Source organism: Netta rufina (assembly GCF_964035555.1).
Source record: "Netta rufina genome assembly, chromosome: 7".
Taxonomy (NCBI): Eukaryota; Metazoa; Chordata; class Aves; order Anseriformes; family Anatidae; genus Netta; species Netta rufina.
Window position 1 is genome coordinate 15,462,244 of NC_140130.1, and position 144,179 is coordinate 15,606,422.

The 144,179-nt window shown below is 40.2% G+C and overlaps 1 protein-coding gene across 4 annotated transcripts; it reads right to left on the reverse strand.

Annotated features, from left to right (window-relative positions):
• Nucleotides 1-5,848: 5,848 nt before the first annotated feature.
• On the reverse strand, nt 5,849-112,089 carry KAT6B (lysine acetyltransferase 6B). 4 transcript variants are annotated; one of them, XM_084290548.1, is made up of 16 exons: nt 111,214-112,089; nt 66,215-66,323; nt 55,695-55,810; nt 55,461-55,542; nt 54,361-54,493; nt 50,771-50,826; nt 48,845-48,966; nt 46,759-46,874; nt 44,664-44,805; nt 41,432-41,593; nt 38,897-38,990; nt 16,015-16,246; nt 13,767-13,926; nt 12,870-13,136; nt 11,283-11,586; nt 5,849-9,313 (listed from the first exon to the last, which is right to left on the reverse strand). In XM_084290548.1, the coding sequence occupies exons 1-16, from the start codon at nt 111,832-111,834 to the stop codon at nt 6,828-6,830; spliced, it is 5,202 nt and encodes a 1,733-aa protein (XP_084146674.1). In that variant the 5' UTR covers nt 111,835-112,089; the 3' UTR covers nt 5,849-6,827. The 4 variants fall into 4 exon arrangements, with proteins under 4 accessions (XP_084146674.1, XP_084146673.1, XP_084146672.1 ...); XM_084290547.1 differs by having other exon boundaries at nt 50,444-50,826; XM_084290546.1 differs by having other exon boundaries at nt 49,895-50,826.
• Between the last annotated feature and the right edge of the window lie 32,090 nt (nt 112,090-144,179).

Consider the following 144,179-nt stretch of genomic DNA (forward strand, 5'->3'; position numbering starts at 1 on the left):
ACACATACATTATCCAAGTCGATTTACTAGGCCACAAAACAAAACAAAACAAAAACAACAACAACAACAACAACAAAAAACTATCTCGGTGACCTAACAAGGAGAAAGCTGCTGCTGTGCTTCCAGACACTGTTACCAAATGTTTCCTCCTATGTCAGCTTTAGTCACCCCAATACCCTATTGTGCTCAAATACAGTTGCTAAGGCTATTTATTGACATTAGTCCAAATATGCAAATGGAGATACCAGATTTACTTTTCCACCTACATTTTTTCAATTTATTTGATACAAGTAACAGCAACCGTGTTTAGATAACATATGAGCTTTGTCACCTCAACGATATTTGATCTTCTTGAAACATACTGTAGAGAAGGATCAAAATTGAACCATGTTTACCTTTCTTCCATCAGTGAAAAGGTCAAGTCATCACTCTCTCCAGCGGAATTTTGCTTAATTCAATGTATCAGGCAAAAGCTATTTACTACCCCATTGCGTGAGAGGAATGACCCAGCCAGCAAGTACAGGAGAGCTCTTGCCTTTACCAGCTGGAAAAATCTCTGTAATTTTGGTGCAGCATGGACTGTAGGAGTCTTGGATTCTTTTTAAAAAAAGAAAACTAAACACACAGGTGGGGCAGAATTGTGCCGCTGAGTTCAGTGAGTATTAATCAACAAATCAAACAGAACAAAACAGAACTTGAAATCCTTCTTTGCAGATGTTAATAGTTCTTTACCAGCTTAGCAAACTCCAGCATGAAGGCCTTTATTCATTATGTCCAGCAGTGACACAGCAGCCAAGGCTGTAGACATGCATAATGCAACGCTTTTAATTTCTCACTTGTATTTGTGTGTAATAAATACCTTACCCACAAATTCTCAGACACAGCAGAAGACAATAAATACAACTAGACTACTGTTAAAAAATATTAAAGTGATGATATGAAAAACATTCATGACTGGAATACACAGACTCAGGGCCTTCCAACAAAGTCAGTGTCTTTTCACATGAATTATTAAACCAGAAATCTAAGGCAACTCAGTAGAAGCCACTTCTCAGTACAAAAATAACCAAGCAGTCAACATGCAGGTTTTAGTCCAGAAATCCTTGGAAGGGTTCCCTCAACTTTTTCCATCTACCTGAAAAGACCTTCAAATGCACCTTTTCAGAGCACCTCACTGTCTACTGCAACTAAATTCACAACGCAGACATCCAACAACTCTCCCAGCCTTATGTCTGACACGTGCACTTCAGACATGGCCCTGGTCTTTCATTTACCCTGATGGAGAAAGCTGAACGCTTTCACATCTAAGGAAGCAGTCTATTTCTTAGCATTAGCTTTACAGACAGGAATTCTCTCACATGACCTACTAAAATACAAAAAATATCTGCTTTAATTTCCCTCAGTCAAGTTGTAAGTTATTCATTCTTCTACACTGCAAGACAGCTTGATGACTGCTGTAACTGGATCTGTAGCTGATCTACATTCATAATTGTATGTGAACGAGGTTTTATGGGGCCTGGAGATGGGTGTTTCTTTTACAGACTTCTCAAAATACATGAGAAAAATACGTATTTCCTGGGGCTCTGCTGCTTTAGGTGGACACTGACAGATCCTTCAAACAGCAGCCTCCCAGCTACTGATACGAAGTAAAATACTACAAACTCTTAAGTAGCTCCCACTCGTTTTGTCCTGCACAGCAGATTAGGCAACTGGCAAAAGGCAACACTGACATAGCAACCAAAAAAACTTACCTACAATTTCCAAAGTACAGGATTCCAAGCTACTCAGAAATTAGGAGCTGTCATTCCAGCATGGACATGAAAAATAGGACTAAACAAAAATAAGTATATCTGTAACACACTGCATTTCATTGCTTCTGCACATACTACTTGAAGTCCTTAAGCAGGATCTCACTGAACCAAAATAGGTCAAGGTTGCAAGGGACTTCTGGAGGTCGTCTGGTCCAACCCCATGCTCAAGCAGGTAGATACCTAGACATGGGTAACCAGGACCACATCCAGGCAGTTTCTGAAAACCTCCAAGAAGGAAACTTCACAACCTCTCTGCACAACCTGTACCAGCGCTCAGTCACACCCAAACAGCACAGAATTGCTTCCTGACGTTCACAGGGAACCTCCTGTGCTCCAGTTTGTACACACTGCCTCTTGTCCCAGCACTGGGCAACACTGAAAAGAGCCTGGCCCAGTCCTGGCCGCATCCTCCCTTCAGGTATTTACAGACAGAGAAGATCCCCTGGAACCTTCTCTTCTGCTGGCTGAAGAGCCCCAGCTCTCTCAGTCTTTCCTCATAGAAGTGCTGCAGTCCCTCTATCATCTTGATGGCCCTCCATGGGACTCTTTCCGGTATGTCCAAGTCCCTCTTGTACTGGGGATCCTAGAACTAAACACAATACTCCAGGTCTGGCCTCACCAGTGCTGAGCAGAGGGAAAGGATCACCTGCCATGACCCACTGGCAATACTTTGCCTAATGAAGACCAGGGTAGCATTAGCTTTCTTCAATGCAAGGGCACACCACTGTTTTGTGTTCAAATTGCATTTCATTAAGCTCATTTCATCACATAAAGTAGATTGAGGAAAAAATACCCTGAGTTTAAGTGACTCAACTGAAGTCATGATGAAGCCAAAATTGTCACCCACCTTACATATTCTCACGAATTCCCTCCCCACACCACAAAGCAACAGCTTTTGATTGATACATGCCCCAGGGCTTCATTACAAAAGATTTGACCTATATCTCCACGTAGGCCATAAACAACCCTGGAAACACATAGTTTTAATACAGAGAACTATGCTCAGTAATGGGAAAAGAAAGAAAAGCCATAGGTCTTTACTATCTTGGTTCGTTTACTTGCTCCTAGATGTCTCAGCCTCTACAGAACAGACTGTAATAGGACAATCCTAAGCACTACAGATACCTCTACCAGGTCCATACTTTTTACCACACTGTATATTAGTGTTTGTTTCCATCTACTATGGACATACTAAGCATCCCCCAAAAAACAAACAACTGAAACACAGTAGACTAACGTTAAAGTTTCATACCTTTAGAAGTCCTCTGTTTCTGCTTTCACTGTCCATCTTCTAACACAATTAGTGAAAAATTGGTCATATTTTGGACACTGCTGAGAACTGATAGCCAGAACACCACAACACTTACCATCCTGTCTTTGCAAGAGGGCTAGAGTGCAGCTTTCAGGAATACTGTGATCATCGGCTTCCAGATGAAGAAGGTTCTGCTCCAAAGACAGTTCTTAGAACCAGGTCGTGCCTGAAGCATTCTGCTGGTACACCTATGCCAATTAGGCAATTCTGAAGCAAACATACTTTGTATTTATTTCCCAGCTTCTTTTCCTTATCTTTTGAGTGTCCCAGAATCAATTAGGCTAAATTAGAAAAAGCAGAGTTCTGGAACACGTGGATTCCACAAAGTAGGCAACTTTTGCAGTACAGCTACAGCAAATCACTGGTCAACCTCACCCAACATGATCTAGAATAACAAGCATTAGCAGCACAAACATAAAAGCCAGGTCTGCAAGCAATGTACGTGCAGAATGAGGCAAGTTGGTTTCCTTCTTACAAGTCATCAGCGGTGTTAAGCATTCTACTTGTCAAACTGTCTTGTCTTTATGTAAGGACTATGAGTGCATGGGCAAGGAAACATCCTGCATTTCATAAGAATCATTTTTTACAACTTGGTGAAGAATCCTTTTGAGACACGAAAAGAGTGAGCTAATTCTCAGCTGGGATGGTGCTAGAGCACACAATTGAGACTGACACTGCAATGGGCAGACAATACAAGACCAAGATCTGTCAAGGGTGAGAAAACCTTCTTATAAAGCAGAAATTGCAGTGCAGTAATGCAATTCACAGCTTGAACAGTCACTATGGGGAAAGATTTAGAAGAGCCATTTGTCCTGCTGAAAGGAATTCCATTCTCAAATAAAAAGTCATGTTGGAAACTTGCCTGTTGTGCAACACACAGTACATCATTCTCCACCCAAGTTTTAATCCATGTATTGCAATACAGAATATTAGCAATATGCCAGAGTCAGGATGCTCCGTTTCAGGTTGCTACATACTGAAATGGCAAAATCTGATTTGACTGTTTATTACAGACTTGGGAACCTGAAACTGAACAGCATTAGATAAAAACCCAGGTGTCTTCTATATTCACTCTAAAAACATGAAAATAAAAAAACATAAGACATGTTGCTATTTTGATTTGAAGTTATTCAACCAAGATGCAAGGTCCTAGTTATACACACTCAAAGGCTACACATTAACTGTTGGGTTCATCTTTCCTTTCACTAAGCATAATAAAATGTGACAGTGAATTTCTGAAGGCACACAGATCATCTAAGTACCATGAATACTCTCTGGCTTCATAAAGCAAATGTGACAGTGTAAGTACATGAACAAAAATATTCATTATATTGTGCTTTCTAAAATCCTTTTAAAGAAAGTTATTCTGAATTACTGTTTGAGTGGAAACTTCACCTCCCATTCAGATCCACTGCTAGATTAGACTGCTGCCCCATCACATTTAAATTGAACAGGTAATGAGTCTGGATCTGTAGCATCAATATATTGGTTTGGCAACAGCACGCAATTCAAAGGTTTAAAAAAATACACATTTTCTTTGACTTTTCAACATGTAGAATCACATACATAAAGCTGCTTTACATTCTACAGTGGGAGATGGGATATTTTCAACTACACTGACCTATTCTTTCACCTTAGTTAGCAACCTTCCTGCAATGTCAGTGGGGTAGAGGAGAATTCAGTGGCAACATTCACTTTGGGTGCATTTTGAAAAATTCTTACAAGATTTTTTTCTGATGCAGATTCACGAACACTGATTTAAACTTGGTGCACTCAAAAAGACCATGTACAGATAGCTTTCTTCTTCTTTTTACAGACCTATTGCCATATTAAGTGTTCACACGTGTGTGTGTATGTATAGGTATACATGCAGAACGCAAAGGTTCTATGGAAGATTTGTATCACCTTGTAACACAGCAATGGTGAAAGGAAGAGATCAGGTCTATCATTAACATACAGTCCAAGCATCATGTTCATTGTCATATACCCTTTTACATACATATTAACACTTTCTATAGGAAAAAAAGTTTCATACATTAAATATTGACAACCTTGTAATGTATTAAATACATATTTATTCAATATTTTATTAAGATTATTAAAAAAAATAATCTTAGATACTCTTTATTTTCACAAGGTGTATGCAATTATGATGAGTAACCTACACTTCGGCTCTAACAGCCTAATCCAAACCCCATCAACTTTAATGGGCTTTAGATCAAGCATGTGAAAGCACTGTAACAAACACTGTTTCAGGAGGTAATTCCCATGCAACATCAAACTATGACAAGACACAAGAGGCTAAAAATGGCTCATCATAATTTATTTTATGTTAAAATGTACAGCTGGGGGGGATGTTTTTTGCAGTTTTTATTTTTGTTTCTCGGGTGTTTCATTGTGGGCTTTTTGTTTTGTTTTGTTTTAAGTGACTGACTAAAAAGATAACAGATAAATACAAGAGTGTCACTGGGTCCTATTTTTACATGTATCAAGCCTCTTCTGTTCGGCCCTTACAGTCACTCTGTACAGGTACAAAGGCTACAAAAAAGGAAGCAATATAAACAGACACAAATAACTTTTGCCTTTTTACATGCGATCTGTAAGCTTAGTTTGAGCTATTCACACGCTACTGCTCTATTTTTTCCCTTAAAAAATAACTCCAATATTTTATAAAGATAGAAAAATCTACAGATGGAATGAAAATGTAAAGTTAGAGGCATTTCCATAAAATAGCAACTTTACACCAAATTCACTACTTTTTTTTTTTTTTTAAATCCTGCCAAGTATTTGGACATATATGAAAGTGTTTCAAAACTTGACAAATAAACACTGAGATGTCTCAATCAACAAAAACCCAAAACAGTATATATAAAACAGAAAGCTGCCTTTTTCCCTATCCCAGCCCCAAAGAAACTGGTCACCAAAATGGAAGAGAGTCTCAACTTTACACTAAACATACAGCAATAAAACCCTTTGAACTAACCAAAATGTGAATAGCTTTTGCAGCTTTTTTTTTTTTATTATTTTTTACAAGTTTTATAATTAACAAAAATATAGTTCTGTTTTTTTACCCTCAAACTAGGGTAACCTAATCAAGGCAAAAAAATTAAGAAATGGCTTACTGTTAAGCACAACACTTGTACAGTACTACAAAATGCACTGTCACTAACAAAGACATTAGCGGCATGCGGAAGTGTCACCTTCAGAAACAAAATAATACAATAAAAGAACTGCTAAAAGGCATTTACATGTGGGGAAAGGAGAGAGAAAAGCTCAAGATTCAGTACTGTCTGATAGTTTTGGAGTCTATTTATCCACATTTTTAATGGGAGCAGGCACATAAAATGGCTCTGAACCATCAGCTGCTGTGTAATTGCAGTTCATAGAAAGAGTTCTTCCTTTCCAGAAAACTTCAAGCTCAGTGAAATAAACAAAAAAATGGAAAACCACCTAGTTCCCCCCAAAGAAAATAAAAGAAAAGGAAAATCCCACAAATTTAAAGCAAAAAAAGAAAAAAAAAAAAAAAAGAAAAAAGAAAAAAAGAAAAACTTGTATAAGGCTTTCTGCTGCATACAGCTTTTAAATGGTGCCAACAAATGTTTTTGCATTCACACCAATTGCTGGTTTTGAAATCGTACTCTCCAAAAGATATTTGTGCAGATCAATCCAATACGCCAGTTTGGTAGTTTGTCTCTCCAAAGGGCCTACCTTCTCATGTAGGAGCCATTAAGAGACTGTTTAGACATGCCTGTATTCATGTAGCCATGATGCCCTGGAGGGGTGTACATCATGTTACTGTGGGGTGCTGTCTGCATTGGCTGCTGTGCATATGGCTGAGTTCCCATCATCCCCATCTGCATCTGCATAGGGTACTGGGGTGTTTGATTCATATACCCATGATTACTGTGATATCCGCTATTCATCATCGGCTGGGACATACTATAACCATTCATAGCATTAAGGGTATTCATATTCATGTTCACTGAATTGACATTATAAGCTGGGGCTGGCATCAAGTTTACGCTCATGTTCATACCACGCTGCATTGTTAAGGTCCGCGCGGGCCCTTGCATGGCCACAGTCTGTGAAGCACGCCCGTAAATTTGGGGCTGATGAGCTGCTGCAGCAGGTGGTAGAGGTGTGGATTTGGTTCTTACAGAAACATGACCTTTGCTGGCCATTTGAGTCTGCAGTCTTTGGGTGTGGGATATTCCTATATTCGATGAAGTCATATTACGCTGCAAAAGGGGAGGTGGCAAATTCATGGGAGGAGGAGTAAGGTTAGGGGGAGGGGTCATGGTAGCCTGTGCTTGGGGTCCTCCAGGAACAGCATGTGGAGACTGAGAAAGCTGAACAAGCCCTGTATTACTTAAGGGGGTGGACAAAGAGGCACTGTTTGCATAGGAAGTTACAGCAGCTGAATGGCTGTAAGGCAAAGAATGATCCATAAGCGTGTTAGTTAACTGTTGCAGTTTGGCAAGGCTGAAGGTGGCCGATGGCTGAGAGTAATGCCCCGGTCCGAATTCGCTCTGACCCATTCTTTCGTATAAGCCAATGTTGGTATTGCCAGTCTCGGGGATTTCAGTTAACTGCATAGGTGGTGTAAAGTTAGCGGCCATGCTGCACTGAGATAACTGTTGGTTGCTGCTTGGAGGCCTTTCAACAACACAACCTTGGGGAGATTTTACATTACAAGTGGGAGGGGAGCTGATATTTGTTTGTTGCATCATACTGCAGCTTCCATTGATGTTGGACATCTGCTGTGTCACTGCACAACTGCTCTGTGTTAGGTTACTAGATGTAAGGCTACTGTATGAGCAACTGTTTTGTGAAGAGTTGTTTCCGCAGATACTACTACCCATTGTAGAATCATAACTGCTTGGGTTTTCATAATTTTCTGTTGTACTCTCAATGCTTCCTAAATCACTAAACCCACTATCCACAACTTGTTGCGAATGATCAGAAACTGAGGGAACATCCATCATTGGACTGGTCTCCATGTTCTGTAGAGACGGCACAGAAATGGCACTTTGATCTGGGCTGATCTGAGCGTAGTTGTTCTCTAATGGAGCAACATTTGGACTATTAACAGAACGAACTGACTGGCTGGGATGAGAGTGCACAGAGGAAACAGGGCTACTGTGGTCAGACTGCTGACAATCATCCAGCGCGGTCATCTGGGGGCTTTGGTCGGTATGGGCATAGTTTTGCAAACTTCTACAGGCCTCTTGAGTCTCTGCACAATCCTGAAATGTATCTTCATGTTCACTTGCTTCTTGGGTTAGAGACTGTACTGCTTGAACAGTCTCAGAATCTATCTCCATGGTCTCAGTACTCTCTCCCTTGAAATCGGAATGTAATTCTTCATCAGCTTTTTGGTCCTGGTTGTTATCTGCATGATCATCATCAGATTCCGGCACTGGATCTGAATCTGTAGTTACTTCTTTCTGGTCACTTTCACACTCATCAGCTGCAAGGTCAACACTACAGTTCATTAAGTCCTCCTGATTTGAATTACCAGTTTGAACATTTACGTCTAAAAAAGACTGTTGTGTTTCCAGCATTTCTTTGAAAGCTTCGCCAGGCAAATCCTCCTTCTCCACTTCTGCTGAACCCATGTGGCTATCGTCCTCATCATCTGCATCATGATCCTCATTGTGAGAAGGTTCTTCATCATCCTCTTCTTCTTCCTCATGATCATCCAAGTGCACGGACTCTTCTTTTTGCAGAAAAGCCTCATCTGGCTTGTCTTTTTCTTCATCTTTTGAATCGATTCCATTTTCTTCTATATTCCTTTCTTCTTCCCCAGCTTTCACCGTATCATTTTCTTGTTTTTCAAAAGGTTCACTGGATGGATGCAGAGATTCAGGCTCTACCTCTTTTACCTTATCATCTGTTGGTGGTAATCCTTCAGCAGGCTCTTTAATCTCTTCCTCCGTAACAGCAGGAACTGGGCAGGGCTTATCTTCAGCTACTTCCTTCTGCTCCTCTACCAGCACCTGATAGTCAGGCTCCATAGGAGTCTCAGGTGGAGTGTATAAATTAAGCTTAAAGCCAGGTTTTCTTTCTTTGTTTTGCCTCCATTTAGATGGACCACGCTTAACTCCTTTAGGCCAACCCTGCTTACTCTTTAAAGGTTCAAGATTGTCTTTAGTGCTTTCTTCCAACACAGCTACATCGTCTGTATTATCTTTGGGAGGCAACAGAGACAAAAGAAACATCTTAGCTTGCACAGACTAATGAATCAATACTTTCAAACATAAACCCAAAGTAATTTATGAACTCAAAATGCATTAAGAAACTCTGGAATGAGAGTTATAAACAGATTTTATACCACAAAAGAAATACATAATAAGCACAGCTCAAACACACTTACACAGATATGTAAAGTGCCTCTTGATTGGTGGCCTTTTAACAGTGACCATTGGAACCACCATTTATACACTAAAAGAACCCTAGAGATTTAAATCACACCACATGTAAACTAAACTAAACATATCATCCAAGGATGTGATTATTAGCCTTTATTTTTAGAATAAGAACTCTGTGGTCACTTTATATAGACATGAAGCTAATGTGTTTTGGGTTTTTGTTTTTTGTTTTGTTTTGACAGCAGGAATGTGAGAGTCTGGAGTCACCTTTTTGACCATACTGGAGGACAGGGGAGGACAGGCTAGAGTAAGCATCTAATCATGCCTTAGTGCCAACACTGCAAAGAGGTGGTTCATTCAAAAGTATCTTCTCAGGGGCAGCATATCATGGCACAACTCATAACACATGACAAAAGCTAAAAGATAATTGAAATTAAACATATAGCACATCAGAACACTAAATTAATCCACTGTCTATTAAAAAAACCTCTCCAAACAATCACTCTTCTATTCTTTCTCCCTATGTACCACTTACATATATACCAGAAAAAGGTGTGAATTCTCAAGATACAACATGCTGCACTTGGGAGTGTGAAGGCTTCAGTGATACTCTTTGGCTGATTTCTGCCTCTCACTGTAGTGCTAGAACACTACTACAGTCAATTAATGCGATGACATGGTCCATGGACAAATACACAATATCAGTTTCATTAGCAAAGTACAAATCTGGTCACTGGGACATAGCTAGAACACTGAATTTGCTACTACTAGTTTAATCAAGTCCTGCTAAGAAGCATGAAAAAGCAGTAATATTCTAATGTATCTGCGGACTGGTTTGTAACAGCATCAACACTCATAAGCATGGCTGTTCTAGTTGCACAAAAGCTGTTTTAAAATAGAAATTAGTGGATGACCCCTCAAACTGAGGATCACAAAGATTAAACCTTCCATGTAATTACAAAAACATGGAAGTAGTACCCATTGGCTTCTTAAAGAAAATATGTAGCACTAAGAATCCAGTCATTCATTCTGGAATTAAAACTTACAAATGTAATTTGACAGCCAGGAGGTCAAGGTATGAGCATACATTTAGAATAGCTCATTAGTAGTTTCACTAGCCATCCATTAGCTTTTCTGCCAGGAAATATATTTGAAATCAAACTAAATAAGCAGTTAAAACCATCTCTTTTGAGGGGATAAAAACAGGTACCACAGTGCTGAATGCAGATGAGGACATACTGTTCCCCAGAAACTACAGACATTTCATTGAATTACCAGCAATGTTGAACAGAAAGATATTTCTGTAATCTAGATCTTCCTTTTTGCTTGTATCTTTTACCAAGATACAAAAACAAGATTAGATAACATTCCAAAGATACTCTTGCTCTGTGGAGTATGAAGTGCCCTGTTGCAGGGACAGCAAAGTTATTTTTGGCAACATGGCATGGACTCCAGTGTTTCAGACTGGAAAACTTTTTTTCTGAACAAAAAATATTATAGCATTAATACTTCTGGGATAGAGGAAAAAAAAAAAGCAAACAACAGAAACAAAACAAAACAAATAAACAAAAAAATGAAGTCACCACCAAATTCTAATAAAGGCTCCAGTAGCACCTCTAAGCAAAAATCAAAAATCATTTCAATAAGATTTTAAAGAGATCAAAAATAAGATCAAAATAGCCAAACAGAACTTTTTTTATAACTTTCCTATTTATGACAAGAATAACATTTCCTTTGAAACCCATATGACAAATTAATTTTGTTAAGATAAGAACATTTTCAGCTTACTTGTACAGTTGTCATCACTCCTGTAACAACGAATGTCTTTCTCCTCCTTGTTCTGCTCTTCCTCCTCCTCCTGTTTCTGCTGCCCAGGCTGATATTCAAAAGTTTTTCTAATTACAGGCTTCAAGTCATCATCTTCCCCATCCATCTCACAGGTAGGTTCTAGCTGTGGCATGGGACGTTCCTCATCTGAGTTATCAAATGGCTCATTCAACACCTCTGTTGTTTCAGAAATTGTCTCTGTTGTAACACTGCTATTAATCCTTCTGCGTTTACGGCCTCTTTTCTTTTTCAGTAGGAAAGGTCTCTGAAAAATAATTCCACAAATATAACTCTTCCTACAGTCCTGTTTTGTCAGTTGACTCGGTGCAGTAGTAAATACATTTATGTTAAGTGAGTTCACATTAATCATTTTACTCATGCCAAAATACCTTACATGGTATCAAATGCACACGTAGATCAACTCCATGGGTAAAATGTCTAAAGTATACACAGTTAAAACAGATATGCATTTATCCATACACACAAACCCTTCTGTAGGTGAAAAATGAGGACTGTAAGTTTCTTCATACAACAGTGATTTCTACATTCTACTTCTGTTAAATGACATTCATAGCAGTACTAAGTAAATTGTATTTACCAGATTTTCCATTGTAGATTTAGAATCCAAGAACATTCACAAGTATCAGATTTTTTTCCTATACTTGTTTTCTATTTTACAGTAAATAAATAAATAAAAAACATATATTAAAAAAAGTAAAAGCAAAGGAAATGCACCTCAAGCTTTACATTGGTCTTACCAGTACATTAAAGAATCCCACAGTTAACTGCTATAAAAAAAAACAGTTACTTACATTTTTTATTTCTATTGCTATGCATTTATATTTCTCAGAGATTCATAGTTTCTTTGAAGTCTGTTAATTTAAAATAAAAACAAAGAGACACTCCTGTTCCCTAATTCTCACCAAAGACACCTAAACACGTGCTAAATCATGTGTTTTAAAATTTTTGGGTGCTTATTTCAGTAATTTAAGCCATTCAAACAGTTAACATCTCAACAAAATTCAGGACTATGTAAACACTTCAGCAAGCAGAAAATAACATTTAAATTTCTTTGAGATTAGAAGAATATGGGTTAAAACATAACTGCCTTTTTGTTTGGAAAAAAAGTACTCCCCTTACAGATTTCCTGTATTAATGAACTACAAGAATACAAGCCCCTCAAGTTGGAGTCCATCTTAAAATGAAAAAGGGAAAAAGGAAAAACCATTGAAATAGTGAATCAATACCAATGCCCAACAGCAGATGGCAGTCACTAGTTTAAAAATAAACACGAAATTCTGATTTCTTTGGTGGCACCCATGTTTTTACATGTGACAGATTTATAAGATAAAGAAAAAAATCAAAAAGATAAGAAGTTGAATGGAAGGGAAGAAAACAAATACAGGAAGCATTCAGTGCTCTAACGATAGAGAAAAGAACTAAAACAGTCTAATAAATACTTCTAAACAAACTAGACTGTTATTGTGATGATAATGCTTTGATTGAAATCAGAGTTAAATGACAAAACCAAATCACTGAATAACACACCTTTCTTTTTATGGCCAGAGACTGTGGCTTTGTCAGCCGGGGAGGCGAACTCTGCTGATTCTCATCCCCGCCATCCTCCTCGCTGCTCTCCTTAGATTGCTCTGTGGATTGCCCTCGTTCCCCCACCACTGCCACACTTTCTGGAGATCGCAAATATTTATTTTTAGATTGTACTTTTGCAGGTGATTGCCTACTATTAGTTCTTGTGGAGAATATTTCTTGCTCTTCCTTTTCCCAGCAGCTAGCTTGCTCCATCAGACGCTCAGCCTGAAGGGTTGAGGTTAAAATAACGGGTCACTGAAACAGCATTTACTTAGCCATATCCTTTACGTTCTGCTAAAGAGTTACAATAAGTCAACCCTGATTAGCACTGCTGGCTAACCTAGCAACACCATTTCAGCTGAATCATCTAGTAGGCTCCTTTACAACAGTTAGGATAACAAACCAAAGAAGATTGCATTTCATGGGATATTTAGCACTATTAATGATGCAGCGAATTGATTTAAGTCCTTTAGCACTACATTACATGCCCACTGACATGGATCACTTTGAGCAAGTTCATAACACAAAGAATCGATTGACATTGCAGCCCCTGAGCTCTGCACCAAATTTGATCTGATTACATGCTCCTCGACTACCTCAGGAGTGATAAATACGTCTCCACAACAAGAGATTCACATTTTTAAGTTTTAATATTCATCCCCCCCCCAAAAAAAAAAGTTACCATGTCTGGCTGAGCAGTTTCCAAAACTGTGCATTACAACATAATCAGTATCCTCCATAATTAGGCAGAGGTCAAAATTACAACTGCTCTATTTAAGGTAGCCTACTGTTGAATATTAGGGAATGATGAAATTTAAAAGAAAGGAAATTCAGAAAAGAAGTTGCTGCTATTACCTCCTTTTCTGCTTCTCTCTCTTCTTCAGAAACTGCAGCATTAGAAACTAACAGAGGAGTCCATCTCAAGCTTTCAGGATCTACTTCATTAATACGTGGATTTGCTTTCAGTTTCTCCATATGACTTGAAATCAGCTTTTCCCTTCTAATAATTACAAATCTACAATCCAATAAACAGTATTTTATTTTAGAAAGTGATCATGTAAAACAGTTTTCCTACAGATTAAATCCTTTTGCACAATAACCTGTGAAAATAAACTGGTAAAGCAACAGATGAATCAAACTAAAAATAGCAGCTAATGTACACAGATAACACACACTGCTGACTGTTTTCTAAGAAAAGTAAGGAAACAACAGCTGATGAAAGAAAAACTCAACACTAAACATCACTAGGGAAGAAAGTTAAGCTATTACAGTAAACCAGTCTAAATACATGCAGTAGGTTTAGTGTAGGCTCTAACACTCTGCCAGAGCAGTTTCCAATTTTAATATGACATACAAATAAAAACAGAAAACACTGTGAATCATGAAGCAAAGAATAAGAAACTTGTTAATACTGTAACTGAAGATGGCAGCTAACTGGACAAGAAAACAAGTTATAAACACAGGTCTTCTAACAAAACATAAAAATGTACCTCAGTCTTATGCTGATGCAGTAGAAAACAGCTTCCTAATTATTATGAAGTAGCATATCAAATGTAGACAAAGACTAACATAATAGCAGTATGCTAGCACATACCCCGCTGAAGTATCCTGTTATAAAGTAAATAACTATAAAAGTTTAAACTTCTTTTAAGCAAGGATTTTGAAGGCATCAAGTGACTACATTACTTTCCACCAAGAGAACACTGAAAAAAAATCAAATCCAGATGAACATTTTTTTGCAGAACTGTGACAAACCTCTATCTCACTAATGTAAGAACAATTAATTAAATGTAGGAAATAATAAGGAGCCATACCTGACTCCCAAGGTAAATGTCTGGACAGGCATTTCCAAGATGTGATTTATTTTCCTGGCTCAGCCACTGACCTGGATACCTTTAGCCAGGTCAGTTCATGTCCCTGTCTAAGCTTTACTACATGTGGAAAAAAAAAATTAACTGACTGTGTTTATAAAGTAATTTGAATTCTGTAGATGAAAAAGCATGATTTCTAACTGGATGTCAGTATTCAAAGCCTATAGTAATTTGTGAAAGGGCACAAGTTTCACAATAGTAATTAATACACATTTATTTATCTCGTAAAATAAATCCCATCAGATTGCCTACAAATAAGCACCCCAGAAAATTAAGGTTTTAATCTAATGACAGACTTCTAAATCACTCTCATAACATCATCCTGTAGGCCAATCTCCTTTTTGAATACTTGCATTCTTACCAGTTCAAAACTTACTAGTTTTGAATACTAGTACTGGTGCACATAAAAGTTACTGAAGCTGAGCTAATCTGTGATCTTCATTTTATTTCTTGGCACCTCATTGTTTGCAAGGCAATTTCACTTAATTATGTTTCCATGATTGGACTATCTAGAAAGAATTAAGGTCTTGAGAAACAGAAATACCATTGAAAATCATTTAAGGCATTTTATACAAAAAAATAAAAATTAAAATTAAAAAATGCAATACATAAAATCATGCAGCATTTAAAACAGCAATCAAGATCATTCAGAAAGATGACATTTACAAAATAGGAACTCACCTTCTTAGTGCATTAACTTTCAATATTGATCATAGCATTAAATATAAACTCTTTAAAAAAAAAGTTTGTATTTCCAGTACCTTGGGCAGGACTTCATGAAGAGCTGACCCAATGCTATGACTTTTGTGAAATTCAATAATGACTGAAAAACGGGTTTTGTAGAGAGAGGCTACCAACCTACAAAACCAAATCTTTTCCTCATTGGTATTTAAAGCAAGATATTTGCAAAACAACAGTCGGGAACTGTACTTACAGATTATGATACTGAATGAAACTAAATTCTTCACTGAAAACGTTTCAAGCTCACAACACCCTTCTAACAACCATTAACATGAAAGAGGATCCAAAAAACACCATTTGGTTACGGAACAGAAAGTCTTTATGCAGGACCCCATTAAAATGATCCAACCTTACTGACTTCTTCAGTAAGATTGTTACTCATTTTTAAGTCAGAATTTCACATGGGCATTTTTTATATCACATGTTTTGTACACAGACAAAGTAAGTATTTTGTCTCATCATTTTTTACAATTTGTGTTAGATTCACTGACCTATCTTCTCTTTTATCTATCATGCTATGCTGCTGCAGGGTTGTGGCAATATCATGTGGACACATTCCCGTAGCTCGACTCATTCCTTTGATGCTGATTTGTTTTTCATGGTGGCAGTTAAGGTATTCTAAAATTACACTTTTCCAGTAAGCCAAGTATGAGAGACGACCCAGATCAGACAACGGCTTTTCAGGGGATCCTGCTTGACCCTCTCTTCTAGAAAGTAAATAGCCTAGAATGAAAAGAAACAAAATATCTTACTAAGAGAACATAACTAAAGAATTTAAACTACCCTTTAAGAAAGCTGAAATTAATAGAGAGCTCAGTATAACTGATTACGTTATTGGCAACACGTGCAATTAAATAAATCCTATCCACAAAAGAGATTGTTTTTCATAATTATAATGACATTTAAAAAGATTAAGTTCTTTTAAGAGATTCACACATTACATTATGAGAATCAAACAAAAGCCCCTTTTTAATCATAAGGCAAGGAGGAAAGAAAGCCAACACATTTCAGCAGGTCTCATCATACATGTTTTCATTTAGAACTACAGGTGTCTGGCCTTTTGAGAAACTTTTATATCACTGAAGCCAAAAAATTTCAGAAGAATCTCAGCAGAAACTGACATGGGTAGCACCAGCTAGGTCAGTTTCCTTCATGAAGCCTCAAGTGACATAAGTTTTTGATTAAACAGTTATTGCATTTAAGCGACATATAATACACAAGTTGAATTACTAGAATTACTTAGAAGTAATAAAAAAAAAACCTCCCTTAATTCATGTTCAAGAGCATTCACATAATTCCAGTTTTCAGTCTTCACAACTACCTTGTCAGCTATTACATAATATTCATTTTCCTATATATAGTATACATCCTCATTTTAGATTCTATACACATAATATGTCATTTTCAACTGTCTTCAGCTTCAAGAAGCTTTTACAATTCAAAGTAGAATACACCTGCTTGGAGATAACAGAAGAACTCTGGTATTTGCCACCATTAAAATTAATTCAGGACAAAGAAGAAAATAACACAATTAATAAAAGGTATCCTTCTAGAGTACTTTATCTCTCCATGGTAATATTCTGCACTGTGCCATTACAAACGCTACCTAAATATGGGTCTTAAGAAAACCAGGCTTAGAAACTGCTTTTTCCACCATAAGCTAGGACATGACACTTTCGGAATTACATTACTACAAGTCACCTGGAGTCCACTAACATACATGGTTTTCATTTACCAATATTCTTCTGAAATAATTTACTTAAAAAAGTTGGAATCCTTCCTTTAATTGTTAAAAGATTGCTTTAAACATACCCAACACACCCATGTCATATTTGTTACGCAAATCCTCGTGACTGTTTCCCCACAAAGTTTCTCATAACCAACTTCACTACAAATTTAAAACATACGATTAACACCCAGCTGGGTGAAGCAGTGTCTGTTTCCATGTTTTGCTGCATGTTCTAATATATACACATTGTACACATATGCACACACATTTATATATGCATGTATACACATACATTTATTTATAGCTAAAAATAAAACACACACATCTATTTTCACTCAGCCTGAAACAAGTGTCTTCACTTTTGGGGGAACAACACAAAAGGTCCGCTACAGAATTTGGAATACACATGTTGAGTGGCCATCGTAGTCTAACCTCCAGTTTGCATAAAGATGTTTAAACAGAGAAGCAATTATAGCACTACTTTCCAAGTGATCACTGGCAACATGCAAACTGAAATACATAGCATCACGTTCATATCCATTAGCGTGACTTACAATAAGATGCTAGCACTTCAAGAGGAATGCCATCCCACACCTGCCTACTTCTACATAGGCACATAGAAGCCTGCATAAAGCCTGCCAATATCTGCAAGGTACTACTGGAAATTCAGCAAGTTAATTTATTCTGTCTTACAGAAGAAACACTACCTTGGACCTCAAAAAATGGAAGGTACTTCAACATTTCAAGTGGCAGCATATGAAAACTTTGCAGTTGGATGATGCATCTTAGTACTGTCACTGTTGTTGACAAGAGCTTTCACGTTCAAAAACAGATTGCATCTTGACTAGTCTGAAGAATTGTTGTTTTACTTCCAAATGCACAAAAGGAGACCTAGACTTTATGTATATCCCACTCTGTATAATTGTGTAAAGAGTTTTACTTGTACCAATTTTGGATCATCTTGTTTACAACTTAGAAACACAAGTTCTATACCAAGACGTTGTTGCCTACAGAAAAAGATGCAGCAGTACAAGTCGTGACAGGAGTCTCAATAAAGAAAAAGACAGGGAAAAGTACCTAGATTTTAAAAGAATTCCATGAATAGAACTTAAAGTTGACTTCAAGTAACTATACAGTTTAAACTACCAACTTGACATTCAAGACAATTTCGGCACTAATAGCAAGTATCTGTAAGCTTCCCCTGTTTCCATTTTTCTCATAAATAAAATGGCTGTAACTACACTTCCTTGATAAACACCTAAGACTGAAGAAACCACTACCAAGAGTTTAGCTTTATTAATTAGGCGACTGCAAATAGCTTTAGAGCTTTACTAATATACCCTTGCACATCTGATCCTTCCAGTGGTTAGGGACTTGGAGATTAGCTCTCAATGGTCATTTTGACATATTCTGCATCAAAGTATTAAAACTTATCCTACATGGCAATAACATGCATTGGTACTTTTCCTTCTACCTTCCTAACAATACAACATACACTTAACCAAGATACAGATATTCTGTAGAATCAGAAATATAGACCTGAGCTAACAGTCTTAGCTATGTGTAACAGGCACTGAAGGAAAGTTTCTCTTTTAAGATTCTGTGAATTGAATGACATCTATTAAATTAAACTTACCAAAGAGACGCCAAATAATTGATCTAAGTTGCAGGTAAATAAAAAACAATGATCTTGATAGCTCGTGTATCTATCCTGAAGCATCTGAAATGAGTACAATACGTCCCTGTTAAACACATACCCCCAGCGTCATTGTGTCTACCTAATCTTAATAATGGATAGCCTCAAAGTGAAAACCTGAAAAAACTCTCAAACCGTAACACCTGACTTGCAACTACGAACAATGGCAACATTCAGAGGACAAAATATGGCTCCTCCCCATCACCCACTGGTAAAGAAGTCAGACTGTACGCTAAAAAAAATAAAAATAATAATTTTAAGACTTAACCTAGTAAAACAGAATTGTCTGTCTCATCATCTGGGCATGTAAATGATGGTATAAAAAAACTTAAAAGACAAAAAAATATCAATGATTTTTATTTCTTGTACTATCTCAACCTTCAGAGTGAAGCAACATGCCACATGCCATTAAAGACTTTGATTTTTGTCACACAACCTCCCCAGAGCCACTAAGGTTTCATCTTATTCAGTATTTAAAACAATTAGAAGAAATTATGTCTGAGAAAGGAAAAAATAGTGTAAGATACATATATTTTATGCCTTCACCACAAATTTAGGAGGCAGTTCGACATTAAAAAGTATACAGTTGAAGAAATTAACGTGAGCAGTTATCTTGTACTTTGAATCTGCAGCATTCCTAATATGCAGCTCCTCTAAGTAATTAGCTACCACAGTTTACAACACAGTTACATAAAAAAGTAACATTAATACATCTGTGCAAGCCTCCAAAAACCTGTAGCCAGTTACTACTTCTGTTACAATCACTACTGTCTCTGTAACAGATAAAACAGTGTGGGATTAGAGGCCCAACTTGATAGTACCTTGTTCCAACAGTGGCCAACAGGAAAAAAACAAACAACAAAAACACATGGGACAGACTAAAATAGGCAACCATCTTGTGAAATCCACAGAGAAAGTTTTTATCTGTCCCAACAAATCAAACTCACCAGATCTACATGTATATCATCACCCTCATGCTTCTCGATACCTTTTAAGATCTTGGTAAGATCTGTTAAGTACCACTGTCTTTTGCAAACAGCGGAGTCCAGCTTCCTCTTCCATCCCCTGCATTTGCCTGTGTGCTCACTAGTACTGTTCTTTAGTGTAGTTTCGACTTATCTGCTTGATACAGACATAATGCGAACTGACTTGTTTCTCTCTAACTGAGAAACTGGGGTCACATTAGCCCCTTTCAGTCCTGCAGCACTGAGGTAAGCAGTTTTAGGTGCACCTTGGGTTACAAACTGCCATGAGCTGCTATTTCATTATGAAGTCCCTTTTAGTTCCACATCCTTCTTACCCTGCCAAACACACTTCTAATATTCACCCCCTTAGCTTTCTGATAAAAAGTCTAACTTAATCCTTAAGCAGTAGCCACTCCATGCTTTTAAATCAGGAGGACACCATTTCACTTAAGACAGTTGAATTAAACTTTATTATCTATTGAAGAACTATAGACCTGTCCTTTTGCTTTTGACGTGGCAGCCAATGCAGGCATGCTCTCAAAGGTGAAAGGACACAGAGATGCACATTACATAGAAGCCAGAAGCACAGGAAGAAGCTGCAAATAAAGACACTAAATGAGTGAATTGGTATACTGAGGGAGACCAAGTGACAGAAGGATGTCAAATGAGGTTTGAAGATGTTTTAAGGACCATCAGCAATTTCTGTGTTCTCTACACATGCCTTATATTCTACAGCAATGAAAAAAAATCAATTTATTTAATTTCTGAGGGCTGCATTTCATTTCTGAGGGCTGCATTTCATTTCAGAAATGAAAAGTTTTGCAAAAAAGAGATCTAGCTATAAAGACATTCAGTTTCTTTGAGTGTGTTTGAGACTCACCACAATCATTATAAAGTCATTAGGTTTTCAAATAAGTTAAGTAATGTAACTTGAATCAAGTAAACCACAGAACAGAAATTCCAGTCTTGTCCTCCCTTCCCTTCATCCCACCATTTGCCACCTGGATGTATGAGACTGAATTACGCATTTGTGCATGCAGGAGAAGAGCAAGGCCATACAGTGGCTCAGTTATGCACAGAAGTAGCTAAAATGTGGTACATGTAATACACAGGATTGAATGAACACTTCATTAGTGGTTTCCTATTCACCTGAGAATTAAGTGAGCTTAGCTAACATTAAGGTTTTGAACATGTATTTTTGATGTAATTGTATTTAATATTTCCGTTTTTAGAAAACTTTATATACTGGAAAGATTCTACAAAGGCTGCATTTTACAGTAAATACAGAGATGACTTTGTTTGGCTTAAGAGTAAGCAGTAGTCTATTGGTTAGCATCTACACTTCAGAGAATTAAGAATTGCAGCAGAGTATTTATTAAGGAGGTGAAACGGAGGGCTACATTTGGCTTATAAAGAACATGTTATTAATCCTCTTTTTACGAAGGTATCACAACATCTTTCACAATCTCCAGCAGGCAATATAATTGTGCATTTTGTTGAAAATTCACCATACAACCAGAACACAATCCACCCAGAGCATCCTGCGGATGGTTTTTCAATGCAAAGTACTCAGGAAGATGCCACCAGCTGAACCTCTATTATCACTCCTTGTGTTCTACTACCCATGCGTTTTTGACAGATCAACCTCCCCATGCATGCCACACACAATGGACTGTGGGCTTTGTGCCAAATTAACACAACACTTCCTCCACTCATGTAATTTCACAGCTTACAGGTAGGCTGGTTCTTTCAGGCCAGTGCCACAGGGGTACTTAACTTCTGTGAGAACATCACACGTGATATTTAACTACTGTTCTGAAAATACCTTCTTTGCGTATGGTGATCCAAAAGTCATCACTACATTACAATGCGGATTTCTTTTTAATGCCTCTATGAAGTTGGATTGTCATCAAATTTCCTTCCACGTTACAGACTTACACAAATAGCCCCCAATCCCCCACCCCTAAGTTAAAAGCAGCTCTGCATTTTTCCAAGACATTACCTACACTAATACTATATTGTGGATTATACACTTAAGGTATATTCAGATAATTTTAAATATGTCATATTCCATGAAGTGACACTTGGGAAAATACATAAAATTTCTTATGAATATAAGCACAATAAGCACTTATGAGATGACAAATTTAAGTATTTAGATTCCATTTGGTTTTATAGTGAGTTTCTAAAAGAATAGAAGATACCAACCAAAAACCTTTGGGCCAGGGTTTTCTCTCAATATACAGCTGACAAAGAGAACTGGGTCACATGGCAGGGACAGACACACACACAACACAAGGAGTGTTTTAAGTAATTTTGTTTTTCCCTCGTATTTTCCCCACCACAAAACCTTCCATCCTTAATAGCAAAGCCAGCATATAAACCATCATAAAAAACACAATAGTAAAAGAGCCTACTTTGCTTGACTAGTTTTTAGCTAGCTCTCCAGTGTCGTTTTTTCCAGCTCACACTGGAAGACTTCTCATATGCATGAGTGACAAGTAATAAAACTACTGAAAATATTGCCTTTTTTGTTTGTTTGTTTTGCTTGTTTGCTTGTTTTAAGGAAGTCTTCAGCAGACATAGACAGAATGAGCAAAAATGAGTCTGAATGGGAAATAGAGTATTGAATCTCCTTCTGTACCTGGACGAGGACCTACAAACTGAGGTTCCTATCCCCCATGCTACTAGCAACAAACTCATGTATTTGTTTTTCACTTATGCAGGTTAAAAATTAAATGATCTTCAGAACAGACCATAAGGGTAGGGATTCATGTGTTCTGCATTTTAGCTAAGATGGACTTTTTGTTTGGTTAAAAAAAAAAAAAAAAAAAGCTGGAAATAATAGTTTACATTGAAAAACTAAACAATTTTTTTTGAGTCTTCTCCCTTATCTACCAAGTTCTAGGAAATCTATGCTATTAATCTCTGAATTAAAAAATAATTTAAAAAAAAAACACTAGTGAAGAACGTCTTATGTTCTTATAACTGGGCCAGAATATAGCTTACAAAAGATCCTTGATTGAACATTGATTACTAATTAACATCAGCCTGACTGAAAAATCACGTTGACTTTAATATTAGTATTACATGCCCTTATACATCCTTTGTTAAAGGGGAGAAATACCGTTCTCTCAATCTTCCATACAGACTGAGTGTCTTAATTACTTGGAAACAAAAGGACAAACATCTTAAAATCAGGATGTGTTACCGGAGTATTCCAGAGTCCTCCTCTTGAATCATCCTATCTGTTCCAAAAAAAAACCCACTTCATTCAGTTTGTAATTGCAACTTAAATTAAACTTAAAAAAAAAAAAAAAAAAGTCATCTACAGATTAGATTAGTTTGTAGTTTTACAGAAAAGCTGCAATGACATACAGCAAGCATTTCTTTCAAAAACAGAGAAACACTGGTGGTAGTTCAATGAAAGAAAAGCAGAGCTTTGCTGCACTGCAAACACTACAGAGAACTGTTTACATCCTATTTCCTCCCCACACATTCGTAGATTTATTAATAAATAAAACACACAGCCCTCTACTAGGAATAACTCTTGCAGAGCACAAGAACAATACAGAAAATGCAATGTAGCAGAGGAAGGACTCCTAAGAGTCTTTCAGCAGGTAAATTAACCCTAACAGTTCAACCTATTGGACTCCACTAGAAAGGGCAGAGGGCTTAGCAGCTATGAAATACTTGTTCTATTCAGCAGGGTTTCATCAAGACATCTTCCTTTCATACTTTTTAGGCTACCATCTTTCATGTTTCTTCATGAAATACTTGATTGTCATCATGTTGCTTTGCTTCAGAGAGAAAATTTTTTATTGTGATTTTTTACTTCGTTTACATGGAAGAAAAAGACTCTCCACCTTCTGCCGTGCAAAGGATCACAATTTCATGGAAGTAACATTCCATATAATTGCAAATGCATTAATTTATTGGTTCTGTATTAAAATACCCAAACAATACACAACACATCACATCTGAATAATCTTCCAATCAGCTTTAATTCCACAAGTCAGATGGTATTCTTGTAATGTGCGGTAACTGAGCATCAGTGTGGGGAATAAACCAAATGAAGCAAGACCCAAATTCAGTTCTGTTAAGCATGACTTCCAAAATTGTCTTTCACCACTCAAATTTGTCTTACAGCAAAACATGTAAGTCAACTGAAATGGTTGCAAACTTACTCAAGACTTGCCTGCGTAGAGCACCATAAAAACAGGTTACAGCCCACAAAGAGGAATGACATAGCTGAAGAACAACTGCCAGGTTGCCAGTTCTCACAGTCGTAAAACTGCTACTGAGCTGCTACAACATACAGCATGTCATAATAAGGTAAAGTGTCACCAGCCTCAATTTGCTTGAGAGATGTGTCATCTGTATGCACTACTACTCAGCAGTTGAGATGTATATGGCTTAACAGCCTGTGAATCAAGGACAAGACAGACAACAAAGACAGAAACACCACTGCCATCCCAGGGGACGTGCTCGCTCTCTAGCCATGCACTAACGCCACTTCAATCACGTTTGAACAGCTGTTCCCAACTACTGTCAAGGCACGACTAAACCCTGTACTATCCTTCTGAAACTGTTCAGCTGTACTAACAATAGCAACACGCCACTGATCCTATCAATAGGTTTGAATCTTTTGAGAACTAGAAGCACCTTAGCACTTGTTCCATTATTTACACCAAGTAATATAATGATGATATAAATTAATTTATTTCATTCACTGTTGCAGTCGTCCAGACTTGGTCTTTTTTGAAGACACACATAACATTTGGCACATTTCAGTCACTAAGGATGATCTCCCATTTGCCATGATTTCTCAGAGAAGAAAGGGAAAGGTCTGACAATCCTGTCAGCCATACCTCTTGGGTACATCACAGCTGGCCCCATGAATCTGGATTTGTTTTACTTATGCACTCTTTAACTTGACCTTCCTTTACCATGGATGCCACCTCTCTCCACTCCTTAAATTCTGCCACACCTGAGAGCACCACACAGTGCCTACTTGATTCAGCAGCAGGGCCATACTCTCCCTTTACCCTTACTTTGGCTGTCGATATGCTTTTAAGAGCTCTCTTGTTGCTTTCCACATACCTCAGGTGCAATTCCAGCCAAGCTCTGCCTTAATCCCACTCCTGCATATGTAAACAATGGCAATCCCACTTCCAGTTTCCACAGACTTCATTTTAGCTCAGTCAGGATCTCTCCCTGAAGCCTAGCAGGCTTTGTCACACCTGTTATTTTCATGAACATTAGGAGGAGTTATCTACAGTTTGAGGAAACTGACCTTGAAGATCAATGATAGTCAGGTTCTCCTTTGACCTTCACAGCAGCTTCTCACAGGATACCACTTATTAATTCTCTAAACAAGGCAAAATAATGGGCTTTAGCCTATTACTTGCCATCCTCTCTTCCCTCAGGATCTAAAACCCTACTATTTCATGGCCACTATAGCTTAGGCTGTCATGGCAGTTACTTATCTAATCAACTCCTCTTTATTTGTGAGTAGCAGATCCAGCAAAGCATTTACCCTTGCTGGTCCTTCCAACATTTATGACAAAATACTAACTCAAACACACTGCAGAAATCTGGTGGATTGCTTGTATCCTGTTGTGGAGATTGTTTCAACAAGTCCCTTAGAGCCTTCCCCTGACAGATGTCAACCAGTTGCTCAGAAGGTTCATCATCTTCCCTATGTGATTAGGCTTGCAAACACCCACCACAATGTTCTTGCTTGCTGCCCTCTTGAGTGACTTTGAGGTATAAGGCCTCCCTCAACAGGCCTATCACCCAGGCTGTAACAGAGGTCCAAGATCAAGATTTCAGGTCATTCCTTTGTGTAGAGCACAACCTCCCATCAGTGGCTTCCCTGCCTGTGCTTCCCGAAGAGACTGTATCCATTTATTGCACCAGTCCAGTCTTCTCAGATGTTCCAGCTCTGTAAACCCTCTAACCTATATATATAGATATATATGTATGTATATATATCTGAACAACTATGTAAATAACAGATGACAAACAGGTATTTTAACTGATCAGTTGGTCCAGAGTGATTACCTTATCAACAGGAACATCTGGAGCTCAAATACACGTTGCAACTCTATACCAACTGTACAGATTGACTGTATCACAAATTAGAACAATGATACATGCAACTAAATGTTTGGATCAAACCCCTATTATTCACCTCTTTATGTTCTGTACTTAAGCAATCACCAATGAAGTCTAGATGCAAGTCTACCTGCCAGGGAAGGCAGATCAAAAATGTCACCACTGCCAGGAACTGCTGGACAGTAGTAAAGGGACAGGAACAGCATACTGATGTCATGAAAATGACGGTCAAAAAGGAGCAGGCCGCTTTGAAGTTAAGAACAGATCTTAATCTACTGATGTTTCCCTCATTTTAAACTGTTTTTAAATGGACTTCTGCTGTGAGGGCTACACTTCACTGAGTTTTTTAATGCACTAATAACCAAAGCATTCAGGCACATAGACACTACGTGAGTAAAATGAGAAGTTAATGCAATATTACCGTTCTGGACTTGAATCTGATTTATAAGGATAATAGTTCTTCTCACATATCACACAACTTCACAGAATCACAGAATCACAGAATTTCTAGGTTGGAAGAGACCTCAAGATCATCGAGTCCAACCTCTGACCTAACGCTAGCAGTCCCCACTAAACCATATCCCTAAGCTCTACATCTAAACGTCTTTTGAAGACCTCCAGGGATGGTGACTCCACCACTTCCCTGGGCAGCCTGTTCCAATGCCTCACAACCCTTTCGGTAAAGAAGTTCTTCTGAACATCTAACCTAAAACTCCCCTGGCTCAACTTAAGCCCATTCCCCCTCGTCCTGTCACCAGGCACGTGGGAGAACAGACCAACCCCCACCTCGCTACAGCCTCCTTTAAGGTATCTGTAAAGAGCGATAAGGTCGCCCCTGAGCCTCCTCTTCTCCAGGCTGAACAAGCCCAGCTCCCTCAGCCGCTCCTCGTAGGACTTGTTCTCCAGGCCCCTCACCAGCTTCATCGCCCTTCTCGGGACCTGCTCAAGCACCTCGATGTCCTTCTTGTAGCGAGGGGCCCAAAACTGAACACAGTACTCAAGAGCTGAGTACAGGGGGACGATCACCTCCCTAGCCCTGCTGGTCACACTGTTCCTGATACAAGCCAGGATGCTGTTGGCCTTCTTGGCCACCTGAGCACACTGCTGGCTCATATTCAGCCAACTATCCACCATCACTCCCAGGTCCTTCTCTGCCTGGCAGCTCTCCAACCATTCCTCTCCCAGCCTGTAGCTCTGCTTGGGGTTATTGCATCCCAGGCGCAGGACCCGGCACTTGGCCTTGTTGAACTTCATGCAGTTGACCTCAGCCCATCGGTGCAGCCTATCCAGATCCTCCTGCAGAGCTTTCCTACCCTCAAGCAGATCGACACACGCACCTAACTTGGTGTCATCTGCAAACTTACTGAGGGTGCACTCAATGCCCTCGTCCAGATCATCGATGAAGATATTACAGAGAACTGGCCCCAGCACCGAGCCCTGGGGGACACCACTAGTGACTGGCCTCCAACTGGACTTGACTCCATTCACCACGACTCTTTGGGCCCGGCTATCCAGCCAGTTTCTAACCCAACGAAGCGTGCGCCAGTCCAAGCCAAGAGCAGCCAGTTTCTTGAGGAGAATGCTGTGGGAGACAGTGTCAAAAGCCTTGCTGAAGTCAAGGTAGACCACAACTTAAAACCGTCAATTGCAGGTCCATAGTTATGAATGCACATCACAATATAGAAGTTTACATATACTTCCACCAGCAGCATAGAAAGTATTCCAACACCACAGAAGAAACAATCAAGTTACTTATGAAAGCTTTCCAGATACAGACATTAAAGATGCCAATGCAGGGCTGAAAACCTTGAGCAGAAAAAATATCTGCAATAAAAAAAAAAGTCCAACTGCTGCCAAAAGTTGCAAACAGTTTAAGATTTACTTCTCAGATGGAGGGCCTTAGTCATAAAATGAAGTCTTTCTGAAAGAGTCTTAAAAGCAATAGCATTTGCTTAAAAGATTGCCCTTATGTAATCAGCATCGCTCAACCCCTATTTATGTATATGTTGTTAATATTTTTGTCAGAAAAATATGTATTTGTGAAAAATCCATCCAGGACAAAAGAAGCAGCCAGTGAACTGTTTGCCTTTGCATGTTCTGAGTTCTTCTCAGTCTCTTTGAAGGCCAACCCCCACAAATGAATTACCAGACTCAGATGGAATCAACCACTTTTCCATTTAACTTTGTTTTCTTTGAAACATAACCAAGTAAACTAAGTCCCTTAATATGGAAAGGAAGAACATATAATTTTTCATGCAATGTTCAGTATCAAACCAGAGATCTGAAGGAACAGTGTAACTGCATTTATAATATACCAGTGTCTAAAATAAAGATCTCCCTCAAACCAGCATTTCAAGTTATCATTAGAGACCTCCTCTTGTCTCATAAAATAACAAATATTTCGTTTTGAAATTATATTAAGCTGAAGACAGGTTCAGAAAGGTGGTCAGAAAAATCACAACAGCTGAGTATTCAGAAAAGACAGCTCAATGCAATTAGGTCAGCTCAGCATTCCTAGTTCAGAGGTGTGACCATGAGTAAAAGGCAGAAATAGGTAAGGTGAAAGTGTGAGCTTATTAAGACCTAAGATCCCTAAAACTGTAATTCATGTTATATTTTTTCCATAACTATTCTGTGTGCCTCTGGTCTGTTCTTATCTATGTAAACGGGAGGAAGGTCAAGGACAGAGGATCTTAAATAGGTGTTAGTACCCTCTTTGAAATCACTTTTGAGGCAGCTTCAAAAGACCCCAAGACCAAGATCCACACAAACACTTAAAAAAAAAAAAAAAAAAAAAAAGACTAGCTGTAACTTGAGATGCTCAGATCCGTGAAACAACCTGCTACATTCTCTTTTCTTCTTTGTCTGGTTGAAGAAAAGCTTTCTTCGTGATGAACAGAGGAAGCCAAAAGATTCTCTCATTATTGTTGTAAGAAATAATGCCAGCTCTCATTCCTTTCCACATCCTCGAGTAAACTCAACACAGGGGGCCGAAAACCTTTAGTTCCTTTACAGAAAGCTTCACAGAAGAGGTTAGGGCTAAACAAATTCCCTTCATGAAGTGAAGGAAAGGTAAAGATGACTGCATTACAGTCAGACCAACAAAAGGCACCCTTTGAGCAAACTAATTGGCTAACACTTATTTTATCTGTGCCAGTTGCCAGTAAATCCATTGAATGAACATTCTGTGTACAAAGTGGACTACTTAAAAGTGGAGTGAAAGCATGAGCAAAAGAGAAAAGAAACTGAAGTACCCTTAAAAAGGAAGACTTGCATGCACAGAGGGCATCAGTCCTGACCACCAATCTGATGAAGAAATTTGTCACTAGGTTAAGTAGTTTAGAAGGTAACTAATAAGGTAGGACTGATCTCAATTTTATATGCAACGTTTTATTAAATCACCAATTTATTAAATAATTTTAAGATGTAAATTTAAATAAGTGAGACTGAATGGAAAGTGGTTTATACAACTAACTAACTGTTGAACAAATTTCTTTTAACAACTGCCATTATCTTCTGGTGTTAACAGGAAGAGCCTATGAAAAGTATTTTAAAAAATTAAATTTGCCCATTAGATAATTCTACATTTGCCTTCTCTACATACTAACAGAACAAGATTTCAATTGACAAGATAGGCAGATGAACCCTAGCAAGCTATGCCCAACGTAACAAGAACCTTTTCATGGCAACGAGGCCAGCCAAATGTATGGCAACCATACCATTAATCTTTAACTCTCTAAAAGAGAACAAATGTCTGCACCTAACCTGGTAGTTAACATAACTCTCAGACTTACAGCTCATGAAAATTGCTGTCAGCTTGGAAAGTGACAGATGTCCTGGACCAGAACTGTATCAGGGATGGTTTTTAAACAGTTTTTAGAGTAGATGACCAAGTGCCACAGCCCGAAATCTTTTTCTATCATTCTTTTATTCTTAACTACAAAAAATTGACTCATAATACTAGAGCAATGGGAAAAGTGAAATGGAGAGTCACTACTGAAAAGACACACCTGGACAAAGAGAAAAGAACAAATCACTACAAATACTATATTTGTTCAGCTAAGTGTTCGTAACACAGGCATTTTGTAAAACAAAAACATGAAAAGTGCATTTTTGTCTTACATGGGCTGCAAAACTTCGTTGTTTGTTTGCTATACTGGCGCATTCTGTCGAGCAAGACATTAACCAATTAAGATTTAGAACAACAAACCAACAGATTATGAAGGCTGTTAAGGAATCTCATGGTCATACCTAGTTAGCCAGAAGATGCAGAAATCACATGATAAAAAAAACACACATTGTCTACAAAGTACAAAAATCTATTACAGTACACTTCAAAAAGCTAAGTCCAAGACGTGGCAATCTGCTAAATATCTACTGTTACTCAAAACAGCGGTAAGCAAGCAAAAAAGTCATTTCTTTACAAGAAGGCAGAACTGTCTGATAAAAGCGATGGCACTAGCAAAGAAAGACATCTGTTAAGAAAGCCACAAGGTTATTTCATTGAGGCAAGATGTCTTGCTGTGATGCTAGAAGTGCCTCAACAACAGAGCGACAGGCAACACATCATGAACAAATACCTGCTTTGTCCACTGACCTGCTGTAATAGAACTACACTGTGTAGTCAAAAGCAGAAATTCTTGATCATTAAGGATGCACTATTTAATTAAATCTGTTTTCAGCCAACAGTCTCAGGCAGATGGCTTCTCCTGTTTACTCATCCCCTAAAAGGACAGCTTTGTCCAACAAACATTTGTTTTCATTGCTACTATGTTTGGCCTTGCCTTTTAGCTGTTTTCAATGCTATCTGAAATAAAGATGCTCTTCAGTAAGAATAGTTTTAGCTTTTATATGTGAAGTGACATGCCTGATTTCTTTTGCAGTTCTGATAAATGCAGTGTCTTGAAGCTATATAAAAGTGATGCCAAGAAATCCCAAGAATAAGTCAACAAAGCTTGATTCAAAATCCATCTTTATTCCCCCCTCATCTAAATCTCAGCTCGACAGAATGTTCCTTATTAGTTATTTAGGAGGCCAAACTCATGCCTTCAGGTCAGCAACATAATCAATTGTCAAGAAAAGAACATAAAATGAGCAGCAGAATTCAGGCTCCCTCACAAATTCACAGCTCCCAGAGACTTTCAGCTCCCTCTTGAAGAAAACAGGCAGATAATTCAACCTTTCATTTGGACACAACACATCTGTAAACAAACCAACAAGAATGACCAAGAGATTGACACAGTGCTCTGTACTGGGGTACACAAGCAAATCAGTCAGTAGTTTAAAAAGAAAAGAAGAAAAAGGAAAAAAAAAAAAAAAAAAAGAATGGCCACCACAGGCACCACAGGTAATAATAGACACAGGTCTGTAATATACAGTTCCTTAAATTAGTGGTGTTGACTTTTTAAGAGTACCTTAAGTATACATTTTTGCAGTGAAGTTCATTAAAAAAAAAATCATATCCTGTTCCTCTCCACCTTCAGCCTCTCATTCTTACCCTGTGTTGTTGGCCACACCCTCAATAGCACCAAAACTTTTCTTTCCGGGTTGTGATGTGATAAAGGGAACATGAAGATGCTCCTGATTAAGATATATGGTCCCACTACATCCCCTCTATATTCTGTTCACAGAGCATAGCAAAGTAGAACCGTGCACTTTTTTTTTTAAAGGTGTATTTATTCATAGATTGTATTCCTGCTACATTTTGGTATTTGTTATGGCAAACCACAAAACATCTTAATGTCAGACTCTGGAAAAGAATACTGAGGGGTGTCTATGGAAGGAGTTCATTGTTCCCTACCCATCCTCAAAAAATCCTGATTTTCTTGAAATATTTTTTACAAACACTACTTTCTGGCCAGTGCGCTATTTCCCATAAAAAGGTCAAGAGATTTAGACCATCAACTCTATATAAACCATACCAAAAAAGTATATCCAACCACTTACAACCCACAGCAGCTTTGACTGAGCTCTAAGCAGCACAGGTATTAGAAGTGGTTCTCAGCAGGTACCAGCACTCAGATGTCACACACACAAACATACCACGTCTCACCTCTGGTAATAGATACGCTTCATTACAGAAGCCGTCTTTACTATTCCACCACCACCCACCACCCCCTGCTTTGTTTCCAGAAGTTAATTTATGAATAATTATAGACAACATAAGGTTAGTCACTTCAGGTCCTGTGCCTCACTTCCAATTGAACACTGAGTTTTAAATCCGATACCCCCTCAAACTGCTCCTATAAGCTAAGTCTACACAGCTAATTAAAACAAACACCACAGGCTAGGGCTATATACATACAGCAAAGATACGTGAATTCATAACTCAGAATAAAACTCTGTCTTTTTATTACTTGTGCTTTCCTTTGCCCTTTTAGTGTTCCTTTTAATAGTCTGGCATTGCTTACTGTGTTCAAGTATTCTTAGAAACAACATTTCCATATTGTGTTAACTGTGCTCATTTGCCTCATTCTATCTTCCTACTGAAAAATGAAAGCCCTTCAGGAAACAAAGTGTCGCCCTTCCAAAGGCTCCCCCTCTACTGATGCTAACACATACGGAAAACCTCACTTTTTATAGGCTAGACCAGCTCTTTACCAACCTTGCTAGGAGAAGAAAATTGCACTGAAGACCAGAAGAACAGAGCATACTTCTCCCAATCTCCTTAAACTCACATGCTTGAAAACTATCCTAGGTTTCATGCAATGCAGTTTTTAGATAATTTCAAAATTGTCTCAAAACTGCCGGCAATAAGCACCTCAAAGAAGTAAACCCACTGTCTCCTTCATCATCAAGACAGGTTTGCATTAAGTGTCCATTTTTCTGGGATACCTTTTGTGCTTAAAGTAATTTTCTGGACTGGTTCCACAATGCTCACCACTTCTACATGACTAAGCCCTAAGCAATGAAGGCCTTTCACGCTTCCAGAGATGCAAATCTTCTGAAACAAGTGCATAAACTGAAAAGAATTTAAGAGTACACTTTAGGAAAGGATCTATATTCCCTGGGGTCTATCCACTAGCTCATCATCATCACTTACTTCTCAGTGAACGTATATACAGGCTCAGTAAGCGATGTGGGTTTAAACAAACATCTTCAGGGACATCAGTCCTTGCTCCCTTTTAGCCCAGAATATTTCACTGATTCAGCATTTACACATGGAAGCCCCCAAACTGCTGCAGGAATTCGCAGTAGAGAAGACAGAAGAACTGAGATCAAAAAAACAGGCTGTAATTCCAGATCTGCACTCAAGTTCTTCAAAGCTGTAAATGACAAACGGATACACCACTCTAACAAGTCTCATACGCAGGCCTCTGCTTAGCTACCTCCTACTGAGAAGTACAAAAACCTAATGAACGTTGACACAAACCTAAATGCTTTGAGCAAAAAAGTGGACATCTCTCTCAGTTTATAAACAAGAGCAGTGGTACTGACCTCCTTCATCAATTGCTCTGGTGTTCACTCATGAAAAGCATTTAAGAGTAAAGACGTGATTAGTTTCTTTTCATTAACAGACTATTTTCTCTTGTAGAGCCAAATTTTTCTTCCTCACCTCCTTTGGAAATGTGCCTTCCCTAGCAATACACATTACTGTTCCACAAGTGCTGCTACTGCTGGTACTTTGCTGCTTCTGCAAGTGAGGACTTGAGATTTACTCAGCTATTTGTATGTAACAAAACCAAAAATACTAGATCAAGAAACAGATACCAGATTGAGGGAAACAAGCAAACAAGGACATTAATGGAGCCTTTTTTCTTGTACCAGAACAGAACACCAAGTAATATAAGTTCTGCAGGGTTTTTCTGTTTTTCTTCTCTTCCATTGCAAGGCTTGAATTGGTCTTTCCCTGTCATGGACTCCTAACCTCCCAGAAGGGAACCAGGCGTTAGCTCAAGCTAATGAAAAAATAACTTTATTTAGAAGCATTAAAGCTGCATGCAATAAATGGTACAAAAGGTCAAAGAGTCAGCACTGACCTTCACAAATATACATAAAAAAATGAAACAACACACACAAAACAAAGAACATGCATGTAACCCAAGCAGAATCACTACAATATTAAAGCAAGTTTATTCTCTCAGACAAGAATAATCATTTCACGAGGATAAACCGAATGAAAAGAAGGAATTCTGATAGGGAGGAAGAAACTGCTACAAATCAACTGGACCAGAAACACCCTCAAGATAAATAACAAAAGGCTATCAAGGACTTTGCTCCTGGGCATTGAATCCAACTGTTCCTGTGATGCAAATGAACTGTCAACATGCAAGCCTGCACATTTAGACAAGTTTATCCTAATATTGTTAGGTGCGTTTTTTTCTTCCAACTGCTGTTGTATTAAGTGCACTGGGTCCTCCAGCATGAAAACTGCAATCCAGTAAGCAAAAACATGGGACCAACAAGAGCTGAGTTTAATGAGGAAGCGTGCATCCAAAGATTACTTTAAACTTAGGTAAAACATTCATTAAACAAATATGAAATACCACAGTATTCTACTCCAGCAATATTGAATTTTATCTATTAGATACAAAAAATAAAGAAATACTACGTTTTTTTGGCACTGCAACTTAACATATAGAAACAAAAAGTATACAAAGGATTTTAGACTCTTGAGATCTCAAGTCAATTAAGAAAAACTTCTGGCATAGAGAAGTATTAAAAAAAAAGTATATGCTCAAGTATTAAAAAAAAATAAATTAATAAGGGACCGCTTGGAAAGGGACAGCAACTAGACAGCAGTATCAGTACTTGCACTGCCAAAACCACAACGGTAACGTAGGCTGAACTCATGTAAGACACACAAAGACTTGCCCAAATACAAGTATACATAATTCTCATGATAGGAGCAATAGCTGTGTTATTGCTTCATGTGGACTCATACACGGATATAAAGTGAAACAAATCCAGATTGGGATCTTATGCATTAAAAGCCTGCTCTTTTATTTTACTGCTCGCAGTTTATTTCTGGATCAAGTTAAACTACAAGCTACCTGCCTGAAACTTAATTTACAGCAACTACAGAAGATTCATCCATTAATTATTCTCCCTCAGGTACAGTGCAGCAATCATAATTCAGTCAGCCCCACAGAATACAAAAAATAACAAAACTAAAAAAAAAATAAAAATGTTTGGCAACAAATATCCATCCTGTAAAAAAAAAAAAAAAAAAAAAAAAAAAAAGACAGGAAGGTATTAAATAAAACAAGCAAATTAAGACCCCCTCCCTTTCCAGGAAATACTTTCACATATGTAGATACGCTTCCAATAAAAATTACTTTCTTATTTGAAGTAATCAGAGTGTTATAAAAGAATATTTAATATAGTATACTCAGTGTAGACAAAATATAGACTTCATGCAGACTATTGTCTTCAAATTAGACATGATTCTAGAGAAAAGAAGTAGGTCAAACTAATTTTATCTTACAGTAAAGGGAATTAAACAAGATCACATAATATCAAGCATGCAATGTTATATCAACAGTTTAAAGTATTAAGTATTTAGAATTAAGCTTGTGGGTTTTTTGTTTGTTTGTTTGTTTTAAATCCATTTCTAACAACCCAACAAATTTCTATCACAGTCAAAACAAGTAACTTCCATACAAATTAAAAAATCTTGCCAGGCTTTAAAAAACATAGCAGATACAAATGCATATATTGTATTTTTAAAAACAAAATTTCTATTTAAACAACCAATTTAGATACAGAAAACACTACATATTAAATGTTTGCTGAAAACAATGAGGCTAGACAACTCAGACATTTCACAGTATACTCTCATCTCACAATAGTTCAAGTACTCTTCCTAGAAATTTTTTTTTCCCCATGAAATTATAGATTCATGAAGCGATAGACAGAGCTTACAAAAATCTTTATGTTTGTGTCTATGGAGTAAGAAATAGCATTATCAGTTTCTATTTGAATACAAGTAAGTTTAAAAACAATTACCAAAAAAAAAATAAAAGTTGAAAATTCAAGGGACAGACAAATACCTATTTTCTTTTTGCAAAATAATTGATGTTTCCCTTGCAAGTTAGAGGAAGACCATACTGACTCATCTGCAAAGATGAAATTAGTTCAAGAAAAAAGAATGCATCACAATCAGAACAAATACATTTCACTTACCAAAAAAAAAGATAGCTTTGTACCACAAACTACATTTTCACCATACTGCTGACAAAGCAGGAGTTGCATAGTGGCTTAAGGCAGTGTTCTTTACAGCCTTTCCAACTGTCAAATGTCTACATCTATATACAAAGTAATATGAGCAGTCGACTGCTTGCACAAAGTTCTTGAGAGCTTTGCGGTTTGTAGCTATCGCTTTCTGAAAAATTACTTGCTCAACAGTAACATTTTTATTATGTTAGACTAAAATTTGTTTTAGGTACTGTTATTAAAACAAGTCAACAAGCTTCAGTGACTGCCTCACAAAATTCAAAACGCAGAAGTTAGATGTGTTACTTGCACGATAAATGAAGACTTAACATTTCGAGCATAAAATTTATCTTCTGATAAATTTATGAAAATATGATAATCTAAAGTTAAAGATAAAGTTACCAGCAATTTTTTATTTAAGTATTTGAAACTCGATCTGTGTAAGTTTCAAATAATAACTGGGTTTGGCTATATCCCATATTCTCAGGCACGTTAGAACAGTTTTCTCAGAAGACCAGAACTGAGCAGGAAGGGTGAAGCACAAAAAAAAAGACAACAGTTAGACATCAGCTACAATAGAAGAGGTGAAAGTAAAATTATAAAAAAAAAAAACTGATTTTGGGTGTTTTTTTGTTGTTGTTTTTGTTTTTGTTTTTGTTTTTGGTGGAGATACATTTTGGGTTTATTCATCTGGATGAGGCTATGGCTGCTCTGTTCAATGACATTCAGCCTCAATCCTGCAAAAGGATATAAATGCAACTGAAGAAAACAAGACTTGCTTCCTCTCTACACTTACGAAAAGACAGCCACTAGCAGCTCTATGACTCAGTTAAGTCAGTTAAGGGAACCTCTTGTCCAGAAAAAAAGAGGGAAGGCACTGTGGAAAAGCACTGAAGGACTGGACTGCATTTTTGCTCAGCCACAGGAGAAGCTAAAACTAGTCTCTGGACTACGTCCAACATGTATTCAGCTGTAGCCTGCAGCTGTGATCTGATCACATTTGCTAAGACGAAAGGCATAAAGACAACACCAGACAAGGTTCAACCTAATTATACCACTACATAACATTGCAAGACATCACAGAAATCGTAACAGCTCAAGCAGCCTGATGTGCTTCCAGATTTTTACAGGCAGGTAAGGGTAACAGAACACACTACCTATTTCTCCAGATTAAGTAGCACATGGCATAATAACAGAGCATGGAGATCCATGGTGACGCAGTACGTATGAATCCAAACTTTCTGTGGAATCCACAGGTTTCAGAGCTGTGCCACCAGTTTTGTAGGCACAACTCCAGTGCTATGACAATACTCAACCAGAAAGATGTTTGTTAAGAGTGATTTGGACTTTTTTTTTCTTTTTGTACCGGAGCACAAAAAGAAAAGACCTAGAAGTACTTACCACTTGTGCTCAGTAAGAGTTCCCTATCTCTTTTTGCATGAGGAGATGCTAATCCTCAGGTAAGGACCAATTTCTGCCTCAGTAACAAGCTTAAATTCACTCTGCAGTTCTAGCATGTGGTATTTCTCACTGCCTTTCCTAAAATGCTGCAGAATGCACACAATGGAACAGCTGTTGTGTTCCACTCCAGTGATGGCTGCATTTCAATGGTAGATTAAGTGGTCCAAGACCAACCTTACCTAACTCACAGGGGTATAGTGAAAACTGTTAAAAAGCCACAGAACGAAGAGAAATACTAAGTATGTTTATTAACCCTAACATAGTCATGCTGGGGAGCACACTTGAAGACTCAGAATGGATGAGGCTATGGCTGCTCTGAAAATTCTACAGTTACAAATTATTGTCTTTGTCCTGCTGTTATACTGCAATGTATTTTTATTTGCATTTTATTTTCTTGCACACACCTTCTGGGCAGGAATCCTATTATCTTAACTATCTCTACTGTCATGTAATTCTAAAGTACTTTAAAAATCACAAGTATTAGTGAAAACTACATTTACCATTTCTCTAATCGCAGACAATGCACACAAATTCCTTAACATCCTCCCTTTAAATTATAGTAGAAAGTTGGATTCAGTAATACTGGGGCCATTAAGCCGAGATATTTCCTTGGATAATTTTGTTTGAAGTTTCACTACAGCTTTAAGGTTTGGGGGCTAACAAATCTATATTTAAACAATTGTTCCTAAAGCTTTCAAACAAGTCAAATCAACAGCTCAGCAAAATAAATCAGCAAGAACAACCATGAACATCTACACTTTTCCGTAACAATTTCCACTAAGTTAAAGTCATGCATTTTAAGACAAAAAACAAAATACATTCTATGTGGCAATTCTTCAGCAAAAACAGTTCTTTAGCTAAAAGAAGATGTAAGTTAGAAATATTAGAATGTAGAGAAAGCCTTGGACTAGTATCTTCTTAAGCTTTAATCACAAATAATTGCCTCTTTTTATACTAATGAGCAAGGCAAAATGGAAAGAAATTTAGACAATTCATTCGGGGTAATAGCTTTGTGAGCTAATATTACACTGCTGAGAGATCCATTCTCAATTTCCTGGAGTACAATAACAGAGCAGCAGTAAGTTATTCACTTCAGGGAGCTTTTCTATCCTATGTAAATATAAACAGAAATCCCATCATCTATTGACAAAAAACAAAGCAAGTTAAATAAAGTTTTACATGTTACCATTTTTTACAATAACCATCAGCTCCTTGGATCACAAATGTAAACAAAACACTTCACTTACTGAAATCAATAAGAAACCTTCCAAATCCTTGCCTTTGGTATTGGGGCATGATCATTATGCAGGAGACATTGTACTTCTGCTGGCAAAGCTTTTCCTGAGGGAAGGAGAAACAGATCAAGTATGTCAAAGCAGTGCTGAAGTGGGCAATTGCCTGCACCTGCCACTACTATCCTTTTAAAATATCCCAATAAGGTGAACAGATGCCTGGGGTCAGTACCAAAGTCAAATAATTCAATGTTAATATTTAATTATAAGAAGGAAATATCAATCAAACATACCCTTCAAAATATTTATTTTTACTAGTTAACTACTCAGCACCTTTAAAATTAAATACATTGTCTAAACAGCATAATGAAGGTTAAGTGCAATAAAGGAGGAGAACAGGGAAAAGGGAGATATTTTCATGCTTCACTGACCTTTCTCTCAAGGATATAAAAGAGGAAAATAACATCCATACACATGGTGAAGTTGCTTTTTCTGCAATTGCTACACTGACTGCTTGCTGGTTTCCACCTTTGTCTTCTTTGAATGAATATTGGGGGAAACAACCTATATCCACAAAACTAAGTCATGCTAACTCTTTCAAAGCTTCTCACCTGAATCCAAATGAAGGCAGAACGCTCCAAATTCAGAGCTCTTTCAGACAAAGTGAATTCATATGACATAGGCAGTGGATGCAAATATTATACTGACTGTTTAAAACAACAGAAGGAAGAACCTTAACTAGGAAGCTGCTCTAACAGTACAGCTTTTAGGCTTTAGTTCCTTTAGAGTTTACTGATAAAAAGGAAGATCCTTAGAGTGTTGTTATCTTTAAAAGATTACAGAGAAAACAAAAAATCAGCACTAGGTAGTTTTGAGGAAGACCAAATAAATCAACTAAAGATATCCAGGTCAGCATAACCAACAAGAAGTCGGGGCCAGCACACTGGTAGTTTAAAATACCACCTATTATTTCAGCTTCCACACATAAGATGACACCAGATCAGTGATGACACCGACAGGACCACAAACCTGGTTTCCAAATATTTCTTCAGACATGAGAATAGAGAACCATGTCGTACTTCTGTAGGTTTCTTACTTTCTATGGTATAATGAATCCTGAAGTATTATTTTTTTCTGCATGGGTTTCCAAACTCTGTTCAGGATCCCAAACTCTCAAGACCACAGCTAGTATGAAGTACACATCCTGCCAACATATTTGTACTCAGGCAAGCAAAGCCAGAGCACATCTGCCAGCAAGAACACACATACAAACACACGCTTGGAAAAAAAAGGGTGGGGGGACAGGATGACACAACACAAATTGAGTGCTTAAGTGAAATTTGGATATGACTTGAACATTTTTTCTTATATTATGGTAGTGAAAGCATTTGTGATCATCAAAATGGACAAACAGACTGTCCGAAGCAATAGGGGTAGAGTGAGGAAACAAAATGCATCCTTGCTGAATAGTCATTCAGAAGAAATATCAGGAGAGATTAATCTGGACACCTGCGGTATCTAAACCTATTAGATAAATACTTGCCAATAATGAGTTGACATGTTTGGATTCCACAAGAACTTCTAGCTAACATAAGATGGAGTAAATTGTGCCTATCAGTCTGTTTTTCAAATCTCAACAAGACCCACATCTCAGAAGACAGAAACCCCAAGAGAACGTTGCGCAGCATGCAGGTACTCTTAATTTTTAGTAATTTTTAGACTTCTTAAAGTTAGCATTTTCATATAAATGATTTTTTAAATAAAGGAAATTACATACTGAGGGAGGAGGTGATGCTAGAGACCACCAAGTATTGCATTTCTAAGTAACTATATACCGATTGATCAAAATTCTTACAGACAAGTAGACAATTGAATGTTTTTCTAGTTGCAGGCATATCTGATTATCTTTCACCATTATTTTTGTTAGCATTTGTCATGACAGTCCACAGAAATATTTTTGGTCTACAGCAACAACTACTGTTTTAAAATTCCAAGCAAAGCCACAAGCAACAGACATCTACTCTAAAAGAGACATCCATCATAAAAGTTAGGCTTGTGTTCTTATGCTCTGTGCACTAAGTAGCTTCATTAGATTAGACTCTATGCAAGAGAGAAACAAAGATGAAAACAGCCAACTGTTTATATCTAAATAGACAGCTTGAACTGCTTACCAGTGCAGCCATGAAAACACATGGAAATGAACATAATTTCAAATACTTAGCACTTTCAGAAGTTAGACTTAGTATATTATTGCAAAACTGATGGGGAGGAAAAAAATTGAATTTTTCAACTATACAATATAAACCACAACACATTCAACAACAAAAAAAAATAACAATGCATATGGCTGATTGCACATACAATTTCTCAACTTGCATCTTTTTTTTTTTTTCTCAAAGATAGTAGTAGTAGATTTGGGACAAATATGTACATTCCATTTGAGATCCATAAAGAGAATTATAAGTTTCTGAACCAAAATCATCTTTGCTGTTGACACAAAAGATAGTGGGAAAGTACAAATGTTTAAAATATATACATATTTTCCTTTACCTTTGAGAAATATCCAACTAAATGGCATCCTTTCTCATCATTTTTTGTAAGGACATAGAAGAGGAATGGTTCAACATCATAATACAAGGTTTTGTGGTCCAGAAAGAGCTTAGCTAACAAACAAAGGTTCTGACAATAAATTTTGCTCACGTTTCCATCAACCTAGAAAGCAAGACAGATGCAGTTACTTCCAAAGACACCAGTATGTTAGAACAAAACAGCTTCTTGTATCAACCATATCCTAGAAGGAAACATGAATAAGGTAGCATTACAAAAAAAAAAAAAAAAAAAAAAAAAGTCAAGAGAAGACGCCCCTGCTTCTTGTTAGATAAGAATTATTGAACTAGTACTAATTACTTTGCATTTGTAAGTATCCTCTGAGGATCTGGTTTTATTAAACAAAGTTACTTTTTAATTGTTCAAGTAAGACTTACCTCTTTCACTTACTTCTTGAGACAAAATGAACATGACTGGCAGACAACAAAAATGCGCTATTGAAAGTTACATTAAACTGATTTGCAAGAAGGCTGCGTTGTCCAGCACACACACCAAAAATAAATAAATAAAGAAAATCAAAGACAACGAAGCTCATTACATTGAATCTATAAGGTGTAAGTCCAATGAACAGGCTGCTGATTTTGTATCAAACATAGCTACGTTTTGAATAAATTAGACAAGACAAAAATTCTATGCTAGACTAAAACACTACTGAGCAAGAGAAGTAAATTTTCAGGCTAAGTGCTACAATTAGTCTAGGTATGTTATGAGTGTAAAGAGTCAAGCTGTTATGCAGACAGCTACAGAAAAGCCAGACATACATGCAGAATTCCTCGATCAATTAGTCACTCCCTGAAAGGGAGGGTTCAAAGGCAACAGTCTTTTTGAAATAATCTTAATGGAAAGGTTTGCTTGTACTGATGTTCTTTGATAAAGTCATTGTTTATACTTCATTCACAGAGACAGCCAAACGGTATGCACACAGTGCTGAAAAAGAAATCATGTTCTACTTCGTTTCTAGTTAGAATCCTAGTTATAAAACTGAGTAAACTCCCAACCTTTTGGATCTATTTAGGGACTTCAAGGTTACTGCTGTATAATACTTGTGTTATCTGGATTAAAGAAAGAACAATTAATGGACAGCTACGGCTAATAAAGGCATTAGAATAAACTTCATATAGCACTTGAGAACGTATCAAGTACACTAAGCTCTCATGCAACTCACTCCATTGTCCATTTTTTTCCTTCTTTTCATGTTTAGTAGCGAGCATGCAAATTAAGGAGAACATCAACCAAGTAAAAATCATCACTGAATAAGCCACAAGTCTGAAAACCCAAATTATGTAAGATATCGTTTTCAGCAAGAACGTCTGTAGAGAAATGCAAAAAGACTCCTTAAATGGCAGGCAAACACAGCTTGTTCATCAGCTTCAAATAGAAGTAGAAAGAAAAAGAAGAAAAAAAAAAAAGACTAAAACTCCAAAAGGAAGCATCTGTCAAACTTCCTTGGCTACAATGTAGTAGTAAACTGTGTCAAAGCCTTCTCTCAAATCTGTCAAAGTCATGCTCTGAGCAGGGGTACATAAATCTTAAATGCCAAAGTCATTTATATTTCTCTAGAAAACAGAGAACACAAAGGAAACCACAAACCCTTTATCCTGCCAAACAGAAAATGGATGCACAAAGTTCATTAAAGTACCTATGAGGAAAGACATGATTCGATGAGTAAGTTTCTACAGTTATCAGAATAATAATAGAAGCTAACCTTTGAAATAAGAACAGCTATTTCAGAAGTCTTAATGTAGGTGCTTATTGAAGTACCTCAGAGAAAGGGGTAAGAGCAGTGGAGAAAGAGTCCGGACATTCCTTTCACATGCATCTTGTTTTCCATGTGTTTTGTGTGTGTGTGTGGTTTCCTCCCCACCCAGAGCTGTATTTTACTTTATTTTTTTAAGAACTTTTTATTCATGTGTTGGCAGTAGCTAACAAAAATAAAACAAACTGGAAAGCAGAATTTGCCTATTGCTGTATGCTGCACAAGTCTTAACACCTGCTAAACAGAGAAAAGGTTAATTATTCTAGACTGACAGGACAATTTCTGTTTTTAATAGAAAAAGAATTAAGCCTGTTTACAACTTAAGTCTTTTGCCAGCAAATCTACACTCTTTAGAAAAATTGCTCAAGACAGGAAGGAAACAATCTTGATGCAGATAGCTAATTTTCTTTAATAGCATAAAAACAAATAGGTTAATGAACCAAACTTCAAGATTTTCATTTAAGGACTCCAAAACTGCATCTACGATTGTTTGATCAGACAATGGCAATTATCAGGCACAATAGACATTTATACAATATGTAAACACAAGTTTCAAGTAGAACCTGTAATACCTACAATTAAAAAGAAGTTGGCAACATACCCATCTAAATATTGAAGCTGTTTTGCTGTTGAAAAACAAGTCCTACTAACCCTGACAGTCTGTTCTCTTAATGTGACTGGTAACAACTCTTGAGAAACAGCCACATGCAGGTTAATGTGTAGCATGCCTGCAGTTATTAAACGTATGTGACATACAAGATTTCTGCTGTTCAAGATATCCTTAAACTTTCCAATACTTTTAAGGAAGTAGTCCCCCATGAAAATAGGTTAGTTTATAAAGGGCTGTGTGCCCACAAGCCCAACTCTGGACTTTCAAAACTGAAGGCAACTTGTTGTGGCCAAAGTTGGACTGAACCTCCATCATCCAACCAGGACATTTCATGTTCAAACATCCAGAAGGAGGCAAAAGCACTTAATTATCATTTGTATTTCTAGAACAGTGGGTAATAAGCTGCATTGCTTGTTTTTATACCTTGGAAGAACCTACTTGATGCTTCACAGTGTCTCTACACCTAAAATGTATAAATTGCTAGAAATGAAAGGATGGAAGGCACTTCTGCTGACAAGGAAAAGACAATCCAGTCAAAGAGCATCCATTGCAGTCCATTCTAAGATGTATGCTATAAAAGCATTTCAAAGGGCTGAGTAATTCATGAATTACAGATAAAGAAAGTAAGAGTCATGACAGAATTTGACACGGTGGAACGGGACGGGGAAGATGGGCTTGTTTTTGCAATGCAATAAGAATCTCTGAGGAAGTGCTTAAGTATGTTAAAGTCTCCATGCTATTGTTCTACAACTGGTCTGTAATGTCTACCAAACAATTACTTTCAGAAATCTAAACTTGGATACACCTACCTCAAATACTGACAGGTCATTTCTTCTGTAGATTTCATTGGCTGGAGGATGAAACCAGCCACACTTCTTTGAGTGCCTTAACAAAATGTTTTTACTTTTCATGTATTTAAGACAGAATTCACACAGGTAAAGCTTTGGTAGTCTGCAGAAAAATTAGAAAAATATTTCATTTTTTAAAAATATTAAGTTCTGTAAAAAGAAAAGTTATCACAAAGTGACATGCTCCTCTTTGCCCAGTTTATTATAAGGTACCCTGAGTAAATGCTGCTTAAGTTTAAAAAATAGATTTAATAATATTAATTAAAAGTATCACTACATTACAGGGAATTATTAAGCATATACATTAGCTATTAGAAAAAAAGATAGGAGCTCAATCACAGTGAATCTGATTCAACAGAGTGTGACTGTGGTCAGCTATTTTGTGGTACAACTTTAGGTAAATCCCTGTGATTTGCCCCTTCCCACATTCCAAAGTTTTCGCTGTGGTCTCCATCAAAGCAAGCACACTGGAGTCATACCTCAAATTTCATCTTTTTTCTTCCAATAAAGACAAAGAGGACACACAGCAGAATACAAAGAATTTCCTTCCTTTTAATTTTCTTTACTTTGGATATGGGGAAGATATATAGGAAACAATTATCTTCCTAATACTTCAATGGGAAAGCAATTGTGGTAGGATTATAATCCCCCACCCTTGCCTACGTTATTTCTTAACCAGAGAAGCCTGTCTAAACAGACCATATGTGTGAAAAGTCTCCCTTCCACCTATGTCCATGAAACAACGCATCCTAGATGATGACTATTCTTCCAAGGAGGATTCAGTTCAGACAAGATACAAGTAACACATATGCCTCACATCAGACAATGCTGACAAGCGTTCTACATACCACAAACTGCTCCTTTCCAATGAGTTTTGTGGCTATTAACCTCAATTTTAAAATTATTGGAGCAGTGGATTATATCACAATGTTTTAGAGCAGAGGAAAAACAATCTGCTGTGAAGATACTGGCATATCCTGGGATCATAACCATGGTTTGCATGATTACAGGATTCTAAAAAAGTTTATCAACAACATAAAAATAGTTTGAAGTGTTCATTCCATGATGTAATCCCACTGCAGTTAGGGCCAAGAACTGCCTCCTACAAATGATATCTCATTGTTGTCTTGTACTAACAATTATTCATTATCATGCCTGTATGTGGAATTAATTTGCTTGATGTAACACATCTCTCTCTCATAATATGATATAAATTGAGGGATTAAAAGAGTAACTGATAAAGATTAACACTATAAAGGCATTGGTAATAACAGGAAACATGCTGTTTACACTTTTTTTTTAGCCCTTGTTTTTTGTATTATCAACTGATAACACGTCCCTCATTCCCACTATGCCACAATGCTAACACCTAGGAACGAGAGGGAAGGAGAGAAAAGGAAGCTTACATTAATGCCATGCAAAGGCTTTTTGAAACAGACCATGTAACTTGGTTGCCTGCTGGAGTAGATGTCTTGAAGAAAATATAGTTCTGCAAATTTCCATGTGTACCACATATCCAACAGATTCATGAAATATGCTTTTTCAGTACATGACAAAATCAGCAGGAATCTACTGAGCACACATACTAGTTCATGCTCTCTGCCTGACTGAGGTGTCCTAGCACAGGCAGCCAGAAATGGGACACTGTTGCCACACTTGCCTCACTTTGACTTTATTTATCTAATATATGCAGATTTCTTGGTCCTTAAAAAAGAAGAAAGTTAACTTCTGGATGACAAACAAGATTAACTGCTCTAAATGGCCACAAGTTAGGCATTCCTGGTTTGAAGTTGTTAAAAAGAAAATACTAATACATGCTACAAAGTTAATGTTTCCAGCAGAACTGGAAAAAATGGCATTTTTAATGCATCTTTGATTAGAACTAGTAGAAAAAGAAAGACAACTCCTTGATCTCCCTTATAATTACAAAAGCATATCTGCTCTTCAAGTTACATGAGTAAGTTACAAACAATTCAGAAAAGTAAGAAAGTAAATCACAATTATCACATTAGAAAAAAAATCAAAACAATATATGTTGATTTTGATGACTTGTTACCTTGCATATTCCTGTGGGTAAGGTGAAGAGTACCAGGTCTGTATCTCATATTTTCCAAACTCAATCACTGAGGGGTATCGCCCACTTGTTTCACCAGTGTTTTTACACCCAATTTTCTGTCAGGTACAATAAATGCAAAATACTAGTTATAAAAAAAGTTAAAAACAAACAAACAACAACAACAACAAAAACTTATATTTGTATCAATTTCACCCAGTGTGACAAACCTAAAGTATTCAAATGTCGCTTAAATTCTTCCAGCCCAGGCAGAGAACAGAGTTTGCAAAAAGCTAGATATAAAAAGGGAACATTCCTTTCAAGGTGCCAAACAAACCCACAATCATGAAGTGAGGTCAGTAGTGCTTACAAATAAGCACACAGAAATAGATGATGAATGGCCCAGCCAAAGAAGAGGCACAACTGCCTGAATCCTTTTCTGCAGGATCTAGTGGAAGGACTTTTCTGCAGTCCTGGTTCAACCCCTAAGCCATTATCTTGTCAAAACAAGGAAAGAGGAGGGATCAGCAGAACCTTTCTGGAGGTCCATAGGATTTGACCTCATAACTGTCCCCAGTATACTAACATATGCTGTTCTCAGCTAACATACTGAGATTGAACTGATCAGAAAATGACTGCTAGACTAAATACAAAAACAAAATAAAAATGGAAAAATAAGTAATTTAATTGCCCCCAATTTCAGCAATCTTGTCTCATAACATTTTTGGACTGCATGTGAAAGAAATAAATGAGGAGGAGATGGAAACCGTTTCCATGAGCAAATGGAAACACAAACTAATCATGAAGTTGATTCTTTAAACTTCATTTGAATTTGTTGGTTAACACACTCTGAATTCAGACTGTGATAAGGATGTCACATTGACCTATGGCAAGTAACATCGGTTCTCTTACTTTTAACATGAAAAACAAATTAAGTGACTTGCATTGCTAGAAAAAGCACTAGACATAATGGTTTACTATGCAATTTTATAAAAAGCAGCAGTTGAAGCATTACACGCACCTCCCTTCTGACCCAGGTTCTCAAAGACACTGGTTGCTTGAAGGGCAAAATCTCCTCATGATTGACTTGTGAAGAGCTTCTTGCAACTTAGAAGCCTACTAGGCTTGCTCATTTCATTGACAAAGAAATTTAAAAGCCTCTTTTGCAAAAGGAAGATTCAGCTGCCATATCCAACTTCCTTGGTAAAGAAAACCAGCTCAGTCTCAGCAAGCTTTAGATTACCAGTACGTACCTTAAAGAAGAGCATTAACACTAGCTGGTATAAACAGTTTTAGTCAGATTTAACTCAAGCATTTTTACTACTAGAAGTCATCTATATTCAAACTCAAAGTGTGTTAAATAGTGGGGCAAAATAAAGTCATGAGCTCACTAAATCGCCTTGCCTTCTACCAAGCAGTATTTGTTGGGAGGGGCTTAAGTTTTCATAGTGGCTGCTTTCTCTGCACTGGACATCAAAGCACATTCTCACAGACCATCATCCCCTCAGTCACGACCATTATTTCAGCTGTGCTTAATCTCTATGTTTAATCAATGGTAGTCTTGTGTCCAAAATGCTCAAGGATGTCTTTCAAAATCTATCTGAAGTCTCACTTACCTGACCCATTCCATGCCCTTGTCTCTAATCTAGGAGACTTAAGCTGCATATACACTACCTCCCAAATTATATTTACAATAAGCATGACGCAGTAGGTCAAAAGGATTTTATTAAAAATGAGAGAATATGAGAATGAAAGTAGTTTTAATTTACGTATGTAACTGCATTTTATGAGGGAGTACAGTGATATGACAAGGGGTAATGACTTTAAGCTAAAAAATTGTAGGTTTAGGCTAGATATAAGGAACAAATTCTTTACTATGAGGGTGGTGAGGTACTGGAACATGTTGCCTAGAGCAGCTGAGGATGTCCCATCCCTGGAAGTGTTCAACACCAGGCTGGATGGGGCTTTGAGCAACCTGGTCTGCTGGAAGGTATCCTTGCCCTTGGCAGGGGGTTGAAACTAGATATCTTTAGGGTCCCTTCCAACCCAAACCATTCTGATTCTGTAATTTCATTCAACATAGTCTTACCTCCAGGGAAAGCTCCCGAGCCTGTTTAAATACTTCCAAATCCTCCTGCGTAACTGTGTCCTTGCTTCCCACCAGAAATACATCTGTATTTTCTTGTTTGATGCTTAGTTTGATTTCAGTATCTGTTATTTAAAACCAGCAAAAAGTTTATTCACAGACATGAAGATTACACATGCCTTACCAAAGTGTTGCTCCTAAATAGGATTGTAGCAGTTATAGCTGTTATGATTTCCCATTTTGACTAAATTTGGGATTATAAATAACAGAAATCAATCTTTCCTCTCTTCTGGTTCTGTAGTATGCAGTTGCGTAAGCAATTTTTGCTATTTGCTTGTCTTTCTGTCTAAGGCTTTACAGTCCAGTTCTACTAAATTAGTTTTGAACCTCATAAAAGGGAATATATTCTCTCATTAAAACTATGCCACTTGATAAATTTCGGGATATTCTACAAGGATATTCTATTCGAATAATAAAAATTAGAGAAAAACTTTCCCTTAAAAGTTGGAGACCAATGCTAAGCTAAGTGTACATTCAAACGTCACCAGTATATTTTTTTCTTAAATAAAAGTAATTATTAAAAAGGTGGTTTACAGCAGTACAGATCAAGTGTTGTGGAGACTGTAGCAGGATGGAATTGTTCATGAAAAAGCAATGGAGCAGAGGGAAATGAATTGAAATGCCCACCATTATAAGCACTGACAGCACACAATCATAATGACAGCACTACTGCCAGAGAAAGGGCAGGGGAAGAACAAGGAAGTAGCATGAAGTGGCTATTCATGCGGTACTAAACAGCCATAAGCAACATCATGAAGGCATTTGGGGCTCCTAATGTCACTACAGATGCAAAAAAATAATAAAAAGGTGGTGTGGTATTAGTCAGAAATAACATTTTGGAGGTTTAGTCAGCATTAGATAAAAGGTCAGCTTTGTCGCTTTTGTATGAAAGTGAAGTAAGAATAAGAGAAATAGCTAAGACCTATGTGACAAAATAAGAATTTTGGTTTTGGACGGGACGCAGGTTTGGTTGGCGCTTTGACCTTTGCTTACCATCATCCTGATCAGGTTTAATTCTTCCGTCTGCCAAGCTCCCCTTCCCTGGTGAGGGGGTCCCCATCTGAGGGGTCACTTTATACTTTAATCTGCCTAGAATCCTGTGCTTTTTAAGGAAAGTTGTTCTCTTGAGGTGAGCAATTGCTTTAAAAGCATGTCCTCTAGACACACCCCATCCAGAAGTACAGGCACGAGAAATAAACCTACTCCTAACCTCTTTCTTTCCATAGAAATGGCTATTAGATTTTGAAGTAGAAGATAATTCTGGTTTACGACGCATACGCTTGGGCGGTGCATAGCTTGGGTGTCCCTTTTTTCGAGACTGTCCCTGAGCAGTATAGATATGAGAGAGTCCATCAAAGAGTCCCTTTAGCTGACTATTACTAGGAAGACTACTAAAGGAGGGTGCGCTTGACTGACTGGAAGAACTCTGGGGAGAGTTAGAAGAAGTAGAAGTGCTGGATTTTTGTGAACTGGGGCTCTGACCAGAGATGGGGGTTGGGGGTAGAAGTGAAGAAGGTGGAGGTTTTAGCTTTTGTGTGGTACCTGTAGCCAACACAAGAGAAGTGCATGACTGTTTCTGAGAGACCTTTTTCCTTGGACGATAGTGCTTTGAAAAGTCTATTATTTCACCTCGTGATCTGCGACCATCAGGTGATGGTGTAAAAAACTTAGTAAGGCCATCAATAAGCCCTTTGGTTTTCTTGTTAACTTTAAGTGTAGAGGCAGATATGTAGGTGGAGGTGGTGGTGATTTTGGTGGTGGCACCAGGCCGAGTGGGGTCTGTAACAGGCAATCTGCTGCTTGAATCCTTCACAGATGCAGCATGACCAGATGAAGGTGTGGTACAGACTTTAGTCTTTTGACCCCTACCAGGTGACCCCCTTCCTGTGAATGCATTCACGGATCCTTCATCACTGGTTACAGACCTATGCAAAAATTTGGAAAACAAAAATCAGTGTTAAAAAGACACAGCTACTGCCAAATAGCACTATACTTTATACAAATTACTTATGCCACTATACTTAATCTTAAAAAAAAAATTAAGGACATATGCATTTTTAAAGTAATTCACGCTATGATGCAACACCCAACTTTTTCTCTCCCCTCCCCACCACGTTTCTTTTTTTCTCTGTTTAAATAAGGTAGTCCACTGTACATATGAACAGATGCTGCTCAGATAGCAAGATCTTCCTAGTATACAACCTCTCCATCTACTTTCAGGCATGTTAGAAAAGTGCATCTTTGGAGAAAAATATTAATGCACTGTGCTTGAGCACAGTAATGGCTTCATCACAATAGAATTTATTATATAAACAAAGAAGATGCTCATATGCAATGTAAATAAGTTAATGCATACCAAAACATTTACTTAAACTGTAGAGAAAGTCTATTAGTTAGCAATACAGTCAATTTTCAACAAACTGCTGTTTTTGTCCACACTCATTTGATAACATATGTCAACGCTAGCAATAAAAATTACCACCTAAGACATAAAAGAAAATTGAGGTCATTTATGGAGAGCATTACAACAAACCCAAACAAATGGCCTTTTTTCTTTTTTTTTCTAGAAATTTGAACAACAGGGGAAAAGAAATCACCATAAAGAAGAAAGATCAAAACCATAAGAACAAGCAATGTTTATAGAAAAACCACAAACCAGTCAAGCCTAACATGGAAGATGTTAAGAAAGAAGAGTGGTGACTGCTACTTGAATGCCAGGAAGAAAAAGGGCATGGTGAAAGGCCAACACTTGTGACAGCAGAAGTACAGGTTCAGCTGGTTGCTAATGACTAAAGAGATGTGCAACACTGAAGGGCAAGCTGGAGAATAAGTAAGTATATAGAAACTGAATGTTTAAAATTATTTGGAGTAAGAGAAATAAATATCAGGAGGCATGATCAAATGAAAAATCCAAACAGAGCTATATAGTTGCATCAAATGCTTCCATTCCCCCTTTCCATCCTGCTCTTTGAAGTTAGCTCATTTATTTTGCAGTGAAAAGTTCTCTTTCACAGATTTTGCCTTCTTAATTGAGATGCCGAAATAATTAATTCCAACAGGTTACTTCTAATTAGAGATCAAAGAGCCTGGGGCTACCATCTGGTATGCTGAACTCCAAGGGCCCACCAGTTTAAGAACTGGCCCTTTTCTACTCACACATCCTTACATTTGGGTAGCTCTTAGGAGGCTACAAAACCAAAAACTTAAGTCTTTCAAATCCTTTGCTGCTGCCATAAGCTTGTGTCCATAACAAGACCTACTCTCACTACCACATGTACTGGCCTTTGGCACTAGTGGTGACTAACGCACGTGTTTTTAGTTAATCCTACATAGTAATTTGCCTGTATAGTATGATTGTGAAGGATTTCCTACAGACAATCAATAGGCAGATGGTTATTCTAGGATACCCTGACAGATTCTTTGTGCTACACAAAAAGAATCAAGTGGCATTAGCTAATCTTGCTTTATTTCATGTGACCGCTCACATTTATGTACGACACTGCTGTCTTCTGTACATTACTATCACTTAAGTAGGATTCTATGAGGACACATCTCTGCTCTTACCCCATCTCCTAACTATTGTTTTTCCAAAACAAAATTACTTCATGTAGATTAGACATTGCAGTAGTAGAAGCGTGCCCATAGTAATGCAAGTATTTTTACAAAGAAAAAAACTTCCCTAAGTACTAAACTAACATGCTCATGTGGTTCATTTGCTACAAAGAAAAGAAAATCTGTATATTCATAATCATAATCCAACATTACAGGGACTTTAACATCCTTTAACACAGCATTCACATTAAAAGCCATAGCTCAGAATTTCATCATCAAAAGCTAACAGTAAAACCCCCACAAGCTTTCCAACTTTTCCTTTACATGTATGTGGAATGAGGGGAAGCAGAAATACTGTATCAGACAAACATTCCTGCTAAACCCACTGTGGAATGCATAAATCAAGGACAAGTTTTTAGAATTCTCAAAGGGATAAACACAAAGGTGTAGCGATAAACAGAGGGAGATGCACACACAAGGAAACACAACCATTTCACCATGTAAAAACACTGAAAGGTGTATGGCTATTTCAATGACTTTTAAATACTTATTTAATTGAGAGAAAGGAGAAATAAAAGTTTTTGATGCATTCTTCCTTTATGAGCATGTTCTTATGATCCATTACAACTACACTTTTGACTTTGATATAGTGCCATGCTTCCTCCTAGGGTTCCTACCCAGAACTTTTGAACATGGACCTAAAGGAAAGATGAGATCCTGACATAAAGAGAATAAATATATAGATAGCAAGCTGCACTACCAAGTACATCAACATGACTATTATGCTGTACTTGAGTACTGCCAGTATTTACTTTTTTTTTTTTTCTTTTAATATATGTATGTGTTTCCCCTTTTACACGTTGACTCCACAAGTTCTTATTTTGCAAAATGCAAGGTTTTACAGCAGCTAACACACAACTCCGAAGTATACCAGACAGGTTTAGACTGTAGAGAAAAATGGTTGGGTAACAGCCACATGACAAAACCAGTAGTAGACAGAGGCAGAAAACCTTTCAGCTGCTGAGTTGACACAGCCAAACAAACTTAAATAGGAAGAGAAGGAAAGCACATATGGACAGAAACATGAAATGGAGGGCAACATGCTACTGAAATTAACACAGAATCTGTTCTTGTTTAAGACTGAGTGTAAAGACAACTCAGCATTTTAAACTACTTTTTTTTAAAAAAGTCCTCCAACCAAGCCTTAAGATGTCCAATTACAGTGTTCCCTGGAAGGACAGATGCCAAAAGAATTACAGCATTCTCTTGTATTAGATGAACACATTCCTAATAAGTAAAACAAATTGCAGCCTCTTTGCCAAGTAACCAGTGGCAGCTTAACAACATAATTCAAACACTTTTTTTTTGTTTGTTTGTTTCTAGAGTACCACTGAAAACAGAACTTCTATAGTATTTACATGTTGTGCTCTTTGGAATGGGTTTTATGAACTGATACAAATAAAGTAATTTTTATACTACATTTGAACAGGCCTTTGAACAGAACAGTTGCCTGAAATTATTTATAACTAAATTCATTATTTATTATTGATTTATTATGGTCTCTGCATGTGTATCAATTATTTTAAGTTACATATAAAGATAGATGTGTCATGTATTACTGTACAGACTTTTATTTCTATTTGGTATAGGTGCAACTTGTATTAAAAAAAATTTGGGACCTAGAAAAGTAACTTACAGGAAGTTTTTTCCACCAGGTTCTGACAAGATGTGAAAATTAACCATTATAAATAAAAAGTCATTATCCATTGGACTAGAAGGTCTGTACTAGAATATTCATAACTTACTTTCCCCAATTTGAAACAGTTAAAAACTGGTTGAAACTTATTACTCTAGTACAGTAAAAAAAAATAAAAATTAAAATTAAAAAAAAAATAAGAGAAACCTACAACATTCGTTGCTTTAGTTTATTTTTCGGTCGTCCGATAGGTTTTGCATATCGTCGCCTTATTTGGGCAGCTTTCTCATGAAGTAGCTTTCTCCCTTTCTTCTTTGGTCTACAGACCTGGCAAATCCACATCCCTACATAAAGGAAAAAAAGTTTAATTGTACACAACATATTTAATCTGTCTTGCAGGTGCCTACCAAGATATATGCCATGTATGTAAAGTTTTCTCATAAACAAGACAGGTGGAAGGGGAAGTAGACAAAGAAAAGTGATCCCCTTCTACCTATACCTTAAAATTTTTGACAACAAATTGCTCAAGGAAAGGGGGAAAAAGAAGTTGCAAAAGAGATCACAAAAGATTGTAAGCAAATGGGTTCTTAAAAGAAAGTCTGTTATAACTTGCTCTTCCTTACACTACAGATACATATTTCTTTTGAAAAAATTAAGATGGGAAAAAATTACATGTGAATTACACAGCTAACTAGTCTAGAGTGTGCTGAAGAAAACATCAGATCACAACGAAGTATGTTTGGTTTAACATACAAATTGAATTTGTTATCCTTTTAACAGTAGATAACCTGAACACTTTTTGTGTGTTTGCGTTTTTTGTTTGTTTGTTTTTGCTTTTATAAATAACACTAGAAGATTTAAAGAAAAAAAGCTGGAAAATCTGCAGTGTAATTTTAAGATTAAATAATGAACGCCATAAAGATGTGAGACTAGAAATGAGAGGTGCTATATATCAGAGATCTAGAAAATCTGAAGGACACAGGTGTTTTAAGTTACCCTTACATGAGGCAGCTGTCTTTTTCACCTGCTTTAAGGATTTCTACATCAATATATACACTCCAAACATTTTAAACAGCCTTTGCAAAACTTCACTCTCAATAATAGGCCAAGACCTCAGTTCATGGTGAATTCACCTGATCAACTGACCTTTACAGTTTCAGAGAGGAAAAAAAAAAACTCAAAAAATAAAATTCTGGCTTTGACATGATTGAAACTATATTGTTCACCAATGTGAAAGTAATTAGCATCATTAAGAGCTTTTGGTCACTTAATATGAGAAAAGACTGTGAATGAAAGTATTTTCATTATCACCTTTTGGCATTCGGGAAAGTGGTGGGTCACAGCACTCCATGTGGAACCCTCTATCACAGGAGTCGCAAAAAAGCATGTTATCCTGAAGGGGAGTGGGGGAAGGAAGAGGAAGAGGAAAAAAAGACTTAATACAGCATTGCTAGAGGTTGCACAACAGTGATTTGTATTTGCATATGTGCTAAGTATAGGGCTATGATAAACAAAAGTCAGGTAACACTGAACAGTCTAACTTACTGCATTTTTGCCTTGGATCCTACATGCACTGCATGTCTTGCATTCAATACACTGCCATCTTAAGGCCTTCACATTTGTTGTTAACTCAGGACAGAATTTCAAACATGATGGATGTCCTAAAAAAATAAAATAAACCACAACATATTTAAAGCTTGAGTTTTAAGAAATACTGATGCTTATGTTCAACAAAATGTAGCCAGCACCACCAGAGCCTTGTAAGCACCAGCAGTTTTTAGAACTTTGCAATACATCATTTAACACACTTCTTACAAAGAAGGTATGGCAAAACTGCCATAATACTCATTTATAAAGAGAAATAGAAAGCTGACAACTGACACCTGTGAAAAGTCTTCACAAATATCTGAAATATAATCTTTTCTTTCACTAGTTATACATGCAATGGAAATAACCAACTGCCATTGGTCCTGAAAAAAGCATTTCTACATACTGGAACCCACTCCTTTTATAGCAGTGCAACAAACAGATTAAATCCTTAAACAAGACTGAATTAGTATCTTTTTCAAAATGTTCTAACTACCTACCAGAGAAACTTAATAGTTGAGCTATATGCATTTTTCATTCCAACTTATTACTAAGTTATATACAAAGAACAATTTCAGAGCAGTTAGAAGAAAAAAACGGAGTGGACAACTGACACACAAAAAGTTTACTACTGTGGAAGGTTTAAAGTAAGGGACAAGATGAAGTAGTGAGAAAAGAGCAGCTGAACTTCACTTTCCCATGAAATTGCATTTTATTCCCTAGTGGGATCATCATCTTTTCCATGGCAGCCTGGAAGCTCTTCCAATTAATACAAGGTATCAGACAACTGAACACATATAACACCTTAGGCAATACTGGCAGTGACTTCTCTCGTCTTCAACAATCTCAAAGGAGTGTAAACCCTTAATCCATAGAAGATAAAAGCACTGTTAAATAGGAAGGAACAAACCTTCCCAAGGAAGCACTTAAATTTAGAGATCATCAAGGACATCCAGTTGTAAGGGAGGTAAGAATCCCTGATGCCATGCTGTACCGATGTCATGAGAATGCATGATGCTTTCTTCTCATTGCCAGAGGCTGGTAAGTACAGTCTTCCAGGTAATGGTGATTCAGATTTTGTCCATCTGTTGTTTCTCTCTCAGTCTAAACCACCACAGCTAAATCACCACAAACAAGGATATCGGCTAATCCCTAAGCATTTGCTATTTTAATCTTCTAATAGACTGAGGCAAGAATGACAAAGATGAATGAAGAAATGCAAAAACCACTCCAAAATCTGAAATCTGTACTGATTGTTTCCTCTTACAGCACATACCCAAGATTTAATCAATACACTTCTTGTTAAAAAAGCAATTTAAACTGGGTAAAAATACCATTTTATAAAATGAGAAATATAATCTGTAAGTGAAAAACATTCAGGAATAAATTCCACAAATCCTTTTAAAAACAGAAATATCAGAAAATGTTGCCGTTTGGCACTTACCATACAGTTTAACAGAAATTAACAATCTGTGTTTATGACTGATTACACATCTAAAGTAACTATTTCTCTTAGAAGTTACAAATGCACCATGGAACTGCATAGTGCAGTTCAGTGTCACTCTGTCCCTTTCAATAAAGCTTAATGAGTGCTTGATTCAAAAAAATGCCTGCTAAGAAAGAAAAAAGCTCCCTAAAGTCAATAATATTAATAATCAATATCACAGACTTATTTCATCAACCATGACTTAACATGCACATTAACACATTAAAGTGTTATCATAAACCAATTATATCCTTATTCATAACTAGAATTACATACATCTACCCTGCACAGAAGTAATTTACTTCAAGGCATAAATAAGTTAACTCATTGATTTTAACTTTGCAGTATGTTTATCCTTCTCAGTTATTAACTTAAGAAAGGCTCATTCTCACTACTTGGTAACTACACAGACTAAGTATAACAGGGTTACTTAATTTCTCTGTTACCTACCAATGTAAAAGTTTTCATTCAAGAAATTACACAGCTTAAGACACATTTGTTTCTACCCTTAAAGGTTTTATTATCAAAAAAAAAATCATGAAAAACATCTACTGGGATTAAACATGAAGACTGCCTGCAACTCAAAGTCCTTCAGACTTACTTACAGTTACTCAAGTAACTGTAGGCTGGGACTGTGCAAAGGGAAATATCACTATTTGTTTGCTATGTTCTTTTACTGTCTTCCCTAGGTACGCGCTACTGGAAACAGCACAGATTTTTAAATTTCCAAATACAGTATGGTATTTTTCTTTACTAGCTGGTAATAGTTATATTCTTCATTTTGGACACAAGATTGTATAGGAAAAACACAACATTAACAAAAAGTGGGTTATGCCTAACAGACATGAAGTAGCAGTCAACGCAGGCTTTGCTTCTATACGTGACTTATATTTTAAACTACTTCTATAGTTAAACCAATTTCTGTAGTCCATTAAACTGAGTCCCTGTGACCCTCAAACGTAAAGAAAATACCTGTAAAATTGCTCAAGAGGGAAAGCATGGTTTTGGCTCTAAAATCCCTATAATCTCAGCACTGACTGATCTGAAGAGAGAGAACATACTATCTCCTGTATATTCAGAAGCAGATGTATCTGCCAAGAGGTCTTCACCACAGAATCACAGAAGGATGAGGCTGTGAGGGACCTCTGGAGGTCGGTTGTCTGGTCCAACACCCTGCCCAAGCAGGGGGATACCTAGACATGGGTAACCAGGACAACATCCAAGCAGTTTCTGAAAACCTCCAAGAAGGAAACTTCACAACCTCTCTGCACAACCTGTACCAGCGCTCAGTCACACCCACATACATGTAGCACAGAATTGTTGCCTGATGTTCAGAGGGAACCTCCTGTGCTCCAGTTTGTACACACTGCCTCTTGTCCCAGCGATGGGCAACACTGAAAAGAGCCTGGCCCAGTCCTGGCCACATCCTCCGTTCAAGTATTTAAAGGCACAGAGAAGAACCCCTGGAGCCTTCTCTTCTGCTGGTTGAGCAGCCCCAGCTCTCTCACTCTTTCCTCATAGAAGTGCTCCAGTCCCTCCATCATCTTGATGGCCCTCCACGGGACTATTTCCAGTATGTCCAAGTCCCTTTTGTACTGGGAACCCAGAACTGGAGATAGTACTCCAGTAACATTCTATCACTCTCCAGATTGATATGGTCATTTCTTCTGGTTCAGTCACTTGACTTTGTTAAGTTCACAGAAAAAAACAAGTTGGCTGTGAGTGTTTATCTGCTCAAGGGTAAATCTGTTCAAGAGTAGAAAAGCTCTGCAGATGGATCTGGACATGCTGGACCAAGGCCAAGTGTATGAAGTTCTATAAGGCCAAAGGGTCCTGCACTTGGGGCACAACCACCCCATGCAGCACTACACACTGAGGGAAGAGGAGCTGGAAAGCCCTGCAGAAAGGGAGCGGGGGTGTTGATTGACAGCTGGCTGAACACAAGCCAGCAGTGTGCTCAGGTGGCCAAGAAGGCCAACAGCATCCTAGCTTGTGTCAGAACCAGTGTGGCCAGCAGGACTAAGAAATTGATTGTCCCTTTGTACTTGGTCTTGCTGTGGCCCCACCTCGAGTACTGTGTTCAGTTTTGGACCCCCCCCCCCCACTACAAGAAGGACATGGAGGTGCTGGAGCATGTCCAAAGAAGGACAACAAAGCTGGTGGAGGGCCTAGAGAACAAGTCTTACGAGGAGCAGCTGAGGGATCTGGAGTTACTTAACCTGGAGAAAAGGAGTCAGTGGAGACCTTATCACAGGTGTCCTCTCCAATTGCTTTCAAGGAGACTATAGCAAGGTGGGGATAAGTCTCTTCTCCCAAGGACTAAGTGCTAAGATGGGGAAATGGGTGCAAGTTGTGCTAGAGAAGGCTTCAGTTGGATATTAGAAAACATTTCTGATGGTTTTACTCAGGTGCACAGATGAGCTCCACCTCAGCCCCTCTCTCACTCCCCCTCCTCAAAGGGGAAGGAGGACAAGGCAAAGGGCAGGAAGATCGCTCAACAACGCTTGTGACAGGCAAAACAGACTCAGAGCAGAGGGAACAGTAAGATTTATTGCCTATTATTAACAAGCTAGACAAGTGTGAAACAAAGCGAAGAAACCAAAAACACCTTCCCCCCATCCACCCTCTTCCACCTCCTTGCTCCAAGCAGTGCAGGGTAACAGGGAACAGGGGCTGCAGTCAGTCCATAGCGCTTTGTCTCCACTGCTCCTCCGGTCACTCTCTGCTTCTGCTCCCTGTGGGGTCCCTCCTAGGGGATGCCGTCGTCCTTTCCGAGCTGATATGGTGTAGGTTTCCCACATGCAGCTCCAGGTATGGCTCCGTACCATGGGGTCCATCCCCCAGCAACTACCTGCTCCAACACAGGTTCCCCACATGCAGCAGCTCCCCCCAGATCCCCTGCTCCTGCATCATCTCTTCTCCATGGGTAGCAGCTTGGCCCAGAACCTGCTCCGGCAGGGGTCCTCCACAGGCCGCAGTCTTCAGTGCAGGTCCACCTGCTCCATCAGGGACTCCTCCACAGGCTGCAGTGTGGAACCCTGCTCCACCGTGGTACTCCAGGGGCTGCAGGGGGACATCCTGCTTCACCATGGTCCTCACCACAGGCCACAGGGGACTTCTGCTCTGGTGCCTGGAGCACCTTTCCCCCTCCATATTCACTGACCTTGGCATCTGTAAGGCTGTTTGTTGTTTCTCTCTCTCTCCCAGCTTCTGTTCCCAGCAGTTTGTTGTTTTTTTTTTTCCCCTTTCTCAAGTCTTCTCTCACAGAGGCGCAAACATCATCATGTATCGGCTCAGCTCTGGTCAGCAGCAGGGCCCTTACCTACCATGGAGCAGCTTCTGAATTGTTCTCACAGAAGCCACCCCTATGGCCTCCTGCTAGCAAAACCTTGCCACATAAACACACCACAACATTTCTTCACTGAAACAGTTGTCAAATATTGGAACAGGCTGCCCAGCAGAATAGTTGAGTCACCAGCCCTGGAGGTCTTCAAAAAACATGTAGCTGTAGTGCTTAGTGACATGGTTTAACGGTGGAGTTGCCAGCGCTAGGTTAAAGGCTGGACTAGATATCCTAGAGGTCTTTTCCTACCTAAATGATTCTATGACTTTCTTTTAAGCCTCAGCAACATTAATATAGTACTAACTTAACAGATTACAGGTAACTTCAACCTTCAAAAGCTGCCAATTCCCACCAGGAATACATATATATGTTTAGTTCAACCTTAAGAAAATAATAATCAAATGCTTTAAAATCTTTTTGCCCACCCCAGTTAGAAAAGGTGAAGACTTGCAATATGTTCATGTGGTAAAAATAGGTGAGATTGGGAAGTTAAAACAATGTCTCGCTCCTGAGTGAAGAGAACTCCTTTAAGAAGTCCACTTCTGTTTCCTCGTTGCAAATTCGAGTCTTGTATGTTCTTCAAAGGATCTGACAAAACACCAGTCTTTTAAGTGAGGAGTGTTACGCTACTGACAACAATTACTTACAGTGCTGGATTAGACCCACTAATATCATGTTATTTTTAACTTTGACATACAAGTGTTGGAAACAAATCTATTAAGTAATTTGCAAAGAAAAATGTGTTCAATAACTTGTTAGGTAGAAAGCATTATTAATTAGGGTGAACTTTACAAGGAGAAAGGCATCTATCTTGGGCATCCAGTATGGTTTTCTAGCTACGGGATTCTTAGCAGTTAATTTTACCAACTAACCAACCTCCTCCCACATATGGTAGTAATCAAGAGTAAAAGACAATTTCTATATTCCCTTATGTACCAGTTCAATACCAATAGGCAGCCAAGCATCACCATGCCGCTCTCTCATTCCCCATCCTCAGAAGGACAAAACAATGAAAAAAGCTTATGGGTTCAGATAAGGACAGGGAGATCACACACCAACTGCTGCCACAAGCAAAAGAGACTCTGTATAAGTGAGATCAATAAAACAAACATTACACTATATATTAATATATATTATATGCCTATTTATCACAGACCAGAGCAATGAGAACTATAAGGAAACTGAAAACACCTTCTCCCCAACATCTACTCTCTTGTACACCCTTCCCCCATGCAGCTGAAGGGAATGGGGGTTGCAGTCAGTCCGTAACACCTCCCCTCTGCCTCCTCAGGGATGGTCTCTTCCCCCTGTTCTGGCACAGGGCATATCTCACAGGATGCAATCCCTCCTGAATTGATCCAGCACAAGCTTTTTTAACAGCGTGACCAGCAGGGCGAGGGAGGTGATCGTCCCCCTGTACTCAGCTCTGGTGAGGCCGCACCTCGAGTACTGTGTTCAGTTTTGGGCCCCTCGCTACAAGAAGGACATCGAGGTGCTTGAGCGGGTGCAGAGAAGGGCGACGAAGCTGGTGAGGGGCCTGGAGAACAAGTCCTACGAGGAGCGGCTGAGGGAGCTGGGCTTGTTCAGCCTGGAGAAGAGGAGGCTCAGGGGTGACCTTATCGCTCTTTTTAGGTACCTCAAGGGAGGCTGTAGCGAGGTGGGGGTTGGCCTGTTCTCCCACGTGCCTGGTGACAGGACGAGGGGGAATGGGCTTAAGTTGAGCCAGGGGAGTTTTAGGTTAGATGTTAGGAAGAATTTCTTCACTGAAAGGGTTGTTAGACATTGGAACAGGCTGCCCAGGGAAGTGGTGGAGTCACCATCCCTGGAAGTCTTCAAAAGACGTTTAGATGTAGAACTTAGGGATATGGTTTAGTGGAGGGCTGTTAGCGTTAGGTTGGAGGTTGGACTCGATGACCTTGAGGTCTCTTCCAACCTAGAAATTCTGTGATTCTGTGAAGCTTCCCTCAGACTGCAGCTTAAGAACTGCTCCAATAGGGGTCCACACCACAGGGCCCATCCTGCAGGAACAGATGCTTCAGTGTGGGTCCCCCGCAGCCTGCCACCAGATCACCTGCTCTTGTGTAGGCTCCTCTCCATGGGCTGCAGCTCTGGACCACAGCCTGTTCCTGCTCTCCATGGGCTGCAGATGCCTCCAGGCTACATCCCCCTGCTCCATTGTGAGCTCCTATATTTCAGGCACATCCTGATCTCCCTTAGTAAAGCAGCCTCCACAGGTGGCTTTCCAAACACCTCCTGTCCCTGTTTCTCTTGAACTCACTAAAACCTTGATGTTTTGCTCTCCAGCTTCCCCTACCCACATTTGCTCACTAACCCTCCTGCCTTCTCAGCCTACCATAATACTTATTTGGAATAATAAAACCAACCATTGTTCTTGTATTTTTTTGTTGTTGTTGTTGTTGTTTTGGTTTGTGCTTTTTAGTTGCTCTTAAGTATTTATTAGTTTCCCAGTAACTCTACTTTTCCCCTTTCTTTATCGAACTTCATTCTCCCGTTCAAAAATCTGCCAGCAGCAGCTCTTCAGTTGCTTCTGCACCTCTTGATTGTGCAAACAGAGGTAGAGTTTGATTCCAGTTCTCAAGTCTATTGATTTTTCAAAATCAAAAGATAACAAGGAAAAAAAGGCAGGAAAAAGGAAGGAACAATGTTTGCTTTTGTAATAGGATTTGTTTTCTCTTATCTGACATCCCTCATCTTACTCCCTTAGGAAACACCCCGTGAAAGGGGACACAGCAATGCATTTCATTTTCACTACCCAAATAGATTATATCACAAAATCAGAGTGATATTAGAGAGGTGTGCAAATACCCAGATAGTTTCTGCTTTCAGAATGCAGAAGCATTACCTGAAGAACCATAAGCAACTGAAACAAAAAACCTAAGGCAAAGCAGACGTGCCAGTAGTGGGCACTGCAATTTAATCTCTGATCAGCTGAACAACAATTTGCTTGCTGTGCACAATATGCATTTTCTTTTATGTTTCTTATACAGTAAGACCAGCTTTGAGACATACTGCAGTGTGCAAAATTACAAATCCAATTACAATAACCTCTACTCGAATGAAGTTTTATTATTTATATACTGCACTGAAATTGGTTTTTCTTTTAGTTAGGCATCAGTAGCTAAAGTTTAACCATGCAGCAATCTGATTGGCAGTCTCAACACTTCATTCTTCATATATAATACATCTGAGGAACTAATTAAAGATAATTCACTCTTAATGAGGCAGAGAGAATGTATCAGTGTTAATTCGAAGGGAAGCTGATCCATGAAAGTCAAGGCTTCTGCAGTTCCAGAGCCCTCAGACTTACCATGGATTACTCCATAACAGAAGAGCTGTTATCTGAGGTCACCTGATTAATGTAAACTTTGCGTACCACAGTCTAACCAAGCACAAATCCTATTTAAACTTCCAAATACTAGAACACAGATTGGAAAGTGCAGGAATCCTGTAAGCCATATGGAAAGCCATTTAACAAGTCTAAGGGGTTCAGTGTAAAGCCACTTCCTTATTTCACTGTTTAATCGTTTAAATATACTAGAAAACAAACTGGTTAGAATAAAAATAATCTGTCCAGGGTGATGGATTCAGAAGCACACAATTAAAAACATACCCTGATTAACTGAAAATGCGTTTTTGTTCCATACTGGTTTGCTTTTACTTGAGTACTTATATAGCTATCACAGTACCAAAAGATTAACCATCTTCAGCAGCACACCTACAAAATTGTGAGAGATATATACTCCGAATTTAAAGACACTGAAACAATATTTTCACTTACATCCTTCTCAAGAGCAGCGATGGCCTACTCAGACCCTACTCATTTACTACCAAAGCACTTCCCTCATTTTCATTCTGACGCAGAAGGTTGTATGGCAGAGCAGGGAACCGATCCAACTTGCCATCTTTCCACTACATTTGTTCCTCAGTCCAGCTCACATGCCACCACGGGCACCAGGGCAGAAGAAGGGGTAGCACATTGCAGGTTGTGCCTTTAAGAAGCAGTAGTGCTAGTTTGTCTGTGAGCTGGGATGGGATGATCTGCACTGCAGAAGTCTTTGCTGAAAGTACTTCCTTAAGTAGCAGTAGCTTACGTGGGCAAAAATTCTTTTAAAGACACAGCTAACAAGAGCAGTCCACCCAAGTGACAAGCTCTACTGGTCAAGTAACTCCCCTTCCGATATAAAGCCCTTTTTACACGGGATTTTCTTTTAGAATAGCTGAACTGATCAGAGGATTTTCACAACCCAAACTCGACAGTTAGGCCAGCTATATGCCATAAAGCTTTTTCTAACAAGGTCTTCATGAGTTTCATAGCCAAATCCCCCTGTGAATCCGCAATAACCTAAGCCAAGAACATGCTTGGTATCATCCACGTGCCGTCAGCGCTCAAAGCACCAGTGTGCTACAGCTTCCAAAATTAACCCAGATGGTTTCAAAATTAAGCCAGACAATCACTTTGCTGGAAGCACTTGCATTCAGATCAGCTGCACAGGGTCAGCAAGAGCAGCTCCAGCGCACAGCAGCAAGGCACGTGTAAGTGGATGGTCACTTCATTGTGTCTGACAAGTGGTGGCCTCTGGTTTGCCTACATACCTGTTCCCATACCTGCTACTGGATCAGTTCTACCACCACCCACACAAACACCTTTCAGGGAACAGGCAGTGAAGTATAGCCCTGTTTTATCAAACAGGGTCACTTTCTTAGAAGGGGGAAAATAAGGATCCAATATCAAAAACCATCCTATGCATTCTGACAAAGAAGTTCTTGATATAAAAATTCATCCCATTTTTATAAACACTTTCTGCAAGGTAATGGAAACCATTCAAAGGGGAAGCTGGATTCTCACATTAGCTGAAGAATATGAAGAAGAAAGGAGTGTAAAAAAAAAGTTGAAGAAAATGGCAAAGTTCTGCTTTATTTATGTAACTTCACAGGGAAGCAAACATCTAGCTCATTAACTGCCAGACTTCTTTGTACTTGTAAAATATTTCCCAGATTCAGTGATTTTCCTGTTACTAGCCAAAAGACTTGTTCTTCTTACAACTCCCTTTTTCCCCTCAAATCCACACACATTTTCTGTTGAGTGAAACACAAATGTGATGTTTCTCCTAACAGCTTGAGTAGGTTATTTTAAACACTATACAAATTACCACTTGTGTAACAAAAGAATTTTACAAGAAAATTAACTGGATACCAAAGATACGTAACAGCAAAGACTGCTACACAGTTGTCTTTATTTTTCATTCTTCCCCAACATCTTAAGTGCTGCAAATCAGTACAGAATTCCTGATGATCATTTGCAGGCACAGAGCAAAACTGAGTTTTCAAATAAAGTATAGACCCCCTCCCCCCCCAAAAAAAAAAAATCACACCATTCCAGCATTCTGCAAGTACCATTCCCCTATATATTTCCTCAGCACATCTACACTTTGGGCCTACAAATGAATTCAAACAACTCATTGATTGCTGCTTGACAGAATTTTATTAAAAAACCTGCCTCTTCCACTCAATTAACTCTCAATTTATGTCCAAAGAGAGAATGACATTCTCACATTGAAAACACTTTACTAACTTAAAAACAGATTTATAGATTAATATTTATAATGTTTGTAAATTCGTCCAACTTACCACTGCTGCCACAGTCTGCACAAGACAACAGCTCTTCAGGTTTTTTTTCACGATTTGATTCTTTCGTTCCCAAACAAAAGCTACATATCGGGATGGGATCAGCTCGTGGCTAGATTTAAAAAAACAAACAGGCGTTGTTAGCTTTATTAAGCAAGAAAAAAGTTACCTAAAAACTACAAACAGAGGCAAACCCTTCTCAGGGGCCTTTTGTCTCCCATATACTTGAGTTCAGAGAATCAGTTTTAATTGTCATTTTGTTGTATTATGTATTAATTACAAATTTACTTGCTTTTGAGTAAGATTTATTATCTTAACATGTTTCAAAAACAGAAGTTAACCCGTAATTAGCCACTTTTTGTACTTACCCATATAAAGATCCCTAACGTGAGATTAGTGTTTAAAAAATCCAGGAAAAATAATAATTTTAGGACATTGTTCTTAAATATACTGTTTCAACTCCAGAACACAAAACAAATCATTGGTTCAGCTGTAATAGTACTTCAAAGATTAAGACGCAAACTAGTTTTTATTACAGCTGAATAGTTCCTTTCCAAAGGAGTACGTGTACGCGTGTCAATGTTAAGACATACTTCATCCACTTCTGTCCAATGGATAGCTTCCCTGTGCCTCTCTCTGAAGCTACCAGTTTAGGTTAAAAACACTCCTTTCAGCAGATCAACTGTTAGTTGATGGGACTCATCATGCTGGAACAATCTCATGCAATCACAACAGAACAAACACGCAAACCTTTCAATACCTGCAATTGACACACAGCTTTCCGCCAAAAAACAAAAACAAAAACAAATTTACTTCCCCATTCTCCCAATGGGAAATTCTCAGAGATTTTCAGTCAAACTAGTTACCTGCATCATCCAAATACGTAAATCAGTAATAATTGCATAGAGAGTCTATAAACAGGTCTGAAACAAGTAAAACAAGGTGCAACTATTTCTTCAGTGGGATACTCGAAGTAATAACAAGCACCTTCCCAGACAGGGGAAGACACATTCATACCCGCAGAGTTTTCCACCTGTCAGTTTAAAGTAACATACCTACAGATAAAGGAAAACACCTTACAATTCTTGCCTGTAAGAGATCATGATTAAAATTATCTGTCCCATCATTATCACTTTAAGATGTATTTACATGAAAACGGTATTAACCTGAAAAAAATACATGCACTAAACAAAAAGCTAATTTTTAGTAATCATTCAGACCTCAATAAAAAGCAGTAGGAAAATGGTTCAGAGCTATCTAACCGTTCACTTACACCATCTTGTGAACATTTCTTAACTTAAAGAAATGTTTAACACAGATAATTTTAAGATATTTATTTATTTAAGTGGAAGCCAGCAAAAGCCTCATCTTGGCAATGATACTGTTCTCTTTTCCTTTGATATCACAGTGCTTTAGCCATTTCAGAAATGCTTGCTCTGATAAATTATTTACAAAACATCACATATCATTCATGTAATGAAACAAATCCAGGTCCACACTCTCATTTATCTTTCCAAGACTTAGGAAAGACATGGCCATTAGCCAACATTCATGTACTTTCCTATTTCAATCCCCTTATTCTCCCCCCCGCCCCCTTTTTTTTTTTTTTTAACTGAAGGTAAAATAAAGGACAAAGGTTGTTGGCAGTTCAAGGCTACAAAGACTGATGTTCCCATACCAAACGCAGTAATAGAGAGCTTGCAAATCCTGTCACTTCACACATAGGTTTTCAAGAAACTTACAGGCTCCTGTATATATTTAGGAACCATTTACATTAGTAACTGTGAACATTACTAGGTCTGATCTCTGAGCTACTGACATTAGTTAATACAGACGTTGCTGTCAGCACACTAAGTAAAGCCTCATGCTACTTGAACTTGCATAGCTGAAGCAGCACTGCAGTCATACTGGTGGTATTTTTGTCCCGCAACTGACTCAATTAGGATGAACCATAAAAAGTCTTTGTCAGCATATAAAACAAAGAAGCTCATCTCCTACCTGTATCATTTTTCAAGCCCTAATCACTAGTTTCCCACCTAAAACACAGTAATCAAGTATCATTATCCTCTGTAACACAAGTGTTAGTCAACATCGAGGTTAATTCCATTTCATCTCTTACAGAAACTCGCCTGGCCAGTAATTCGCTGCTGGAGCAGCCACAAGTGTCAAACCACTGACACGGTGCGCTGGCTGGCCTGGGAATCAGGGCATCCTTGACAAGCACAGCTGGGAGCCCCAGATCTCCCTGATGGGCACCGAACAGAGGAGCTGTGATAACCAGCTGATGGGCTGGGAAAGCAGGAATCACCACCAGCCACTGGCTGTACCAGGAACTAGCATCCGATCCCCATACATCTCCCAACATCCAAGAGCAGCCTGCTTTCTACTCCGAGATGAGCTTCTCTGCCAAAGCTCTCCTGCAAGAACTTCTCCACGCGAGACCTGCAGAATGGGACAGGGCCTTGCCGGGGATGCCCAGCTGAGGCCAGGCTCCGTGACACAGCTGAGTCCTGCCCCACAGCTGAGGAGGCCCAGGTTAGCCCCTGGGAGGGGTTCGGTGAGAGCTGCCCTTCAAAACAGCACACGCAGGCAGGCGCTTAGGTAAACAATCACAAGTGTATACTTGCTTTTCCAGCAGTGATTTGCAGCAACTGGCAGTGAAGAAATTCAAGAAACTAAAGCCTTCGAGTCCTTGTGCATTACAGAATCCTACAAACCCGCTGTCGCAATCTTCCCACACCCATGGGGTCACATTAATGGGTGCCAGAAGGGCAAGTACACAGCTCACGGAGGCCTGGGAGAAGGCTGCAGAAGAGCAGTGAATGCAGCAAGAGGCTAAGTACGGGATGGGAGACGCTGAGGGGGAAACAGGCGACGGGTGGATGTCCGCCAAGCAGCATTTGGGAGGGGCAGAAACTCCCAAAAACAAGCAGTTGATGTGCTGGGTGCTGAGGACCGTGAGTGGGATTTGAGGACCATGACCGGGATTTTGGCCACGGCAACAAACCTCCTGCTCCCGCCTCAGCCCATCCCGGGTAAGGAAGCAGGCACTACTCCGGTTATTCAACGCAGTAACATTTTACACTAAATAAACCAGTATTTTTCTTGCTATTCAATCTGAGTTTATTCTTTTTCCTATCTCATTTTTCAGAATCACATTAGTGATTTTGTTGCCAAAACTTCAAGGTTTTGTTGTCTGCTCTGTCCCTGAATATAGGTGTGAGCAATGCTTCTCCAGTAACATCCTGTTGTTTCTTCCACAGAGCTAATAAGCTGAGGAGAACTTCTCATCCAACTGAACTTGGAGAACAAGCTAAATCATGTCTGTCAGAAGGTTTTGGTTTTCTAGATCACTAGAAATTGTATATCCAAATTTAGAAGGCCGCCCTGTTCCAGTAACAGCGTATTTACAATTGCAGTAGGGGTAAATATGCAGAAAATCCACACACCATGCCAACACGCAGTTGCCTTCAGAAACTGAAGCTTTGTAAAAAAGCAGCTAGGCAGTCAGATTTTAACTTGGTTTTTAAATCTAATACAAAACAACAGACAAACAATTCAGCAACTGTCAACTGATTGTTTTCCTTCCCAATTAGAAATTGAACAATACTTTAACACAACGCATTCAACAATCAGAGCCAATCCACCCTTTAAAAACTTCACATTTGAACTACTGCAGTCCATCTGTCCTGTAAATAGCCTTACGAGCCAGTGCCATATCATGGTAATTTCACTGTCACCAGTAATTTTGGGTCAGAACCCCTGTGATGCACACACTGTGACATGACATTCCTCCAATAAGCAAGAAAGGATTGTAACCTAGAATGTAGAACTTGAGTTTCTGAAACACAATCTGTTCCAAATTTGTGAGTGTATTGCTTGGTGATGACAAATGAATTATTAGCTTTTGGTAGGTGATAGCTATTTAATCCTGCTACAAATACAGCACAAGTGTTAAATAAACCAGGCGTTGTTTTAAACATTCACAATAGGAAGTCTTAAATGCATTTCCCCTTCCCTTCAGGCACGAAATGCAAAGGCAAGATCATTCCTGTAAACAATCACCCACTGCAGTTGATCAGAACAGTGTCATAAAAGCCTGTGTGAACCAGAAGAGCCACGCAGGTAATGTTTCAAAACACTGGCTTCCTAAATAGACTACCTCAGAATATTTAGCAGGTCCCAGCCAGTGTCTGCTTTAGGCACTACACAAACCCTTGCTCTGATCTCATAAATGCATCATCACCTTCCTAAAAAGGGCACTAATAAAATCAAGGAAAAAAAATAAGGTCTGCAGCTCATTTACTCCAAACAGAAGTTTGGTATGCTGTGTATACAAGGAAATTTTTATGCTAAAAAATATTATTAATAATGACACCTAATACAAACAACCCTCACAAACACCATATTCCAACTTCTGCCATTAAATACCTAGAGAAAGGACAAAGAGCACGAGGTAGTTAAACCTGAAAGGTATTGCCTTTCATCAGGAGTGCAGTGCAAAGCTGTTAAAGGTGTCACTTGAGTGCACATCCTCAACCTGAGAGAGGGGAAGATGAGTTCTCAGCTGTTACCCCACCACACAGAGCAGGAAGGCACCAACAGCAGACCAAGTCACAGCGACGTGGGAAGAAAGGTCTGCAAGCCAGTGCAGCAGGTGAGGTGGAGGAGAGCACCACAGCTTATCCTCCGTCTGCATTGGGCACAGGATAGGAAAGGAAGGCAAAACAACCACCCACCTAATACAAGAAAAGACACATGAGTGACATCATTCACCATGAGGAATCAAAAAATATCATCTGACTTTAACATCTGGGGGAGCAGGAAGAATGGAGAATTAATGAGCAGAGATCAGTGTTTCCAAGTCTATTGGAATAACTGCCGTAATTAGGAACGGCCACGGGCTTCACAAGGAACACCGGGGCCAAAGGATGCCAGCCCCATGTCCACAGACTGGCACGGCCTCGCATGCAGAGCAGAGATGTTAGTGGAGCCTGGATGCCACAATGGAGTTCCTCCTGCACAACTCAATCTTTATCTTAAAAGGCCTAGTTTCAAACCCATTGTAGACAGTAATTATGCATGCATGTACTAATGTTTAAGATCTTTTTCACTAACAGAGGTATGTATATCTACATTTTGATCATTGTTTAATCATTTCGATCACTTTCAGAAAAAAAAAAATACCCAGGGAGTTTGTGCTACTGATAAAAGCTAAAACCAAATTAGCAACATGGGTTTTGGTGACCTCAGGAAGTGTTTTATAATTGATTTAAAAAAAAAAAAAGTTGCAACTACCTGGAATATTTTACAAGCTGTGAAACATTAAGGACCCACTTTCCTTACTGCCTTCTTTGTCCAGGAACTGTAACAGCAGTGTTAGCACGTAGTTCAACTAGTGCATCATTTGTACTTAAGTGAAAACTTCGTCTTAATGCTAGCTGAGTTTGTCCTTTATGAAAGCAGTAAGTGTGATTTACTTGTTTTTAAGTGAATCACATCCGTCTATTCCGAGAAACTAACATGCTTTGCCACTGCATAAAATTAATCCACGGCTAAAATTCTGCTGGTTTTCGGTTAACTTATGCCAAAATAAGTTTGCCTCAAAAGTCTATCTCAAAATATTTTTTTCCCTACAGTAGTTCATGTGCTGGAGGAATTTGCGTGTTCTTCTAATTTATAATTCCCATGGAAGTCTTAGAGCATTCAATGTTCTAACAGTCTGCAGCCCCAAAAGTCACATCTTAAGTCCTGAAAAGTCTTTATTTTCAAGTATGTGAAGTTACCCACAACTATAAATCCCACTGAAAGCAAGTAGATTATTATTTGCATTGCTATAGCACTCTGAAGATTTCAGACAATCTGTTTAAAACTGCTAGACATTGGCTGTATATAAACAATTATGGTTTTAAGTCCTAGTCCCATTAAATGTTATGCACACTAAGAGAACTAAGAAGTTTCATGTATACTTCCCAAAAATAAGTTTCAACAGCAATCCAAAAGCCTCAAGTTCCTTATTTGCAGCTCTCACAATGCCTTTTCTGAAAGGCCTCAACAGCATCTGACAACTTGCTAGGAGACACATCCATATGCAATACGCCAATTTTAGATCTCTATTATCCCATGAATAGAAACAGCGCAAGTCATTTCAAGGTTACCAGGATAGAGGCAAATGGGAACTGCTGTGACCTTCACTAGGGATCCACTGTTTTGATCTCACTCTTTACCTTCAAGGGCTAACCATTTTCATTTTGGAACTGGGTTGGTGGTGGTGGTCTTTTTTTTTTTTGACAATCATATCCTAATTTCAAAAAATGAAGTCCTTGAGTAAGAACTACCACCATTATCATCTCTAAACATTTTAACTACTATTATTAATACCGAGAAACAAAAAAATGAATGAGAGACAGATACTAATTTTTAGTCTCAACTACTGAAACAGTTGCTCCGGTCATAAGCAAGGCAAGGCATTACCAGTACCTTCAGCTCCAATTCCCTTCCTGCACCCATTCTGTGGGAGAAAATAAAAGTTCACTTTACACATCAGGGAAAAAAATGCTGTGTTTCAGGAAGTAGGGATTACAAAGTAAGCTAAACTTTAATTTTAAAATCAACTTCTTAATGACAACTGCCCACTAAATCCCATATTTAGCTCTACAGTGCCATGCTAATACAAGCATCACATGGCAATACACACCAACTCAAAGGACACTAGGAACATGCACACAGGCTGTTACTACGGAAGCATGAAAACATTAGCCATGCTACAAACGTGACTGTAGGACCTACAGGTTCAGAAAGCACAATGAAAAAAACGGTGTAAGAACAGTTCCAAGGAAAAGAAAAAGTTTTTATATTAAAGATTAAAGTCAATAAACCGTACATAAACAGCATGTGGAGGAAAAGCCGTAGTCTGGAGCTTCTACTCTTCCCCCAAAAGAGGATATTCACTGCTAGAACACAGAGTCATGTTTGCTTTTGAGCTATAGATCTCTTATATCCTTATTACAAAGTGGCTTCTCCTCTGCTCACATCCTTCTCCCATACTTCCATGGGGTACAGATGTATGGAAATTATGATATGCAGCATAACTCTGAGGTAACTAAATTACCCAAAACTGAGAAGCATGAAGGCCTTTGTGTCTGCCTGGATGTACACCCCTAAAGGCATTTAACTGCAACAGTGGTACTAGGATTCAGAGCTTGCAACCCATTCTTGCAGGTCCCTGCCCCTCCCTTTGCGCACACACATGGAGCAACTGATACATGATGGGTGAAGGAGATGGTGAGAGCACACACGTGAGGACCACCGCTCATGGAGCATTCCTCAGGCATCCTAAGAACTGGAAATCCAACTTTTGTAGGAAACTCCTGAACGCGCATCCAAATGGACCTAACTGCTGCAAATGGCAGCAGGCAAGGGAGCAGTCCGCCACTTTCTGGAGCTCTACATCAGCCTGTAAGGAAATTACAGTTCCTAAACAGGTGGGGACTCTATCCAGTCCCCATCGATCCTGAGATGACAGATGTGCAGAGCCAACCAAGTTACTCCTAGCTTTTTTTTCAGCTAAAAATCCCGTGTATTATCCCTAAAACAACTTTTTTTTTTTTTTTAAAGCCAATAAATATAAAAACATAAAACTTGATTCCTACTCCCCACCCTGAAAAATACAGCCAAACTGTAATGCAAACTTGTGTTAGTAGATTACTTTTTCCTCCCAGAGTATTTCATTAGACTGTACCAAAAAGCAAGGGTACCTGGCAGGACAGCATGCTAACACAGCTCCCACATCACTTCTTGTGCCTCAGGACTGACCTCGTCACCACGACAGCTTATGGAACTGAACAGACAAAAAGCTTACCTCTGCCTTCGTAAACAAACACAGTAATGAAGAAGACATGCACAAAGTAACATAGGCTAGTAGTGGTCTTCTAAACACAGTTTAGAAGTTACTGAAAGGAATATTCCTGCTCATCCAAACCGGAGAACAACACAACCTAGAAGAGGGGAACTCGTAGTTACTGCTTAGGAAGCAAAATGCAACTTCAGGCATCAAAAGCCTCTTTTGCTTGCAACCTGGGAAATGCAATTAAAGCGAAGCTCTACTCTATTTCAAATTATTTCAAAGCAGGCTTCACATGTTTCATATGAAAATGCAAATGTTAGAAACAAAACCAAAGCTTCAATTTACTAAAGTTGCTGCAACAGTATTCAAGAAATCATCCAAGATATTCTTCATATTGAAGGTTGCTCAACATGCATGGCAGAAGAAACCCTGCCTAAAAACAAAAACATACCAAAAACACCACAGAAATCCATAGATGTGCTCACCTTTTCTGAAAGGGCTTTGTTTAATTGCCCTGGTCCTTTTAACTTCATACAAATGAAACTGCACTCATGTTCTGTTGGCAGGACACATCCACCAGAACAACTCAAAAAGCGCCCTTCTGTTGTACAACAGATATCCAAAGCAGCCTCCTGGAGAAAGGTGCAAAGCCGCACCTCAAAACCAGAAATGAATTTTCCAGTTCTCTGGAGGCTCAGCTTTCATTTTTAACAGAACCTATTTAAAGCCTCTGTGCCTGCAGAGGTAAGGTTGGCCAACCATAACCCAGGTTTAATGGACACACAGGACTATTGTCGACAGCCTAAAACCAGGCCTTTTGATATGGGTAGACCCCGTGATCATTTCAGCAGCTACAGAACCCAGACGCTTCCAATTCCAGACGCTTCCATTGCTCCCCATGCACTTCATCTGTCACAAAAGGATGCAGGTAAGCCTAACAACACTGACCTACCATCATCATGATTTATCTGCTACACCATCAACCACCACGCCATCCATTGTGCCTGATGAGAAAGCAGTTAAATTACACATTATCCACACCATTAGCATGCAATCCTACAAGGAATCTCACCCCTTTAAGTACACCTCTAGGTACTGATTCAGAGGTCAGCTTGAGAACAGCGAAGTACCCAGCTTAACTCAAATTCTGCTCACTTCTCACTTCGTATTTTCACCTTTTCTTCACCTACCTTGTTTCCTTGGTATTTGCTTTCTTCATGTATTTAGAAGATGTTCAAACTTTGGATAAAACCCCAACTTTTAGTGGTTTTGGGTCTTTGTTTTCAGGAGACCCTTTTTTTGGGTCACGGGTACTTACAGTTGCTGGAATGGAACTGCATTTCCTAACTCCAAGCTCTACCTGTTGTTGCAATGCAAGTAGGATGAAGCAAGAAGCTACATGTGTAATCACAAGCAAGTAAGCAACGCTGTGATTCACAGGCCATGATCCGATAGGAATGTCAATTCTGACATTCATTGGAGAAAAAGCATTGCTTTTAGGTAGATTAAACAAACTCTCGTATAAAAAGTACACACTTTGTTGGCATAATACTATGTTTACTCAGATGTTTGTATATATGCACATTTTTATTCATAACTTATTACCAAAGTCATCCAACATAAATGTGCATAATATGTTTGCAGTGTGGCACGGGATAATTATTAGTTGTCTTGATGCTAATTGCTCAGGGAAAATGTTTAATTGCATATTAAGTGGATCATATGCATATTTTATTTCATTTACTCTTTGGGGCAAGTTTACTGTCAGCACTATCCAGAGCTGAGTAGCACTATAAATACAGAAGCAAGGGCTTTGTGGGACTGGGATAGTGCAAAGTGCAGTTTTAAACAATACAAGTAAAACACAATTCTACTCCAAGATGAAGCTGCTCATTTACCACACAAAGTCAAGCAATATCCTGTCTCTTCGTCTGATGTACGTAAAGGAAAAGCACTGGGACCAAAGCAAGATTAAGGCTGCACATTCCAGAACTTGATATGGGATTACAAGAGAAGTATTTCTTTGGATTTCTTCCACTGATGTCATTATGAAAATGCAAGCTTTAAGAAGAGCTATGTTGTGTTTGATTTTTTTTGATTGTTTTGTTTAAGAACGAGGTTTTGTTATGGTCCACCTGTAATTTGACATCTTTTCTGCCGAAACACTGATTTTAAGAGCAGATGCAATACAAATAACATCATTGTTAGGACAGTTACCTCTCTTATAGAGGCCCAAGTATTACCTAAACCCCTGTATTCCTACGGGCAACAAGTGACACCAGTATACCATTGATTTTGCTGTTGCTAAGTCACTGGTTTTCATTTGGTGAAAACAATGGCACTAACACATTACCCAGCTAGGTGAGCTAAGGAGCAATAGAAATATTGAAAATCTACTTTTAGTCATTTGATTTAAAATACGCTCACTCCTGACCTCCTTTCTGAAAAGGGTGAAAGCTGGACAAATAAATGATTAAATGAGAACAGCCTAACCACCACCGTCCCCACCCTCTCAATGGGAACTGAATTTTATTCCTGAGAGGAGAAAGGCAATTTGTTCCAGCAGCCACGACGTTCAAGTCACTCACAGGGCTTCTAACTTTACAAGACACGATGCCATTGAAAGTCTGCTAGGTCTGTAAAGTACATATGGTGTATTTTACACGAGAGCGAAGAGAACAGCAGTTTTTCACTTGATCAGCTGCAGAAGCCTATAGCAGTGGGATACTAAAAATGAACGGGCAAAGGAGTTGTACATCCCCAAGGGTTATTTAAATGGCTGGCAATCCAAACAAAATGAAGCACATTGCTCCACTGGTCCCTGCTTCTTTACGTGCATAAGGAAAGGCCAATATAGAAGAAATTCAACCCCACCCCTTCCTCCAAATTAAAACTGTTATAATTATATAAAAAAGAACAGTTTCATTTTATAAATACAGGGAAAATTATCTCCATGTGAATATAATAAACCACTGTTAACCAGTCCTGCTACGTAAACAGCTCAGAACAAAACCGATAAATAGTTCACTGAAGGCCAGCTCTTCTTAGAAAGGCTTCCAAGTATGCCTTTTAAATAAAGTTAAATGAAAGCCTCTTGAAGGAAACAGGCTTAAGATTTGGCTTCAACCATTATGTTTAAGCAGGCAGAAAAAAAAATGAAAAAAGATTGCAGTAATTTGTATTGCATGACTCCTGGAAACAAATCAGTCAGACTCTCAAACCCTGGTTTATATCTACCTACTACATCAGCTCAAAGACTGCAGTTACCAAGCAGAAACCCACAAAATCTAAGAGGCCATCCTCTGTCCTGACAATAACATTGAACTGCCATGCTACTAGGGAGCATTTACATGTTGTAGCATCATAATAATAGAAAAAAAAAGGATAACAGAAGGATTGTAGCAACGTTCATTGAGCCAGCAGCTCACTTACTATGATTTCTGAGGGATTTATACACCATTCTTCAAGTCGCTTATGCTTTATCTAAAGAACAGCAACTGATGGCCTACAGATGGTGGCAAGAACCTTGCACTCCAGCAAAATGGCATAGCTGAAGTAAAGAGCATACAAAAACCCTAAACACATCAATCTTACCGTACTAGTGGAGCTTGCCCGGGTATGAAATGAAGTCTCACAGCATTCAGAAGCCAAGCAACTCCCTCCAACAGTGGTAGGATTATTTCAACCTCATACAGAGCTGGTGCTGTTCGTTTCCACACATGAACAGAATTAAATGATGGAGTAACCTGCACCTACAGTTTCATTCATAGTTAAGGGACACTGACCATTTTTTCGTATTTCCAGTGCAAGCTTTCTTGTGCAGTGCGACCAACAAAACCCTTTCTTAGATCTAACTCCACAAGACTGCAGAGCACAGCTGGGACAGGAACACTCAGACACACGTACAACATACTGCAGGAATCCACTTCACAAGAGTATTTTCTAGGCACAGATTTGCCCTTGCCACTTGGTTCACATCCAGGAGAAAGCATGATAACCCAATGGAAAGAGGAGCAGCATGAAGAACACCACCCTGCTGCCTATCTCGCTGAGCAGCCTTGAGGACTACAGTAACCTGCAAGGCCAAGGGCCAAGTTAACCAGCTATGCCAATTTTTTAATTCAGGTGCTTGCTGTTGAGCTAACAGCACCAGAAAATAAACAACAAAATTCTGATCCTATAGACTTCTGCAAAAATTTTATGGTAGGGTCAAAAAATGTTAAATTTCACATTTACCCTTGTAGGTCAATGTGAGAAAAACTATTTCCTTTAACAGTCTGAACAAGGAGACAGTGGTACTTGAGGCACAACCAGGGAGATTAGCTTATTTCTTACCACCCTAAATCAGGGTTATTTACAGCTCTTGTCCCTTGGTGCCTTAAGTATTTTTGTAAAAAGTCAACGGTAAATTTCCTAAGCAAGGGAAGGCCCTCAGCTTAGCAAAAACACAAGTTACATGTGGTATTCTTCAGTAGCAAAGGTAATTTAACTAAGTAATATTAAGGATAAGCAAAATATCTCCCTCAGTTTTGCAAAAGCAAGCATTTCTGAAATATCAATTAAATGATACAAATCGGAACTTTTAAAGAGCATGGAATTTTTTGAACACTACTTGTCTAAAATCCAGACTGCTTTAGAAACAAAGTCTGTAAAGAATCCTAAATAGCCCTACTCATAGAGCAGATCTTGCTTACTCTGACACTCAGAATAGAACCTAAAAGCCTTCACTACTAACAAGAAGTCCTGCTAACCAAGCCAAGATCTGAAAGATCCAAAATCCATGGAGTATTTTTGGAACAATTCAACTGTAGTGAATAGATTTCTTGAAAGAAAAGAGAAAAATAAGGCAAAGCTACAGTATAAATTATACAAAAAGCCTTCTCCAGCCTTAAAATCCTAGATGAGATGCTGACTCTGCAGCAGTCAGTGCTATGCCACTGATGTCAGTGCAGTTCGGATATAACATCTCATTCCCTCATTTTTTTTCACTTCTTGTAAAAACTTTTTGAACGTGCCATTTAAAAGGTGCTCAGCTTTAAGCAAATAACTATAAATCCTACCATTTGAGAAATAAGACATACTTGCAGCTCAAGCTAGTTTCCTTTAAAGTTTATTTGAACCTGAATGCGAAGTTCGCATTAACTGGCCAATAAAAAGGTGCACTTCGTGTTCCAAATATAAATCGGGCCGTGTACAGAGCAGTTAATACAAAGCACTCTATAGTTACTGGATGTGACCAGAGTGCCTACTACCAGTGCCAAGTAAATAAAAAGTATGATCTAGTTATTCCACACAGGCCAAAATCATTTTATGATAGGCTAATTAATCATGAACATAACTTTTCAGACATTACATAATTTCACACAGACTTGCTTGTAGCTCCTGCCAAAGAAAACAACAATTCATATGAGAAATAAATCTACACTTGAAGAGAGGTGACAGTGACAAAACATGACGAGAGGAAGAGAAAGAGGGGAGAAAGGAAGGGGAAAGTATTAATATTGCACAAAAAAACTGTATAATTTTATTACTCAAAACACAGCAAAGCTCCAAGTCTGAAAGCCAGAATATATTAATCAAATGAACCCGGCAAGTGAACCCAGCAACCGAAAACAACAACTTATTCTAATCTTTCTTAATGACAGACTATTTAAATGATATTCGGCAGAAGCAGAACTTCAGAAACACAAACCTGGATCACGTAACTTACTCGGTGATGCTCCTATTTGAGATTACAACAACAACAGTGTTTTTATTTCTCATACGGAATAGATCTAGTACTATTTAGTTCAAGCACAAATTGCCTATTTCAGCAAAATAGTCTGATTTACATTTCCAACCTGCCAAAAAGTTAATAAATAATAAATCCAAATCAGTAGTTCAAAACATACACAAAGAAAGGCAGGTATCAAGACAGACAAAAACAACATTCTCCCAGTAGCATGTTTTTAATCCTCCCTGTCAACCTCTCTGATAACGCATCGAAACCCAAAACAGCCCAGCTCCTGGACTAATAACTGATGACCACAAGGCAGGCCAAAAACTTGACTTTGGAGTGGGGGAATCAATCTGCACACATCTTGCAGGATTCCCCTGTGTTGTAGCTGGAACTCCAGTTGGTCCCTCAAGCAAATTGAGAGCAGGCAGAAAGGACCACCACTACTTTTCTACCACAACAAATACTGTTTTCCTTACAAACAAAACATGGAGTTAAACTGAAATCTGTACTGAGTGGCCAGCAAATTCAGACCGATTTTGTTCAGCAAGAACCACAAAGTGCATAACGAGAAAAAAAGTAATGAATCCTGAAGAGGATTTTCCTTGAAGGACAAGTTAGGAGTGCTTTACGACATAGGCTTACACAGTTTATTCCTCTTAAAGTGCTTTTAAGATTTCAATATAACAAAGCGCATTGGCTCTTAGAAAAGATCTTAAGATAACCCATTGCTGCTATTTCACAAAAATAACGAGCTTATGGTAATTAACAAAGGTTTCTTACCATTTCTCTACTCCTTAGTAAGTTCTTTGGGATGGCAATTTCCTGTTTGTTGTTGTTGTTGTTTACTTGGTTGGTTATTTTTTTGTTGTTTTCTGCTGGGAAAACTCAGGTTGTAGCTCTGCTTCTACTGGTCACTAAATGTAACCCGCTCCCCTGCTGCCCCATCAAAGACTCCACGGAGTTGAAATGTCCTCAAGAAGACCCAAGTGTCTCCAGCATCCCCTTCATATTGGAAGCAATATGCCCTCCTCTTCTCGGGACAGACAGGTAAAACTTCACGCAACACCCCACATGCCAGCAAAACTCACCTTACCCTGAAATATCCAGGGATTTCTGCTGTTACAGCAAACTGCTCTAGAAAAGTCTCTTCAAATCCCCTATCAATGGCAGCCTGTACAGCCTTCACTGATTTATATACCTTTTAATTATAATACTGCAATTTAATGAGTCTGTATTCACATGAACAGTAAGTTTGACAGCCATTCACTGATGAAAGTAGTTTATTGCTCAAAGTGAGCTAGAAACGACTGATGAGAATTAATAGCTCTGTTATATATTAACACATACCTCTTGCCACATTAAAAATAAGGCAGCAAAGGTCTTCATTGCAACAGCTCCCACAAGATGCCAGTAGAAAAAACCAGCAGCTATAAGCCAAATACACTGTTAATACAGTCATTTGGGAAGTGTTGGGAAGTGCTCCCTAACAACATGGCCCTCCCAGAAACTCAACTGGGAGATCTCTCATGCCTTCATATTATGAAACGCTGTCTTACAGATGATAGGGAGAAATGAATAATGGATATTGTTAGGTAGGATTTCCTAAAGCATTAAGGTCTGGGGGAAAAGAATCATTTGAAATAATAAAGCACTCTAAACTTCTGCTTTCAAATCTCTCTCCAAAATATTAATAAAAACCAATAATCAAGCAAAATAAAGCAAACACTACTCCTTCACAAGAACAACAGATAATACCCACAGCTATGGAAGAAAGTCCTTTTTTTAAAGGACATCTGATAAATTCTTATTTGTTACTTTTTTTTTTTTTTTTGCATCTTGTTCATTACAACTGAAGGATGAAGTATCTTGCAAGAGGACCTGCATTCTTTTCTGCTTTCTGAGGCTTGTGTTTCATGGGGAAAAAAGCTGCTCTGTCACCTGTAATCAGAGCTAAATAGGGAATGGGGGGAAACGGGACTCCAAGATCTCTATGAAGATGTCTGCCCTTCTCATAGGAATTCACACAATCTCCTGACAGTGTCCTTCAGAACACCACCGCTGCTTGGAAAGGAAGATGTAGAGTGGAAGAAGAATGAGATATGCAAACAATTTTGGGCAAAAGGTATTCCCCACACATTCCCCATAAAGCCTCCTCAAACCATTATTCCCGAAGTTCACTGGCAGGAGCACCTTTGTCGTACCATCCCTGTAAGGAACTACCAAGGATTTCTCTGGAGTGTCCAGAAGGGGAGGGGAAAAAAAACAGGGTAAAAAAATGGCTATCAAGTCTGACAACAGGGAAACATTGAAACAGATGAGAACTGTGCACAACCTCCCAGCAAACAGATGAGAGGTACCACTTGGCAGAGCTGAAAAAGATGTCAGAGCCACACTGCAACTTCTGTTTGCACAGGGGCATAGCTTCATTAGTGCAATACTGAACTCCTCCTTCCCCCAACCAACTCCACTTCCATTACGATACCAAACAAGGTGGCAGGGCATTTTCACAACTGCCTCTAAGTCACACTTAAGTGAAAGCACCTGAATGAAGCTAGACACAGCCCTACAAGACCACTACCTCACTGGATGGATTCCAGTTCTAGCTGTCCAGAACTTCCAGTTCTAGGACCCGTGAGTTGACTCCCTCCCCACTTGCTTTGAATAGCTGATAGTATTACAATTTAAACAGAGAAAATACTTTAACAGAAGGCTGCTCACAGCACCTACATCCCCTCTGCTCCATCCCCTCTCAGCAGCACTGACACACCAGCACCCGAGGGAGCCCAGCACCTGGCAGCTCCGGCCCCATCCCTCCCCTTGACCTGCTGCTGGAACAACTGCAGTCCAGGAGGGAGAAGAGCCTACAACAGTTTTAGTCCAAAGGTGTCAGCTCTGAGAAAAATATTTCTATTAAGAAATATTAAACTCACTCTTAACCAAAAAGTGGTTGTACCAAGCACTTCTCCGCTTTAAGATACAAATTTATGGAGGTGGAAGAAACCTCCCTCCCCAAGCCCCCACTACGCAGAGACAAGAAGTGAGGACCCGGAGCAGAACTGTCCAAGGGACGAGTTTCTGGGCCATGCAGCACCACTTCAATTCAGAAGTGAAGTGACGGGCCCACTTGACTCAACACCATAAGGTAACAAGTTAATAGCACTCGGAGATAATCCACATTCATCTGCACTTAGGCTGTTTGGAGATCAAAGAGGGCAGAATTCCCCTGCAGGAACTTCACTTCTAGCCCTAGATTTCAGTTTAGTATTTTAAAACAATTCTGTTTTTAATACACCAATCCCACACACTACCAAGCCATACACGTTTTAGACTACCCCCCACCTTGTTTTCACAAGCAAAAACATCACAGCTTCCCTCAGCTGACCTTCCCATTCACTGGGATCCATCACAACAAATTTGGGGACAGGTCTCTATTTTATTTCAGTTGGTAAAGTGATCATCTGACAACCAACCCTTTGCATTTGGTTGAAAGAATAGGAGCCTATTAGGTTAACACCAAAACATCATCTGTGTGGTCCACAATGAAAAGTAAGTTTGGTCAGGTGATTAAACACGTTTTTGAAAGCAACACTTGCCATTGAACACTTTCAAAGCAGCAGGCGGATCTAGCACAGGCCTCCCCTCTGCGTAAAAGGGATTCCTCCAAAATGGAAATATTTTTGGGGGTGTGCCTCAGCTTTCCTGGAAAGCCATTAGGTGTGGCAGCTACGGCAAAAGAGCAGCAGAGAAACACACCAGAACAAAACAACGGGGGATTATCTAGGACAAAAACACTGATAAATCACTCTTGCCTCTTTCAAGCTCAGTGCCATTAATTTATGTATGAAGCTACTTAAGTGTATTACAAAAGTAAGGAGGATCACTCTCAACAAACGTAACTCTCCCAAAACAAGCCACTAATAACAGCACTTGTCTCTTGGATACACATTTAAGCAATAAGACTATGAAAACAACACGATCCCCCCACTTGCAAGGGCACGCACAAAAAAGCGGCAGAAGTGACAGTACAAGTCATATTCAATACTTATTCATATGAAAAGCATCCCCATTTGGAAGAAGTCTTAACCAGCGTTATTACACCGCCTTCCTGAAAGAGGTCAATGCAGTTCAAGTAGTAAAATGGGTTATCAGTAATCAGCTATCATTGCCTTTTGTTTCTTTATTCCTTTTACCTGTAAGAGGCACACTACTTAGGAAGCAATGCAAGACTAACAGCAAAAATATTTTTACATCAAGTTGCACAATTAGTGGGGGGGAGGTGGAAGCTCATATGATTTTAACAACACCTTCTTTGTACAACCCAAAGAAACATGTTGAATGTGAAAACATGGGACTGAGTTAGTAAGTATCCTAATCTTGGATGCCAGCACTGACTGCAATAAAACCCATGACCTTTCATAATTATAATCAACTGTCTACACATTAAGAGTAATTGTAATGCAGTTCATATGAAAAATGCTCCAAGAACCCCCCAAAAATGCATAATGTATTAGATGGTATTACTTCATGTCGTTCTTTTTGAAGACCTAAGCTTTTTTCTTAAAGAAAAAAATATTAAGTTCATTTACAAAAGTGAAGAACCTGGTTTTGACAACACAGAGTAAAAGCTTTAATTCAAGCTCCAAAATGTTAATCCTGTTAGGAAACGGGATAGATAATTGAGCAATTCCTCTGGTCCAGTCATCCTTAGCAATAGCTACAATCGTGCAGTGAAGTAAGAGGAGCAATGAGACACAGACACAGACTGCAATCATCTCATGCATCTAATCCACCTAAGAGCTCACGTCTGTACTACCAAACTGTGGCAAGTGATGAACGTGAGGCAGTAAGTTCCTGGGGTGGTCCAGCTGACAGAGTTCAAATCCCTTTTTCCAGCTGCCCACTAGGAACAGCTACGGCCAGCACCTGTTTCAGTAGCCTGCTGGACTGTAATTCTGCACACCGCTGTTGATGCTGCTTTTCATCCATCCATCCTCATTTCCTCCACGCACTATTTCAGTGTCTCTGAAGCTCGTACACATCGGCAATTCAAGCACTTGAGGTACTAGTCTTTTAGGGGAGCAGGGAAGGCAAAAATTGATGTGAATGGAAGGTGGATTTCAGTATTTCTCAAAGCTTGATCTGTAGTTTCTTCTACCTCTATGATTCCTTAATATGGGTTACAGTTTGCATACTCATTTGGAGAAGGCTCCGTGGACCACATTCAATAAATTAAGCCCCCACACAGTATCTTTCCATGCTCTCCATATTACTTGTGCACAACTGTGGCTTGACAGAGGTAAAAAAGTAAGCACAAAGTGCAACAAAAGGAAACCCATTAATTTCTACCTTCGGGCCACAACAGCCACAGCCCTACAAACGGGTGAGTTGTAGTGGTACGAGGGAGTGAAGAGCATGGTGCTGCAGGCACAGCCTCCGGAGATGTTGGTATTCCTCATAAGGATGAGGCTCATGGTATCCCGGGGGAAGAAGCAGCAGCCCCACTCAGGTAACTGGCAACACAAGGCGCAGACATTCACTGTTACTGCCACCAAAGCACAGGGTGGGCAATAAAGCCATGGCATTCAGTCCCCCCCTTAACAAACATTTACCCAATACTGACTGGAGAATGGGCGATCCTCCGATATCATATACACTCGTCCTGTTTCTTAAGCAAGCTGTGCAGGAAGTCTCTACCCCAAAGAAAAAAAAATATTAGAGTACAAAAGTCGAAGTAAACTCAAATCCCAGAATATATATTAACGCTGCAAATATGCTTCAGCAATACCATCTTATTATCCCTTTCAGCTTGATAACATCTGAGACAGCCAGTAAATAGCGTTGGAAGAGAATATTCCAAACCCCAATTTCCCAAGATTTCTCATTTTAGAAAAAAATAGAAGTTACCTCTGCAATAAAACTATCATCATCTCACACTGCTAGCTTTACATGGTATTGGGGGATGAGGTGGTGACAGGGAGAAGGGACAAGCAAGTTAACTGGCATTGGCTGCACAACGTACTCGCATTGTTTCGGAGCACCTCAGTGCCAAGCAGTATTTTGGTGTCTTGTTGGTAGTTTTGCAAGAGTGACCCCTTATCAGCACCCCCAACACCAGCTGAGGTATCAGCATTACGTGCAGTTCCCTAGACTAGAGAGAGCACAGAACACAACTGTTTGGGGAATTAGAGAGGAGACATATGTCCTTTCACCACTATTTACATCTGTTGTACAGAAAGATCTGTTTCATATTTATTAGTTGCATTTAATTTAGTGCAGATCTATACAATAAAACATCTATTTTTAAAGTATCATTAGGCGATTATGAACTACACAGGGAAAAAAAAAAAGTATTGGATTCCCCCCATGCCACCTCCCTCCAGCAATACCTCACTTGATACTCATTCATCTCCAGGATTATCATATAACTACCAGTTTAAAGCTGGATCAATGTCTTTTCACTTCACTGAACAACCCAATCAATAGCAACAAGGACATTCTGCTGTCAAAAGCAAACTGCTGCTCATGCTGCTAGTCCCCCCTGGGCTTGGTGTTACAGAACCGCATTAGATAGATCCTACCATGCAGCACTCAATGTGACACTGATCACTCCGCAGGCACAGCACAGGGTATTGATACCATGTACACAGCTATATCAACAGGGTAATTGCTTGCACCTTCAGAAAATAAAGCTGTAGTCATGACAAGTTGTAAAACTATTTGCACCTCCTACTGAGGAAAACAGGCTAGCCTGATTACTGTTTTAATTACATATGTAGGCATTTGTTTTCCAGGAAGACAAAACAAATCAAGACGCTTACACCACCAGAAGTGTGTTGCACTACCAAGTACTACAAAAGTGTTCAGCTTCTTCATCTCAACCACTGGAAAACATACTGCCTTTTTTAATATATTGGTTTTCCCCACCTCTCCAACTTCAAAAATATCACTGTATGCTTTCAGGCAGGAATCATGCTTTGGACTTGCATTACACAAGGACTAAAAGGATTGGGGGTGGAGGAGTTGTATATACAAGAGATTCCAAGGGTAATCTCTTAAGAATACATGCCAGAAAGTGTAACCAAAGCAAAACCTGGGCTGTCTACTTTATATTCAAGTCTGTCTGTAGCCAAAAAAGAGCTTACATGACTCCTGAACCATATTGTTCTTAAAAAAAATAATAATAATAAAAAAATATATATAGCAATTCCCAGTGTTGTTGCATCTTCCATTAAGGTACACAAATGGAAAAATATGTTTCTTGAAACCAATTTTGTATAATGGGAACAGGGTGGGAGAGGAGACAGTGCAGAGGAATAACACCAAACAAGTAAGCGTCTTTCTTTACTGCGTGTGGCTATCCTGGCTGGCTAATTCCACGGCCTGTGCAGCTGGAATATCCACAGCCTTTAAAAAAAAATATGGTATCTGTATCTGTTACTGTACAAGAAAAAACACTCACATTTCCCCTTTTATTTTTGGCTATGAAATATCCCTTAAACCCATGAGATTTTTTAAGTATTTAGTTTTATAACAACGTTGGCTTAACCCAGAGCCTTGAACTTTTATGAATACTTCATTTCCCAGAACAACACATCTAGTGAAGGTAATCGAGTGAGAAACCAACTTGTCTTGTACCTTCCCTGCTACCTCCTTGTCTCCAAAGTCTCAAAACTATATCCCTCATACTCACCCCCACAACCCTAGCAATCCTCCTCCTCTTGATGTCCCCGTGGTCTCTAACTCACCAACAGCAAATGTGAACACATTGTTCAGTATCACGCATCAACACTTCAGCTGACTACCTGCCACCACCCACAAGACCAACAAAGAAGTAGGTAGAGGTGTCCCTCCTTTTCCTTCAGCAGTAACACTTCCAAAGACATCCCTTGACCACTGGTCGCATAAAACTTAGATGCTATTTTTGACCAAGTACAAAATATATGGCCAGGAAGTTAGATGCTATTGAGGGGAGAAGAGCAAAGTACAGCTGACTGACTACAGTTGCAATGAAACTACAATTCTGGATTCCGGTGGTGTTTTTGTTTTCTTTTCTTTTGTTTTAAGTGTAGGAAAGCACTAATTAAAACAGCCAGCAGCTAACCTTGCCGCGGAAGTTTTAGCTCCAATATTTCTTTCCACCTCTAGTATAATGGACCAGCCTTACCCTAAACAAGTCTGCTGATTCCAGCAGTACATATTTAAGACAGATATTTCCTAAGACAGTAGCACTGCTTAACAATGTGTAAAATCTAGAGACTTCCCATCAAAACAAAACCTGCCAACCTGCTGCAAAGCTGTAATCCCTTAGTTATGTTGTTTTCTTCTCCTGCCTCATTTTACTAGACTGTATTTTTAAAACCACCTTACACAAGTCAAAACTTCGGACCTCTCCTCAGGCCCAGTTACTCCCAGTAACTGCTCTGTGTTTTTTCCTTAAACGTGGCGAATCTAGCTTTTAATAAGCAAACGGTAAAGGAAGTACACCATGAGGATTCTCACTAATGGTGATGACCATACACTGCAGAAGCACGTAAAGATGCACTCTAGTAGCTTCTCAGAGTTTCCGAGGAGCCCAACCTGCCCACACGGAACCATTTACCATATTAAATGGTGTCGCATCTTCACAAAGCACGAGCCTGTTTCCCCCTCTTATTATATTCCAAAATTCAGTAGTAACAAGCGTAGAAAAAATATAGGAAATGCATTTAAAAGTAAAAAGTAAATATTAAGTCTGAAGATGAGCCTCTTCTGTTAGTTTGGGACTGGGGGGCAGAGGTATATTCAATCACATTCAATTCAAGTAAACCTAACCTCAATTCTCCCTCCTCTGATTAGCCAAATTAATTTGGAGTTTACCTACCAGCTACAGAATCCTTACCCCAAAACACACCCACCCCTACACCTACGCTTTGTGTCACACGCTAATTCACCGACAGCCAACTGCAAGCCCCCCAGGAGAATGAGACAACTGAAGAAGCCAGCCGGCTTGCTACAGCAACACACTGACAGCCCCAGGAAAAGGGCTGTATTTTTAGAGTGTAAAGCAAGTACAGCACATGAAGTTTCCTCAAATGTGTTTATCAGATGGCTACAGATACATTCCAAGAAATCAAAACAGGAATGGCTGTGTTAAAGGGCAACACCCTCACATATTTCCTGCATTACAGGAGTTATTAATCAATAGCCCAGACTCTGTTTACACTTGTAAGAACATGAAGTTACCCAGTCTCAAAACAGGCACCTGCTCATGAGGAACGGGATGGAGATTCCTTGTTATTTACATAAGCCTGCGAGTATTCACGATGACCTCCCACAGTAAAGGGCCTAAACTTTCACCTGGAGATGAAGAGCGTCACATGCCATTACCAACCCAATGACAATGTACTGCCAAAATGCTATCAGCTAGCGCTTCAGGAGTCCAAGCAGAACCTGATGGTAATCCACAAAACACACTTAACACAGACTGACACTGAACCCAAAGCATTGCCCCAGGTCCCCAGCACGAACACAGCCGACAGCTGCTTCCTACCACTGGTGTCCTTGTGCTCATGCTGAAGTTCTGGTACAAATGCACGCTTCAGACCAAGCGAGCTACTGCACAGAAAGGAGGGTAATGACAGATCACAGCAGCCAACTCAAGACTGACAAACCATTAGCAAGCTCTCAAACCACTGAAGCAATTAAAATCCCTAAAAACAAGGTGTCAATAGAGTAAGTATCAGATGAAAGAATATTTGTTTTGTAATTTGTTTTCTTTTCTTCACCCATGCAAGTCAGACTACCCTCAACTAGCTATGCTTCAGTGAGATTCAGCAACTCTGAGCTACTTCCTCATTGCTTATGTCATCTTCGGAAAAAATAAAAAAGCTAAAAAATGCAAATGCTGGTGATTGAAAAAAAAAAAAAAAGAAAAAAAAATTGCGTGCTGGATCCTCTCCTGGGCAGCCAGTCAGTACTAATAGACTTCCTTATAATGCACAGCCAAGCTTACCTTGATGGGCTGCTTGATTCCAGAACACAAGTGTTAAATGCCTGCATCTGTATCGTGTTTATCAATTGCACATAAGGAATACGAAGAAAAGCGTAATGCAATATTTTCCATTATATTAGAATTAGTATTATTTTACTGAAGTTGAGTTTACAAGTCCTGGTTTCCTAGAGAAAAATGGTTTCTTTAAATTAATGATTATTTTGTTTGGCATTGTGAGGCACATTCAACACATGGTAGTTTTTCTGTGAATATATGCAGTCCTTGCCAGTATGTACTTTAAAACAATATTAATACTCTTTAGCAACAACCATATGATGTTTTGTAATAACACCGTGGCATAATGAAGTGTTGCTATGTTTTGGAATTAAAATTATTTCAAGATAATTTTGATGTTACTATTGTTGTTTGAATTATACAGCCTCTAGAATTATGAAAATATTCTTCATGTAGTTTGACTGTCTTCCCAATCAAGTAGCAGATTATTGCAAATTTTAAAACAATCTCCACTATGCAGAATGAAATTTAAGAAGTCCAGCACAGCTTGATGTTCCATGGCTGGAGAGCAGCTCAGCAGAAATAGATCGGGGGGCTGAAACATTTTTGCAGGCACAAGTCTTTCACTTGCCTTAAATTAATTTAAGGTCTACTGACTTCAGCAAACCTACACAAACACACACCTTTTCAGAACTAGCTTCCACACCCTAACTCTATGAAAAGTTCTGGAACAAGATTAGCCATGGCACAGTGAAAGCCAGGGATCTGTCAGGAGACAACACTGGAAGACACCTGAAAGAAGTCAGTCTCTTCTGGGATCCCTGAACTATAATCTAGAGCTAGCAACCAACAGAGCAAAAGCTCTTGGGCTGTTTTTCTTTTCTCCTTTTTATTACTTCACCTGATTAAAATATTTTTAAGAACAGATAGGAAGTTTTTCCACTGCAATAAAAAGCAGTCCTGGCCAAGAAAGGATTTGCCCATTAGCTGCACTATCTCCACAAAGACAGCAGCCTTATTAAATTACAACTGTTTGAACAAGGTCAAGCACTCAGGGTTTAATTCAAAGTGTTTCCAGGTATAATGCTGTCAGGTCAACTTAAACAAGCCAACAGAGGCTTTGAGCTTGATTAAATATTAAAACGGAATCTTTCACATCTGTTTTTACCGAAGGATGAAATTACTGTACATCACTTCAACCTGCTCATTAATACACTAAACACATATCTTGCCTCTAAAGGTTACAGGAATATCAATGTTTTCGGAGTGCCTGCAGTGAAACCTACACAACTCAGCTAGAAGTGAGGTCATTGCATACTTCAGCAGGATGTCAATATTTCTTTATAAATGTGAGAAGTAATCAGTTAGACATAGATACATTTTAAATTAAAAGATGGGAGCCTCCAGTGAAGCTAAATCAGTTGCCTTTGATCTGAACCTTTTAATCACTCATCTCATTTTCTTTGATAGATAACTTGATAGCAGACATTGAACAGGAAGTTTGATCCAACGGTAATTATTTTTCAAACTGGAGGGCTGTCAAGTCCAACTAGTAATCTACTTTTTTTTTTAATTTTTAATTTTCACAGCACAATTTTTAATTGAAACATAAAAAGGTCTATCAGGATCATCTGTTTCAACACCTATCATTTCTAATGATACTTTGATGGTAGGCTACAGTAGGGAAGAGAATGCGTCTGAGGATACAACTTTTTGACAATGACACATACACTGTTTTAGCTATTCCACATTGCATTTCCCACCCTTGAAAACACAGCCAAGAAAAACCAAAAAAACATATTCCTCTAGCATTATCTTTGCATGAGGAAAGACATGCAGTCAAATCATGTTTCATGACTCCAATCCATAAAATGCACAAAGTTACCTGTTTAGAGCAACAGATCCATAGGACAGGACTCTCAAGGGAAGCAATGAGAAATGACTTGTATCTCAACTATGCTTATTGCCGATAAGAAACTCACCTGTAAGTTACTATACACTGAAATGGAACCTAAACATCTCATAGCATGTTGAAAAAATAATAATAGTAACTCAACAACAATACTAGGGAATTTACCACAACACATTCAAACTTTCAACAGCATCCTAAAAGCACCCACTCAAGGCAGGGGAGGGGATGGCGCTTGGATGCTGATGTTCTTCCACAGTGAATAGAAGAAAACCATAAAAAATAGAAAAATAAAACTTACGATCACCCTAGCATCTACTCCAAGCATCAGAACTATACATTTAAAGCACTGGTTAATAAGGCATGAGACAATTTGCTTAAGACAAAATAAAATTCCAATACAACACAGTCTTCTACCACCCACTAATTTACACTTGAATAATATAATCAACTAGACCAAACTATGCTTAATGTAAAGTCAATAAATTCCTTTTTGGCTGTTGACACAAAAACCTACTGGGAATTAAACACTTGAGGAAATTAATCATTATAACACTCTGGCTCAATGCACATCTATATTGAAATAATTTGGTCTTTAATTCACTTTATTTGTAGTTGGGTTTAAAGCAGTAAATTTGATAGAAGCAGGCCTCATTAAACCACATCCAGTTCACACTGCCTTTCATTAAGCTTGGTATATTTGAACAAGCTCAAAAAGATTCATTTCCTTGAAAACAATTGTGCATTAAAGTAACCCAAACAAACCAAGACCATTAATACATAATACAGTAAAAGCATTTACATTTGATCTGAGCAAGAGTCAACATTAATGATTTATTTGCTTTCAGTACATTTTCTTGATGCAGTGATACTCTCTTATTGACCATAGAAATGCCCCAATAGCAGGAAGACACACAAAATAAACCATTTTGGGATCAGGCTATCACAATAACCTCCCAGCTATCTTTTTTTAGAAGTTGGGCTTAATTCCTCTAACACTGATGTGGTTTAGCATCCTGGCTCCCAAACTTAGTTGGCTTGAAAACTACAGCAGCAACAGGTGGCTCCTTCGGAGCCAGCCTGGGAGGCTCCATCACACCCACTGGCTGGGAAAACTTGTGGAAGTCACTTGGCTGCACAAAACTGACAAAACTGACTGCTAAAACAAACTAGCTCAACACTATCCTATGTGAAATCAGAAGCAGCAGCAACTCTGCAGAAGGCGCAGCAATCCAGCTCCACATGTAGCTACTGGGACACACTGAATAGTCCAGGGGTCTGGGCACATCTGCAGCACATCTCCATCTCTCCCATGGTGAGCATGATGGGCACTGCCTATCAACACATGAGCTCTGGTGCCTGCGGAGTACAGTCTGAAAACCTCTGGCAAAACAAAGAGTTAAACTCTGTGTGTGCTTGGAAACATGCATTAGCTCCGAGCATGGTGGTAACTGCTTCCATACTCCACTTCTCTTTTCTCCTCTGGTTTGAGAAGGGACAGACGGGACGCTTTATGCAAAGGGGCTGCTTGCTCACACATGCACTTGGGCAAACTCTTTAGTGATATAAATACTGAGATACTCAGACTTAACTCAAACTCCACATACATTATCCACTTCAAATCTGTGATCTGATTTCAAGAGGTGGAGAAGTCCACGAGACAAGTTTCTATCTTTGCAAGACTATGCTGTGCCCATCCCTGCACACTTCACGCCTCCACAGCCTGTCTTGAGCAGAGAAACATGCACCCATCTACCTTCTTGCTATGAGACACAGGCAGTATCTACATTACAGCTGAGCTGGAAATAGTCACGTATCAGAGTGGGGTAGTAATGAACAGAGGTACAGAATTTCATGAGTCACAACAGTATTCCTTGCAACTTTAAAAAGGAGGAACCCTTATGAAAATATTTCCCCCTTCCTCAAACCAAACAGCTGAGACCATCCAAAGTCATTTAACAATGCTACCTTCAAACCAATCCCAGTTGCTACTACACGCAGGCAATGAAATGGAGCTGCAATAAAATACAAGACATAGAACACACAGGTACCAGGGTATACAAAACACCTCAGTGAGCAGAAACCCCTTAAAAACACATCCTGATCATTGCAACTTTTTAGCAATTTTTCTCAACAAAAAAAAAAGTCTGAAAACCACCCACACAACAGCCAACTGCTCTGTTGGCTGCTCGAAGGCAGAGACACCACCTTTGGGTGTCTCTTACTCCCCCCTTCTTGCTATACTAACTAGAATGGAAATGGGGTCCTTTCTGTTCTACGTGTCCTTTTACTCTCCACAGGCCTGATAATGGGGCTGGATTCAGGTGACTACTATTCCACACGTGAGCACTGAGTGTGACAGTGCCTTAAGTTCTTACGACAAAAGGCAGAATCCATGATTACCCAGTAGCACAGCCTTCTGTGTTTTTCCCACCCCTCACTGAGCTTTCCTGTAAGATTCCTCAGGGGCGAGGAATGCACTGGCACTGCAGAGGTTCCTGGACAATTTTGCTAAGTCATTTCAGAAGGTCATAACACGTCACTAAGAAAAGGCTGACTAATTGCAGTGGGGCATGGTGGAGTGGCATTTCTTACAGCAACTCTGCACCTGTTGGCCCAAGCATCTACAGCTGGCTGCAGCCAGCACCAAGTTGGACAACTGGCTAGGTTAAGGTGAGAAAAATCTGCTCCGTTCAACACTGCTGAACGGCTGCCAGTGCCTGCAGAATGGAAGCTGCTCTCAAGTGTGAAAGTCACTACTGTAGAGTTAACAGCACACGGAGTATTTTCTTTTTTACCTTTCTTTCATTCACTGTCGTCTTCTGTTTTTCCATCCTCACTGAGTCTTGCACTGTACTTTCCAATTTTTTAAATAAAAATGTCAGTCTTCACAAGAAGAGCAGGTTGGTAATTCACAGTATATATAACGATGCAAATAAAATGTTTATATACACATAAATGCATTTGTGTAGGAATGTAAGAGATGCGCAAAGATGAACTGATGTTTTGTGGGTATTTCATCATAGAAGATAAAAAATCTCTTCCCTGGAAGCTGTTTAAAACTGTTATTTGCATCAATTCCCGAATCACTACTGCTAAACAGCATTACAATGCAAAATCACACTCCTACAGTTTTCTCCTCTTGAGATTTACAGTCAGATTATAAGAAAAATACTTCCTGGTTAAATTGGACAGATAATGCAATACAGCTTTTGTCAAACCAATAAATATGTTATAATACACAAGCTTCCAGGCTTAAGAGAATTCTTTCTTCAGGTGCTGGCAGTTTATAAATTAGTTCGTTTGTAGTATAGAAAAAGCTTTGCAATTAGTACCTAGTTTATCATTAAAACCTTGCATTCACTGTATGTCGTCACAGACTAATGAGTTTGGCTCTCATTTACACACTCAATTATTTTCTGGCATCTCACTACAGTCGATCCCATTATTTCCTATATAATTGACCAACTTCAACAGCTGTAGCTCTTCTTTCTCATGCAGCATGTTCTATATTTACAGGGGGATCACAGTTACCAGTCTTAAAATAATTCCACATAACGTACAGTTTAAGTTTGACAAGGCTTAAGATGCTTTGCCCTGCAGCCAGTACAAGTTTGATTTAAAAAGTACTGTACAGTAATTAGATTTAACCAACAGAATTACTTAAAGTGCCACACACATTGACTGGTAGAGCTTTTACTGCAATAGATTAGACTCATTACTTAGAGACTGAAAAGCAGTTAGAGATTCATTTACCTGTGGTACTAGAAAATAGCATATTTAGTTCTGATTATGGCAGTGAATAAGACATGCAGGTAGAAGTCCTGCATGTCCAGCCATGTCAGATGCCATCCTAGACTAAAAGGAATAGAACAGGTCCTATTTGAACCTCAGTTAGTGACCAGCTTGCGAAGTCCTCCTAGGAGAACCTGGAATGTCTTGTCTTGGAAATCCTTGGACCCTAACAGCTTGAAATAGCAACATTTCAAGACAGCAATGAACAATTCAGGAAGGGTTTCTCATGGATATTTGAAATTAAATACTAATATGTTTTCATATACTGCAAAACTTATCTCCAAGAACAAGTAGGTGGGCAAAAATAAGCGCTGACTTGTTTAGCATAAGAGGTCTGAAATTCTGACAGCCAAGAAGCACTTCCTTGTTGGGCCACAGATGTCACGAATGGTCTTCACTGAATCAAAGGAGAAAGCAGGAGTGGAAAGGAAAGACAGCATTTGACTGCCTTCGGCCATGCTGTGCTGTACCGCATATCCGTACGAAAGGCAAAGCCATCAGGAAAGCATGCTTTACAAACCCAACCCTTGGTACGCTGCACTACATGCGCACAGAAGGGTAGCATTCCCCCAACCCCTCACTTCTACCCTTAGTATAAGCCACAGAAGCAAGACTCTACAGCAACAGAAGACTCTTTTCATGGTTTCTTGGCATCATGCTGTGAATTTACAAGGACAACAACTTGCATAATACAGCTTTTTGTAATGGAATTGTAGGGCTTTGTGGATATTGTTTTCACATTGGGCATATTCATGATGGCTTGGAATTTCAGACATTTGTAAGTATTTTCTTTTGCATCAGTAGGACAAACAAAAAACGAGTAAAAAAGCTGCTTCCTGTGAGGAGGTAAAAGGCTCTGCCTTTTAGTTATTGCTCTCTTAACAGCTGTCCATTGTCACAGTGACAGCTGCAAAGAAAAACCTGCTAGCACTCAGGACATTTTCCTCCAGCGTATTTTATAAAGGATAACACACTAGCCAAATGTCTCCATAAGTTTTCACAGGCAGGTGCCCATCAATACTGATGACAGCTGAAGAGATAAATAGACAGACATCTATCTACAGATATCACTAGTTGAAGCATCATTAAATTGAGTTTATATAATCCATGGGGAAAGGGAAGAGAGAAAAGGCAAGGTTCCACCTCAAGACCTGCACACTGCACTTCAGTTTGATTTCTCATTCCCATTTTACACCGCTAGATACCTCAGGTTCCCACCTTAAATAAATAAAAGAAAGGTGATGCTGCAGGTCACTATGGATCTTGCACACAAAAACCTGCATTGACCAATTTTGGATGGTAAACAGAAAAAACTATGGTACTACAGGAAGAGCTTCCGCATTATAACTCCCAGTTGAGTAGCCTGATTTATGCTCCATTAGCAAAGTACCATCTTTTTATTATTATTTTAATATTATATTTAATACCTACAATATTATTTAATACCAAGGGAGAAATCCATCCATCCTCAAATAGAACATCTGCATGACACCCTATCTATCTTCTCCTGAATCAGAATTAAGCATTAGGCTCAAAAAACTGCCTCCACCGCATTCATTTGGTCTTTGGGTTCTACTCTGATGGATTAGCGATTTAACTGTTGTAACTCACAATCGAAGAAAGATAATTTTAATCCAGCTATGAAAGCCTGAGCTCTTGAGCTCACACGTGTTCCCTGTGTGCCGTTCTGAAGCTTCACCTGTGCCACTGCCCCTGCAGACCTGGCAGGGCACCCTGCTGCACAAAGTTCGCCGGGCCAGGAAGGCTACGCAGTGCCCTAAGGCAGCATTCCCTCATCAGGACACGGATGCACTGCAGTCAGGGCCTTGAGCTGGCTCCTCTCTCAGCTGTGCACACCGACAGTGGAAGGCAGGCAGATGGGTGGGAGAAGACAGCACCAGTGGGACACAAAGGTGAGAAAGAAAGGCAGCTTCTCCTCCAGCAGGGAACAGCCCAACATCCACCATTTAAGTTCCAGGTTTCCCATTTCCTCAGATTATTTTCAGCTAACTATTCAATTATTTAATATGGCAGAAGAACCTAATTAAGGTCTATGACATGACCTGAACTATGCTGTGTTCTATACCCCAACAGTGAACGCAGATCATGGCTGGCTTTTTCCCTCCCCTAATTAACGGGGGTGAAACTACAAAATCCAAGTTAACCTCAGCTAAGGTCCCCTCCTGGGAGGGGTTCATCAACAGCTGTACAACAAAATACAATACTGCTCAGTTAAGTTTCTGAACTGGTCCCACACAGACCAGAGAATTAAATCTGCTGAGTCCTGTCTACTGCTTGGGCTCTTGGTGTTACTGACTACCTGTTAGCACCCTGGAGAAGCCTCCAAACTTACCATAGAAGGAAGGAAACAGGATACTGTTATCACCAGCACAGATAGCACAGAATTACAGTCTGGTTACTAACTGATAATTTGAGCAAAAAAAAGAACCCCAAGAGTTTCAGCCAAACTGTACATAGCATGAACAGGTTTCATACAGATTATACATTACTGCTCCTCACTTTCACAAAAGGACACATCTTAATCCACCATGGAAGTGGCTAAGAAGTATTTATTACAGCTTTTCCCCTCAAGCTTCCCACTGATAAGGCTAAACAAACACTAACAAGCTCAGAAGAGAAGTCTTTGATATATTTCTACTAAATTAGCAGAAAGAACATTTTGTCCGGGGGAAAAAAAAAAAAAAAGAAAAAAACACTACGATTTGCTATTATTTTCATTTAGCAGGTTATCTGTTCTAGATTATGTTAACTCCTTGAAAAGCTGGAAACGTACTTGTAACCTCACACCTAGGAAACAAAGCCAGGCACAGCACCAACACCGAACCTCTGCCGTCTGTGGCAACAGCCGTGTAGGGAGCTGATGCTGACAGCACATGTAAGCTGTGTCCAATACATCTGTGATGGGATTTAATAGATCTAAGAAAAAAATTTTTGGAGACCAAGTATTAGCTGTTTTGTGAATACAAGTCAAGCCTACATCAAAACAGACTCCATAGATTTTGTACAATTTAGTTTCAACAGAAGCAGCCCAACAATACTTCTTGAAATTGTACAGAAGGCAGGCAGCAACTTACTGGGAGAGCTCTGATCAGCACATGTGATTTGGGTCGAAGGGCCCATTAAGGTCTGACCCATTAAAACCTCATATACTTGACAAAGAAGACACTTTCAAGAACAAAGTCAGGGGAATCTGAGCCTGGTCTCACAAGCACCTTTTCCTGTGAGGTGCATTCGGTGGCATTCTCGGCACAGCCCATTTAACCCCAGCCCTCTTCTCTTCACCTCTTACCCTGAAGCCAAGATGTTGGAATACCAAACACAGTGACATCCAATCTACACTTTGCTTAGGACCCTCAAGACAAAATACCTTCCAAGATCCTTACAGAACACAATTTTCTTGGATAACCACTGATATGAGGACTTGAACTCTTTCTTGAAGCTTTGTAAAACTGTCCAACAATCCAAATGGGTTCCTGATTTCTGTAATCCAAGTCATTTTAGTTCTGCCTGGGAATGCCCCAGTCCTACCTCTCCCAAAAATTATTCTAGAAACTAAGTATTTTATTTGACTCTTGGAACGTCTTCAATAAAAGCAATCTATTTGAAAACTTAGTTCTGCCTAGTGCTCAAAAAGACAAGTTTACAAGCAAGTTTTAACACGACACTGAACTACCACCTTTAAACACACACATCCAATAAAACAAGCGTACTCAAGTGTAATCCAAAACAGATAAACAGATTTATTTATGAAGTTTATAATAGGCAGATTGCTTAAACTGTCCTTGAGGCCAGTCTCATCAATAAACTAGGAACTAGTTTAAACTGGTATTTGACACATGAGATAGCGTCAAATATAAAGACAAAAAAAAATTAATAATGCAAGAAGCAGGAAGAAACAAGTGCCTTTGCTTTGTATTGCTTTAAGAAGAGGCAGGGGGAGAGAAGTAGGAGGGAGAGGAAAAAGACAAAATCAAAAGCTAACAGCTCTCTGCCATCTCTCTTCCTGACCTATTTCTAAAGCTTTAAAATATCATTGAGCACATGGTGACAAAATTTGAAAACAGTTTCGTCATAATGATTGATGATTGCCCTGATTATTAAAATACTGAAGACGGTATCAAAAAAATCTTAGAGTGGTCCAATGCTCAGTACCTGGCACTAGACTGAACAGCCTTTAGCATAATCTTTGTATTCACCAAACCCAGAATTCAACAACAGTAGAGCAGCTGCTCAGTGCCTGGTCTGCAGAATTCAATGAACGACAAAAGGTTACCTTAATTCAATGAGATAATCAGCACACATTTACCCACTACCAAGAGTTTTCCAACCATCTGCAAGGCGGCAGAGCTAACAGCCTATAAAACAACTGGTAGCATGCTGACAAGTCCTCACGTCCCTCATGTCAATGAAAATTTATCTCTTAGCAACAGCTAAAAAGAAGCTGAACTTACAGAAGTGCTCTAGAGGCATCACAAGCCAACAATTTCTTCGTAAGTGATTTTGATTGCCAGCGATCTCCAAACAGATGTCTGCTCTAATTGGTAAAATCTACTAAATATATACTTTAGAAATAAAAGTGAAGTTGTCATGGCTTAAGAAAGCAAAAAAAACAATGGGAGTCATAGCAATGTATGTAGAAGACAAAAGTTAACTTATTTAAAGCTGCTGGCCTTGCAATGGTATCAGTAACATGAAGTAAACAGAATGCTTGTGTTCTGCAGAGAGGAGAGAGATTACTCTTAAGGCTGCTGCCGGAAATTGAAAGGTAACACGCAAGTCAGCTAAAAACTAAGATAAGTATTTTTGAAAGGAGAAGACAAATAAAAGATTCAAGGTTAAAACCACTTTAGCCACTCTAACTATTTTAGGATTCCCCCACCTGCTACATCGGCATGAGAAGATGACTGTTGTTCTCATATTAAGCACACTAAGACATTTGTATCTTAACTAATTCTATGTCCAAAAAAAAAAAAACAAAACCGTGAAGTTTTAAGGCATCATGCTTTAGAAGTAAAGTCCATACAACGCTTAAAAAAAAAAAAAAAAAAAAAAAGAAAAAAAGGAAACGAAATGAACCACTTCTTTCAGCAAAACCCACTTGCTATACCAAAATACAAGGCAATTTAGAATGTTACTACCCCACAGATCAGCAAAGGGAAAACGCTTACTCTCAGCTGTCTGTTACTTTAGCAGCTCTACCCCTAGAAACTGAATCCTTCAGAGGTCTCTTCAAAATACATCCACACACAGCGTTAAGCAAGAAACAATATGACCCATTAAGATTCAGTTTCACATTTGCAGACTGTAGGCAGTTCTGTTTGGAGCTCCATGAAGAAGACTGAATATGGCATGGTCACATCACGAAGCCCTAACACCTGACTCCTTTTCCCCATTAAGAAGAACAGAGCTGCCAGCTGCCAAATACATTTTCCTCAAGTACAGTCAACTGTAACAGGTTTATTAACAAAATCAGGTAAATTGTTTTTATGTCCTATCTAAGCCTAGAAGTTACCTATCCTCCGTAACAGGTTGAAGCTGCCCATCAAACATGTTGGAAGTGTTACTTAAGAAGGCAGAGTTATCGATGAGAAAGGAACCAAACCAACTCCAGTAGAGCCCTTTCCCACCACTCAGATTTTCAAAGATATAAAATTCCATCTTGCCAGCCCTGGGCAGAACAGCAGCATCAGTCATTTCCATAAGTGTGCAGACAAACCTAAGGTCCAATCTTGAATTCAGAGGTGTGTGGGAAGCTGGACACATGGGAAGACTTCTCCAGCAGTTTATTATTTTAAATAAGACGTTCCTACCATCTCCCATGTTCTTATCTAGAAAGACTTCCGAAACTTTCTACTGAAAGAGTTGAAAACATGCCCCCAAGACAACCACCAGCTACTCATCTGTTGTTAAATAAAACACACACAAGCATTAAGGTAAAATAACTGCCCATCTTCACATGAACTGGGAGGGCAAAGCCCAGAACACTACTCGTGTTTACCAGATGCTTTTCAGTGGATGTGAAGCAGGAGGATTAACCTAAGTCAGGATTTCTCTTAAGAGCTACCGTGTTGCATGTTCTATCCAGTGTAAAACATTTGACTTTTAATCAAAAGAGAGTAACATTAAACACAGACAGCAAGAGGAGGAATTACTGGCCTACAATGGAAGCTGTCACCTTCAAAAATGTCTTAGTTGAAAATTTGCTTTAGGAACATGTAGAAGCATTGAGAAACAGAAGTACCAGCAATTTCCTCCTCAAGATGTACGGCTGACAAGCACAGAGTGACCCAGCATGAAGAATCTTTTCAAATGGCCACAGAAGAACAAGTCCCTGGTTTCTAAGCCAGCGTGCAGGCGAATCCTTGCTCGTGCAGTTAAACATATGCACTCACCCGCACAGGAACAGACCGCTCCACATGCGTGCAGCACATGCTGCTATCTAACTTGACAATCAAACCTGATGACTGGCTTTCTTTACTCTCTTCTTGGCTGACTTATCTACAGCTTTCAGAACTTTAGAAAGCGTGTGTAGCATCTATACGAAAGCTTGTTTTGCTAAATCAGCAGAACGTGTTGCCAAGCATGTCAAAATAAATAGGAATTATTTTTACTATGCAGTTTTCCACTATTAAAGCAGCATTCTTTGTAAAATAGTATTAACAATTTTTCTGTGCAATTCAGTTTTCATAATGGGATGAAGATGGAAAGGAAGAGAGCCTCAAAACACAACAGAAATTACCAGGTCAAAAAAAAATGCCTTACTTAAGTAAAACCCCACTGTGTACTACATTAGCTTCCATGTGGATATCTATTATCTGACTGGTATTTAGATGCTTACTTTTAAACAGTATGCTGTCCTCTTCTTCCCCTACAACATTATTAACCCAACTCCTACAGCAGGTTTACTCGTCTTTACAGGACAAAACAGGAGCAACAAAGTAGGAAATCACAGCTGAGTGTGTTTTCAAATTTGGAACAGACGTTAAGGGATAGCTCCAGTAGCCTTTGTAAGCAAAGAACTTGTTCAACTAATTCCTAAATTCAGTTACTAAAAGAGATTATTTTGTTCTGAGAATTTCTTTAGGCTTATCAAGCACTGCCTTTTTCATCACCTTTTAACTATGTATTTGTAATAACTGCTTGGCTAACTACTGTTCATTATCCACAAATCCTAAGTGCTCTGGAGAAGCAGCATTATTACAGACACACTCAAGTTATGTCATACTGCTCTAAAATTCTGGGCCAGTACATTACAGCAATACTCATTTCAACTGCAAGTCTGATTTTAAGGAAGAATAATGAGGAAGGTGAAGGAAAAAAAAAAAAAAAAAAAAAACAACACTGAATTTGATCCTAGATTCCATTACCAAGAAGTTGCAAACAGAGGCCCTTAAAGCAACTTCAACCCAGAAGGGCCTCAGTGGCAGTGATACCTGGTGCTCTGAATCAGCAATCCAGTATCTACATTTCTAAGGAAGAAAGTGGTTGCAAAGCACTGCCATACACCTCCACTCAGCTGCTGCTAAGCCACACTAGGACAATTCAGGAATTTATTTATATATAATACCAAAAAGTCTGCTAATCCTATCAAGCAAGTGAACCTGGCAGGACTGAAGGCTGCATCCCATCTCACAGGGAAGAGCCAGCTTACAAACCTTGAGGAACAGCGAGCATACACAGACTATTTTAAGGTATCAGTGCACCTTACTCTGATCTACTTCTGCAACATCCCACAAGGTGTCTCCTCATGGGAGAAAAGCCTCACTGACCCACACCAGACCTCTGAGCTGTTCTAAACTGATTGTTAACAAGTGAGAAGAAAAAAAAGCACATATTTAAGACCCATTAAACACAGTAAGAGTATTTCAGAAGGAAGAGCTGACCTGCAGTTTGCAAGCAAAGTTGGCTTGTCACTGCCTAAATTCAAGTGTAAAAACACACCCTACAGCAACTCTACTTTAATTCTTATTTTCTTTTCTTACATGGTGAAGTGCTGTACTCCTAGAAGTTCTGTTTTAACCTTGTTACTTGTATACACACCTAACCAGACTATCTATATGAAATGAGCCACAGCCGCCACCAGCATCCGTACCGACGCATTAAAAGAACAAATCCAAATCCAGAATTTCCTACTGCATCATCAGCTGCATGCACTTCCCAGTCCCCTTCACTTCACAGAACCAGAAACGTGAAGTGTGTTGTCCAACCCTCCCTTCTCCAAAGTTTGTCAGCTTAACTCAGTGGGAACTGCAATTTTAAGTCACTTACTTAACACAAGGACCACTCCCAAAAGCAAGTTTCAAAAGTCAGATGCCTAATATAGGACTTTAAGTGCTGCCTAGGCTCATGAATTTTGGAAGCAGAAAATTAATTTGAGAATTACTTACTTTCACTGTGTCTAGCCACTTGAATACTTGAGAATTGCACCAAAACCTCACATTCCTTCTAGCAATTTAGCAGAGTTAACAGATGTCAATATCAGCACCATTGCCACCTCACAGTCTATTAGTAAGGTTTTCACGTCAAAAATTTTCCTGCTGAGCTTTTAAGTTTTCAGGCTACGTTATTTAAGCACACTAGACCATTTAATCAAGTTACAGTCATGTTTATCATCCCCAACGTTTATCATTTCCCTAATTGCCAAAACAAGGAAGCCATTTAGCAAGACAATATAGTCTACATGACAACAGAATGTCATGGTACCCCATTAGCATCCAGAAGAAATCCTTCTAGTTAAAAGATTAGTTAGCCTCTTATCAGGTAGACACCAGTGACAGCATGAGATCCGTCAGCCCCGTGGCGCCTGATTTGAAGCACTTGGTCCTCAGAGTTCCACAGCCGTGATCTGAGCCCCAGAAGTGCTGATCCCCTACACAGAAGGACGTAACCTGTCCCTGCTTTGTGCCATGAAGTCCTAGCATCCTGGCCGAAAGAGGACCCAACAATCAAAGGAAACGTGCATCTATCTTTAAACCAAGGAAAACACAGTCCTGGATAAACAGAAGGGAGTTGCCTTTCAGAAGACGACGCTATCAGGACCATAAATGGGCTCAAATTTGGGGAAAAAATGTTTTTACACCATTTGAGTAATTCTTCTTTTAACAGTAGTTTGTAATTCTTTAAAAAAAAAAAAAAAAAGTAAAAACACTCTTGCCGTTTCCAACCATCAAATTGAAGAATAATTGATTAATTACCACTTGATATATATCCAGAGAACTTTCTTAGGAATTATATAAATATACACACACACAGCTTATATGCATAAAATCTGTCAAGAAATGCCAGACTACCAGGACTGCAAGTTTCCAATATTTTTCATCACCTGTTTTACAACCAAGTTCCTGCAACATGAGGAAGTTACACCAAACACTCATTGCATTCCAACTGCCACAGAATAAAGACCCAAGAGTCAGGACGCACTATTATTGAACACAGAAGAGGAGAGGCACTTAAGATAGTTGAGAATAAAACACTGAGAAAATATCCAAGGTAGGTGGATATTTTCCAACATATTCCTCAAGTCTAAATCAGACTCATCAGCCATTTGTATATTCTACAAGGAACCCTATGAAAGGGGATGAAAAGTAAAACCTCTAGTTTGAGGATCCAGTGTCACTCCCAGCTGAGACAGGAGAGTTTGCGGAAGAGAGGAATGATGAACGACCACAAACGGAACTGCAGAACCACACAGGTTTTCTTTAATTCATTGCTGTCTGTTTCAATCCAAGACTCTCATTGCAGTATATCACATCAAGTAATTGAAAAGAAACTACCACGGGAATCAAATTTTAACAGTCCTTAGGATTAAACAACTTACAATATAAGGCTTGAAACTGCTCCTCGCAGTAAACAAGAACCACGAGCAGTGCACCACGTGAAACTACGTTCCTCAGCTAAACACTGAGTTTGGGGAAAAAGGATGAATAATGTCTTCCCCAATAGTTGGGTGAGAAACTGCCACCAGATGACCTGTGTGCCGAGCTGGAAGCCAGCCCCCCAGTGTCACCACAAAGATACATCCCAACCTAACTCTGCAAACAGCTGTTTGGAATTCCTATCCCATCACACAGTTCAAGAACTATACAAGCACTTGCCTTGGTTTGATCCAAATTTGCTGCATCTTAAGAGAAAAAAAAAAAATACATATATATACACACACACACACACTTTAAAAGACCATTATTAATTTACAGTGATATAAGCTGCTTCTCCAGGATAGTGATGACAAGACTTCCATTTTAGTTTTAAATGCTCAAGAGATTGGGTAAGGGATTCTCCAACTTGTGCTAAGCTCCAGAATCTGAAGTGTGAATAGGACCCATTCTTAAGTGTTCACTTGGCTTCTGCAAGCAAGGATTTGGTAGTTTTGGTATCCTAAACTAGAGACAACAGCACCTAGCAATCATCCTAGAACTTCAAGGACAAGAGCCAAAGGCACTTCCTTTTCCATGAAATTAAGGTGGACACCTTTTAAGTTGAAATAGTGAGATGCACAAACATGAGTTAGTGCTTGTCAAATGACAGCAGTGTTGCAGCAACTAACAACAAATAACATGGTCTTTTGTCACCATGAAGATGTTGCAAGGGTAGAAACACAGGTTGTCTCTGAAGACAACATCCTCCTCAGCTGTAGCACTGCAGTCTCTTGTAGAAATTTACCTACCTGAATGTTGGTACTCAAAATTATCCTGAGGAACACAGACTCCATCTAAAGCTACATCCAAAGCTAGGCAGTAGAAATATTCCTTTATGTGTAGATCAGTCAGATACATTGTGTAGCACTTCCTTTCTGCCTAACTTTTCAGTTTCTGCTCAGTGGAAAGCCTAGAGGCCAGAGGGAACAAGGTAGAACAAGCAAAGAAACCCCAGCCAGCAGTTGCTTGCCTAGCCACATAAAGGCAGGAAACTGAAGAGCAGAGCAGGGAGGAGCCTGGATGCCAAAAAAGCTCCTCTATAGATTGGACCTTTGCCTAAAAGACAGAAGGAGGAACACCCAGTGTCTGCACTGGCACAAGCTGCATACCAGAAAACTGAAATTCAACCTATGCCAAGTTACAGTTTGAAAAGCTAAATGTACCTAGGCCAGTGAAAACAAAATTAGATAGGAGTTCAGAGTATTAAAAAAAAAAAAAAGTTTGTTTTTGCATGAAGGTCAGCTTAGAAATACAAACTGAAAGTGAAGGAAGGGGGGGGGGGGGGGAAGGAGGGTAAGAAAAAAAAAGAGTCATGCCAAGAATCAAATGGAAACAATTACTAATGCAGTTGTTCAGCTGTTTAAGGGAGTGTTCAGGACAACCTAGAAAATGCTGCATGCATCAGATTAGCAGCAGTTGCACTGCCTCTTTTGAAGGATCCTTTAGGTAGCAGCTATACACAACACAGCAGGGATGTTGCAACTGAGATAGACTACACATTCCCACTGTTCTCTGACAACATTAAATAAGTGGTCACTACCTCATCTTTTAAAGCCTTTTTTTCATCTTAAATTATGTTTAAAAGTAAGAAATTAAAGCCCTGTCTACAGACTACAAATGTCTGCTTCCTCAGGTTTACATCTACTCAGCATCCGTGCTCAGGAGATGACCACCTCTTAAGACCCAGTAGGTTTCACCCAGCTCCCGAGCGGCAGAGCCTTCCCAGTGCTCCTCCAAGTGCCCAGGAGAACAAGAAACACGGTGTGTGAAGAGCAGGGGCTGCTCCACAACTGACTCCACTGAAGATAAAATTCACCACCCATTTAAGAACGTGAACCAGAACTTTTGCTGCTGCATTTCCAGACGTGTATTTTAGTGTGTCAGAGGCTCATCCAAAAGCTAGGTACCACGAAGCATATTCAAATTCATTTCCCCCTCTGTTCTCACCCCTTCCTACTGCGCTCTCAACTTTTACACTGCATGTTCCAATTAACATACTTCCACAGCCCTTTCCTGAAGATGCTGCATGAGAGAAGGTGTGAAGCATGGGAGAGATGCTATCTATGCAAGATACTCTGAACATAAGGAGGAGCACACAGAGCAGTTAAATTGTTGAAACTAACTATGCACTGCACTACAGCAAAGTGCACAAGATCAAAACACCAAGCAACAAGTTCTCTTTTTCTGCTTTCCTGTATGCATTGTTTTTTTGTTTGTTTCATTTTTGTTTATTTACAGGAAAGGAGAAACCTTTGAAGCCCTCAACCTAAAGGCTATCACACTGTTTTCAGCTTGCCTTTGTTGTTATGAAGAGCCCACCTCTGGCTGGAGGCTAGGCTGTTCCTTAACACAAACTTCACGCTTCAAAATAACCAGCTACTCAAGAGCTTTGATTCACCTTACCCATCTACATCAAGCGAGAGGCTCTCTTAATGTAACCACCAGAATATTCAAGGTAACTGTGGCATCTTTTTTGATCTTCATGCTACTCATTACATTTCCCAGAATGAACTGCCCAGAGGCCGTACAGCCAATGAGTTAGCCACTTCCCAATGCAACCTGTCCTTCTTATAAGCCTTGTGCTTGCATCTCTTCAAGAAGTGAAAAAGCAACTCGCACAGACAGGAGGGAATGGAAAGGGGTAGAGGAACAGAGAACTGAAACAGCTGTACTGTGTGCTTCTGCTTCCTGTAACAGCGAGCAGACACACCTTTGCCCAAACCCAGTAGTCAAGATAACACTTGAAAGAAATACTGTTTCTAAACAAATCCTTCATTCCAGGCCAATGGCAACAGGATGAAACATGGTGATACAAGCTAATGCTGCTGTAACTAACTGCAGCTCCTTCCATTTGCACTGAACCAAGACATCCACTCGCGCTGGATCACCCACTCAGCGGGGAGGCAAGAAAAGCAGCGCGGTATCATCACCGAGAGGAAAATTTAGCACCTCCCGCTCCCTGTTCCACATACGTGCTTCATCTCACACAAAACACCCAACACCCCCAGCATACAGTCATGGCTCCAGCTCCACAAAACTAACTTTTTTTTAAAACAGTGGCACTGTAATACAGCAGTACCATCTCCTCCGTGTACTAGGCACGTTAATGGCTCAGAGGGGGAAGGAAGGGGTGCATCTGTGTGAAAAGCCACCAGCACATCCCCCCGCCTGCCCCTCAAACACTGCTGGTTCACCTCATACACAGGAAGAAAGGATCAGAGTTGGCACGTGGTACTGCAAGTGTGAAAGTTCAGGTTGCCAAAGGGGGAGCTCTGAAAAGATGCAGACTTGTAATGCAATAAATCTTTAACATCTCATCAAGATGAGAGGTCATTTTTTTTTTTTTTAAAACTTGTGTATAGTTAAGAAGCTTCGACAGTCATCTGTCTATGCAGTTTTCTACAACCCCTCCTGTTCTTCCTTCTCCTCAAGGTAAGTTGACAGAAAATATACTTGAACTTCACCTCTACTCTTCGCAAAAAAAAAAAAAAAACAAAAAAAGGCCATCCCAAAAACCCATGTGTGCACTCAGCTTTTGCTGGAGCTAACTACATAAACAGTCAAACAATGAAGCTTTAAAATACACTCATCTCTTTCAAGCCCAGCCATTCATTTGAGATGCCAATTGATTACTCAGTTTTTGACAATAAAATATAACCATGGCATATAACCAGTACTGCCACCTAAACTCTTCCAATTAAAATGGCCAAGTAGTTTTCCTGCAGCATTGCTCTGCTCATTCATACATGACCATTAACATCAAATGAACATGCAGTCACATCGCAGTAACAAGCCTGCTTATAGAATTAGTTGCAGAACCATCCCTTCTTTAGTGTTTTTAAAGCCACATAGCTTGGGAATCAGGAAACACCCTGTGTTTGAACAAAGTCTACACTCATTTGCCCAGTAACCTGGGCCACAACTAGTACAGCTGAGCACAGCACGAGATGATGTGCACTGCACGGATACACAACGACTGCTTTGCCAACCTCACGTCAGAAGTATTTTTATGTCGGGAAGAAGTGTACGTCGAACAGTTTTTAAACACGCAAGTCACACTGCTAATTTTGAGGCACCCAAATCAAAAGCTTTTTTCTTGCCAAAGCAGTTGCTAGATAACAGATTTGTTTGGCTAACTTCTGAAAGACAGATTTATCCCTGTACCAGCATTTTAGTACGGCAATGACGGCTTTTTCAGCGCCGTGACCCAACTAACATTTCTAGCAATGGATGCCAGTCCCAGTGCGTAGCCTACCACAGAAGTTGTTTTTTGTTTTTTGTTTTTTGTTTTTTTTTATTTCCCCAGAATTCACATGAAGCATCACAGCATTGAACTGTTGTGATAGCTCTGTACTTCAGACTTCACATTTTTCATGCCAATGCAATACCAGAATTACAGAAGACTCTCTGAAAGTACTTATACAACAGGAAGCTTTGTCACTACAAGTAATTAAATCCTTACAGTATATGGCTACAGAAGTAATTGCACGGTAAGCAACCCTTCTAAGTTCACATTCTGATTATTGAGCATGATTCTCCACACATCCTTCAAACAGCCACAAAGTCCAACTTGATAGGAACAGACAGAAATCCACATGTAAGACCAACCATATTTAGAGAAATTCACAGAAGTCAGCCTCCAAGTACCAACATTCCTTGTGTCACCCTCTGGCAGTTCCATGAACAACTCTTGGAAATTTAACTCAGTATTTTTTTTTCTTTTTCAAGCAAGCACTCTCTTCTCTATGCCCTTTAGTGACTTAAGATCAGCTGAAAGAAAAAGATGAGTAAAAATCACCTTAAAAAAAACAAACAACATAGTCTAGTATCTAGAAATAGATGCTAATGGCATCTCTACAATAACAAAGTTGTCTGGCATATTCCATGCCAAAAAAGAACTGTCTCCAACTTTACCATTATGAAGTTTAAAAAAAACACAGAGATTCCATTTTATATAACCCAACTGAAGTACAAGTTGCTTCTTTCCAAGCACACTGGAAACTCAAAATATGTTTCACCACACTAAATCAGGAACGATCAAAGAATACCTACAGACATGTCTTGGATGCTAGCCTTTTGTAAACAAAACACCAACTGACATCCCCCAAACGTTCTCCCTCAAGGCTTCAACACTGTGAATAACTAACCTGAAATGAAGGTCCAAATAATCAAAAAAAAAAAAAAAAAAAAAAAAAAAAAAAAAAAAAAAGCACACATCTAACAAGTCCAAGGAAAATGAAGATAGGAAGAGGATTCTCAAGTTCACCCCTATTTGTCAGTCTGACAGCACTTATATTCCTAGAATATTTACATTGGCTCCAGTTCCTATTGCTATTAACTACAGTTTTAAAGCTAAGTGAACTATCTACATACAGATATCTTAAAAAAAAAAAAAAAAAAAAAAAAAAAAGACTAAGTATCTTAAATACCACGAGTTCCACTGGTAGTACTTCTGCTAGCATTAGAACCACAAGAAAAATCATGTCCACGCATGAAGTGAAGGTAAGAATGCCACAACCAAACCAGATAGCAGCTATCAGCATCAGTCCACCAGACAAGACAGAACAACTTCACACCCAGAAGAGAGCAAACAGCTGCACTCCTCCCTGCTGCTGTTTACCCACTGAAAAGCCAAAAAACAAACTACCCAACACAGAACGGCAGGGAGCTAAGTAAACGTGCCTTATCAGACCTGAACCTGCACGGATTTTCAGCATGCACCCTTGCTTACATGCATTTAAAAGGCTAAACAAAGAACAAGACAGATCATTACTTCTGCATTACTACATTTGCTTTCATTTTTTCAGCCTTACCTGGTCTTTTTCATGGGGTAGAAGGCTGACAGGTGGAAGAGAAGCTGGGAAAGCACTGGGATATTTTGGAGGTCCTTTGCTTTCCAAACCACCATAATTCACTCTATACTGAGGTCCATCCTTCAGTAATCTCCCATTGTTCACAGCACGTTTGGCCCCCAGACGCAATCTCTGCTGAAAAGCAGGATTGTTGAAAATGTTTGCTAGGTCATTTTGACTTCTCAGATACTTCTCGATGTTTTTCAGGGAGGAGCCATTTGGTTCTTGAAGCCCTTCGATTGCTCTTCTCAACAGTTTATTCCAATCCACGTTACGAAGCTCATTACAAGCTCCTCTAGATCCCTTAACAGATTTAGGAATAGTGCCAGGCTTAACAGATGAAAACCGTCCAGGATTATCTGGGTCCTTGTAGGATGCAAGGCCTTTGTTGGTAACTTTAAGAATAGAACCATCTTGAACACTAAGTTCCAGCTGTTCCGAAACAGTCTTCTTATCTAATCCATGGGAAGCACAAACAGCGTGACATATTCTCTCTTCGGATGGCCGTTGCTTTTGCTTTTTAACTTTTTGTATAGCTTCAAGAATCCACTCGGTATAAAGTGGGTTGGCAAGTTTTACCATGGTTGACCAGTAATTGTTTCCAGCCAAGGGTTACCCATAGAGGTTCCTCCTTATCCTTTTAGGAAATTTTTCAGAGGTTGCTCACACCTCAAAGACAAATCAAGGGATTCCACACACTGCTTGGATGCATCTCAAGAAAACCCATCCTGACAGTCAGAGAAGACAGGGAAGCATCTGCTGGCTGAAACTTCCAATTACTTGACCAACATGGACAGGCAGGAAGGATTCATTCATGGTGACACTCGTACATCCTTACAAAACATTTGTTTCAACCTTTAAAAAGAAAAAGGAGAAGGCAGGGGAGATTACAGTTAATGCCAATGGAGTAACAAGCAGAACACAATCAGACATTTATTCATAGTGTACATACTGCAGTACGCAAAAGATCCCTGAAAAGTTATCCGAAGCATTGGATAATTGCCTCCCCACATCAAAGAGGTCATCAGAAAATCCTTACATTTCCCATGGCATTCAACGGGTTTAGTTCTCCTGAATTCCATCACCCCAGCACTTAGCCTACTACTGACTGGTCAGGCAGCTTCCATCCAGCCAAACACCTGAAAATATTCTCAAAAACACGAACTGCCTACAAATTGTTCTTAGACACACTGGAGTAAGAGAATAACTGCATGTGTGGATTATACCTGTACAGTAAAAGCCCCTTAACTGATGGAAGTTATGAACCACAGCCATTTCTGTGCGCTGCCTTGTAAGCACTATGCCCTGTTTTGATTACACAACGGAGAAGAATCAATACTCCAGAATCAGAACAGTGTTACTGGTATTACATCTTTCATTAATACCCAGCTATCCTATAATGCAGAAAGTAATTACAAAGGCACATCTCATTCCAAGGTGTGCAGTTAACAGGCACCTATTTTTGAGAGAGGCTCTCAGGAACATAAATTAGAACAAAGTCACAGGACACGTTTTCACATAAATACACAGTCAGCATGAGAACACATAAGGAGGTCATATCGACAAAACATGTTGCAGTGGTTCAGCTCCAAGAACAATTTTCTTGACTTATTATTGAATATATTACTCTAACAGAAAATTCAGAGGCTACAAAAACTTCTTTAAGAAATCTGAAAGAACATCTTGATGAGGAATTTATTTCTTCTGCAAGACATTCATTTTTATAAAATGAAAAAAAAAAACTAAAACAGTGGTCATCTAATGACTAAATATATTAAACAGCTTTTTTTTTTTTTGGCTGTGAAATATTAGTGACAACTTTTGAACACAAACAGAGCTGTACAATTACTTTAAATCAAAGTCAAATAGATACAAAAAGAGAGAAATCTTCATTCTCAGTAAGCGTGCTGTCTCATAAAATAGAAGATTCACCAGTTTCTCAGCAAAATCCAAAGATGAAGTAATCTGAAACTACATTTCTCAAGCCAAGGCAATCAGCCTACAACGAGCAGAAATATCTGTGATTACGTAAGTCTTGGCCCTCATTTATATTCATTTATTCAAGTCACCTTGCATTTCAATCATGTTTAAAACTTGAGTAAATTATGAATAGGAAAAAAAAATGAATTGATACAGTAATCTTTTGTTTTTTAACTTGTTCAAAAGAATTCTCTGTAACTGTGAAGAGAACAATTACCCAAAAAAAGGCTTTTGGTTTCCTATACCTGCTCTCCTCTGCACCCCCCTCAAAAATCTCCTTAAATATAAGGTACAAGATAATGTTTCACATATTATTACACCTACACAACAGAATTCGTAACAAAAGAACAGCTGGTAATTGGGGAATGTGAAACTCTTCTATACCCAAATAGTAAAAATATTAATCAATTCATTTAATTAATTTCACATTCTTAAGGTTCAACTGAAGCATAAGCACTTTCAGACTCAAATATACAAGTTCAACTGACTGCCAGAACGAAGACACACTCCTGATAACAACACAGGGCCTGAGCATTTAATGGGCTCTCATACTGAGCCCTGCCACACAGGCTGGATGATGTTTCTTGTTTCCAGTCTGTACTCATGCAAGTTAGGTATTGAGAACATACATACAGCACCAGTAGTAACACAGTAACTTGATCTCTAAACAGGCATTTTAACTTAATCCTCCCTGGACAACATTGTTCAGATTCACCATTTTCGTGTGATTCCAAAGCAACACTGTAGCCGCGAACTACAAAAAAGTATAGGTAATACAAGTTTCCAAGGTATGATGAATCCTTTGAACTCTCTCACAACTCTAACACTGAAAACAGTAACACAACAAACAAAGCAGAAGCCTACAGGTAGGGGAGACTGGCACAAATAGCTTCATGCTTGGCTCTAAGCTTTGGAAGGCCCTTCTAGCTGCATATAAACAACGCGCCAGTTTCCTAGAAAGCCGGCTCCAAGTTCCAAAGTTCCTTAACTCAGCTGCTCTACGAGTCCTCATGAAGATGGTCAGTACTCAATTCAACGCTGGAAGCTGCATTTGCTGAGTCAGACATGCTTCCCTCATTTTTCAACCTCCTGCAGCACTGTTATATTGAATTTCATATGAGCAACCACATCACTTCCATTAAATTCCAGAACACACAGTGCAGGTCTGTTCCAGGCGCCCGGACACCGATGCACATTTCGATATAAATGCCGCAACTTGTGGGTTACAGGAATTTTTATTGGCCAGTGACTGTGGCAAAAGGTGAGCATAAGCCTGTAGCTTCATGTAGAGCCTGCTGCTCAGTACAGGAATTTCACAGCAATACACATTCAGAACTACATTTTTCCTTATTTACTTTAAATTCCCCACGTGTAACACAACCTCCTGCATGCTAGCGCCTACTAAATCAACACTAGTTGAGTGTATCAGCAGGAGCATCGAGTTGCCAACATGGGGCGGGATATTCCAAGAGAAAAGTCAAGGCATTTTCAGTTCACACCTTCCAGCAGAACCTAAGTTTGTTCAGCTTTAGGAAGCACCGCAAAACTAACCTAATCCCATTTTGGAATTGTTTTACCCCAACCAGGAGTTTCAGTTGTTCTGCCACTTAGATCACAGACGTACGCAAAGTGCAGCAGCCTGACCTCCACAACCCATACGGCACGGTCTGCCATACATAAATCTCAGCGTAACCTCCTCATAGTAAACATCTTTGCCAGCAAACATCTTTGCCAGCAACATAATCCAGCTCAGTGACCCGGGAGCTCTACGTTAAAGAGGCCTTTCATAAATCAGGTCCTGCTCGGGCAGCTATTGATCCAAGATTAACAACATATAGATCTATACGTACCCATTCACTCGCTACACAGAAATACAGAACAAGCTGCTTCAGAAATGAGCTTTACAAATTGAACGTAAAAAGGCATGGGGAGCTTCCAAATGAAGCTCAGGTTTCTAAGTTCAGGATTTATTCCACCAAAGCTGCCAACAAAGATCACACCTCATTTAATATTTAAATAAATTTTAAAAAGGTGATGTTTACCCAGAGATTTTTGAGGAAATACCGATTTTTAAGAGTGATTATAAGTTAACGGCAGGCACTCATTTCTATTTATTAATTTTCCTCATCTTGTAATTAAATAACCTTTAATCAAGCCCTCAACAGCACCCATCCAATGACAGATGAGGTGGTTCTCCAGACTCTTACATACACAGGACCACTTCCAAGTCTTACACCAAGAATCACGAAGCTCTATGCTATGTCATGTTCCAGCTTCTACACTACACGATATCTTATTTTGAAAGTGGTAACAGTGCATAAAGTTCTGATCATGTTATAATATCCATCAAATCTGTCAAGAAGTCTGCTACCGAAAAGCTGCAGAACATAAGCATTGGTATGGGGGGCACAATACGTTACTTTTAAAATGAGGAAAGCCATCTCTAGTCCGGGTTTGTCCTTCAACTTAAGTCATAAAGGATCAGATAAATGCCAAGAAGTTGCGAAGTTGCAGCTTGGGATTTAGACTGAAAGCAAATATAAAAACTTACAGCTACTGTACAGCTGGCTCTAATTAAAGAACGCATTGACTGAATCTGTCATTCTTAGGTGTCATCAGTAATCCTATAATCCTGTAATGAGATCTTTTTTAGGCTGAACTAGGATCTGGAACTATTTCAGAGTGATCCACGTTTTAAAAGCAAGCTGCCTAGTCAGAGAGAATAAAAAAACCACTAATAACAACAAAAATCTGTTACCCACTCCCAAACAGAACTAAGCCAGTTACTACCCAAGTAACCAAAAAGCATTTTATAAAATACTGTCTGATGTCTTTTTCAGACAAATCCATAAAAAATACACTTTGGTTGTCTTAAATGCAAATGCAGGTAAACGCTTTCAAATTGAGGTTAACGCTGCAACCAGAGAAAGAAATAAAAAGGAGAGGGGAGGAAAAACAAACAAAAAAAAAAAGAACAGCAACTCGTGCAACCTGCTGGTGACCTGTGAAGCACGATTTCCTTCTGCTTCCTCCTACCTGCTCCGCACAGATCTAGGAGCAGCAGCAGGCCAGCTCTCTGCTGCAGCATCAGGGTCAGGTAAGGATTGCAGCAGAGGAGAAGGAAGAAGAGGAGCCTGCCATTGCATTCAGCGAGCTCTTTGCCATTTTCCTCTCCTCCGAGCCATTACGACAAACGCTGCGGCTCACCAGCTCTGTCCTCCCACCCCAGCCTCAATCAGCGATGCGCAAAGAGGCAAGATGCTTCAGCATCGCGAAACGCTGTCACCTACACGGAGACGGGGAGGAAGGAGACACGGCCAAGGACTGCCCGCACATGACACCGAGCGCTCCCCACCTCCTGCAGCCAGACAGCGCGTTACAGGACGCGCAGCGGGGCACTGCCACAAGGGAAGGGGCTGAAACTTGCCCGGGCGCTACGCGCAGCCCTCGCACTAAGTTCAGCGCTGCCCCGGGAGCGCTGCGGGGAGCGCGAGCAGCGCACGGGCACCCGGGGCGGCCGCACGCCGGGACGGCCCCGCCGGCACCGCACCTGCCGGGACCCCGCTCCCCCCACACAACTCCCGGGCGCTGCCTCCCGACGGGGCGCCGAGGGGCCGGGAGCTCCCGGGGGCAGCGGGACGGAGCCGAGCCCGGGGCCAGGCGGCGCCGCTCGGGGCTGTGTCCCCGCTCCGCAGCCCGCCCCCAGCGGCCGCCCTGCCCCGGGCTCCCCCCCAGCCCCCCGCGCCCCGGGGCAGCGCCCGCGGGCCGGGCCCCCCCCCCCCCCCCCCCCCCCCCGGCGCCGCCACTCACCTCGGCGGGACCGCGGCGGCGGCGGCGGGGGAGCGGGGCGGGGGCGGAGCCTGCTCGGGGCGCCGCAGCGGCTCCCCCTGCTGCCGGCTGCCCGGACCCTGCCGCCCGCCGCCCGCTCCCCCCGCGGCCGGGCCGCGCCGAGGCGGCCGCGCTGCCCCCCCCGCCCCCCGCCCCCGCGGGCCGCTCCTCCCCCCGGCCGCCGCGCCCGGCCGCGCCTCACCTAGGCCGCCATTTTGTTTCGCCCCGTTGTGCCTGACGCGCGGCCGACATGACACTGAGTGCAGCCCAATGGAGGCTCATTAAAACCTCACCTACCCGCCGCGCCCCGCCCACCAACGCCCGCCATTGGGCCGCGCCGCGCACGCCGCGCCGCCAGCATAGGCGGCGGGGAGACGTCAATCCAGCGGGATCGTCCCGCCCAGCAACCGGCCCGGCTCCCCCATTGGAGGGCGGGACGCGTCAATCAGCGGCCACGCCCCTTCCCTCCACGCGCCGCCCCGCCCGCTCCCCAGAAAGGGCGGTGCCGGAGGCCGCCATTGGCCGCCGGCGCCGCCACACAGCCGCCCGGCCCGCCTCCCCGCTGGGCCTCGCTCGCCAGCGATTGGCCGGCGGCCGCGGGCGGAGGAGGGACCTGCCGCGAGCCCGCCCTCCCGTTGGCTGGCGCCGCCGTCCGTCTGGCTCCCCTCCCCCACCCGCCGCCGCCCCACCCGCTCGCGCCGCTGAAGTTAGTTCGGGAGCGAGGCGCCGGCGAGCAGCCGGGCGCGGGGCGTGCGGGCGGGCGCGCAACACACACACACACACAGACACCACACACACACACGCGCGCACCGCCCGGCGGCCCTCGATGCTCAGAGTCACGCGCGCGCCGTGGGGGCCGCCGGCCGCGCGGGCGGGCGGGGAGCGGCGTGCGCGCAGCGGCAGCAGCCCGAGGTGCCTGGCGCTGGCAGCCGCTTATCGCGCACACGCACGCCCCGCGCCGCCGAGGGAAGGGAAGGGAGGGGAGGGGAGATGGGGAGGGGGGGAAACGGGGACGGCGACAATGACTGCCGGCTGCACGCAGGTCCCTGCGAGTTTCGCCATGCGAGGCGCGGGGGCTGCTCTGTCAGCCCGCCCGGCCCGGAACAATCGGCGGGGGGCAGCGGGCAGCACAGCCCCGGCCCCCCCTGCCCGCCCCAGCCATCGCCTCCTGCCGCCGCTCCCCCTCCCCTGCCACACGCAGAGCGTTGCAAGGCATTTACCCAGCGCGAGTGTCTGCAAACACGTGCAGCAGCCTCCAATGCAAAGGGGAAAAAAAAAAAGAAAAAAAAAAAAAAAGTGCCCAGCCTAGTGACAAGCCCCCTGCGCTGCGAGAGGGGAGGGAAAGGGGGTGATTATGGTAAATTGCAGCCTGTCACCCGGCGCACAACCAGCCCCACCGCATGCTCCCTGTTATCCCCCACGCCAACTCCGGGCAGTCTGACCTCGGGTGCCGGTTTCCCCCCTCTGCTCGCTGTGACCTCCTTTCTCTGCCCGTGTGTGTTTCTGCAGCAGCGGTTCCTGCGGAATGTGCTGCCCCTGAAACGCGATCGCGGCTCCTCTCTCTCTCTCTCGCTCGCTCCTTCTCTGTCTCTCGCTCGCTCGCTCTCTCTCCTGGCTGCGAGCGGAGCCAGGAACACAACAACAACACAGCCTCCCCCCACCCCCTTCCCCAAACACACACACACGGAGGGGACCCAGCCAGGAGAGCCAGACGAGCCGGGGAGGGGGTGGAGGGAATCCCCAGCCAGCGGATTGATTGCACCAGTTACCTTCCCTGAGCCCCTTCGCGAGAGGGGGGGGAAAAAGAAGATGAATACAGAGAGAATACCTTGTCTCCCCTCCTCCTCCTCCTCCTCCTCCTCCGCGGGGCTCCTCTTCTCCCTCCAAAACACTAAAAGGTGGACGGGCAGATCAGACGCAAGCCATCGGCTCGCGGCGGGGGAGGGGGGGCCGCACGAACAATTAGCCTTAATTTCAGAAATTAAACCAGAAACCCAGCCCGCACCTCCAGCCTCCCCGGCGCTGAGCGGCCGCAGATTGCGAGGACTGGTGCTAAGACACAGGACCTGATAACAGCTAATTGAAAGGTTAATCTACATAGGCTGTGACAGAAGAGGTCCCTCCCCACTTTTTTTATCTGCTGTTGGCAAGTGGGAAATTGAGCTCCCCCCACCTTTCTCCCTCAAAAAAAAAAAAAAAAATAGGAGAGGGAGAGAAAGGGGGGGGGGGGGGGAAGGCAATAAAGTTTGGGGGGAGGCGCGGCCCCGCGGCGGCGGCCGCTGGGGGCTGAGGGACGGGGCGGGAAGGCGGCCTGAGGGGACGCGGCCGCCCGGGGGGCCCCGGCGCCGAGCTCGGGGTGCTGAGGGGCTTTCGGCCACCTTGGGGGGGGTTGAAATGTCCCTGATGGAGCACCAACGCTGGCAGATCCTTCCTCGAGGGCCTGGGTGATTCCTCGGTAAGAAGGGAGAGGGTTGTGTCGGGAGGAACCGTAGGTAGACTGTAGGATGAAAGGAAGGTGGACGACTTACAGATGTCCTCCATCGAGGCTGTTGCAATGAGATGTTATGAGGAAGGTATTTTAAAGGACAAGGTGGCGAAGCAGACGGACTTAAAGCTAGTTTCAGCCTTGTCTTCTTGCCACCTTGAGCCACGCTGCCAAAGGCCATGAAACATGTCAAAGCCTAAAATACCCAAGACGTTTTTCCCAGTTATTGTTAGCAAATAACACTTCTCACTGAACTATGGGGTGACAAAATACCATAGTGTGGTACCCACCAAGAGAGGTAAAGGTGGTCCTACCTACCTGGGCATCTACTCAACTAATCACCAGCTAGGTGCCAGGGGTGCTCCCCATCCTCCAAACCCAAACCATCACCCATCCCAGGGGTCCCCAAGGCATCCTTTTCCATGTGTTGTAGGTGACGTGCTGCATTTGGGTGCCTGTCCACAAAGTTCTGTAAAATTAGTATGTCAGTCCTGAAGAAGAAAATACAGAGCTAAAGGAATTTATTTATTTATTCTGAATCCACACACAGAGGAAAAAATTCCCCTTTTAAAGTGGATGGAAAGTGACCTTCTACAATAAATCAAGGTCTTTCCTAGGTCATGTATTGCACGTACACCAGTAAGAGAACAAAGTTTCCATAATAATAGATTAAGTATTTTGGTTTAGTGCAACTTTTTCAGTCAGTTGCTGCAAATACTGTGTGAGGAAGCTCCTTGGTGATGTTTCACAGCTCTGTAAAATTGAATGACCTACTTACAGAAATCACCAGGTGAAAATGTTATTCTGGCATACGTCTATGATACCATACCTGTTGACTGAAGATTTAGTCTTGTAATGGCCAGAAGCAGTCTTTTAAATATACAGCAGGAAACTGAAATGTGCAGTGACCTAATATTTATTGGAGAATCCTTCAAGGTTCATGTATTATGCAGACTTGGCTGTGATTGAAAATAGTTTTAAAATTATTGGAAACAATATAAATCATTACAGCACAATTTGCAGCAACACTATTCTGAATGTTGTGTCAACATTTCCATTATAGACTTATTTTTTTCCGGGAAATTTACAACTTGGTTAGTGGTAAAAGAAAAATAATCTCTTGAAACTGAAACTTGGCATGGCACATCCCGGTTCAGGAAACAAAACACTGGAGAAAACTTGACAATCTGTTTGGCCATTTTTAAATTATGAGTGTGCTGAAGGCATAAGAATAGCACAGAGAAAAATCATAAAAGTCTCTGTTTTAAATATGTTCATTCTTTCTTCTTAATTCCTTTTTGTAAAAATAAACTTTATAGGACAATATATCCTATGTTATAGGTGTTGTGTTCCAGATTTTAACATATTCAAGAATCTTTTGTTTGAAGAGAAACTCCTGTGGATCTTAACATTTACAGGTGTACCTAATACTATGAAAAGTGGTGAAGTTAAGCACATGAACATGAGCACATCTTTAGGGATGCATCATCCTCCAATCAACTTAGATCTGTTACCACTGTCAATTTTACTGTTTCCCAAAATAATGATTTCAAAAGAATTGCATCATGTGAATTTAGAGCAGTTCAATGTGATAAACAAGTACAACTCTGAAACAATACGTGTTACCCAGGCAAGCCATACATGCCAGAAAAACTTTGGGTCTAACCAAGAATGTCTAATAAATTGGGTGCATTGTGGTTTGTGATTTAGACAAGAAGTTTTTCAGTTTTAAATAAAAAATGTTTTGTATTTACACACAATAAACTACATTAAAAATATCCATTGAAGAGTTATAAACCCATCAAGGAAATCAGTGTAAGCAAAAAAAAAAATCACACTTTAACACGTCTTATACTGTAAGAATTTGGGGGATTTACTCTCCCATGAGGTAGAATGGCTGTTAATGCCCCAGAGCAGTAAGAGGTCTCTATACACCTACACGTCAAATATACATGACAAATCTGCTAAAAAGTTTTCCTTGATACTAAAAAATATAGCCTCTAAAATCAAAGACACCCTCACCTGCTTTTAGTAAGAAGTTGTATGGCCCAGATCACTGTGTTATGTTTATTTCCTTGCCTTAATTACAGCGTAAATATCTTTTTTTTTTTTTTTTTCCATACGGAAAAGTATATTTGATTGCACATCTGCATTGTGGTATATGTAGTAACCATACCCTTACTTTCAACTGTCCTTAGGATTATTCCAAAAATGCATGTACAGTTGCTATTTTTGGATCACAAGCAAGAGAAAGGAAGAAGTTAAGGAATGAGTATGGTCTGAGTTAAATTCAATTCTCAAAAACTCAAAAATCAAAATCTATATCAAAATCTATCTGTTGATATATATATACATAGCAGTGGTGTAAGACAAGATGGAGACTTAGATGAAGGCCAGCCATATGCGGGTCAAATTCATTGCTATACAATAAAGAATGCTAAACCAGAGTTTGAACGCTTGTTTGAAATCAGCAAGAACATTCTTTTGCCTTAAATTGCTGCCATATATGAAGATTTGCCCGTGAGGGCTTCAATCGCTGGTAGAGTTTCATTACAATCAGTGAGGTTGTAACATGTTTAGAAACGATTATATAGTTGTCTGTTTTGGTGTAGTGACAGTTCCCTACGTATCTTTTAAGATGCTATAGGGTGAAGTCTTGACCTCTATCAATGTTAGTGGAAAATCCTCCGACTTCACTAGAGACAGGATGTTTTGTATTATTATAGTACATATCCACATATGGGAGTACAGTCACCTGGAAATTGCCTTCCCTGGCTTAGGCTGTGGAGAGAAGTGACCTGTGGGAGAAAAGTCATCCTGGGAGTGCAGTGAGCTTCTTCCCTGCCTCTACAGTCACCTCGAGCATGTGTCCCTGCCGACTGGCTGAGTGCATACCTATACCACCTCCTCTCCTTAGCTCATCTGCAACCAATTCAGACCAATTCAGCACTTTCCCAGTGTCTCTAACTTTTAGCCTCACATTTGTTCTGGACAAACAGCCTTTTTTTTTTTTTTTTTTTCCCACTTAGCATATTTTTACAGCCTTTTTTGTTGTAATTTCACCTGAAAGATTAATCCATGTAACCGAGTCTACCCCCACTAAATGCAAATAGCATGTTTCTTGGTTTAAGTACGAGGATATGCATTACTGCACACAACAGAGCATCACTGCCCAATTTAAACACTTCTGACAAACACTACTATAGATTATACAAATACATATGTGCATGTAGTTATACGCACACAAAGTGAATAACCTGTGGGCATATTTTCTGATCATTTGCTGTCTCATCTATTACATTTACTGAAACTGAATAATAATATGATATACTCTTGATGCCTTCTTATTGATTTGGGGACTTTTTAATTCATGAAACCAACTGTTTATAAGGTAAATGCTATAATAGTCTCAACTCAGGAGTTGCAGTTGGTATGATACTGTAATTTGGAAATAAGTGTTTGTGGTAGATCAGCTGTCATCCCACAGGGACAGAGACAGTGACTTTTTATAACAAATCCCACATGTTCCATTCTACTCTGGCAAATATTCCACGCTGGCAGATCAAAGTACTTTACAACCCTTAATTAATTAGTTCCTATAAGAGCTCTGTTAGGTGAATGTATATTATTTTTCCTGTTCTCCAATCAGGGATACAAAGCATAGAGCACAGCCATTATAAGAAGGTGCTAGTGTAAGGAAGCATCTGTCTGCCTGAGTTGCAAGGACCCTGCTCTAGCCACAGGACATCCAGTCACAGAGTTAGCTGTAACACTCCAGAAGAAACTTGCTGGTTAATGTATATTTGAACCCCTAGCCAGGACCATGTCTTTTTGCTGCATTAACTACTCTACATGTAAGAGCCAAAAGGACAAAGAATTTAAGAGTACAATGGAAAAAAAGCTAAAAGCAAAGCACAAAAAGCAGATGGTCCTTATATGTGACCGTGTCCTATGTGATGGTGTCTTTCATATACACAGCATCTCAATGCTACATACAGAGAATCTATATATAACCATGATAGAGGATTAGTAAGTGATTAATAGATATTTTAATAGGTGCAAATCAATTGTTATGAGTCCAATGTGTCAGTTTTTTTTTTTTTTTTTACGATGATAGCTCATCATCACCTGAAACACTTCCTACCAATGTATTTAAATTCTACAGTCTTTGTTGCTAATCTTGCGATAAACCTCACAAACCAAATCTTTATATAAAGTGTGACCTAAGACAAACTGTCTGAAGAAAAAGGGATTACCCTCTAGGTTCCACAGTAAATTGCTAGTTATATTTATACTGGATTGAAGTTTCTCCCTTTGCCATGTAAAATGCACTGATATGTCTAGAAGTATTTTGCTGCTGTGTGCAGGAGTAGCATTTTCTAGGCTAATCCCAAGAGGAAGGCCTGGGATATTGCAGGACCCTGTATCAACCAGCGTCACTGAACTTGATGCAGCTTTGTGTTTTCGTACACATTCATGGTAATGCTTTGTGAGAGCAACTGATGAGATGACAGATGGAATTGGAAATGAATAAGGATCACTTTGCTCAGAGCAAGTGAAAGCTGCTGTAATCAGGGGCTGTTCAGGTCCTTCTTGCTACTGTCCTGCTGCGATCAGTTAGTCTAGGTGAAAGGGGAGGATGCTGCTGTTTGCAGGAACCATTTTAACACCTCAGCTTGTCTTTGTGAGCTTTAAAGTAATTAACTCTCCAATCATTATCGGTTGACTTTGTCCACAGGTTTAGATTTCCCTCCTGCTGTTCCCTTTGGGGATATTGAGTTGTCACTTTGTGAGAGGGGGGGATTCTTTGTAGGGTTCACGCAAAATCCCTTTCACAGCTTTCCAACAGCTTTTTGTGCTCTCCAAACTGCTGGAATACTCTCTCTCTTTCTGTTTTAAGGACCATTATTATTCTTAGTTTCTCCAGATCCAAGTGGACAAGAAGGAGGGGGGGGGAGCTCTCCAAGAAGCCTGGCATCACACTTTCTGAGCCCTTCAGATGAAAAGGACATCCTCAGTACTTAGAAGCCAATAAAAGAGACTGCAAAGGCAGTTTTTCTAAATAGGGTTACTTTGAGCCTCTGAAGGATCCTGACAGTCCTTAATGCGACTGAATGAATTCTCACAACTTCCAACTGTGATGTGGGTGTACTACATTCTAGTTCAGTTTTAGCCAGGGGAAAGTTTCCAGACTTTAAGTTGTTGGCAGCCCTTTAATGGTCAAACATTGCCAAGAAACATGGAGAAAAAGTGGGAGGAGAGAGCTTGACCATACTTTTATTAATCCCATTCTCATCCAGTTACTGCTGTATTTTTTAAAACCCTAATAATAATCTGAAGAAGTTGCAATGAGCAGAGAGAGTATTACCAGCCACGTAATTTGGAGACTATTCTGACTCTGCGCAACCCTCGGTGTGTAACAGCACTGGACAAGCAGCCAGAGCAATAAGAAACATGAGGTAAAGGCACACCCACCACATTTCAGCATTTCAGTTTCAATGGATAGTAAAAGCCCTCACCTACTGCAGAGCTGGTTGGAGCACTCCCCCTTTCAGTTTCTGCTCAGCATCTCCTGGCACACCCACCTTCTCACAAAGGATGGGAGTTTGGGAAACAAGCAGTTCTGACAAACAGGCTCTGAATTTGCTGAGTCTGGGTTTAGCGAAAACTTAGGTCTGCTCTCTGTTTGGAAACCAAGCAACATCCACTGCAGGCTTTTCCTTTTGCAGATTGAATCAAGTGGAGGCTGGTTGGTCTCAAGGACCAAACTGCTGCCTCCAGCAGGAGTTGGAGCTAAGTCTGTATGATGCATGCTACGCTTTCTTTGTTGGCAGCATTAGTTGTGAGGTTCCCTTGCTAAATAAAGCTCTGGCCACACAAACAATTTGTTTCAGTCATTTCCCATAGCTGCCGATGCCAGAGCAGCTCCACCTGCGTTAGCTAGACTAGGAGGCCTGTCAGAGTCAGGTGGCAATGCACCACATCATTTCAAACACCTTTCAGAAACCTTTAGGTTTGCTCAACGCTACTTTAAAAACAGCCAGTGGCTCGTTTGTATTAGGTCTGCCCAGCTGACTAACCCTGGTTGTTAAATTATAGTCACACACAGGATGATTTTGTACTAAATACCCTATGGGAAGCGAAATCTGAGTGAAAAAGGGTTTGTGAGGCAGGAGGGACTTGTTTTTTTGTGTCAGGCAATATGAGAAGGTGGACTACTGTAGTAGCTAGGATGAGCTAAGGTAGTAATACATCAGTGCTGGAAACACCAAGTATCTTCTTCATATACATTGAGCTGTACAGACTGTCTCCTCAGCGGCACATAGGATAGGTAGCTGGTGATTTATCAAGATGCCAGGGAAGGAATTGCATTATCCAGCATAATGAAGCCTTTTGTTTATTTCATTCATAAAAACAAACAAAAATCCAACAGTAACATCTCAACACACACAGACACAGAGAAGTCCTACTCCTCAGCTGATGAGAGCCAGAATCGGTTCCCTGGCGCTGGGCAGAACCCCCCTGTTCTCCTGATATTATTCCCCTTTGTTATGCGATATCCCACAGTGCCCGCTAAGTCAGGGAGTTGTCACACTCCTCGCTGGTGCAGCAGGATACAAAATAGCTGGGGGTGGGGAGGAGGACTGGAATGGTTGGGAGGTGGAAGGGAAAAGGCCCTTTTTTTGTGAAAACAGTAGCACCAGCTGCATCCTGCAAGTCGCTAAATTAGCCAGTCAGTTGTTTTTCTTTTAATTTTTGTGTGAATTCAAGAATAGGTTGTGGATGTCTTGGCAACTCATGAATGAGGCTCTTTATGAAAGAATTCACCTTGCAGAGGGGCTGCTGTCAGATGCACAAGCCTCTTTCCATTAATTAAGCTGCAGAACATCCCCTCTTTTTTCCCCCCCACCCCTCTCAACGCCTGGATAATCAGACCCTGTGTCTTTCCGTAACATCCACTGCTGTCTCTCTTGCTCCTCACAGTATTTCACCCACTCTGTTAATTCTGGGCTGCCAGATTTTTTTTTTTTTTTTTAATGTAGCTTATATTGCTGCTAAGTGAGATATCATGCCCACTGAGCTAAGAATGAAGATGAATATTCTGCTCCACTGCAACCAGTAGCATTTGCTGTGCATTATTTTTATCTGAAAGGTGGCCTGAGAGCAAAGTTGGATATTTTCAAAAGCTCAGCTGAGAGTTAATCAGCTCTTATTGTCTTCCAACAGGAGCTGGGTGCTTAACTTGCATGCACACTGAGTCAGCCTCTCGACTGTCACTCGCTTACATGCAAGTTCCGCACAGAAGTTGCGGAGGACTTCCAGACACCCTGGAATTGACCTTTTATGAAAAGTGCATAAACCAAACTGTTTGGGGTTAGGGAGTGATTGCAGGTGTAGCTATGCCTGAACAGACAGGCTGGGTGGGGTGGTTTAGCATAGACCCAGAGCTGTGACCGCCTCACCTGGCTTTGGTGTGGTCTGATCGAGGGGAGTGACTGCAGCTGAACAGTCAGGAAGTTTTTGGTGGGGATACCCAGGAGTGTGCCCATGAAATTATACACCTGCTTAAGGGAACACTACAAAACCCTTTAAAACCAATGAAAGGTTCCTACTGCCTTGACTGAGTTATCATACCTTCAGTACTGTCATACCTTAAGTGTTTGCATGTTTGGGCTTATTTTTGCATTCCTAATGACTGGAATTTTAAAACAAACTTACAAAATTAAGATCTATGTTATTAACAACAGATTTTTAAAAGCAATAGGTTAATTTTCCTTCCTTCTCAGGTAATACTGAATGTTGATTTCTTGCAAATGAAGCAATCTTAAGTAGAGTGCACAAAGTATTTAATCTGGACTAAAATAAAATAAAGTTAAATAAGGAGCTCATCTGTTGTCTCAGTGCTCTTTCTGGGAAGCAAGGGACATATAAAAGGATCAAAAAGAAAGTAAATATCAAATTATCTAGAAGGAAAGGAATCTATGTAATAAACTTCCACGTTACATCATAAAAATAACTTTCTCACAAATGCTGTCACTGCAAATGCCAAGACACATAGGAAACCCTTGAATTAGCAGTAAAACTGTATGAGCAAATGAGAAATGCTTTACATTTGAAATACACATTTTCTTATTTCAGGGATTGTTGGGATTTTCTAGGGATTATAAACTTATCTGTTTATAATAAAGGTTTTCCTTATACTAAGAAATGGATGTAGCAGAATTTGAAATGGTTTTCACATTGTAAACTTGTGGAGGTAGAAAATCTCTCTCTTTATAAACGCAGGCAACATCTCAAAGAACAAGCATCCACAATAAACTCAGATGTTTTTACTAGAAAATGTTGATCCTAATTTGGTTAAAATAAGAACAAACAATTTAATTCCTATCTTTAAATGGAGAACATTTGGGAATGTAAGAAAAATAACCGTATCTTCATTAGCTTCAGGGAAAGTAAGCCTGACTTGTTTCTCTTGTCATCTCCACTGAAAATCAGGCCCTGAATTCCTGTGGCTACCTCTGCCCCTCCAGGAAAGAGGGTGGCTGAAATGATCAACAATGGTCAACAGTATCCCGAGTATTAAATATGCGATGGTATCTCTAGTCCTACTGAAAGCTCCTTGCTACAGTTCTCATTTTGTTAAATAGGAATGACACCATCCTGTCTTTTGGTGAAGCAGAAGAGCTCAGAAATGCTCCTGTCTGTAAACACTGGGGCTTATCACAGAGACATTAAGATTGGGAGCATATTTCTGGATGTAGAGCTAAACCCACTCAACTTCAATTGCTGCATGTGGTGTGTTCCCCCCTTCCCCCCGCCCCCCCCCCCCCCCCCCCCATTATAACAATTAACCTCTTAGAAAAGAATTAGCACTGAGTTTACATGTTGACTCTATAGATACTGGATAATTGCTTAAAAAATCAGTCCAGGAAATTACATTTCTCCTTTTGCTTCTAAAATTACAAACTTCTGAGTTCCCAGCTGGCAATGCAAGCAATCAAAATTGGGTCTCCCGAGTGCAGTTGCATGACACACATGAACAACAATTTCATTTAATGAAGAATTAACCCGCAGCCCACCACGTTAATGGGTTCCCATTCCTGTTGCAGAGGCCACCTGATCAGAGCACTGTAGCTCCCACTTTGCATAGGTAACAACACCCTGGTCAAGTAATATCAAACCTTCTCAGAGCCCTATCGTAACAAAGCTCACCGACAGAGGGAAAGATTATTGGATTAAAGCACTGAATTGCAACTTGGCTTCATTTTCTGTCTTTCCTATAGACTTTGTCAGTAAGTCACTTAACCTCCCTGAGTTTCATCTTCTCTTCTGTCATACAGGGACAATAATACCTCCTTTGACTGTCTTTTTAATCTAGAGTATAAAGAAAGTGACACTACCCTCCCTCTCAATCTCCGCTGAGGCATCTAATCATTGCTGTGATTCTGATCAGTAACAGCATTAACTACTGTTTAAACAGAAGAGCCTACTTCAATTTGGAATTTCTTGATTTTATCTGCTTAAAATTCTCTCTCATTTTTTTCCCCTTTTATCTTCTTCTCAGGAGAAGGTAGGAGGAAAGGAATCATTTGTTTTGGGTTGATGATTTAGTTCTTTACATGTTCTGAGCTACTATCATAGGAGGGAAGCATGGGACAGACCCAAAGATGCAAATGAGGAAAAGCTGGCAAAATTCGCTTCTTTTGGCAGGATCACTCCCCACACAGTGTTCCTCAGAGCTTAGATTGAAAGATGATGTGCAAATGAATATCCAGAAAGAACACGTAGCTCAGGTGTGAGTTTCCCTCAGTGAGTCACCTCAAAAGTGACCTGGGTGGAGGTGCCCTCAGCACCTCCCCAGCTATTCATAGACTGAAGACCTTGTGCAACCATGTGATTTTTCTTGATGTTCAGTGTAAGTCTCCCTCTACTGTGATTTAAGCCATTGCAGCCCCAATTATAGTCCCGTATCAACTCTTCTCCTTTATTAGTGTTTACTGCAAATTATCTAGGGTAAGCAGTTGCCATATTCCTCAACAGCAATCAATTTAGCAACCTGTAGCCACTCACTACTCTTATTTTAAGTCTGTTTTCAAATATTTTTAGCTGAGAGATTCAAATGAACACCAACACATTCAGTTGTGTCAGACTGCCATTCAGAGGCTTTTGTGCTGCAAAATCCAGTCTGGAGAAAGGTTATTCATACATTCAGAAAACTGACTTTACTGGCATACGTACATGTTTGTATTTGAAATTTCGAGACTGACAACCCTTCAAAACCAATTGCCTTCTCTTGGGACAGGAACACGAACCTTTATTTCTCCTTGATCTGAGAACCGACACCACTGTGATCTCCATCACGAGTCTAACAATATTAAGTGTGCTGTTCTTTGCAGACAGGACTGACTGCTTGATTTGAATGACTCTAAGCTGACCTTGGGGGAGCTGCTGCTTTTTGTTTTGTTTTGGTTTTAGCTCATCTGCTCCACATTGTTGGAAAAAATCTTATAGACATTACATGATCCACATGGACTTAAACACCAGTTGATTTCAGCAGCCTCTTACATTTTTTTAACACAGCTTTATGACCTGTTGCAGCTTAGTATAGGAACATTTTTTTTTTTTAGATTGAAAGATGTGACAGAATACTCAGTGAAATAATAAAACTACCCCAAATATGCATCACGAAGCACCACTAAATACCAGATTCCTCTGACAAAGGTGCCTGTGGCAAAAGTCCAGAGAATGGGCACTCCAGACTGCAGTGGTACTTCAAGACTGGCAGCTGCCTGCCAGCAACAGAAGTCCTTCTTTTCTCAGCAAAAAGGGAGCTGTGTGCCATGTGCTAGTTAACTGATGGGCATCAGAGGGACTGAGGAAGAGCTGGAGCTGGCAAGTTCCCCAGGGCTTGTGCCTCTAGCTCATGGTTCTGCCTCTGCTCTGCCCAGCCCCTGCTGCAGTGCTGGGCTGCAAGCATCCTGTCAGCTGCACAAGGTACAAGGCTCCTCTGGCGCACAGGGAGCCTTATAGAGATATTTAAGAAGGCAGAATTATCTGCCATTGCTAAACAGATTTAAAATACTGAGGTTTTCAGAACCACACATATAACTTAAAAAACCCTAATAAGTGAGAATCTGAAACTCAGGAGACCCCAAATGGAATTCAGAGACAGGTTCAAGCTCTTTTGACAGAGATAAAAGAGTTGCATCCATTCATGGAAAGAAAAACAATGTTATGATCATTCCAATGATTTGTTTCTAATTAATTCATGATCGATATTTCATACTGCTGAAACAAGATCTGAGACATGATACAAGAAATCCTTCATGTGCCACAACCTAATGGCAGCATGCGTGCTGACTCACTGTTTCCATTATTAACTAGTTTTCCTGATAATTCGTAACTAATCTCTTAAATTAATTCTCCTGCTCCCAGACGAATTGCCCACACAGCACCAGGGGCCCAGCAGACACCTGGGCAGGCAGCAGGGGAGCAGGACAGGGCAGACCCTGTGGTCATGACCAAGTTTAGCCGTGAGTCAAGCTTACCACACAAGCTTGTGGTGAGGACGCAGGTTCTGAGGTCAAGCTGGGCAGCCCACAGATCAGGATCTGTGCTAGCTTCAGGGCTCCCCAGGCAGGTCCGTGGTGCTGAGGCAGGGCCAAGGTCAAGCTGAGAAGTTAGCCCATGAGCTACAGTCCAGATAAAGCCTACAGCACAACAAGCACAAGCATAGCAGCAGAGCTGGCAACCAGCACTGCTTTATAGCCTAGGGCTGAGCTGAAATGGTGCTCCTGGACTTAGGGGCAGGAGCAAGGGCAGAGGGGAGACCCCAGGTGAGGCTGGTCAGGACCATCAGTGCTTACACACCCTGATACATAGATGTGCTGTGTTTTTAGGTTGTCTTTATAAACAAATGCAATGAAGAGTGCCACACATTTACCTGCCACAGAGAGCAGGATTTTAATGCTATATAAATAATAACTTGATCCTACAAACCCTTCTGTATGTCACTGAGAGCTTATTACATCCTGAGTATGAGGATGCCGGGTGTTTCCACTGATGAAGCTATTTCGCTATGATAAGCCACGCTAAGTGGGCTCAGTTTTGCATCAGTGGAGTGTTTTTGCATATTGCACTGCTGGGTAAAAGAAAACCTTCTACACTGCAAGAATTTGCCATACACAAAAATCCCACTGCAAACATCTATGTACATGAGCAGTTCCAATCAAGTCAATACTCTGTGAAAGTGCTGTGTTGGTGCTAGCAAGACTAAATTAAGGGCCTGTGACTTTGCCAGTTTCTTGGAGGTTCACTGGAAAACTCATCCATAGAGTTTCAGGACTTTTTAGCAATATCCATTACCTTTTGATTTATAAAATTGCACATGGAAAAAGAGTAGCAAATGTTTTTGGCTATAAGAATTCAAATAGTTTTTTGGAAGAACTGTTATTAGAACCAACCTTAAGTCTAGCCAAATATTCCCATTCTTCTTCATTTCATTTCTTGATATATGCTTTCCTGTTGAAAGGAGAGCTGGAAGAATTGTCCATATTTCAATTCTATACAACATATTTTCTTTATCAGATGCTGATTTCTTTTTTTTTTTTTCTTTCTTCTTTTTTTTTTTTTTCCCCAGACATTTTTCCATTTCATATATTTTTAAAACAGACAGAAAAAACCCTAACTGTACCTTACACTTCCCATTTTATGCAGTATTTTACAGTTATGTCTTAAAATTCTTCCATAAACATAACCTTAAATTAATACAATTATTTTAGGGCAAGTTCTTGAGAAGCTGGCATAACATTTAAAAATCCAAGGCAACTCATATTAAAAACCGAGCAACTTCACATTTGTATAAAACTATAGACACATGTTCATACATGCATATGACATACTTTTAGTGTAGTGACACATTATTACGGGTTTATATATAGGCTATTAAAATAATGTAAACAAACAAAACAAAGCAGATTACCAGAAAAACTGCAATAACAAGATTCAGACCAAAATTATAATCCCCAAGCAAGCTGAGAACACAGTCAGAGCATTTAAAATTTCATTCCACTCCTACAACACTTGTGTTCACTAGTTTATCTACAAAAGAGATTTGGGGGCGGGGGTGAGGTTCTAACGTGCTAAGATTGTTTCTCCAACCAGGCTCAGGCTGGGTCTTGTTTGACTGAAGTGGAAATGCACCCTTTTGCAGCAAGCTCTGAGTCTGAACAAGACTCACCATGTCCATTCAAACAACAGCTCTGACAGAAATACCAATCTGAGTGTGGGAAAGTCCTTTAGAAGCATGTTGTGCCCTTGCAGCTAAGCAGAACAACCAATGGCAGCTGATAGTGCAGTAGAACTGTTCATCTCTCTCTAGACCATCCTCTGAAAGGAGCTGCCAGTATGGACTTTGTTCAGAGAACCGTGCTGCAGTTGAACAGGGCAGTGTTGGTACAGAACAAAGCCTTACCTTCAGGCAAGCCAGCGGAAGGAATTAATAAACAAAGTTACCCATAAAGTGAGAATGCAATGCTAACATAAATGAAAGTGATTGTAAACTGTGTTAATGCATGGATAATTAATGTAGTAAATAGAACAGAAGAGAAGGCACACAAAACACAGCTTTGGTGAATGTTGTAGGAAAACCTGTCAGCAATAGATGTCAAATCTATCCTTTGTAGCTTCACTGAGGTATTTTGCAGTGAAACAATCAAAACAAATATTCAGATCCCAATTACGGGACAAGAATCTTCTTGCAGTCTGGTGTTAGGAGTTCCCTGGCAGTGTGCTTTGCAATTCACAGTTTTCATACTGTGCTTCGTGTGACTGGCTGAGGGCTCAGATCTCAGGTGAGACCCCAGTCCACCTGGTAGGTGAGTTTGTGTAGCTGTGAGAGTACAGGAACAACTCTGTACCATTTATGCAGGGAAGCAGTAAAATTGCTTTCCTGTTTAAACTGCATGTGCATATGCAAAAAAAAAAAAAAAAAAAAAAAAGTCTTTTTTGTTTGGTTGTTTGGTTGGTTTTGTTTTAATTCTTGTTCATTGTAACAATGCACTTCATTTCTGGCTGTTCACTTTCTGCAGTTTAATATTTTTGACTGTACCTTGGACTTCCCAGGTGGTCATCCATCTCATGTGTTGCTTAGTGTCCAGGTGCTCTCCATCCCATATTCACCAGCATATTCACCAGCACCAGCAGGTGCTGAGCAGCCTCACGATTTCCTCAGACTCTACAGGGCTGGAAAAAACATATGCTGGACCACGAAGCAACAAGCAGCAGTTACACTTGGCAAGCCTAAATCCAAAAGGGAAGATTATGGATTTTAAAGCTGATGTGGACCATTCCACATTCCATGGCAACTTTCCAATTTACTCCCCCGTAGTTAAGCAAGAACAAACACACAGAGACAGGGGCTGTCAAAGGGCCCTGAGAGCGTCCCCTGTCCTGGGGATTTGGCTGCCCAGACTCAGGGCCAGCTTAGAGGCAGTGCAGCTGAGAGGTGCCCCAGCTCCTTTGCTGGCGTTGGATACAGCACTGTGGGGAGGCCTCAGCCAGGACTGAGACCACATCCAGTAAGACTTGCTTTTAGGCTAAGCCTCGGTTTTTGTTCCCCATCTGAGCTCCAGCTGTGTCACAGCCATGCCTAACCCTGGCTTTGATCCTGTTGCTCTGACCCCAGACCTTGACCTGTGACTGACTTCAGCCAGACCTGTCCTGCCTTGTCACTGTAGACATCTCTGGTGCTCACTGGGCTGTGCCTGATCGTGGTTACCCTCGCCAGGCTTGCCTTGCTTGCCTCCCTCAGGGGCTGCGGGGCTGGGCCTTTGTTCACCTTCCCTTGCAAAGAGACAGCCCTTGCTGCTCCCTGACAGGCCGTTCCTCTCAAAAGCTCCATGGCTTTTAAAGACTGATGATCTCAGCTAAAATGCCAACCCTTTTTCCTTCGCAGAACAACAAGAATAGTGGAATCAGACAGGAATCAAACCTACCACTTTTACTACTGACCCACGGAAGCAGCAAAATTTGTAGGCTTACATTGCTTTCCCTCTCTCAGAGATAAGAAGACGGGGCTAGAAACCTTGGGAACTCTTTTGTTTAGTCCTCTAGCCTTTGTATACCAATAGTATAGAGAAATCCTGGAAATAAATGCCATTAATTCATAAAATAGAAGAAAATAACTTGTATGAGCACTGACACAAATCTTTCAGTTAGGTTCCTTGAGGCCTTTTAACCAAGCCCAGTCAAAACCTTCACCACACTAGCACCACAATGAGTATCACAGCGCCAGCAGCCTTCATGAGATAAAAAAAATAAAATCCCCTCTGGACAGAAAGTCAGAGAGTCCAGGGAAACTCTGGTCAGCACGCCTTGATGCTCTTTTCTTCTTCCCTAGCCCCAGCTGATTTTGCTGCAGGCTGAGGCCCTGCTCCAGAAGCAGCCTTTTAGTGCCTATGGCTGAACTCTGCAGCAGCTGCTCAGGCCTTTTGCGACCACAGTGTTGTGACACAGTCATGATTTTACCACAAAAGTGGTGTTGACCTGCCATGAACCCTAAAGAGCTCAACCCTGACTAGGAAGGAAGGCTGGCAGGCGGCGCGACTGACTAAGCCTGGTTTCCTTAGGAACCCAGCCCAGGAGAGTGAGAAAGTAAGAGCATGTGTGTTCTGGTAGGCAGTGAATAATCCATTAAAACTCTTAATTAAAAATTTAAACATGTGTCTGCTAATTACATCACCCTTCTCCTGCCCTCAGAAAGCAGCAAATGAGCATGGTTGCACACCTGCCTGTGTGTTTATTTCCTTGCGATGATGCTCACTTGTTCAGCAACCCAAATACCAGCTCAGGTAGCAGCTGCCATTTTAAAAACATTCTGGGGAAGAGCGATGACAAATATTTTCTTTTTGGTAATGAACGGCAGGACTGTTCACAGGAATTCTGCTCACTGTTGATGCATGCTCTGAATTTGTTGACATTTTTTGTATATCTATGTTGTTTCTACTTGTTCTCATCTCTCAGACATGGCTATTTAAAGCCAGCCAAGCACACTGTGCTGACTAGCCACCTGAAGACCTCTGAAAAGAGAAAGAGACCGGCTAAATGATTTAAAAAGCAGTCTCTAAGGACATGAAAATGAACAAGGCCATTGTTTGTAAGATCAGAAAATGCAGAGGAAGGTCTGCCAAGGTTTTAGACCCGCCACAGAACCTCAGTGGTGCAGGCATAGTGTAGTGCTCCACATTTCAAGCACACATAGGGGTGAGGAACCTCACCACAGTAAAGGCATAACGCTGGTTAACTGTTGTCTGTACAAATGGGCCCTCATAGCAAGAGAAATTTGCTTCTCCCTCCCTAAGCCACCCTGCAGGGAATGGCCTTGGGTACATGTAGCCTTCTTTGCAGCTCTGAGACAGATGTCTAGCAGCCACTTGGTATCAGGCCACAGCCTCTGAGTTGGGAAAGCTGCTTTACCCACTGCCTGGAGGAGCAGGATCGTATTCAATATTGTAGTTATTTATTATGGTCATTAATTTGGCAGGAATTAACCAAATTTTGGCAGGTGCTGTATGTTTTCATGCATTAGCACAATGCTGCTGAGCTATAGTGGGAACACTGGGTGAAAAATCGATTCCCTGAACTTTGCCTCCTGTCAGACAAGCAGAGGCTGGAGAAGGAGGGCCTGTGTGTGTCCACTGCACGTGAATGGTTACTCTCACCAAAGGTTTGTCCTGTGTGCTTGCTCTGAGACCTGCCTTCACACAGGGATCCCACCACAACCTGCTGCACCCCTTGGGACACACCAGAGAAGGCTTCATTATCCTCTGGGGAAGGCAGGAGAAGATGGCCGCCCTGGCACTGCTGAGTTTCCCCACAGCGAGTCCATGCCCCACAGTCACCCCCCTAGGGCAGTCCAGCTTCCTCTAAAAAAGGGTTGTTTGTTAACATTTGAGGTACATGTAGAGTTCAGGATCCCAAATGGCAAGTTAGGGCCACATGAGATCCCAAGCAAGGCCAGGAGGTGAGCTGGCCCTAGGCAGAAACGCTGGGCCCAGCAGGCCCAGGCTCCAGTCACTCAGGAGGGAGCCCTGATCAGAAATGAAAAAATTGGGCTGTCTTTGTAGGGTGTCAGCCCCCAGCCTAGGGGACATATCCACAGGGTCTGGGTTTCTGTGGGTCGCTGCCACCACCCTTTGCACCACAGTGGTGGAGCTTACACCAAAACCTGTAAAATGGGAGTGGGGGGGATGTGCCCTCAGCGGGCTCCTTGGACAAAACACATTTTCTTATCATTTGTGTAAAGAATGGATGCATTTAATGCAGGAACAGTAGCAACCAAAAAGTCATCTCACTAAGTAGCAAGATCACCCACCACTTGGGAGTAGTTAGAACTATTTACAAAATGTTTTCACACTTCAGTAAGGAAGAGGCTGTGTATATCTGACTGTGGAGCAGAAGGCAATCCTATAATAATGCCTCATCTTTACCAATCATTCCAAATTATTCACATGAAAGATCCTGTTTTCTCTCTTGGACTTTAATGAAGCTCCTGTTGAACCAATTATTCACTAGCTATTCATGTATTGTCAGAAAGGAAATCACAGAAGCTTTGTCATTAGGAACAAGATTTGATTGGCAAGGCACATGGCTCTGGGGTGGGTTTTCTTCTTCCCCTTTTCTGCTCTAGAGCTGTAGCTTTTAGCTGGCAATTTCCACTGCTATAATCTGATGAAAAGTGATAAAACGCATCAGACTGCAGTACTCAAATGAGAAAACACTCCAGATTAGTAGGAATATAATTATGTTTTTCATGACATTGATTTTTTTATTTTCTAACTGATAAAAGTAAACAACTGAGGGAGGGGGGGAGGAGTGCTGAAAAACAACATTTAGACTTTAGTGAGATAATTAACTCAGCAATTAAACATATTTTGTATTCAGCATTTGTCCTCCATAGCACACAGCATATGTGACGTTTGTCCTTTATTCAAATTCTTGCTTCTTGCAATCTTTTTTGTCAGCAGGAGTGGCAGCCGGCAAGAGTCCTGTATGAAGGCCCACTTCTATGATTCTTTACTTTTAAAGATGAATATTCACAGCTATGGTTTGGAAGGGAAGAGGTAGCCAAAAAGAATCATTAAGCTGAGCTAAATGAGCAGAATTGAGAGGCAAGAGATCTGTGCAACACACATTTGTGTCTGTTTCCTTTTTGCCAGCAGTATTTGGAGAGGAAGTAAACCTTGTGATCCTTGCTGCTCTGTATACGACTCAAGTTTATCTGATGCAATATGGAGCTGCAATGTAAAATGCCCTGCACTGAGATCCCATTCAGTATCCCAGCATCAGAATGGACTAGCATGTGGGCAGGATGTGTCTAAGGAAAATTAAAGAACAAGAATCAAAGCCAGTGAAAGAGGCTAGTCCTTTGGTAGGGCTGCCTGCTGTTTCAACACAGTCGGTATCTCCCTACAGCATGAAACATGGGCGTAAGTAACAGTGCATCATTAAAAATCTCACTAGCCTTTTTATCAAGAAGTTCTTCTTTAATTCCATCGTCAGCTCAGTGCAGTGTGAGAGTGTCTTGAGGGAAACTAATTGTCTTAGAAGGTATGTTTAGAAGTACAGGAGCAATGTCCTCCCCATCGCTGTCCAACTTCCTGTTTCAGAAAAATGAGGACATTAGGAAAAAGTTAGAAGGTTGGGATAAATAAAATGTGCTACTTGTGACTTTACAGGCAGGACCAAGAGGGACAAGCAAACACTGTGTCAGGCAGAGGTGTGCAGATATGTCATATAAAAAATGATTGGAATGATACAGTACTTCTGCCTGTCAACCCAAACTGCAAATCTGCAGCCGATACTGTGCAAGTTAATACCCAGACACACGGCAATTTATCTTTTTTTCTTTGAGACAACAAGATGTGAGGCGTCTTTTCACTGCAGAACTCTGAGCCTCAGGGAAACACAAATATCTTCCTCCTCTGTGAGACTCCTTCTACGGCCCAATTTAAGCTGCTGCTGCTGGGGGGGTAGAAGGGCTAACTTCTGAGCTGGCATAGATTTCTATAGTAAATGTACTATGACAAGTCTTTCCAAATTAGTTTCTTCCTTTCCCAAGCTCAACTTGCTGGGTTCTGTGCTAAAAATCTTGTTTCTTGCAAATGAATTTGCATTGTCCTGAAACACTGTGGTGCATAACAAACATCAAGCCTCAAGAGGCTGTTTTACTGCTAATTGTAGGCAATTAAATGTATCATGTGTGTATTCATAATACACACAACTCACTATGTATCTGGGCACAACCTTTCCTAAATCCAGGGTGTTCATTTTTTGAAATCTGTGGCCACTTACAGAATGCAAATGTTGCACTGATGACTGCTTTTCACTATCAGATATAAAATGTGTTTGTTTTTGTACTGACCTTGGGAGATGAATAGAAAACTGTTTTGTCCTTACCCTGCAAGACAGCCAGAGCAGCTGGCTGTGCTTTAGGACAGGCTAGCCTAAAATACATCTATCCATGTGAGAGATTTATGGGAGAACCCTAGAAATTGAACAGGATCCCCAGGGAAGTGGTCATGGTACGGAGCCTGCTGGAGTTCAGAAAGCATTTGGACAACGCTCTCAGACGCATGGCTTGATTTTGGGGTTGTGCTGTGTGGAGCCAGGAGCTGGACTCGATGATCCTTCCAATCTGGGATTTTCTATGCTTCCATGATTCTATGAAATACTGTTAGTTACTTGAATGCCATTAATAGTTCCACCAATAGATGGTAACCCTGAAAATATATCCAAAGTGGGATCAAGAATTTCGATAGCAATCTAATCTAATTTTGGGGAAAATCTTGGTAACTCTTTCACCCCTTAAGAAACCTACATTTTTTATTATTATTATTATTATTATTATTTTTTTTTTTAAACTAACTGGGGACAGGAAGTGTGTTTGTGGGGCAATACTTCAGGGGAGAGATCAATCCACTGGAAGCAAAAGGTTGTGTAGTTTAAAGGAAGTGCCACCCAATCAGCAGGTGAGCAACTGGATTTGTTGCAGTATCACCAGTATTAATTAATATTAAGAGAGTCATCATTAGCTTGCAACCCAAGTAATTTTAAGAAACTGAGATGGGAGTAATTAACTCCCGAGTCATTTTTCTGATGGATATAGATTTCACTGCTTTATATATTTGCCTATTTGCTATTTCTTTTCCCTCCTCCTCCATTTCTGTGAAAACTGCACACAAACTAGGGGAGAGGCCAGAGAAGAGCTCCTGTTTTAGATGGCTAACAGCCTTACAGCCTTCCTGCCTCCTCCCTGTATCGAAGAGGTGCCTGCGGGTGCGCTTCAGCCCCCTGCTCCAACCGCTCCTCTGGAGGCAGCCTGGAGAGCAAGGCTGTCTGACCACCTGCATTTGGCACTTCCAGACACGCGATGAGAACTGCCAGCAAACATGTAGGGACAGAGGGAAATCGCATATTCCCAAGGACCCAAAGAAGAGACATTCAAAAACAGAGCAATTTTTAAGCACAGTGAAGTGTTACTTCTAGCATTACTAAGAAAAATATGTGGAACGACAGGTAGTTTTCAAGCTGAATCTGTTCTTTGAAATACTCCCATATGCTGTTATGATTCCACAGTAATACTTCTTTAAGGGTAATATTTTACACCAATGTTAACATTTCCATGGCACCATAGCTAAGGAGGACTTCCAAGCACAGGATTTCTCTCATACTTAGTTCAGGAGCTCTTCAATTTTTCTATGCATTTATGCTGCACCACTGGCTTGAGATATTTGATCCAGAGTAATGCTAATGCTTTGCTTTTCTTCATTCCAGACTTTATTCAGTCTCCTTTAAAAACATCACTGGGGAGTAACAGGGCCTTGGAAAGCAGGAAGCCCAGCCAACGCTTGCTTGCAAGTACATGGCAAAGCTCAGACCAGAAGACAGATGAACTTGGTCCTTCTCTCATTTGAGAAGCAGCTCAGGTCGACATTGCTCTGAACTTTGGAGATGATCTGCCTGCTAAGCTATAGCACATTTATGATTTGCAGGTTTCTAGTCTGACTTGGCTTCATTTTTTAACTTTTCATTTTCTTTTTAGGGACCCAAACTGTTCACTGGGTTTGGCAGCTGATGGCTATTAACTGTCACACTCCAATAACCAGGGGATAGTTAGAAGAGCATTAAATATTTGCACTGTGCAGCAAGGCTATACTTCATCTCAGTACACATGAATCCCATGCTCTTTTCACACTGGAAGAAAACCCACCTTATTGCTATTCAAATCTATCTGTCTGTCTCTCTCCCCATACTGTCATTACGCATGCAAGGCCTGTCAGTGGCACTGACACAAAAAAAGCTCTCCCTTTATGCCAACACCAGTGACACCTGGGGAAAAAAAAAAAAAAAAAGACACAAAAGAATTATTGCTTTTTACATTTCTGTTTATTTGGCCTTCATTTTCTAATAATGTAGGTTATTCAATTGCTCTATAAAGGCATTTCTCCTGCCCTGCAAGGGTGTGTGCTCTTTCCCACAGGAATAGCTTATAGACATATCTATGTGAAAATAGGTTTTGGTGACTGAGGTTTGTACGTTTTGTGTGTCCCTGGTTAAATTGTGAAGCTTTGTTTGGAGTACAGTGGCACGCGCTTGTGTGTGTGTGTGTGTCCTCAGCATCTTAACTGCTATTTTTAGTCTAATCTTTTTGGAGGTATCCTATATAGGCACTCCTTGTGGTCTGCTTTTAAAAAGCAAAATTTATTTTGGCCTCTGCAGGAAGCATTTAAAGCGCATAATGAATAATGTTTGACACAGGAGTCAGTTAGCAGTCATTTTAGATTAACAACACTGCTCAGAAAAACCCTTGCAGGGGATTAGACCAAGGGAAAGATGCTTAGGCAATAACCTCTGAGCCAGTTGGTTGCTGAACTATTCACAATAGACAGAACTATCTCAGAAGGTCTTAAGTGTGAGAATTATCTCCAGGAAGAGAACAATGAGTTAGTGAGATATAAAACAATAGGCTCATGCTCTAATACAAGCAGTTAGCGCTGCACATGTTCACTTTTCATTAATCTGTAAGACTTTCAGGCTGTAGCAGTTGGTGCCCAAATTAAGACTTCCTCTCTCCCTTTGATCTTATGTAAAAACTAATGAAATGTATAATCTCCAACACCTCTGAAATCCCGCTGGTTAGAGGGAAACTATCCCTACCTTTCCCATGCCTGTCTCAATTCACTAAATGGAAGCTATATTTAACAACAGGCCAATCACATGATCACTGAAAAGGAACAGCACAAGGATCTGTAATCCTAATGCTCTGGAGCTGTGATTGCTATAAATCCTTCGCAGAATGATTTCCTTTAAATCCCAAACATGTCATCACACTTTTAATTAACATTTCTTTATGAAAACTGTGGATAAGACCCTTTAAATTAAAGATTGTTCCCAGACTTGTCATCTAAAAACACTGTGCATTTCTATTGTCATTTTCATGTAGCACATTTTACAGTAAAGCTTTTTTCCATTCCTTTTTTCATCTTTGCCTTCCTTGTCTTAACCCTCTAACAAGTAGTAACAGCTATCACTATTTTAATGGTAAACAGTTTTAACTTCATATACAAAAGGGAAAACTAAAAGATCAGCAGTGAGTACAGGCTGAGACGTGGCTCATACTGCTATACTCAAATTCCTACCAGCTTCATCTTTTGAGTTTACCACCTTATTGAGCCCACCATCTTCTTTACAGAAGGAAACGGATTCAGAAAGCAAAGCGATCTGCCCCAAATAACAAAGTAAATCACTTGCAGAAATGGAAACATAACCTTTATTTCCTGATTCCCAGATCTTATTCTTCTCAGCTCTTTAGCATGTGGCTTTGTGAACAACTGTCCGATTTCCTTGCCTGTTGGTTTCAGCAGCATTGGAATACACTTCATGTGGTATGAAATCAAGCCTAAAATGCATGATGCGTAGGAGACACACTCTTATTTCCAGCAAAATAGAAGTTTTATTTGAGTGAGGGTAACATGTTTTGGCCAGCAGCTAATGGAGGTGGATTTCCATTACTGTTTTTTCTGAAAGTATCCCAGCTCAGAACTTTGGGTTTGAGTGATGGCTCAAGCTCAGTGACAGGCTCACTTCAGTTTTCCCATCTGGGATTTGAGACAATGGGGCATGTCACTTGCAGACAATTCTTTCAATGGTATGGTTTTCAGGAAGTCCAGTTTTCTAACGTGCCCCTGTGCAGAAGAAGTTGGTAGAGGACAACAGTGAAAAAATAGATGTGAAAAAGAAGATTAAGGATGACAACGTTATCCATTATATACACAAAAAAACCTTCATCGGTGAGAAGCAGGAGAGGAGTATAGATCCTGAAAAGAATTCTCAATGAAATCACCAGGCAATTTGACAGCACAGGTTCAAGTTATTTAGCATGATTTGGCAATACATTTCTAAGTATCCATATATCATCAAGGCGTATCCATTGACAGATATTGGAGAAATAATGAATGGTTAAATAGAGCAGGTCAGACTCAGATGCCCTTCCATGAATTGGGTAGTAGTTTATTCCTCAGCTGCTCCCACTGCCTTCAAATTATGCTCTGTAGCTGACATTCAGAGCCAAATGTCAGGAGCCCAAGCTCACCAAGCATGTCAGTGGAAAAGCTCAGAACAGAACTTCTGACTTTGCTCTCTTGCATCCTGAATTGAAAACAAGAAACGGCCTAGATAAAGAAAGAAAAAAAACCCTATGTTACGACTCCCTTCCTTTACATACCCTCCCTTCCTTTTCACTAGTTATGTTGTCTTTTAGTTCCATTGCTACAGCAGAAAACATTTACATATTTAAATTCTAATTTAAATGAGACATAATTATCTGTCCAGGATATAGGTAAAGTTTTTACGAAAGGAATGTAATGTGTCACTGATACAGAGCAAAGGAACAGCAGATTTAACCACTAGATCATTGGTCTTTCCTTACTGACAGCCAAATTCATGCAGTAAGGATGGTGTGGCATACGTGACCACACATTAAAAGCAGAGACTGCAACACATCCTTCCTCCCCCTCTCAGATTTTCTTGATTAAAATATACTGCATGGATATATCAATTTAAAGGATTACATGATAACTGTGAGATGTAAAAAATAACATTATTCTGATCAACCCATAAAGGCTGAAGACCACGTACTGTAGCCTCTTTCAGTTTCGTTTTCTCTTACATTTTCACTTCAGCATATTTCTCCCTCTCCCCTATGATAGAATGTGAGAAGTGCAAAGTCCAAAGTTCTTTGAGAGTAGTACTGCTGAAAAACCAGCCAAGTCTAGTTTGCACAAAGCTGTTCACGAGTAGCTCCACAGATAGACAAGGCCTGTGCATGCAATGCTTTTTGCCTAGAAACTGTGAGCCCAAGTTCTTGAAGAACAGTCCATACTCACAGCACAGCTATCTGCACCTGCGATGATAGGGTTCCATGGCCCCATGAGGATTTTCAACTGGTTTGAAACTTCTTGATATACTTGCAGGAATCCCACCAGGTGTCTCTAAGAAGACAGAACCTGTTCTCCTATGCATCAAACCAGGTACTGGGCCAAAGAAAGAAGGGAATCAGGACCACAGCTGTGAT

Coding starts and splice junctions, on each gene's coding strand:
- KAT6B (XM_084290546.1), bottom strand. CDS start 111,834: ATGGTAAAACTTGCCAACCCACTTTATACCGAGTGGATTCTTGAAGCT. Junction 16,247..38,896: donor AAGGTTTCTTATTGATTTCA/GTAAGTGAAGTG, acceptor TTTTCATTCTAG/GCTATTTACTTTCTAGAAGA. Junction 9,314..11,282: donor GAGTGATGACAACTGTACAA/GTAAGCTGAAAA, acceptor TGCCTCCCAAAG/ATAATACAGACGATGTAGCT.